Raw genomic sequence first — 144,179 nt, 5'->3', positions numbered from 1 at the left:
CAGCAGCTAGCAACTCAGACCGCCCTGCTCCACCACACCCTGCCGGCTCCCAGTGTCGCTCAGGGGAGGTGGCGGAAGCTGGAAAGAGGCAGGGTGGAGGCTTGGGGAAAGGAGTGGAGTGGTGGCGGGGCCTGGGCCAGAGCGGGGGTGAGGTTGTCCCGGGCCCCACAGCCCCCTAGGGATGGCCCTGGCCTCACCAGAGAGCAGATCTTTCAGTCCAGGGTCACTATGCACTTCAAATGAAAGAAAACAAATCTTCCTGCCCATAAGCCCAGGTACAGTACTATGTGATGGAAGTGCTCACCTCTCCAAATGAGGCATACCTGGAATTCCTGGCATTACATAAAACAAGCTCTGACCTTCCATATTCTAAATATAATGTAATGACACTTTGCACTTCTATAGCACCTTACACCCAACGATCTCAAACATTTTACAAATGTTAATGAATTAAACCTTACAACTACCTTCTGTGATAGGCAAATACTATCCTCATTTTGCAGATCAAGAAACTGAGGTCCAAAGACATTAATTGGTGAGACGAGGTCACAATGGATATCAACAACAAAGTTGGAAGTAGAACATGTTCCCTGATTCCCAGGCTTCTGCTTTAGCCATTCAATTATCCCAAAGGCTGGCTAATGCTCACACCAATGTGTGACTGAAATGATGGATCTCATTGCTATTTGATGACCAGAGCCTCACCCCACTGCATTGGAAGCTAAAGGTAAAACTGTTTTTGCCATTATCACCTCTTGACTGTGAAAGGAGAATTCTGAAAAGTATCTTTGACCCAACATGCTCTCTCAGGTGGTGACCATCACCTCAACAGTTTGTTCCTTTTCCCCAGACATGTGTGTAACATTCGCTTTAGGAAAAGAACAGTCAGTACTTCCCTAACAGAACAGTCAGAATCAATGATTCCTGTGCTCCGTGGGAGCAGTCACTTCAACCTGACCATTTGGATACAACAATTAAATGTACAGGCCTGTGAGTGACAAGTACAAAGTACAGCTAGTGCCATGGTCCAAGCAAGACAAATTCATAATTTGAAAATTAATTATACAAAAAGTGAAAGTCGTAAGTGTGATGTTGGCAGCGCAGGTGCCAGCTCATGCTAAGGCCCCCAGCCTCAGTGAACACTTATAAATGCATAGCTGGAAATCAGTCTTGGTTAACCTGTGTGTTAGCATTAACCAAAGAGTTAGTAGATGTTAAGTTGTTAAGAATCTGTTTAGTGTTTAGGCTTTATGAAATGCTTGTAGAGTGCAGCATGTATTGATCTCACTGGTAGCCTCTATAGCCCAGGTATAACGTTATACTGAGTGTTTCCATTGTAAACCTCTGTAATTGTGTAACTCACCAAACAGAAAAAGAAGCATTAATTAAGGTAAAGTGCTCCATCCTGCATACAAGATGGCCCATTGGTGGCAGATATTGTGTAGTATCAAAGGACAAAGGCCCTGTTGATTGCATTCCTAACTCCCTCTAGGAACGAGAGAGCTACACATGAACTCATCCCATCACTTTGGACTCTGGGATGGAAGGGATAAAAATCCCTGACAAGGAGGAACTGGATCTCTCTTTTTGGCTGTTTGGACTCTCACAGGGATGGAGCTATGAAACAAAAGCAGAGATCCCCAGGGTCAACCTGGTTAGCCCTAAAAGATGTTCAGTGCTGACACATTGCTACAATTCTGTCACCTTTTGGAACCATAGCCTGTAACTCACTTGTGTATATACATTTGCCTGCTTTAACCTGTAAATTACTGTAATTTTTTTCCTAGTTAATAAGTCCTTAGTTTACTCTAGGATTGGCAACAAGCATTGTCTTTGTTTGAGATCTGAGGTACAAATTAACCTGGCGTAAATGACTGGAAGCAACATGAATCTTTTGTGTATGGCACCCAACTATCACTACGTCCAGCTTGCCTGGATGACAAGTTAGTGTGGAGTGCCCAAGGAGACTGTCTGTGACTCCATCTGGGGACAATGTATACCTTCAAACCAGCGTCACTGCTATGGGTACCTGCATGGCCCCACAATATGCCAACATTTTTATGCCTGACTTAGAACAACGCTTCCTCAGCTCTCGTCCCCTAATGCCCCTACTCTACTTGCGCTACACTGATGACATCTTCATCATCTGGACCCAGGGAAAAGAAGCCCTTGATGAATTCCACCATGATTTCAATAATTTCCGTCCCACCATCAACCTCAGCCTGGACCAGTCCACACAAGAGATCCACTTCCTGGACACTACGGTGCTAATAAGCGATGGTCACATAAACACCACCCTATACCGGAAACCTACTGACCGCTATGCCTACCTACATGCCTCTGGCTTTCATCCAGACCACACCACATGATCCAGTGTCTACAGCCAAGCTCTACGATACAACTGCATTTGCTCCAACCCCTCAGACAAACACCTACAAGATCTCTATCAAGCGTTCTTACAACTACAATACCCACCTGCTGAAGTGAAGAAACAGATTGACAGAGCCAGAAAAGTACCCAGAAGTTACCTACTACAGGACAGGCCCAACAAAGAAAATAACAGAACGCCACTAGCCATCACCTTCAGCCTCCAACTAAAACCTCTCCAATGCATCATCAGGGATCTACAACCTATCCTGAAGGACGACCCATCACTCTCGCAGATCTTGGGAGACAGGCCAGTCCTTGCTTACAGACAGCCCCCCAACCTGAAGCAAATACTCACCAGCAACCACACACCACACAACAGAACCACTAACCCAGGAACCTATCCTTGCAACAAAGCCCGTTGCCAACTGTGTCCACATATCTATTCAGGGGACACCATCATAGGGCCTAATCACATCAGCCACACTATCAGAGGCTCGTTCACCTGCACATCTACCAATGTGATCTATGCCATCATGTGCCAGCAATGTCCCTCTGCCATGTACATTGGCCAAACTGGACAGTCTGTACGTAAAAGAATAAATGGACACAAATCAGATGTCAAGAATTATAACATTCAAAAACCAGTCGGAAAACACTTCAATCTCTTTGGTCACTCGATTACAGACCTAAAAGTGGCAATTCTTCAACAAAAAAAACTCCAAAAACAGACTCCAGCGAGAGACTGCTGAATTGGAATTAATTTGCAAACTGGATACAATTAACTTAGGCTTAAAGACTGGGAGTGGATGGGTCATTACACAAAGTAAAACTATTTCCCATGTTTATTCCCGCCCCTCCCCCCCGCTCTCCTGCTGGTAATAGCTCACCTTACCTGATCACTCTCGTTACAGTGTGTATGGTAACACCCATTGTTTCATGTTCTCTGTGTATATAAATCTCCCCACTGTATTTGCCACTGAATGCATCCGATGAAGTGAGCTGTAGCTCACGAAAGCTTATGCTCAAATAAATTTGCTAGTCTCTAAGATGCCACAAGTACTCCTTTTCTTTTTGCGAATACAGACTAACACGGCTGCTACTCTGAAACCATGGAGAGATTGTTATAGTGCTTCAGGAATTCACATTTGTTACTGGGTTGGTGAAATCGCATTATAGAACATACCATCAGTTTGGGATGTGTGCCCTGCCTTTTGACAATCTGTCCTGAAGTTGACAGTCACAGTTGTGAACCACTTCAGACAGCATGGCAATAAGTACAGATAACAGTATGTTCTTTGCAAGCATCAGGCCAAGGCTTCCCAATACAGGGTGTGACCCAATGCCTACTGATGTTAGTGAAAAGACTCCCCTAGACTTCAACAGGTATTGGATCAGGCCCACCGTGAGCTTCATTCAGAGGTATCAAAAATAAAGGCCAGTCCCTCTTTTGGGGCCAGCTGGTGTAAACTGGTGTAGCTCAGTTGACTTCAGTGGAGCTAGACTGATTTACACCTGCGAAGAATCTGAGGTAAAATCCTAGCCCCATGTAAGTTACTTGGAATTTTGCCATTGACTTCAGCGTGGCCAGGATTTCATACCTGGTCTTTTGTCTCTGCCCCAGTTCCCACCAGCGTATACATTTTGTCATATACCTCACATCCCTACACCCCACATATCAAATTGACCCCTTAATCAACCCACAAATGAACACTTCACTGGACAGCAGAATAACCCCAGCTCTCTGCCATAAGGCCCACAATGAATCCTCGTTGAGCTTCATAAAATGACTGATTTCTGCCTGATTCTTCTCCTGCTTGCCCAAGGGTGTGCTGGGGTATGACAGACAAAAATCTGTCTTCTTAAGCAAATTCCCCACTCTTAATTTGTAATATAATTTCCAAAATTTCATTGCTCCCCAGTGACTTTTTTTTCCCAGAAGCACATCTGGAGCAGGGAGACAGTGCTGTGCAGGAAGCAACTGTATGTGTTAAATGACGTCCTTCCATGCCTTTTTCTACCCTATGTAATCTGACCATTTCCACCGTAATGGCCAGCTAAATCTCATAACTTCTGGCCAGTACTTCTGGCCAGTATCACCACTTGCCTATTTGTCTAATCCTGTAGTCTGTCAGATGTAAGGATTTAGCTGAGATGACTGCAATAATCCTAAAGGAATACGTGCCATATTCTTCTAGGTCAAAAAATTCAAAACCCCAAATATGCGTATTAGAAACATCACTTCATTACCTGTACAATTTGGAATCCAGATAAAGGTGTTCCTCAGCCCCCAAACAAGTGTACTTGCAGATGTATTCTGAGAAAACTGGGTGCTTCCAACATGGAATAAAACAAGGTCCAACAGTTTATGAGAAAAGGAGGACTTGTGGTACCTTAGAGACTAACAAATTTATTTGAGCATAAGCTTTCGTGAGCTACAGCTAAAGCTCATGCTCAGATAAAGTTGTTAGTCTCTAAGGTGCCACAAGTATTCCTTTTCTTTTTGCAGACACAGACTAACACGGCTGCTACTCTGAAACCAGTTTATAAGACTGGCCCATACCTCTGACTGCTTGAAAGCGCTAGACCCATTTCCCTGAATGAAGAATAAAATAAAATAAAATGTGATTTAAATAATTTGGGCACCCTCTAAAGTGCATCCAGAAGCCACCAGCCTCTCTGTATTTCTCAGCAAAGATTTAAAAAGAGAGGTACGGAATAGTCGCCACACTAAAGCAGGTACTTAACTTTATAAACGTGCTTAAGTGCTTTGCTGAATTAGGGCCAGAGTGCTGCACTGAAGTTTCGTATTACCAAGACTTTGTTGATTTTATAATCTATACTATACTATACTATAACATGGAGATTTACAAAGTATTTTCATAAATTATTTAACTACACTTGCTAAATATGGACCCAATCTTGTACAGTAATGAGCAAATTGTAGAGGTGCTGAGTGCCCTCAGCTCCCACTGGGAGCTGCTTGGCAACTTGCAGACTCAGGATGCAAATGAATAAATTAATTTTGTCTTATAGGTTCCTTGGAGTGTTGTTTGTTTGTTTTTGTTTGAATATTGTGCTGTTTTCAGTATTGCCTGAACCACAAGTGTTCAAAAACCATGAATCAGGCCATAAAATAAAAAGGGATTAGCTTAATAATCATGATATCTTTAAAAAACAATACATTTGGGGTTCTTTTTAGTTGTCTTCTGGTTTTGAGTCTTTAGAGTTCACCTGGGTCATGTTTTTTCAAACTCACTCTCTGCAACCATGAGTGCTGGAAACCTAGGTTGTTTTTGTTTTTAATGGAAGCATAGATTCTCATGTAATCACATCTCCCAGAGTTGGGACTTTCAGAAAAAGCACCAACTATCATCAGATTAATAAAATCAGAAGAGTTGGCAACACTGTTTGCTAACTCACTAATTTGCAGACATAATAATTGATATTGGTGTTCCCAATCACTGGTGTTTAATTAGTAAGGTTCTATTGCATAAAAGAAAAGAACAGTTAATAACTTATGTTCCATTATGGGATTGAAACTGCACTAGAAAGCCTTCTGTACAAGTTATAGATAAAAATCTTTTGTCATCAGACTGTGAAACCTGTTACCATTGGCCTTAAGAAAAGTGAGGGTTTCCTTCACTTTGTGAAACAATACCTCAGGACTAGAAATTACTCTGTTTTGACAGATGAGAATGTTGTTCTTCCCACTCTGCTTCAGTTCTGTATGCCCCTGGGGCAGTTCCACAAACCCACTTTTTCTTCCAATTAAATATAAATATCTTGTTAAATTTGCTCTTCCACTTTCTGATGGATTGAAAATAATCAGGGCTGGGTTTTGAACCAAATTTAACATATGACTGTAGACCTGTGACTAAGCACTCTAATACCTGTGCACAGTGTTGGGAAGAGACAAGGGTCACACGGATATGAGAGAGGGAGTGGATTTGGGGGGGAGGGGGGAGGCGGAGGGGAATGAGAGACTGAGAAGATGGGGTGACTAGTGTCCAGGGAGGCCATTTCACTGAATATAAGCAGTGTTTTTCCAGGGGTGAATCCTTCTGAAGATGTAACAGTTTGGGTTGCCATATTTTTCCCTCTCATGTTTTCAAATGGCAGGATTCAGTTGATGCCTTAAGACACTAAAACACGCTCTAAAACTTCTGGACCAGGTTTGCACTCTGTGGAAAGAGTGAACAGTTAGAAAAATTTCTAAGTTGATTTAATGCAGTAGCTGACTGCTGGATGGTGTAGATTAACCTACAGTACCGCATTTTGTATGTCTGGATGTTCCACTGATTTCAATGAGACTTCAGTGGAAGGAAATAGCATAAAAGGAGAGATTTTGAAAGAGGTGAGAACCAGTGGGAGTGGGGGGCCCCCATTGTTCTTTGAAAATCTCCCCCAAAGTTGATAACCTCACTTAAAATATATTTAAAGTACACAGATAAAACAGCTTCCATTAAAATAGCCTCTTTTAACAATGTTAAACAAGTAAAAAATACCAGACATCTTCACATTTTAAATTATGAGGTAATTAAGCCCTTCTCATTTTATTACTTCATTCATCTGTAATTTGTCTTGGAATTTACACACTGCTCTGGCTTGACAGAAGAAATTTACCTTGTTCATAAAAGAATTTAGGACATATTTCTGCAGCTTTTACTATACAATACAGTTTGATGACAGACATTCCCGTATTGTCATATATCAGCATACAAGAATTTTGGACCTTGTTTCTGAGCATAAGTAATAGTATTAAGGCTTGTCAAACTGGTAGGAATCTATTCACCAGTTTTTCCATAATGTTCCAATGTCTGGTGTTTTTAAATAAGTCACTGTAAGTATCAGTGCTGAAAGCTTTAGTGTATATTTCATGCAGAAGTGTTTTACTTCAGAGTCAACTGACGAATGAATGATCTTGTATTTAGTTCATCTGATTCCCTCTGCTGGGCTCAGTGAATTTGCAACTTGCTGTTCCTTAGCAGGATCTGCCAAAGTCCATCACTCAATTTTCATGTAGATTTCAGTTGAGGTCCATGACCTTTTGTTATACATTTGATGCGATTTATAATTCCATATAATTCCAGAAGCTGGGAATGAATGACAGGGGATGGATCACTTGATGATTACCTGTTCTGTTCATTCCCCCCGGGGCACCTGGCACTGGCCACTGTCGGAAGACAGGATACTGGGCTGACCCAGTAGGGCCATTCTTATGTTCTTATGTTATGTAATTACCTCATTATTAGTAACTCCTTATAACTGCTGTATTATATTATTATGGTTCATGTTTCCTGTATGTTCTTTTACAGCTGAACTTCTACCCTTCATCATAAAGGAGGAAATTTTAAGAACATTTAGGGTATGTCCTCTTTATTAATTCTATTGGGAGTTACCAATGTAAATCCCCAAAATATCACCACCTTCTTGGTGTTATGTTTTTACAAATGCACAGTGCAAACACATACTATAATTCTAACTTTTATATTAGATTGAGAGAATGACAGCAGAAAAGACCAAAAGTGATGTTTTCATGAGAATATAGTGCCTAGTTCTCTTCTGTAACAACAGTCTGCACTGAAGTGAACACAAAATGTCTGCTAGTTTCTGTAGGAGACAAAAACAAAGTCATAACAGTTACATAGAATTTGGGCTTGTTTACAGTTACAGCACTGCACAGCTACCCCAGTACAGCTGCCCCACTGTAGTGTGCTTGTGAAGATGCTACCTATGCTGGTGGGAGAAGCTCTCCTGTTGGTGTAGGCACTCCACCTCCCCAAGAGACTGTAGCTATATTGACGCGAGGGCTTCTCCTGTCGACATAACGCTGTCTACACTGGGAGTTAGGCCGGTATAACTACATTGCTACATTGAATTTTCCACACTCCTGAGCAACGTATTTATACTGACATAAGTTGGTAGTCTAGACCAAACCTATATACTTCATTGTTGCTGTGTGAAGTCAGTGGAAGCTTTGAGTGAGCAAAGAATAAGGATCGGGCTTTTGATTTACAATGCAGTACTTTAATGGCATAGATATTTCCCATATACTAAAAAATCTACTCTTTCAGAAATGAAGAGCTGCATTTAATACAGGCGAGGCTGTTGGGTGTGTGGTGTTGCTGTTGTTGAGTTGTGGGTTTGTTTGTCGTTGTTCTCATAACATATGTCTGAGAGATTCTGGGCCTGAACGTGTAAGCCTTCTATGTGTAGCATTCCCATTGAGCTGTTGGCTGGAGTTCTGCCCAAGAAGGGTGTTCAGGGCTGAGCCCTTTAACTAAAAAAATACTTCAACTCTTTAAGAATATGCAACTCTCACTTTTAAAAAAAATGCAGCCTTGGTTGTTTGCACTGTAGTGTTAGGAGTGTTTGGAATACAGGAGAAGGCTGATGTCTTGATGTGTGAGTATCCGGCAGTAGTGCTTCAGGTAGAAGTTCAGAAAAATGCACAAGGAGAACACAAAGTGAAACTGCTTAATTTTTTTTAAACATCAGGGTCACAGTTTTTAAAAAGGGGACAGGAATGATATTAGAATTAAAATGACCAGAATATATGTACTGCAGCTGTATTTTAATTTGTACATTGTACACATGCACATCTAAATTTGTTTTTGTATTGCGACAGGCAGTTACACAATAACCCTTCTGTTATATTTTCAAACCAGTTAATTACAGTTATCCCACTTAAGATGTCAAAATGTGAGCGTTGTGTGGATTGCTCTTTGTTTCTTTTAAAAGTAATTATTATTATGATTTTTTTCCTCAATCACACAGGAAGTATAAGCATAGGAATGAAGGAACTGTCATTCTGGATCTGACCCTTTAGTCCAGTATCTTGCCTCTCACAGTGGCCAGTATCAGCTGAAGGTCTATGAATCAAACCTACTGATTTTTGTTTGTGAAATCTTCATGAACTGAAACTGGCAGATTTCACAGAGCCTTAGAGAAATGCTTATCCTCTTTTGCAGACTCAAGAGCGTGGGATGGTTTAGAGAAGTATCTCATTGTTTGGGTCCTTAGCCAAATGGACCCAAACCATTCATGATTTGCTTATGGATACTTCTCATTTTGTATGATTGTCCATGATATCTAGTTGGAAGAAAGAATAACTACTAAAGTCTGCCCACACACTAACTGCTAAGACTACTCGGACTGACTGCTAATGCTCATTACTCACTTACACAACAGCGCTGCCCTATGCATTGCAGTGAAAGAAAACCTTCCACATTATTTGTTTCTTGTTATGCAGGAACAAAAAATAAAATGACTGGGGGCCTGTAAATAAAATAATTATAAAAATTTAAATAATATTCCATGCTTTTTCTCTTCCTCCATAACCTCATACATTCCTTTCAAACATGAAATAACTTTTGAAAGAGGGATGGCTGTGGTGAAAATCAATACTTTTCCTCTAGCTGAGCCTACTTCAGAGAAAAGTCAGATCCTGCCCAGGCTCTGTGCTTGCATCTAAAAAGTCTAGGTTTCATTCCCTGTGGTAGCTATCATCACTATACAGCTACTTCATACCGTATATATTGACTTTGTAAACTGTGGTTGTTCTCTGGTGCATGGATCAGTATTCTGGACTGAGCATCCAAGTGTGGAAACAGGAAAAGTCTGACATGTTTTTAGATGCATCCTTACTCATGCTCTTTGTACAATTTCCTGCGTATCCCTGGATAGAAAATCAATGGTTACGTATGAAGTATCAGTAGTTACCTATTGGAAAATAGAGAGATGCTTCCCCCACTCTTGAAAGATGCTGGGATTTCTTATGTTCTTAGCAATGGTGGGGTGCAGACGATAAAAATGTAGTTGTAATATAGTAAGTCTTAGGGCTGCTATGCCAACCTGATAGTGGGAAGCACCAAGTTTGTAGTGAAGGGCTAAACACATTAAGAAAATCCTCTGCCATAACTCTAGCATACAATTTTGCCTTTGAGCAGAGCAGAACCTACTGGTATTACAGGGCAAGTCGTAAAAAGAATGAAGTGTTTCAACTGAAACATACAAACAGTTACCTATAAGAAACAAAATAGGAAAGAGGAAAGAATTAAGGACAGAAAAGGAGCTTTAATACCAAAGCCATTGATAAGTCTCTTGGACCCTACCCTATACCAAATGCTTGGGGCCACTCTAGACTAAGACCTTATAGTACATTTAATTGTTATTAATTATTGTGGTAGAAGCTTGACGTCCCGATCAGAATTAGAGTCCCATTGTGCCGGGCACTATCTAAACACAGAATAAAGACGTGGTTCCTGCTCCAAAGAGCTTGCACTCTAAATATCAGTCAGACAAAAAAAGCAGCTCGCAACCAATTATAGTTGGTTATTTTTCCTATAGTTCTTTAGAAACCAGTCTATATTCTTATCCTCTAGAGATTATCACATATCAGCAATGAGCTCATACGTTTTTAAAGGGGCTAGCAGTTGCCGCTCTGAAAAGAGCAAGAGCCACTCTTCACTGCTTTTCAAATGTGGAAAACAAAGCAGAATATACGCACACGTTGGCCTGCACTGTTTTTGGTTGAGGAACCATATCTTACTAAAAATGATAGGCCTGATTCTGCCCTGGGTTATGCCCCTGCGCCAACCCACTGATAACATTTAGATTGCAGATTAATATAAAGTGACACACAGATTAAGCATTTTCACAGCTCAGAGAGCGGCAGGCTCACCAAAGAACACCTAGATAGTCTAAGTTTAACTAGTAATATCTTGCAGCTGCTAAATGTGCTTACAACATAGAATATATATATTACCTATCATGCAGGTGGCAGTCATATCCTATCACTATTGTAAAACAGTTTATTAGGCATACACAGTGTGACAAGGAAATGGAAGACAGCCAGGAATCTGATCTTACCTGGTGCTTTGTGCTGCTGCTTCACGGTCTCTTAACATGCTCTGAAGTCCTTTGCTTTGTATTTGCTTCAGGCCTACAGCGTCAAAGTGTATCAGTTCTTCTACAAAGCCACACAGCATCAGTATGACATGTGAAACTAGCCAGTTCTACAGCACTTTACCCTTCAAATGCTTTCATGATATTGAGCCTTACAAGAAAAATATCAACCAGGCCTGATCCTTAAGCCTTTCACGACTGAACCAACCCATGTCTGTCCCAGATATGTAATAGCAAATGTAGGGTTGGGTGAACCAATTTGGAAAAATTCCTGACCCAGCATGTGTCCGTTCTAAAAACCTTCCAAACCTTTTTTAAAAGCTTCAGTTCAGGGAGGGCTTTTCATTTCCCTTTGTTGCCCCTTGGCTACTTCCTGGTTGTCATCCCACCTCCTGGTGGTGTAGTTAAACCACCATTCAAAATCCTAGCCAAGCCCATTAGTTTGGGCAGTCCCTATCATGCGGTCACTAACCCCTACTAGGGCTCTAATCCACTGAGGTATTTAAGTATATATCTTACATGAGGCATGTGAGTCATCCCACAAAAGTCAATGGGATAACTCATAGGCTTAAAGTTAGGCACATGCTTTAGTACCTTTCTGAACTTGGCCCAGGCTTCTATGCACTAGGAACCTGCATTACAGGGGATGGATTAAAACAAAAGGAGGCCAGAGCTGTTTGAAAGTGTAGCTCCCTCCTCAACGTATTTGCTTAGTTTTGCCATCTCACTTTCTGTTCTCTTCCTCTCTCTTCTTCTCCAGCAACATTCCATCACCTTACAACTCCATCTTGCCTTGTCCCCACTTTGGTTCTCCACCTCTTTACCTTCCCTTTCACTGAGTTTTTGCTCAGACTCCAGGCGGCATGAGGGATTTACTTGGTAGCTACAACTCTACTTAGTAGAGTATGTCGAGTAGGGTTTTTTTGTATAATGTAACATTCCAGCTAGTACATATGCATTCCACTGTCTGCCCAGAAGGAAACAGACTTGCCTTTTGTAACGGTCTTGTCCCCTGCGGCTGGTACAATATAAGACTTGCCACTATTAATTGCTGACACAAGTGCCTTTTTTGACTTAAGTGGTAGCAGCCTGTGTTTTGAAGATGTCAGTCATGAGTTACATCGTCTTTTCCAGGCAGTACACATATGTTTTAGCTCAGGACTGCGGTGTCTGTGTCTGAAGCCCTGGACCGTTACACCAAGAGAGAGACCACCGGCTTATTTGACATAGGCTACCAAACAGCCATTAACTGGTAATGGCTCTCAGTCACTACTGACCTGGGTCAAATTCGTACTGGTGACAGAAGTAAAGGGCTCCATATCTCAATACTAATACTCTGAGCCATCAAGTCCTACAGTTTTGTGCTCTCATAACGAAACAAATATTCATGTGGTTTAAATAAAATGTTGCAAGTCATTAGTAAATAATGGGGAACTAAACCTGTTGGCATTTTAGAAAAATATATGACTTAGCAATCTCATGTTGAAAGCTGGTTAGTGCATACACAATTTTTTCAATCAAAATTTCATAACGAGTTTTTAGCACATAGACTTTGTTCTCACACAGGGCAACTGAATAATCTATGGATATAAGTCTCTAAGTATTGGTATGCTAAAGAAGCAGTTACAGTCCGTTGCGTAAATAATAGGAATTTTAAGAAGTCCCTAAATACTTATTTATCTGATAGACCTTAACTTTTCTGGAGTCATTATGGTCTGTTGAATTCATACTAAGCCTCATAAAAGTCTCCGAAGTACATTTTAACACATGAATAGGCATTTGAAGGAGTTCCTAAATTCACATGCTATGAGCTGAAAAGCTTTCAAAAAATTAAATTACTTAAAATCCCAAATCATTAATAACATTTATTTGTAAACATAAAAATGGAAAATAATTATGTTTTAAAACCAAATAATTTCCTCCTTTCTGGTACCTGAGTCTTAACTGTGCCTTCCGTTCTGTGTCTGAAACATTGGGGTGCAAATAACTATTGCACACTTTAGGCCATTTAGACATGGAAGGCTCAATCCTGCAAGTGCTGAGCACTCTGGCCCCAATCCAGCAAAGCACTTAAGCACATGCTTGACTTCAGAGGGACTGCTCATTAAAGATAACCATGTGTTTAAGCTCTTCCATGGATCTGGGCCACAGCGTTCAGCATCTTGCAAGATGAAGGCCCCAAGAGTCTGATTTGTGGGTGCATTTAGGTCCTCTGAGGTCTAAATTTTTCCAGCAGATAACTGTGGGTGCAAAATAGACAATGCATTCACAATCATGTGTGCCCACCAACTGCAAGTGCAAAAAGGGAGGGCAAGTTTAGCAAATCTGTCTCTCATTGTTTTTCCTGGCACAACTGATGGCAACAAAGTCCTAAACCAGATCATTTTCCTGTATTCCTGTCACTGCTATATAGCACCATAATGCAGTCTTAATACAAACAAGAAACCCATCCAAGTCAGGGGAATTTATAATCCTGTAAATCGCTGTGTGTCCTCAACCACTGCTGAAACATGGAACCATAAACTCAGACCTAGGCAGGTAAGTGAAGGGGAAACTAATTTTCAGTATTTTGTTTTAGACTAGAAACATGTTTGTAATGTTGAGTTTGCAGATAACACATATTCTGTGACTGATTTGGGCCCTTATGGGTGTTTTTTTAATTTATAGGAACTTTTCAGTCTGCCTTTCACATGAAAACGTTCCCCTAAATACTGTGGCCTAGATTCATTGTACTGCCTGGGGCAAGTGGGGATGGCCTAATGGCACTAAGGGTCACTGCAATTAGATATCTGCAGCTGGCCTGTGCCAGCTGACCCAGGCTTGTGGACTCGGGCTAAGGAGCTGTTTAATTGCAGTGTAGACGTTCATGCTCATCTGCAGCCCAAGCTCTGCGACCCTCCTACCTCTCAGGGCCCTAGAGCAGGGGTGGGCAAACTTTTTGGCCCGAGGGTCACATCTGGGTGGAGAAATTGCATGCAGGGCCATGAATGTAGGGCTGAGGCAGGGGGTTGGGGTGCGGGAGGGAGTGCGGGGTGTGGGAGGGGGTGCAGTGTACAAGAAGGGGCTCACAGCAAGGGGTTGGGGGGCAGGTGGCGTGCAGGGGGCAGCAGGGGGCTCAGGGCAGGGAATTGGGGTGCAGGGTGCAGGAGCGGTTCGGGGTGTGGGCTCCGGCCTGGCGCTGCTTACCTTGAGCGGCTCCAGGGTGGCAGCAGCACGCAGCAGGGCTAAGGCAGGCTCCCTACCTGTCCTGGCCCCGCGCCACTCCCGGAAGCAGCCAGCATCACGTCCCTGCGGCCCCTGGGGGTGGGGGGAGAGGGAGCAGAGGGCTCTGTGGTGCAGCCCTCACCTGTAGGTACCTCCCCTGAAGCTCCCATTGGCTGCAGTTTCCCATTCCTGGCCAATGGGAGCTGCGGGGGGTGGTGCCTGCAGGCCAGGGCAGCGTGTGGAGTCCTCTGCATCTCCCCTCTCCCCCAGGGGCCGCAGGGACGTGGTGCTGGCCACTTCTGGGAGTGGTACAGGGCCAGGGTAGGCACAGAGCCTGCCTTAGCCCCGCTGCGCCACGGGGCTGGCAATCCTGCAGGCCAGATCCAAAGCCCTGATGGGCCAAATTCAGCCCACGGGCCATAGTTTGTCCACCCCGTCTTAGAGCCTGGGTGCCAGCCTGAGTCTGAAGGCCTACACCACAATTAAGCAACCTCTTAGCCGAGCTCTGTGAGCTCAAATCAGCTGGTACAAGCCAGCTGCAGGTTTTTAATTGCAGTGGAGATATACCCAGAGGTCGCGTTGCAGCTCCACCGTCCCAGCACAAGATAGCAGCACAGGCACCCCCAAGTGCTCAAAATACACGAGTCAGGCTCCCCAAAGTCCCAAGGTTGTTTTAAAAATCATGGATTTTTCTTTTAATTATAATTTTGGTTCTTTTTATTTGCCTTCTGGTTTCTGGGCCTTGATGGTACACTTGGGTCACATTTCCAAGTTTTTCTCTGCAATCATGAAGGTTAGAAACTTTTTATTTGGAAATGAAAGCTGAAATTCTCACCTACTCACAGGATTTCAGAAGCTGGGGCTTTGGAAAAACACCAAATATAATGAGACTTCCTGTGAAACCATGAGAGTTGGAAATAACATGATGGAGCAGCCTCAGGGCTGTTCAGTCTTGTACCACCGGACTATGGCCCCAAGGGGCCTTTCTTCCTGGCAGCTGGGAATCAGGTAGGCCACGGAGTTCCTTGGCCACACACTCTTTTGCCCAGCCACACCTCTTACACTGCAGCTAGAAGGTAGGGGATACAGAAGTCATTTCATCAGCCCTGCACCACTTGGAGATGCTCCTACATCCAATGAATCCCTAGGTAGCCCATTAAACTGGCTTTCAGTCTGCTCTTTGCTGTGGAAGCAGACTTAATGAGCTTTCAATACAGGACCAAATTCATCTCCACATTCTCAGTAGCAATAATGAGCAAAACTTCTTGAATCTTAAAAATAAAAGCACACGCTCCAAATGTCACTCAAAGCCCCACAGAAACTAATGTAAGTGCAGTGTCGCTCCCATTGCCCCTCAGCTCCGACAAAGCTTTTCTTTTCTAAGTCGTCAGCAGGACTGGCATGCCAGCTCTAAATGTCTCTTTCTGCAACATAGAACTCCAGATGCAGCACTTGTAGCACTGATCCCAGGATTTGGTTACTCTAAGGGTTTGAAGTGTAATACAGGTTATCCAAACAAACCCTGCAGTTGATACAGAAAGAGATTTCTAGGTTGGTGGCCTCCTATTTACGGTAAAGCAAACCAGATCCTGACACACACTGGTAACCATTCTGCATTTAAATCCAGCACATTATTCCTACCAAAGCGTGGGAGTTTTGGATCATCTTGAGAGTTTTGATTTGGTTTATTCAATAGAGAGGACCATGCTGTGAAGTCTGGATCTATATCTACCTTGTTAGAGAGTTCTTCGCAACTGTATAATCTAAGCAGAAGAAATGGATGCCCCTTGCTTGCCCCAGAGGCATTTTGCAATTCCAGTGTGTGCACCCTCATTTCTTCTATTTTCCTAGAGATTATCTCCAGTTTTTTCAATCAATGACTGATAGTCAAAGTATCCTAAGATAACATCAAGGCCTGAAATTCTTTTTCAGCAAGAGAAAAAAGCAGACACACTCATTGAACAATGAACTGCAAAAGGCTAAAGACCCACAGGCAAAGGAATGAATATGTGTACAGTCATTATACAAATTAAACAAACAAGCCAGTATGGACACCTAACTGGAATGTGGCTGATACTGTAATACAGATTACACTGATTTTTATAAATTTCAGTATGATAGCATGAGACTTTAATAACTCTGTTCATAACCAATCTAATTAATTACTAGTTTGAATCTTTTAAGCTAATAGCATTCTACCATTTCTGCTATACACTGAAGCTCTTTTCTGATACTATGACAGACACGGTACAACCATGCAACAGCCAAAAAATATCAAATATTATATATTAATGAATTTAAAAGACAAATGTAGCAATTTGGGATTTATTGATGAATTCTTCCCTTCACTCAGTTTTTTAGGTGATATGAATAGTCATTTCATTAATTTTACTATCTCTAGTAAATACTGAAACAAAATTTGACTAGAGAAAATCTGAGCTATATTCAAAATAGTCGTGCATCAAAGCCACTGGACTCTAAGTAAACAGGCTATCGTTATATATTCTGAGAGTGATTGTGTTGGAGGTGTCAAGCAAACAACTCTGATACCAGACAGATCCCGTGGACATGACCATAGAACCAGCCTGTTTGGAATAAAAACCCGATAAAGGAACTAGGATCAGGAAGAGAAATACCTCAGTATTGACCTCAGCCCCATTGAAGTAAATGAAGCTGCTTGCATTTTTAGCTGCTCATCAATGTAAGTGGTTCACAATCTAGACTTAAGTAATCTGCATCTTCTCAAGCTTTTTGGGATAAGGCTTTTCTTCAGTTATGGCTTTCTTTTGATCCAAGAGATATTTAAGTAATAAAGGTTTTTAAAAAAATTTTTAATTAAAGGCCGTAAAGAGCCATTAAGATTATAGGCACAGTAGAATTCTCACCAGAAATCAGGTAACTTTACAGTATGACTTCACAACAGCTAGTAAAAATGATGTACAATTAGCTCCAAACTGAATTTGTATTGAAGGAGATAAAAACATTGTTTACTTAGCCCTCTCGGTAGAAAAAATCCACAAGGGCATTGTAGTTCAGTGGGAAATGCTGTACTGTATATTGACTTTCAGACCCAAAAATAAACTAAAGTAATAAGGACAAAGTGATGTAACTCACATATTGACTGGTAACTCCTATATTGGTGAAATAGTGCATCAAATACGAGTTACATAAGGGAATTCACAGCTGGACTCTTTCTTTGAATTGATTTACATAGCTGAATTAATTCAAGCTTGGAATGTTACATTAGTGTATTGATACTGAAGAGAAGTTTAATGGGTACTTTCAAACTGTGGTTCAAAGAATGTATAGGATGCCAAAATAATGGCTGAAGATGAACCAAATTCATCCTTGGTTTAACTCCACTGATTGCGACAGATTTACAGCAGAGATTTATTTAACCCGTTTTGTCCACATAGATTTACTACTTTCCTGTTCACATAAGACTTCTGGATTTATAATAAATTGAGCTATTTGCTTTTTCTACTTGAAGGGTATACATCTATTAATTTGATCATAAACGGACAATGCTTCACACAACTGGTCCTGGTTCAACAATGAGTTAAGTGGAACAACTAACTCCAGTTATGGCAAGTTTGGAATAATTCTGCTTCATTTAGACACCAGGGGTGAAATCTTGGCCCTACTGAAGAAAATTCTCATATAAATCCAGGATTTCACCCCAGATGCCGACATCAGCCTAGAAAAACAAAGGGTGCATAATGCCAGTATTCTGCTTCTGCACCCAGAGTTTGTGCCATGATGCAAAACAGTGAAAGAGGTGTGGTGTGGGAGTGTGGTCATGAGTGGGTTTCCTTGTGCCCAATCCTGAGGCAGCATTATGTGCAGCATTTAGGAAACTATCCGATCCCTCAGAGTCTGTTTATTGGGTATCAGTGCACTATGAAAACATTGCTGCATTTTTCACTTGTTCACCTAGTCAAAGTGGAAATTTACATACTGACTTGGAGCCCTCAGGTTTGGACACAAAGAAGCTTTGCTAATAACATTAAAGTAAGCTTCTTGTGACCATTTCCATGATAAAATACAGTCTCCTGTTCTATTGTGTATGTTGGGAAGGGATGGTGAAGAGGAGACCATGTTGTGATTGTTGTGATGTCTCTGTTATTGTTTTGTTTTTTAAAAGAAGACAACCAGACCACAAAGTATACTCATCCTCTTTGATTTCTAGGGAAAGAAATGTATCCGTCTTTCAAAGTCAAGCTATACTGATTTACTAGTCAAGGATGGTGAGAGTGGAGATCGCTAAGAAGAGTTTCTTTACTGAAACCTGTTTACAGTATAATATAGAAAGACAATATGCTATGATGCCGGTTACCGTGACAAATTCTGTCTTAGCTGCACCCTTGTCCACCCCATTAAAAACAGGGTGGTTGCATGTATCCAAGGGCAGAATTTGGCCCCAAAGTGTTTTGCAACAGCAGTGGGAAACTTCCCACTAATCTTCACTGTCAGTGAATACCATGTACAGTGGTGATACAAGTTAACTGCTAAATTATATAGGTACCTGAGGTCACTGTTCATAACCTACCAGAGTAAGTTAATTGATTAACACTGGTGACACGGCATGATATTTTGTGATATCCTATAGAAACCATGCAAGTCAAGTCCTGTCTAGCAATGTGCAACATGAGTTATACAGCATTTAGTTTATTTTAATAAACAAAACTAACCAACCTGCAGTGGTCATGGTCATGCAGAGAGAATTCCATTTAATATCCTCAACTGTTACAATATTCTGTACTTGGCATGTTATGCTTTGCTTTGGCAACAGTGTGTATTCTCATCTTGACCTCAAGTGGCTCGTTTTCACAGCCTGCTGAACAATGCCGAAGAAAAATGTGCTACTTAAGATCACAAGTGTGAACGTACATTTTCCGTTCTCATCCTTTATTTCCATAATTATACAAAACTTTTATATCATATTTTCCCTTATGATAGGAAAAATGTAGAGTAGATTGTCTGATGTGCCCATTGCTCATTTGGGGCACACAGGGTGGGGCATGTTGGGAGCTACAAAGCAGCTGATACTGCTCTCACACAGGTTTTACTCTGGTGTAACTCCACTGACTTCGGCAGAGTTACTCCTGATTTACAGGGGGGTGGGTGAGATCAGAATTGAGCCCCATATCTTTCCAACACAGGCATGTGATGCAAAAGCCTTTCTTTGTGTTTATAGCAGTAAGAATAATCTAGGAAAGTAATCGACTTGAAAAATAGTTTTTGTAATGTATGCTTCACAATGTAGCAGACCGAACAGAACATTTGAGTAGACACCAGGGGCGCTTGTCTTATGAAACCTTTTTTAAAATGTTATTGTTGTGTTCTCTCTGAAGCCAGGGAAATTTGTGACCATACAAATAGTATAGTATGTGATAAGACAGAATACAAGCCTTGATCCTGATCCCGCAATCCTTATTCATGTGCATATTCTCATTGACCTCAGTGAGACTACTTACATGAGTAAGGAGTATTTGCATAAAGGTTACAGCATTGAGCCGTTAACCAGGAACAAGAGAAGAGCCTCAGTTCTCAGCTGTGCCCAGTAAGTGCTGGGGTCAGCTGAGTGGGGAACCGAACCTGAGGACTCCCACGGGCCATTTCATCCCTTGGCATAAATCAAAGCACCCTCAGGACTGCTCTAAATTATGTCTATCTGGCTATGGGCCCCAAGTTGCTGGTGCACCAGCTGGGGATCCCCAGAACACAGTGTGATCTATCCATACCCACTCATTGTACGGGCATACTCCTTTACTGGGGCAGAGAAAGGATTGTGTAGGAGGGTGCCATAGTTTTTATTCAAGAGGAATCCCCAGGTGGGAAGATCTGCCAGGTTTATGGCCTCTTTAAGCCACCAGAGTGGCACATGAGCCAGAGCAGGTCTCAGGATTGAGTCCAAGAACAATCTATCTACCCATGTACCTGTGTATTTATACTGTGCTCATCACCATGATATCTTGTTCTGATGTGTTTCATGCTTATTTATTTTATTATGACATCAGCATTTCTTGGGGAACTTTCAGTGAATTTACAATTAACCAGTGTGCATTAAAGCTTGAATTCACATATTGTAGGCATATGCCAGTAGTAATGAGGGGGTGCTCTTCAGTTCCTACTCATCAGTGTGAAACGAAGATCACTACCCCAGCTGGTATCTTGCTGTAGCCACCCATACAGCATATTCTGCTTCTTTTTCTTCCGCACTATATTAAATTATGTCTAGTGTATCTCCCTGGAACAGATCAAAACTGGTAAAAGAAATACCTTGTAACATTTTCTTTAATGAAAAACTGTGCTCTAAATAGTCTCTACGCAGAGACTTTGCCTCTGTATTGAATTCAAGAAAGAGGCATCACACCGAAGCTTAAACACTGGAACCTGTCACTTAGGAACGGATTCTGCAATGTGTAGAATGACTCCCACTAGGGTTGGAGGATGTGCTTAGCACATTGGCAGGATTGGCCCCTTCCTAACATATTGTTTACTTGGGGCAGAAGATACATTATGTAATGTTCAACTAAGGAACGGAAAAAAAAAGATTAAATCTACATGCCCTACATTACCCTGTTTGGCAGTGAATATGACATCATAATGAGGAGTGTAGTGGCATATTGTTTATTGTTTCGTTTTTTAAAAGAAGAGAACCAGACCACAAAGTATACTCATCCTCTTTGATTTCTAGGGAAAGAAATGTATCTGTCTTTCAAAGTCGAGCTATACTGATTTACTAGTCAAGGATGGTGAGGATGGAGATCGCTAAGAAGAGTTTCTTTGCTGCAGCCTGTTTACAGTATAATATAGAAAGACAATATGCTATGATGCCAGTTACTGTGACAAATTCTGTCTTAGCTGTACCCTTGTCCACCCCATTAAAAACTGGGTGGTTGCATGTATACAACCTTGGGTACTTCCTAACCCTGACCAGTCCTTATTTGTGTAATAAGGGACTGCTATGCTGGGGTTTATTGCTTAAATAAAGCCTACAACTATCTCGTATTTTGTACTTGTTTTCATAAAGAGTCTGTTAGAAACAACCATCCTTGGGTTGCTTCTTTTCCATATATGTAGATTAGCTTTACGAAAACTACAATAATTTTTGCAATAGCACGAAAATAGATGAAGTATGTCAATCTATACATTCCCAGCAGCAAGACACTTTGTCACAGAGCCATTAAAGCATTTGCATTCCCAGGGACAAATTCCTGTTCCCTAACAGATTTATCACTTGTTTAAGACTTCTGAAATCAGACAAAATTTATAAAATGGTTGTTAGGTCTTTCTCCAAATGACACTTAAAACCAATATGCAGCATTGCAAAAAGTCCCAGTTGGCTTTTAAAATCTGATCTAGGGTTAATCTCAAGATTTTACCAATTGTATGTCTTAAATCCACTCATTCCATCTGACCTGCAAGTACACATCTGCTGCATGTTAGCCTTAGCCTGCCATCTGACAGTGGCACTCATTTGAATCCTCATCATTTTGATTAAAGACTTGGTTTTGTTAGGATGTCATACACAGTATATCAAAGGAGATCAGTAACCAGTCTGAAAGTCAGATGACAAAGAAAACAATCAGCACATGCACAGTTAAGCATAGTTTCATGAAGAGAAGGCTTAATGTAATGAGTCATCATTTGGAAAAAGTGTCCGTAAGTGGTCTCAGCACTCCAACTGCACGGTGGGCAGTTTAGATTTTGGAAATGATTATAGCTTATAGAGATATAAGAGATGTGTTGTCTTAGGCTCTGCCCCAGTTTAAGTACAAATTGGTCATCTCAGATAATCAAATAGTATAAACATCCAGTCTGAATGCTCAGGACAGGCAGGACATAGTATATTTCAAAACATTTGGCAATAATTTATCTAAAAAGTATTGTGATTTGTCCAGCTGTTCATAGATCTAGATTAGGAAACTCGTTTTCCTTTAATCAATGGATAATGAGGAGCATTTGTTTCTGACTTGTAAGATTATCTGAAGTACTAACTCTCCCTTCCTTTAGTAAAAATATGCATCCCCACCCCTCAAACACATACATTGAAAAAAACAACAGCAAATTCCTTGTTGGCTTCTACTCTTCTGATTCATTTCTCTTTTCAGCATCTTAACCCATTAGGTTTTCTATTTTGTGTATATTAGTTCTAATTTGTGTGCATGTGTGTGTATGGAAGGAGCATTAATCACAGCAATGGCAGGAAAATGAAAGAGAACTTCTAAGCCTGTTGAAACAGCAATACCGTTCCAGTAAATTCAAGGTCTGCCAGGATTAACATTTGGCTGATCTGAGCCACCTGTTCCTCCAGTGAACACACAGAGATGGAGTACTATGCCTGAGGAAGAGAACATGGATTAGCCTGGGGAAAGGAGATAGCCAGAACTCTGTGTAGAAGTAAAAATGGTCTGGGTTATAGGTCTGCTGCAGATCACATCAAAATAAACTGCAGTGTCCATTTTTCACTGTTGCTATTCAGATGGTTACATCTCAACCTGTCTTTGTAGCATGATTATTTAGGAGGTAATAACCATTTGTATAGGATCTTCATGTATCTTCTGAGGAAACACTCTGGTTGATGTTTGAGATTTTCAGGGCTGATTAGGAAATTTAGCTACACATTTTTCGTTAATTTAAAAATTAGTGTGTGACTAAATTCCCTGCACCGCTTCTAAAATTGCAACCAGTGCTCAAATGGTCCCTTACTCCTTTGAACAGTACTGTTTTCAGGCTGATCCTGCAAACTCTTAGCTGTGTGAGTAATCCTTAGTCATCTAAGTAGTCCTGTTGCAGGATCCTATTCTTCCACGGTATATAAATGGCCACGTCTCTCTTAAAACTTAGGGAGATCTGTAAAGAGTTGCAGGGAAGCAAAAAACGGTGGACTACCTATGATCAAAAAACATGTTCATTACAGAACATCTCTGAAGAAAGAAAACAGTAGAACTGCAGGGTAAATTATGATTGCGCCAGGACAGTTACCTGCACCACTATGTTAAACTCATTTGGAAGGATAAAGAAAAGTTTCTTACATACTTACAAAGATATTACATTAGGATTGCTATTTAATGGGAAATTATAATCTTGTACATTTGGCTGATGTATTTCCCAGGTTTTCTTTTAAAATAATTTGTGTTGTTTTATTATAGTTTGAGGATATCCTGTGTTGTATCTTCGGCACTGGTATTTGCACAGAAATTTCCATGGTATTTTAGTATTTATGCATGATTTTCAGCAGAAAGGTATCGTCTGGCCCTGTAAGTCCAGTGCCAACTATTATGGAGCAAGGATAACAAGTGGTATTTTCAAAAGCACCTAAGTGACTTAGAAGCTCGAGTTTCATTGAAAGTCAATTAGGACTTGTGCGTCTAAGTCACTTAGGTGCTTTTGAAAATTTCACCTAGCAACTTTTAAACAAACTCAGGTTTTCTTCATCAAATCATCTTGATGATTTCACATATCACTCTGATTATGCTGTGAATTCAGCCAATTACCTCCTCATTAGTCATGGAACTAACGTAATCACTGTTGAAAATACCACTTGTTATCCTTGCTCTGTAATAGTTGGAAACATTTATCTTACACTATGGACTTTAAGAAACTGAATCACTACATGTATTCATTCTCTTTTTGGTTCTCTTTGTAGAGATGCTTTTCTCTTTCTAACTGTTAGATTCTAACTTGTTTAGCACATTTCAAAAGTCCTGCAAGGTGGGACAGTCCCATAGCCCAGGCTTCAGCCTGAGCCCAAACATTTACATCGTAATTAAAGAGCCCCACAGCCCGAGCCCCATGAACCCAAGTCAGCTAGCATGGCCCAGTTGCGGGTTTTTAACTGCAGTGTAGACATATCTTAAGAGGCTTTCTTCCTTCAAATTGAAATGCGCCTCCTGTTGGTTGGTTAGGAAATTAGCTCTTTCAGCGGCGCGCCCTTGCTAGTGGTGTCTCGTCCTCCATTACTTTCTTGGTCTCCACCGTCCTCACAGTCGGACCCACGTCACTCCCAGACTGCAGCGTCCCCTTCTGGACACAGCCCTCTGGCTGGGCCCACTCCGCTGGCTCTCCCCCGTTCCGAGGGACCAGCAGCTTCTGGTTCTATGACTCGCCTCAGTGGTTCACTGCAGTCCTCAGTCTAGCCCCCTCCTCCAAGGGCAAACTGCAGTCTGGCTTAGCCACTCTCATCCCTGGCTCCTCTCTGCCCTGCAGCTTTCTTATAGGGCCCAGCCTGGTCCTGATAGGCTGCTTTCAAGCCTCCACTTAATTGGCTCCCTCTTTTCCCCCCACTTGTCCATGGTGTAAGATAAATGTTTACAGGTTTATTAGTATCCTAGGTAGTGAAACTTATTTAACTATAATCAATGGGTAAAATGTGTAAATAAAAGCTGGTTTTCAGAAAGGGCGTGGATGCACAGACCAGGTCTTCACTCTATGAAGCATAATAGAACAGTGCTTAGAATGGCAACGGCAACTCTACATAAACTTCATAGACTTTGAGAAGGCTTTTGATAGCATTCACAGGACCAGCCTATGGCCATTCTGCAGGCATATGGAATTCCTTTCCATATAATCAATGTCATCAAAAGCTTCTATTTCAACTTTACGTGCAGTATTGATCACAGTGAGCTCAGTTTTGAAGTCAAAACAGGAGTACATCAGGGGTGTCATGTCTGCAATCCTCTTCAATGTTGCCATCGACTGAGTAATGTGGCGTACAACAAGACATGTCCAGAGGCATTAAATGGACACTCGTCTCATCCCTTAAAGACCTGGACTTTGCAGATGATCTCGCTCTCCTATCGCATCCCAACACCATATACAAGAAAAAAACAACTCGACTCAATGCATTCAACCAGCAAACTGGACTGAAAATCAACCGCAATAAGACAGATATCATGGCCTTTAATATTGCCTTACCATCACCAGTACAGACAGAGGATTATGTTCTCACCAATGTAGAAACATTCACATACTTGGGCAGCACCATCAGCCAGGAAGGTGGAACAAGCCAGGACATCCATAACAAAATCAATAAAGCCAGGAACACCTTCAGGCGCTTAAATACAGTCTGGAAATCATCAAAATACAACACCAGAACCAAACTCAAGATTTATCAGAGCTGCGTACTTTCAACATTACGTTATAGTGCAGAATGCTGGGGAATGAGAAAGTCTGACATGTCCAAACTGTCTTCATTCCATACAACCTGCCTCAGAAAAATCCTCCTATCTTTCAGCCCAGAAAAATCTCAAACCTAGGTCTATTGACACAGTGCAGCCAAGAGGATCTGAGCACCATCGTTGCCAGGAGGCATTGGAGATGGACTGGCCATGTGCTTCGGATATAAACTGATTCCATCCCCAGAGTAGCAATAAGATGGACACCTGAAGGTAAAGGAAAACAAGGCCACCCGAAAACAATATGGCGAAGAGCTGTGGAAGCTGAGCTGAAAAACCTGGGGTACAGCTGGAGAACCACTGAAAGACTTGCCAGAAACAGACAGGAGTGGAGGCACTTTGTCACTGCCCTAAACACCAGAAGCATAATAGGAACATGATGATGACGATGGTGAAAAGTGCAGTGAAACAAATTAAAAAATGCATATTACTATCACTCATTTACATCATTCAGAGCAACCTCTAAAGGGAACGCTCTGTAAAGACTTCCACCTATCTGCTTTTTCCTCTAAATATGAATTTATCAGCCACACTCACTAAACCAGCACATCTCTCAGAACTGTACTGCTACATGCTTAGCCAGGGGGATCTCTGCTGCAAATTGCATGCATGCAACTGACCTTGATGTCAACAATAATTATTTGTGTAGCACATGCCTTCCGGAAGGCTCCCAAAGCACTTGGTAAATTGGCCCTATCTTTCCTTCATTGGGCATCCTAAACAACCATTTAAGTCAAAAGATGAATACATGAAAATGTAGATGCTACGTGAATGAAATGCAGCTGCCTGCCCTGCAAGCTACACAACAATGGGAAGGAGGGATGGTGAAGATTTGGCCACAGACACTGAGACAAACCCCTACAGTTACAAAGAAGGCCACGTACCATTATCCTAGGGACACACTCAGAGTCTATGTACATTTGTTGTTTGGATATCTTTGCATGCACAGTTGCTGAGCTCATGGACGCATATAAGATATTTGTCTTACATATGCTTGTTCACAAAATTTGCAGGTGCAAATGGCCAGTTTGCATCCATAATTACATTGATTGCACATGCACAGATAGGTACACAATTCTATAATAGATGTAAAAATGCAAGTGAACCATATGTATCACTTAATGAAAACCAGCCCCTTCATGTCCACTTCCAGACTACTGTTGTACTGGTGACATCTGAAAAATCTAGCGTCACCCCCCGCCCCGAGCATTCAGAGGAGAGTTCAGTTTATTTCCTTGAAAGGATGATGGGGCAAGTCAACCCCATAACAATTTAAACCTCTGGTTTCTGGCTGTCTTTGGAGGTCTAGGCATGAAAGAAGGAAAGAATCTGCAATACAGAGTCTCAATGCAGGTAACAGATTTGACCTGAAAGTAAAACTTTGTCCTATGCATTTCCAATTTATTTTCCAGAGGTCATTGCCAGCTACATTTAGTCTGAATTTCTGATTTCTGTGTTTTCATTACTTGAAATTGTCTTTTCTCCTTGAGTAGAAATTTGTGGAATGTTTTGGGAAGATGGCATCCCACAAAAACCCATTTTATACTTATCACTAAAAAGGCACCTTCCTTCTGACAATCTCAAAGCTCTTTACAAACCCAAAATAACTAAGCTCCACAACTTTGTGAGATAGGTATATCTGTCCATAGGTTGCGGTCCCCTGTTTTCACTTGCCATATCTATTTTCTGTCTCACTCAGTGGGAAACCAAAACTCCTTAAGTAACAAGTTTAACAGAAACCTTGTTAAAACAGAGCCACTCAGAAGCATGTGCTAAGTCATTCCTGCTAGGTTAGCTATTAAACTTACATGAATGAAGTAGAAAAATACTATCATTAGCAAAAACACTTTTTAAAAGTGTGTGTGTATTGGAGTATGATCTGAGATGAGCTGCATGTGTTAGAATATGTAAGGGCTACTTTTATTCACTTGACTCATTCTCATCCATACAAACAGTCCATTTACTTCAATGTACTATTCGTCCAAATAAGGATTACTCATAAGAGTAAAGGTTTCATGATTGGGCACTAAGTACTAAACCAAATAATTCCAGTGTTTGGAAATGCCATGGAAATATTTTAGATTTCCATCAAGTTAAGTCTTGCATAGATAGTAATGCTCCGTTTTTCCTAATGTGACTATGGTCACTCCCTCTCTGACTGCTGTTTGGGTGTAATTATAAGGTGCCTGCAGAAATCCCATTAAATATCTTTAGTTTTTATTTGTAAATTATCTGTATTGTATGGGTTATATAGTGATTTATGTGTTCAGAAGTCACAGCAAAATTCCATATCAAGAACTATGTCATCTTAGAACATTTTAAAATGAATCACAATACTATAACTGCCATTTCAGTCTTTGAAATTGAACATTTAGGGTTTGTACTTTTTCCAGCTCAATAGAATCTGTCTTTCAAATATTACCAAGGACACATGAGCATTGCCTAAGAGGTGGCAGTTTGCCCGCAAAGCAGTCAGTGGGCAATTTATTTATTAAGGGTGCAAGAAATACACTGTGCAACTGCACATCTTGCCCAGACCTAAAACCAAGAATATAGCTAAGGCCCTGAAGTTCTCAATCTCACTCTGGCCCTCGTTCTGAGTTGTATTTGGTGTACTGCAACTTTGTGGCCAAAACTGATGCACAGAGAGACAGGAGAAGGAGCAAGACATTTTCCTAAAAAGAGTTCGAGTGTGCGAGGATCTGAATTGCTGAGGATGCTGCAGAGAACAAATGAAAGAGAACAACAAGAGAGGGACACGCTTTTCCTTATGAAAGAGGAGGTGAAAATGAAGTAGTGGGGTAAAAGTATGTGAAATTTCTTCACTTAGGTGGACTTGCTGAGGATTTATACTAATCGTCCTGCCTTAGCAATCTCTTCTGTTTCCTTATAACACTGTGAATGTATCTTATTTCTGCATATACCTTATGTTTGGAAGGGGAAGACGAGTACTGACTGCAAGGTAATATAGACCCCAAAACATTCAAACTGTGCCTCAGCCTGTGGCTGAGGTTCGGTTGATAGTTTGAATGCAGATTCAACTATAACCAAGATAGGGAATGGCATTAATCTTAATACAGTATACAGCATGCACTTTATACAGCATCTTGCTGTTCACAGCAGCGCAGAGTCTCCCTTTAGATCTTTTTCTACTATACTGCAGTAGTGCCAAGAGTCTCCAGTTGGGATGGGTGCCCTGCCGAGCGAGGTGCTGTACACATGAGAAGACATGGTGCCTTGCCCTGAGTTTTTTACAGTCTGAGCTCTTGTAAATCTTCTCTCTTTTCTTATTTCGATTTTAAACTCTTCCGGGAAGGGAACATATCTATATGTGAACATTTACTTCATATTATCAGAATCGGGCCCAGTGACTAACAAAACTTTTAATACTGTCAGCTGACTACGGCTCTTAAGCACCTGTGTAGTCAATGAGACTATTCCCATGCTTAAATGTATGCATGTGCTTAAGCGCTTTGCTGGATCAGGGCCTAAGATTTTAGAAATTCCCCTAAAAGCTTGAATTTACAGAGGTATTTGAACAAATCATCCATCACCTGCATAACAGAACACTGGATATAAACTATGGGTGACACATTATCGGTTCTATTTGTAACATGAAATAGAATTGGGAACAGGTGTGTTTTTGCACGGAATCCCTCTCTATTGCCTTTTCTTTGCAGTGATGATCAATGACACAGGATGTGATTAGAGGTGCCAGGAGTTCTTACATTCTGCACTTCTGGCAAGGTTTTAAACCTGGGCAGACTGAAAGCCACAGAATCCTCCACAAAAAGACCTTATAAGATTACTTTTGCCAATGACAGTGCTCTTGTTGCACACATTCCATTAGAACTCTAGTTATCATTGAAAAATCTGCTGAGGTAGCTAAAATCTATAGACTTTTACCATTAATCTGAAGACAACTGAGGCAGTGTAGCAACCCACCTCTTGGAAAATGCATCACACTGAGTATAGCAATCAGTTGTGATGAACTCTACGAGGCAACGAATTTCACCTACCTGGGAGGACTTTTGTCAAAAACTGACTTAACTGATTAAAAATTGTTACTTGAATTTTAAAAAGGCAGGGTTTGAGTATGGCACATTGGAATGCCGGGTCTACATCTCCTTTATACTAGTTTTAAACTAATGTAACTTCACTGACTTCTGTGGATTTATTCTTGATTAATATAGTTTTAACTGAGAAGGTCCACTGAGTCTGGAACCAGCATGGTATCACCCAAAGGACGAAAGACAAACTTTACCATGCTCCACTGATTTCCAATTTGCTCTACACCTGGAAAGAATGGAAATGGCAGCACTAGCACATCAAAGCACTGGAAAAAATTTAATCAACGGCACCTTTGAGCTATTATGCATATCAAGTGGCAAGATAAAATCATTAATAAAAAAGTTCTGGAAAGAGGTTGCACAAACAGCATTGAAGCAATCTTATAAAAGCACAACTTTACTGGACTGGACATGTCCTTTGCATAGATGACAAAAGGCTCCCAAAGAAAAATATTCTGGAAACTCGTAATGTGTAAAAGATCAAGGGACTGATAGAAGCAGGAATACAAAGATACCCTGGAAAAAAGAACCCCACCCACTATGACACAGATAGCAACATGTGTGAAGTTGCAGTGGCAAACAAATCATTTTGGTGAGCCAAAATAAAATCTGGTGTAGAACACTTGGAAGCAAGACAAGTCAACAAAAAACGAGGGTAAATGGCAAGCAGGGAGAGCGCACAGGAGTTGCAGATGCAAGCAACAAAAATGAACTCTTATTCCTGCCCTACTTGTGGAAACTGAGGAGTCTTTTAGCAATCTGCGATTCCAGAAATGCTTCTGCTTAATCTGTTGTCTTCAGCATGAAAGACAACTGCTGATGTTGACAATTCCACCTCTGAGACTAACTGCCAACACTTAGCATTAACCACTGTCTGCTAAAATTCTCTGAGCTGTGCAGATTCTTCCTGCTATCATCCGGTGCCTAAAATGAGATGTAAACTAAAAGAGCTATTAAAAAAATTAGTTAAAAGCATTTAAAAAATCCAAAGGGAAGCTCCTTTCAAATTTCTAAAATGGAATTAGCAATGGCAGATTGTTTTTACAAAAATAACTCTCTAAAACTTGTTAAGAACACCTCACGTTTCCGAATGATCAGTGTGGAAGTAAAAGAAATAGGAAGTAGAAAAGGAAGTAAAAGAAAGTGGCTGATTTTTACATTTTGTCCTTTTCCCCAGTAGACCCAGTTCCACTTGTACATGTTACTCCATATATGAGTCTTACTTGCATAGGAGACATGAAAAAAGGACATTAAGTTCACTTCCCTTCTGTGAACATGTTGCCATGTCAACAAGTAGTACTGTATGGCTTAATTATTGATTGACTCATGTTCCTTTAGGACATAGCACAAGCATTAACAGCACACTGAACAGCTTTGCTAGCTTAGATACTTATGCCCACGTAAAAGGTGTGGCACTCCTAACCTAAGGACAGCTGCACTCTATATTAAAGTCTTCCTAGAAGACCCTAACGCAATCAGCTTGCACAGAGAATAAGTTTCACTGTTTGGATTAAATCTCTGGGTCTGATTCTTCCCTCACTCCAGTGTAACTCCATTGATTTATTCCTGATTTACACAAATGTAAATGAATGATGAATCAGGCCCTCTCTGCTCTGGAGCACCAACTACAGTAATCCACTGTGTTTTCATCTGCTTTATAGTTGCCCCAATGTCAACTACAACAGTGCTTGTTTGGGTGCTTCATCTGATATGTAACAAATCCCCCGTTTGCAGAAAACAGACACAATAAATACACAAATCGTAGTCACACACATAACTGAGATTAGAACCTTTGTACTTCAGCTCCAAAACACTGGGCTCTACTACTTGAGTTAAAGAAAAACTCCTTTGGCCGCTGCTTGTATCAGCTCACTAGCCTTTCTGTGATGCAGCCCTAGAGAACACCATCACATACTCATTCACGTATTTCAGAGTAGCAGCCGTGTTAGTCTGTATCCGTAAAAAGAAAAGGAGGACTTGTGGCACCTTAGAGACGAACCAATTTATTAGAGCATAAGCTTTCATGAGCTACAGCTCACTTCATTCACATATGTGTGCACACGCAAAGCCAGTAATTTACAGATAGGCAAGTAGCAGAGCAGCAACTATCAATGATGTTGAATAAAGCAGTGTCAGATAGCTGGCATAGCTGTCAGTAATAGGGGGGAAGACAAGTGTAATAGCAGAGAGGGTGGCAACACTTCTGAACACAATAGACCTGAATCAGATCTAATAACATTGCAAATCAGGAATACCTCCACTGAAGTCACCTGAATGACATGAGTGTAAGAAGAGTCAGGTCCAACATCAGTAGTATAATCAGGCAGGGTTCATGGATTGGATACTTAAGGACAGGACAAGAGCAGGGTTAGATCAAAGGCATTGGCCTCAATTTTCAAAAGAAGTCACTTACACTGTCTCCAGTAAAAGACATTTAGGCATGCAAAATCTGAGCCTAAACCATCCATTTGTGCATACAAATGCATGATTTATACACTTTATTTAAGCAGCCACTTTGAAAACTGGATCCCCAGTTTAGATTGTAAGCATAGTATGCCAGGAATTAGGCACAAGTAGGGAGAACAAAATTCTTGGAATATGTGTGCTGTCATGTTCACATCTTGCATATTTTTATATTTCAGACCCAAGTTGTAAACATATCAGTTCCCACACTTGCTCACTTTGTCAGTGCTGTTCTATCATTTGCATATCATGGGACAAAATAAGTAATATGCACAGTTGGGTTCTTTTATTGTACAATGGTTACATAAACAGGCATGAAATTTAAGACAAGGCTTCAGGTTATAACTTAGTCATATATGATTCAAGCTAGATTTAATTAGGAATGTTGTATCATTTTTTGTAACATTGTTAACCCCACAGAGAGCTAACTACTGTACATATTTTAATGTGCTCTCACAGGTCACTCAATGTATTCAAAAGACTTCGCTGCAGCTGCATATTGGGGTGACGCTGCAAGATATCCTTTTACAATAAACCCCAGGTCTCTTTCCTGGTTAAAATGTTTCAAAATATCAGTGTGGAAATACATTTGACATCTGTTGAATTGGGGATATTTCCCTTTCAGTGCATGGCTCTGCCAGAGTGCTGGAACAATTTTTATTGGGGGGGTGCTGATGATGGAAACCATGCATTTGGTGTTTGTTATTACTATTTCAAGCCAGGGGGTTCAGCAGCACCTCCAACCCCTCTAGTTCCAGCACCACTGGGCTGCTTTGTTGTTCCTCAGAATTTTCTGTTGTTCCCTATGAAATGTCATCCGCAAACTCTAACATCTGTGATTCAGAGAAGGGATGGTTTTGTGACTAAGGCACTGGACTGAGACTCAGGAAAGCTGGTTCAATTTCTGGCTCTGACACTTTTTCTGTGCAACTTTGGACAAGACACTTACTCTCTGCGCCTCAGAAACTCCTTTGTAAATGAGAGAAATAATACTTCCTTTCGCCTACTCGTGGTCTGTATTGTCTATTTAGATGCTAATCTCTTTGGAGTGTGGACAGTCTCTTAGGGTATTCCTGCACTTGGAGCTGGGGGGTAACTCCGAGCTCACACGGACACGCTCGTACTCGCTCTCATCAAGCTAGAGCACTAAAACTAGTAGTGTAGCAAGGGTAGCATGGGCAGTGGAGAACGGTGGCATAAGCTAGCCGTGCTGATTACAAGCCCACCTAAACCCTATGGGTATGTAGCTGGCATGGTTAGCCCATGCTGCTGCTTGCCACGGCCTACTCCGGGTACACTACAATTTTTAGCATGCAAACTTGATAAGAGCTAGTGCAAGTATGTCTAGGCAAGCTGGTAATCACACCCCTAGTGAATACTGTAGATGTAGCCTAAGTATGTGAATGTACAATGCCTAGCACTCTGGGGCCACAATCTCATTTGGGGCTTCTAGGCACTACAAAGAAATAATCGTACCATTTCAGTTTCAATACTGTACCTCCATCCAGATCATTTAATTAAATAAGTTAACTCAGCATAGATATGTGTGGGGGCCTCACATATATATTTTTTCTAGCATATAAAAATTTTCATTTTCAGCTATTAATTGTTCTTGCCTTATAGCTACTTTTCAATTTAATGAGCCAAATGTTCTCCTGCTCCTTGACCCTCTTCTCCTTAAACATTAATCTCCTGTGTAAAACATTGTCAAATAGCTTCTGAAAATCTAACAATATAATGTCCACTATATACCCTCTCTTGGCAGTGTTATCTTCAAAGAATTCCAAAAGGGTAGTGAAGCGTGACTTTCTCCTCCTAAAGTATGTTGTCTATCCTTAATCAGGCTGAAGGATGCCTTTACTAGGTACTCCTCCTCTTAATCTGTTAAAGTACTTTCTAATATCTTCCCTACATCTGAAATTAAGCTAACTGGTCTGTAATTCCAGATGCTAAGCGCTTTATTAAACAAGGCTCACAGTGAAAGAAAATAATGACACAGAAGAACATATAATTTGTGAGGGTTTCACAGTTATGCTGCCATTGTGGCTGTAGCAGGGGCAGAAAAGTCCTGGTTTGCATAAGAAAAGATTAGATGAGTCAATATTTCACAGTGACTCAGACTTTCTTGTCTGTTTTTAAACATTAGAATTATATTGACCATTAGCCAATCTTCAGGAATCCCTGCCAAACTGAGGCCAGATTCTGCTGGGCCCTTATGTGGGTGGGCAGAGAGGTGACCTTAAGAAGTCTTACTACACCTTTTGCATAGCCTGCTGAAGGCACAATTCCAGATTTTTCTCTCCCTACTCCCACAGACACATAGATCTCCAGGGGGGAAGGGAGGGAGACATACAGATCCCCTCCACACCATCGAGGCCACCCATGTGTGGGGCAGCATGCTCTACTCCATAAATAGAAGAGTAGAGGGTGCACAGAATGCCTCCTGGTGCTCCCTCTGGGACAGTGCAGCTGGGCTCTGCCCACAACACAGGGCTATATCTACAAGACACAATCAAACCTTCAGTAAATTTTGGCTAAAAACAACAATAGTGTTTTCCCTGTTTTCTATCCCTTTGCTATATGATTTGACCTGACAACCTATCTATGTGAACACCCATAGCTACCTTACAAGCTTTTTGTAACAAACCAAGAGTTTGAACACATAGGACCTGATTCTGCCACCACCACTCACATTTCAGGTCTCTCAGAATGAAGAACCACTCAGCCTGAGTAAGGGTGGCAGAGTCAAGCCTTTAGCTAGACTGGCATGAGTAACCATAAATTGAGTTGAGGGTCATCACAACCTTGCAAGTTTAGACCCATAATAAAGGTACAAGAAGAAACAAGAATCAGAAGTGAAGCTGCACCATATCATTTTCAGAAGTATGATTAGACTGTTTGTCCTTCTGTGAATGGACATGTATCTTACTCATTTGCTGGCGGCAGGGTAAGCTAAAATACCAAAAGCAGAATACGTGGTCATGTGTGAGTTAAGTCATCATGGCACTGGATAAATTGCTTTTTATGCCCAAATGCCATTATCCTTTAAGCCATTTTTGATTCTAAGTAATTTACACACTGCTTTATGTTAAAACTTTACGAACAAATTCTTTTACTGAAGACTCATGCAGTGGACTCTTTTATGATGATAGCCGGGGCTCAATAATTATATTCATCTGGTATGATCATCTGATCATTTCACAGTGCTTAGATCAGAAGCGATCACTTTTGTTCCAAGCTGCTTTACTCCAAATAGTTTTGAATATAAGTGATTTAGTAAATTTGTTTAAGAAGTACTCCAGGTAATATTTATTATGAAGTATTATGTAGTATTATTACAGGACAAGGTTGGCTCTGGATTCCTTACACAGCTGCTACTGAATATGCAGTGTTTGTAATACTTTTATAGCAATGTGTTTTTCTAACAAAATAACATGGCATCCCAAACAAATTATGGGCCAGATGTTGCTACCCACTACAGACCCTGTGTGATGCTGTGGCCACCTATTATTCAGTGAAATTCTGCCTGCTTACAGCAAGTCTGAATTTAGCACAGTGAGATGGGGGAACCAGGAGGTATCCTTCAGAGATCCCAGAATGCCTCCCTGGGCTCTTGGGTTTGCATATTCCCTGGCGGGGGGGGGGGGGGAGAAATGGAGCTCAGTATTTCTCCAGGTGATTGGTTGGCTCTGTTGGCTAGTGCACTGGATGGGGAGGAACAGAACCCTGGCCGCCTTCTCTCTACCCGTTTTAGGGTGTCATGCTCTCTGGAGGAGTAGCAAGAGGCATCCTTCAAGCTTCCCTGAGCGCAGGGATTGCAATTGTGCCTAGCTCATACACAGGTTGCACAAGTGTGGGAAGGCTCAGCCCCTCCACTCACACATGCCTGCACAAAGCAGAATCCCAGCCTCCATTTGCAAATGGTGTTCAGGATGCACACATGCTCCCAAATCTTTCCACTTTGTTCCAGAACTCAGAAACCAGCACTCTAGGAAACCAATGGAAAGGGGGAAAGAATGATGGGCAAAATGAGCATATCAAACCATTTCATTTTGCTTTGGACTTCCCTTTTGTGGAAGATCTCACACAGCTGGTCATGGTCACGGTCACGAACTTAAACTCACTGCACTGAAAAGTGTTCAAGAGGCTGGCCTGGTAGACTGGGGTTAGTCCTGCAAGCTGCCAAGAAGGAGATCCTGATTCAGTTTCAAGTGCTTTGACCAAATTCAATGGGAACTGCACACTTCTATGAAGGAGCTGAATTCAACGGCTTCTCTCTAGTACTCATTGATCTACTAGTCTACCAGTGCTTTCAGCCCTTCACTTTCATAAGCATCAATTCACCTTACAAAAGAAAATAAAAGGGTTTTAAATTCCTGTTTACAAAATTGTAGCAATACTCAAATCCTTAAAACTGTCATTCATATATTTATCCAATTCAGAATCATTATTTGTCTGTGTATTTAGAGTTTTTCAAATCATTAGTGTTTAGTGACTTTTAAAAATACATAGGTACTACAAGAACTTTGTTCTTTTATACAGAATAAAATTAAACTGATTACAAATTTCCCACTACCCTTGTAAATCCTTAAATGCACTATATTTGTACAAGACTTAATTTTCTAGACTTTCAAAGCAAAAGAAATTTCATGGCTTCGCTCATCCCAGTGTCCTGCTGATACTATCACAAATGTCAATTAAAAATTTGTCCTATCAAATGTCTTTGTGGTGGTGTTTAATTTCAAAATTCTTATTAAAGAAAGATATAATTAGTAATAATTCAGATTACGGTACTAAATTGCGGTGATATTTTTTACCCAAAAAGTTGCACTTCTTGTTCAATCATTATTACAATATACTGTATTTTTTAAAACTTTGAGTATTAAGTATTCTTAACATATTCATTTTTTTTCTAAAATATATTCCTTGTAGTAGCTCTGGTAGAAATATACGGCAAATACAAAAGGCACAAACTGAAAAAGTCTAATAGCTAAAGAAACTGCAGTGATATTTTTAAAGCAACAGCCATATATTACTCTGAGATTACCTGCTTTTAGTTTATTGCTTAATTTTTAGTTAATTAATTAGCTGAATATTTGTTTGTGTGTGATTAATACTCTGATGTTGCAGATACTCCCTCATGTGATTAACTTTACATACTTGAATATTCCCATCAGAAAGTCAATGGGACTACAATATGAATAAAGTTATTCATGTGTAAACGTTTTCAGTTTTGGACCTAGCAAGAGTACTTAATCATATTTATCAGCTGCTGTGTAAAATATCATCTCTGTGATGTACAATATACCTGTTCCATATAAATTACAAAACATTTATGTTATAACTGTGTATTACTGAAATGGTAGTGCTGCACCTGTACAAGATTACCTCCCAAAATAGTACATTAGAATCTCTACACTCTCTTTACTAGTCATTACTTCCAGAAAGAGTTAATAGATTTTTTTCCATGTTCCCGCACACACAGTATGTAGGGTATCCTCAAAGAATATGTAATATCCATGCTGTATTTATATTAATTTTGTCATGGATGTTTGTAGAAAGTTCCACTCTTAGACTCCTGTATTTCCACATATGTATGTCTGTTTGGGAATACAAATATAAATCATTCAGCAGTTTACATTTCAATCTGTGAGCACACAGGACTAAATCCTGGGCCCCTTGCGTAAGTGTAGAAGACCCAAAGACGAAGGGAAAACTCTGTGGGCCAGATTCTCCTCTCACTTACACTAGTTTTATACTGGTGTAATTCCATTGATTTGAATGGAATTCCTCCTGATTTATATTGGTAAGATTCATAGACTTTAAGGCCTGAAGGGACCAGCATGATAATCTAATTTGACCTCTTGCACATTGTAGGCCACAGAACCTCACCCACCCATTACTGTAATAGACCCACAATCTCTTGCTGAGTTATTGAAGTTCTCAAAGCATAATATAGAGACTTCAAGTGCCAGAAAATCCACCATTTACTCTAGTTTAAATCAGCAAGTGACCCATGCTGCAGAGGAAGCAAAACCAAACCAAACCAAAAATAAAAAAAACAAAAAACCTGCATGACCTCTATCAATCTGACCTGGGTGAAAATTCCTTCCTGACCTCAAACATGGCAATCACTTAGACCCTGAGTGTGTCAGCAAGGCCCACCAGCCACACTCTTTGGAAAGAATTCACTGTAGTAAGTCAGAGTTCTCCCCATCTAGTGTCCCATCTCCAGCTGCTGGGGATATTTGCTACTAGCATTGACAGATGGCCCCCAGAACAGAATTAGGCTCTGTGCTTCAGCTGGAAACTTCTAACAAGATACAGAGGACACAGTAACTGCATAGGTGGATAGATGGGTCTCTAAACCGTATCTTATAAAATGGGCATTGGGGGTCTGATCCTGAGAGGTGCAGTCTCCATAACTGGGGATAAGGAGACTATGCCACGGTCTAAGAGCCCAGCAGATAGCCCAGCTCCTTAGCAGAGTTGAGGGCCATGCTGAAGAACTTTGTGGGCTGCCTGGAGATTAAATTGTAAAAATCCTTCCAGCCAGGAGCAACGCCCAACTTTCCAAATGTGGACACTACAGTTGGGTGCCCCAGCGGCCACTTGTCTTCGCCTTTTGGCTCACGTGGCACAGCACCAGCGGTCCTTGGCACTCCCTGTGTGAGGACAGCTGAGGATGAAGCTAGCAGTTGGGGCCAGAGCAGTTTAGTGCAGGGAGAGCCCCGGCCTGCTCCCTAAGAGAGCGGGGCTGCTAAACAGTCGTCGGTCTCCTGGAGCCCACCCAGCTAACCCTTCCTCCCCCAGCGGGAGGATGTCTCACACTCACCCCCAGTTCGGGACCCTCCCTGCTCCGGAGGGGCACTTGGCCAGGGTAGGGCTGAAGCCTGCGCTCCAACCGCGTGTGAGCCTGGCGCTTAGTTGCCCCCCCCCCCCGTCCGGGAAGGTTGGAGGCGGCAGCCCCCACGCAGCGCTCCCAGGTGTGGCTGGGCAGGTTCGCCCCCGCGCCGGGGGACATGCGGGGCAGGTGACAATCAGCATGTGTGTCCCCCACCCCCCTCCTTCCCGCTGAGCAGGGAGGGCCATTAAACGGCGGGGCCGCTCAGCCGCCCTCCCCTCCCGCAACGACGGGGGGTGGCTGCTGGACTCCGAGCCAGGGCGCTGGAGATGGAGGCGGTAAGTACTTTCCAGACCGGGTCAGGCAGGCGGCTCTCTCAGCCGCAGCCGCAGCGCTCCGGCTGCGGGACCAGCTGGGTGACTCCGCAGGTGGTGCAGAGATGTGTGCCGCGGAGCCGGGGAGGGCTGGGGTCGAGCCCAATTGCTTACAGAGCTAGGCAGGGGGAAGTGTAAAGCGCCTCCCTCCCCCTGGCCTGCAGCCCGAGGCAGGCTGAGGGCGGCCCCTGGCTGTGGGGCAGGGGGTAGGGTGACCAGACAGCACGTGTGAAAAACCAGGACAGGGAGTGGGGGGTAATAGGCACCTATATAAGACAAAGCCCCAAATATCAGGACAGTCCCTAAAAAATCGGGGCACCTGGTCACCCTAGCTGGGGGCGACGGGGGTGTCATGGGGACTGGAGGGGTTTGCCAGCCGCTTCTGCACCAGCGCCACCACTATCGAGCCCCCTTCAGCGCAGAGGCGCAGGGGGCTGCAGCGAGCCCGCGGAAGCGCCTCCCGGCCCCGCCCCAGCGGGTGTCTGATTGCAACGTGCTGGCGAGGCAGAGCCCGGTGGGGAGCCGAGCCCGCTGCGTGACCCGGTCCCAGCTGCCCCCTCGTGGGACATGCTGCCCCGCCGGGGAGTCCTGGGGAGAGGACTCCGGGGGGCCGCCCAGAGACACTGCAGTGTGGTCCGGCGAGGCTAGGACCCTGCCAGGAACTTTCTGCAGAGCCCCGCGGGGAAGCCTGGACGGGTGGGTGTCCCATGCTCAGCTGCTCTCCAGTGAGGGAGGCGGCAGAGTCCAATGAGGAAGTTTCAGGGAGCAGGAGGTGAACAGCACAGGGGGGGCAGTCACAGCGCTCAGCTGCTCCCCAGGGCGCAGGGGGCACAAGCAAAAACACAACAGTTGAGGCTGCAGTTAAAGCCTTTGGCTTCTGCTGTTGTTGCTGCGACCGGCCCCCGGAGGACTCGCTCTTGGCGACTCGGTGTTTTAAACTTTTGTCCGATAGGCAAGCGTTGTGCAGCAGATCGCTCTCTGAGGAAATGGCACTTCCATGATGCTTGAATAGCTTGCATTTATCGATGGTAGGAAAGAATGAAAACTAAGGGGAAAATATCTAAACAAGCTGCAAACGTACTGGGGGGATGCCGACTACAAAGGTCTCCTCTTGGAGCTTCTCCAAACCACTGTGTGTGGGGTGGGCTGTGTCCCCTCCCCCTCTGGTACAAACAAAGGGGATGGGGAGGAATCTGTCAGTGAGATCTCTGGTGTGCTGACCACCTCAGGGACCATGGGCCCATACTGCTCTGAGAGGCCACATTTGTGTTGTCTGGCAAAGGCAATATGCTTTATTGAGACTGTGGAACTGTGTTCTCTGTCCCAGAATCATCTCGCGCTAGGGTTGTGAGGAAGAGGGGCACATATGGATGTAGCTCCTTAAAGAATTCACAGGCAGACTGGGGGAATATTACCCTTGGACAATGCAAATATTAGAGGGGCAGATTCCAACCCCAGGGCCCTCACAGAGTAGTTTGTTGGAATCTTTTTGACCTCAGGATCATTGAATTTTCTACTCTTACCCTCTTTGGTTTTTATTGCAAGAGGGCATGATTTGGCCTCTGATGTTTAGACACACATGATGTGGTTAGATAATGGCTAATTGTTAACAGATGCAGAACACTCAGAAACAGACAAATGGAACTTTTCTAGTGCACAAATTGAGAAGAGTTTAAAAATCCTTACAATGCTTTAAAATTTCAACAGTAATTGCTATAGATTTGCCAAAAGTAATAATCCACAGTGATCCTCCACATCATTTTAGTGACTGGCTGCTAGTCCAGCTATATCCTCAGATTAGCCTGGGACACTCAAATTCTAAGAAGTCATTGTCACAGCAAAGGTCTGCGTGTTATGAGTTTAATTACTGTATTAAAACATTCCACCTCGCATTGCTGGGAGTGTCCCCTGCAATTACAGGGAGTCTGGCACCAAGATGAGCTCTCACTTGCTAACAGACTTTCTGATTATATTTATTACTCAGAGATGAATATGACCTTTTCATGTACAAAAGTCTACAAACCAAAAACATGAAAGGCCTCTCTAAAGCAAGTGGATGTAGACATGGAAATGTGCTTTTATCCTTTTTTGCTTTATATCCTAATGTATTTTCTCCTTGAAACCTTGCTGTAACTCTTCTTACAGCCAAATCAGCACGTGTTAGGCTTCAAAAAGACTGAGAAGCTTATCTGTGGAATGGGATGTCCTAATTTCAGAATTTCATTTGATATTGGCATCTGTTGATCACTTTTCCGATTGCTGTGTAACAGCTTTGAAGGGCAGTTTTGAATTATGCAAAGTTTTTTATTTCATTTATTTATTAACTTCCATCCTCTGGATCTTTTATTGTATTTTCAAGGTATTTTCATAACACTCTGGGTTTATATTTGTTATCACTATTTTTGTGTTTTTCCCTCTCTTTTTTAAAATTGCTGTCATAAAACCATTTTTTTTAATAACTCTAATTGGAGATGTCAAAACCAAAAAATCCACATGTGCTTGAGTTTTAGGAATGCTACTTTAGTTCTCCAATCAGATTGAGACAGGACCAAGGTGTAGTATAGGGTTGCAGGATTAGGGCCACATTCTGATCTGAATCATTGGGTCTAAATTCAGAGAAAATAATTTTAAATCAATGAAGTTAGTCTGGATTTAGGCCTGTGTAGCCAAGATCAGGATCTGGCTCTACAGAGCAAACATAGCAAACCACAGAAGGATGGCCACAAAACATCACTGTTCAGAGTCAAAACCCCAGAAGATTGCTTCTTTGGCGGTCTGCAGAGAATCACACTCTTAGACAAGTACCTGAAACTGGGGAAGAAGGCCAGGGTTTAACTATGTACAATGTAAGTCACTTGCAGTTTCCTGTGAAGGCCAAACATCCACGCTCTCGTCATGGCTGATAGGTGCTTGGAAATTTGCTACCATGTTTCTATAAAACATACAAAAAATCCTGTGTTAAAAGAACATTAAGACTATGAAGCTAAGCACTCAAAAGTTAGGAAATGCCAGAATGCCTGTGCTGCCTTCATCCAGCCCCATTGTGCATGTAGATTATGATACAGTCTTTAATTACCTAATCATATATTAGTTTTTTCCAGAGGGCCCAGCTTCATTCAGTGCACATAATGGATAGCGTTCACTGAATGGGGAAACCATTTAATATTTATTTTTATCCTCATTCAGTGTGTGGCCTCATGCCTTATTTACTGCACACTATTTAAACTCTCACTAAATACAGTATTATTCATTTTCTCATTGGCTTTTCTAAAACACTCATCGTAGTATCTGAATGCTTTGCAAACATGAATGAATTTAGCCTTGCAACTAGGGTTGCCAACTTTCTACTCTCACAAAACTGAACACCCTTGTCCCGCCCCTCGTCCGATGCCCAGCCCATGACCTGCTCCTTCACGCCATTTCCCACCCCCATCACTTGCTCTCCCAACCCTCACTCAACTTGCTCATTTTCACCTGGCTCTGGCTGTGGGCTCTGGGGTGGGGCCAGAAATGAGGAGTTCAGAGTGCGGGAGGGGGCTCCAGGCTGAGGCAGTGGGTTGGGATGCGAGAGGGGGTGAGGGGTTTGGGATACAGCAGGGGGGATCTGGGCTGTGGGGTGGAGCCAAGGGGTTTGGAGTATGGGAGGGGGCTACGGGCTGAGGCAGGGGGTTGGAGGAGGTACTGGTTCTGGGTTGGGGGTGCGGGTTCCAGGGTGGGGCCAGAAATGAGGGGTTCAGGGTGCAGGAGGGGGCTCTGGGCTAGGGCAGGGGTTGTGAGGGCTCTGGATGAGGGTGCAGACTCTGGGGTGAGGCTGGGGATGAGGGGTTCAGGATGTGGGAGGGGGCTTCAGGCTGGGGCAGGGGTTTGGGATGCAGGGTAGGGTGTGGGCTGCAGCTGGGGTACGAGCTCTGATGTGGGGATGAGGGATTTGGGGTGCAGGAGGGTGCTCCAGTCTGGGACCAAGGGGTTTGGAGTGTGGGAGGGGGCTCTGGGTTGGCGCAGGGGGTTGGGGTGCGAGGATGTGTGAGGGCTCTGGCTGGGGCTGCAGACTCTGGGGTGGGGCTGGGGGTGAGGGTTTTGGGATGCAGTTGGGTGAGCCAGCGCTTGTGGCTCCAGCCCTGTGGGGTGGGCATCAAGACTCAGGGCTTCTGCCCCCTGCAACAGGGTGAACCGGCACTTGTGACTCCTGCCCCACGGAGGGGAGAGGGCCCCGTGAGCCAAATGAAATGAACTACGGGGCCAGATCCGGTCCATGGGCTGTAGGTTCCCCACCCCTGCCCTAGGCATAGGAGCCGGAGGGGGGACAAATATGCCGGCTACTTCCTGGAAGCCGCACAGTGCGGAGGCTAGGAGGGAACCTGCCAGCCCCCCTGCGCTGCCAACCAGACAGTCAATGGCTCACCGGGATCCTTTTTCGACCGGATGTTCCAGTTGAAAACCAGACACCTGGTCACCCTACTTGCAACCCCCCTATGAGGTATAATGGTATTGTCTCTGTTTTACATCTAAGAGTCTGATAGGATTATGGCTGAAAAATTGAGATGGGCCTGACTTTTTCACAGTACTTAGCATATTTATGGCTTTTTGTACGTTCACACAGCTCTTACTGACCAGTTGACTGTGAGTGCTCAGCAGTTCTGCAAATCAGTTCCCAGGTGTCTCAAGTTAGGCACTGAGAAAACAAGGAAGCCACAGGGGCCACCTGTGAAAAGATTTATTTAGCGATTTACCCAGCATTACACAGACGCTTTTTGGGAGAGGCAAGGATAGAATCCAAATCTCCAGAGTGACATTGAGTTGCCTTAAGCACAAGGCCATCTTTTCTCTTCCCTTGCCTCATTCACTGTACATCTCCTAGTTTCTGCAACAAATGAGGCAAGGTCATACAGGCCATAACTTCACCCAGCACTGTCCATCCTGTGCACTGAATGAAGCAGGAGTCCTATGGAGAAAAAAAACAAAAAGTGTGACCATGTAATCAAAGACTATCATAATACAGGTATAAAAGGAGGTCTAATTAAGGTTGCACAGACAACCTTCATTCTGGCATTTCTTAACTTTGGAGTGCTCAGTGTTGCAACTTTAATTTTGTTTAACATAATTTTAATGTTCTTTCCTAAAGTGTTTTTTAACCAAAATGAAAAACCATCTTGACCACCCACAGCTGGGTCATCAGCGAGGTTGGAAACTCAGTTTAGAACCTTATACAGTACAGACCTGTAACTTGGGGTTAGTGGTGGCAGTAGCTGACTATAATTCTATGTATAGATCAGCTATTTGAGGGGGATTAGACATGCATTTTCCTATTCAGTTTCACAGCTATTTGGTAGCAGCAGAGAAGTGTTGGTAGTCAGGAAGACTGGGTTCTACCTATGGTTTTCTCTCCCCACCCCACTTCTATTTCCCCCACCTACATATACAGATATATATATATATATATATATACACACACACACACACACAGCCTATCCCTGTCCTCCTCTGCTCCTTTCTCCCTTGACCTGCACCCCCTTCAGTCTGCTGCTATCCTCACCTCTCTGCATTCAAGCAGGATGCTTCCTCATTTTCCTTCACACTGCTTGGATACCAACAGGGGGAGTATTGAGAGCATAGGAGAGAGAGTCTCCCTGCTCTCAGTTCAGTACATGGTGCTAAACTTTCACAGTTGCATGAAATTGGGAGGGGCAGGGAGTCAGACAATTATTTTACAACAGTAGACAGTGAGATTTGGAAAATTAAAGCTTTATAACCATTAAAACACAAATTGTCAACATCACACGTCAAAATATACAAAGCAAATATCCTTAAATCAACTAATCATATCGGTTTTTACTATTATTTGGTAGTCCATTTGTAACCAGCCAAATTCAAAGTCTAAATCACTGGATTTTGTCTCTAAATTCTCAGGCAGCATTTTTCTTACTTTGCTTATTTGTAAATTTCAGTTATTATGGGAGGAAATATTTTTGTCTCCAGTTTGTGTGTGTGGACAACGAAATCAACATTTACTGATTAACATTTAATCCTTCCAAGCCTACCTGTAATCCAGGGATTTTGCACATCTGTAGCACCTTCTGCCTAAGAGTGCTCTATAAACAGTGGTGAATTGACCTTTGCAACACCCCTATGATGTAGGGAAGTATTAGTTGTCTTATCCATAAAATAGGAGATAAGTCATACGAGGTTGAGGGTCTGATTTTCTTTTCTGTTACTAAGCACTGGCAACTCCAATGGGAGCTATAAGTGTTCTGTGCTTCTGAACACCATGCCCTTATGGGTGACTTGCGTAACACCACACACAGGCTGTGTTAGAGCCTGGAGCAGAACCTACAGCTCCTAAATGCAACTCCTGTGCCTTAGCCACATGATCTTCCCTGATAGCTAGTGTCTGGGATTTTTAAAATTACATCTGTTATCCTATTTTTCTCTCTCTGGGTCTCAAGTCCCAGGAACATATGTGACTGTCCTGCACAGGAGAAAACTCATGGAATTTCATACCTACCTAGCTGAATCTACCCTTTGTATTTTGAATAACTTTATAGGTGGATATTTACATCCTGGAGCATGTAGCTGCAAAAGAAAGTAATGCGATTACATAAATATCTATGAAGTGCATTAGCATAACTCATGTTTTCCTGTGTGCCTTGTCTTATGTAGAATTTAACCTTCAAATACTGTTATGTCAATATTCTTTTCAAAATACAAACTAATGAATACATACATTTATAAAAAAGTTTACACTTTAGGAACAGCTTGTTTAGCAGACACTAAAAGAGTTTAATTTTCTGGCACATTCCTTATTGCTTCACATCACCAAGGCCAGGTCTTATACCATGACTGGAACCAAATGTTACTTCCTAATGAAAAGTAATGCATGATGCATGAAGTGTCAGGCAATTCATCAGGAACAAGGAGGAGATGGCCCTAAGGCGCAAACAGTGTGCTCTTTAGAATATTATAGCTACTTAACCCTTTAGCATGAAATGGAAGGTGTGTAAAGAGACAACTTTTTAAAATACATTTGCCTCTCAGAATATCAACTTGATGCAGAACATGCAATGAAATACAGCTTCTGCAACTTAAAATGTACAATAGCCAGTCAGATGTTAAAAGTTAGTCCTGAATCCACCAGTGTTAGTGTGTGTTGGAGTGGTAGGGGTGGGGGTGATTTAAACATGGTAATGAATCTCAGCTGAAGTTTTCTTCTTTTTGTAGATGAAATTATATTGAGTGTTTTAGCACAGTCAACGGCATGTTACTGAGATTAAAAATAGTTACAGTAAATATTAAACTTAATTTTTGTGACCAACATTAATTTTTGAGTCCAACACTAATGATTGCCATGTTGCTGAAAGCAAAACTATTTACACTAAAAGTTTTGAAATAGTTCTCTCTCTCTCTCAGTATAACTTCAGTCACAAATGGCAGAAAATTGAAATGGGATAATCATTTAAAGGGATACTGTCAACTTGAAATCTAGTCAATCTAAGAAGTGAATTGGAAGCAGTTCCATGAAGTACGTTGCTCATGAGTTCCCTTTCCAATATTGCTTTTTGTACCACATTTTCCTTTGAATTATATTTTTCTCCCTATTGCTGTAAAAAAGAACCACACAAACTGGGGAGACTAACAAATGAAATGCAGGAGAGACAGTGAAATGAACTAGACAAAGTGCTGTCAAATGCACAAAGTAAACTAAATGAAACAGAGGGACCACTTTTTTCTCTGATACTTAAGTCATCGTAGGTGTTACCTGTATCTGTAGTCACATTTATCTACAATACTAAGTGAAGGAATTTCAGAGGACATTTGATTTTTTTTTTAAAGTTGACTCTGCCCTTTTAAGTCAAACAACACACATTAATGTTTATGGTTTCTTGGTTACTGTTTACCTCGTGAATAGCTCCTGTACAATTTAAGATGCAGTATTTATGTTTTGTTGGATATTTTGCATTAAGATGCTATTTCAGAAGGAAAATGCTTTTTTTAAAAAGCTCATTCTTTACACAACCTCCATTTCATTCCAGAGTTAAGTAGCAGTCCCAGGCCCTCATTCAACAAAGACCTTAAGCATGTGCATAACTTTAAGCCAATGGGGCTATTCACATGATTAAAGTTATGCATATGCTTAAGAACCTTGGGGCCTGATCCAAAGCCCAGAGAAGTCAATGTGAGTGCTTTCATTGTGTTCAAAGGGCACTGGATCAAAAACCTTACTGAAGTGGGGCTCTAAAGAGCTCACTGTTTGGCTTAAGGCCAATTAATGGAAGTTCTGTGTGCACAATGAATGCAGAATTGGATCCCAAATGTAATAATCCTAACGTATTACTCTGGTTTTTTTTATTGTCTTATAGTTGAGTAAACTACATAAACTATGTTTTGGTAATCAAGTCAGACCATGGAATGTAAAAGATGTAACAAACACGCAAGCCTTTGCATTTGTCTAAGGAAAACTTATTCAGGTATTTCATATATTTACATAAAGTTTAAATGACTTAGATTTAATTGTTCATTATCATTATTAGCCCATACCTATTCTTTCGGTTAGCTTAGTTGTGCTGAATTAACTTGTGTCAAAACAGTTATTCTTATTTTTTTTTTAAAACTACTCTGCTTAGTAAGAATTCAGCATAAGGACGCTACTTCTTCCTGAAGGGGTTAATACCATAAAACAAAGACATCTGGCAGAAGCTGTGGGTGTTGGCTGTGGCAGATCCAGGTCCGTACCAGTCTCTACAAGGGAGCTGTCATGCTTGTTGATTTATCCTTCCCTAATGTCACGGAGTATGGGATGTTGAAACTGTGGCTAGAATGTGAAATACTAAATCATAATCGTCATTTTTTGTGTGTGTCTGGGGAGGCTCATTTTTGGCCTCTGCTCACAACTTGTAAGAATTGGAGGCAATTCCACATATTTACAAAATCTGGTATATAGCACAAAAAGGCTACGGTATTTTGGCTTTCAAAACTGCATATATTAGTGCACAACAGAGAATGATGGCAACAATTTAAATCAAGGTGTACACTGATGAGATATTACAATAGACAATATGGAAATACATGGAAAGTACTTGTAAATGCCATATTAAATGAACTGTATTCTGTGGTGTTGCAGTGGAAACCACATATAACTCTCACAATTTCTACACAGTAAATTAATTTTCCTCCTTCAACACAGTTTGGCTAATTAATTAAGCTTAGCTATAAGCATATTATGTTTGTTGCTTAACATCTTCTTGAAAGCATAACAGGTTTGCATGTAAAATTTGTGTGAACCTAAGTTTCTGCATTGTAGATAGCAGAAAATATGCTATGCTAGCTTGCATTAAACTTTGCCTATAAGCCTTAATTTTTGCCCCATTTTCTGTCACTGTGAGGCATACCATAAATGGCTGGTTATGCTACTGAGCAGAAAATGAGTGTCATGATTTTTTATCAATAGATCCATATAATAAGAAACTATCCAGCAAGGTAAACTTAACAATTCATGTTCTTCTGACAGAGTAGATTAAATGACATTTTTTTCTTATATTCAATGAATTGTTTTATTTTTTGGTTTCCCAATATCTTTAGCTACTTCTCCGGACTAAAATAGTAAAGAAGGCATAGCCCTGGACTATCAAAAGTTTAATGCAAAAGATAATATTTATGTTCTATTCCTACCTAATACACAGTTGCAGCATAATTAGTTTCCTTCTGCTGCTTTCTTAAAGCATGATGGTGATTGTGCACTCACAGTGGTAGAATGAATGTACAGTGATAGAAACTTATAATGCTCACAGAGGTCAATATTATGTGTAACAGCTGCATCTTTCTTCTATGTCATCATACATAAGTTTTACACATTGGGCTGTGTTCTCTCCTGCATACATTACTTCCATAAGTCTTAATAGATGCCTTGCATGTTAACCAGATGAACATATGCACTTAACTGTAACATTTGGAATCCAATGTCTAAAACGTTGCTTGTTTTATGAATATTTTCCAAGTTAAGAAGTAAATAGTGTTTTTCACTTCTGCCAGAATAAATCCAAATTTACACCGGTATAACTGAGATCAGAGTCTGACCTGGAATGAGCAAGTTCCAAATAAGCAGTCTGCTTGAATGTATTCAAATATAAATTAAAGGTCAAACTCTACATCAGTACAAATCAAAGGTACTTGCATTTAAGTTAAGGGTTATTCTATGTTTGGACCAGTGTAACTGGAAGCAGAAATTGGACCTAAGCAACCAATCCTACTTCATTTAACTCTATAGTAAAACTGCTTTTGATGTCAACAAGAGCAACAACGGGCTCTAAATCCTTATTTAGGAAAATATGTAAAATGATTTTTCTAAATATGACTCTTTGAGGTTCCAAATGCTGTGTGTTCACTTATTCCCATATCGAATTTTCTCAGTTCACAAATAAAATTTGTATCCCCATACTTAGTAGACCCACAAACTCAACATGAGCTCTGACAGCCAAACTGGGTTCTTTCCATTTCATGCATCTGTATGAATCAAAGATTCTGCTGGCCAATTTATACCCTTAGCTACACCTGTGCAACCTGTTGTCCTTAGTGATAACCCTTTTCCACATTTAGAGTGAATGGGATTGCATAGCCGTTACTGAGAATATAATCTGAAGACAACAGAATTGCACAGGCATAGCTGTGGCTACATTTTAAGGTAGAACTGCCCTTTAAAACATGGCTGACTGTCTTGTTTCATGAGATACTGTGCATTTTTCTTTCATATGGCAACTTAAAAAGCAACACAAAAGGTTAATGTTCCAGTTAGCCATCCACTCTATGGCTTCCAGTGACATAGAATGAATCACTCACAGCTAACCCTCTGGAGAAGGATCTTAGAGGGCAGAGGTTTACTAGATATTCCATGGTTTGGCTATCTTCTTTACACTCACATATCTGGCTGTCCTTCATTTTCTATTTGTGTAATAGGTCATTGCAACACCCTTGTGAAGTTCTGTTGCAGTTTGCTGTGATCCAGATCTTAAGTGGCATGGTGAAGATGGGTGGTTGGTCTGTGGGATCTGTGATCTTGATCCCTCTGTTTTTCCATAGTCTCCACTTCTTATCTTTTGATTACTGTCTTAAAATTGTCAGAGCTTTGGCCACTAGCCAGATGGGTTTCCTGGACTTATGGCAGCATCTGGGGCGGACTAAGGGGTTGGAGATCTTCATAGACTGACAAGTCTGGGTTCATTATCATGCAGTCGTATTCACATATTATTGCTGCTTCTCTTTGGAGGGATGGTGTTAAGATATGTACAAGGATAGGGAGCCAGATTTTTGGTGTTGACCTCAGTACTCCTGAGACGGTTCTCATAGTAGTGTTTAACTGCCTGTTGACAAGTTGACATAGGTATGAGTTTGTTTCTCTTTTGATGTTTGCCCTCAAAAGGCTATTTTGCTTGAAATCCTTGCTTTTTAGACTGTGGAGCCATCTATCGGTATTCAGCCGCCACGTTGTGGCATCGGTCATGCCAAAGAATGTAACAGCTAGAACCATGTGGATATTGCCATCTTCCTCCCCTCTGAATTGAGGACCACATTTTAATTCTACTTTAGGCAAGGTCAAATAGTTAAGAATCAGCAACTTTCCTAATACTTTTTTTCTTGTGAACCCAATCTTTGTTACAAGTTTCATTCTGAAGATCAACAATGGAATGTTAAGTATGGAAACAAAGAATTTCTCACCCGGAGGTCCTGATTCTTCTCTGCCTTCCACCTTCAGTCATCACTTACGCTTACTCATGAGGAAGGAGAAAGTAAAATGCTACTGTTTGATTTGGAAGCATTTTACATCCGCTCTACGGATGTTGGTGACAACACAAGCTGCAAGACAGTGAAGAATCAGGCACCACATGTTTATTCAGTGTGTTGTCTTTCTGATGCTTACTGCTTTCAAGTCTGAATCACAACGTCCAGATTACCAGCTATTCATTTGAATCTGATTGTTATATTACCTGGGATCATAGTATCTACCCAATCTAATCTTTGTCTCTCCAGGTTCTTGTACTGTGCCCATTGTAGTGGTATCTGAGTAGATACAGTAAAATTGTTTCTAGCAACGATGTTTAGATCCCACAGAATGTCATTTAAGCAACACGCAAATAGTAAGAAGAGAATGTACAGTGTTGTGGACATTCTCTCTCAAAGCCATGTAAGCCAGGACAAGTCAGGACATTTGGAAGTAGCCTAAAGCCAAGGGATATGGCTTGGCTGTATGAGCCCAAAAGTGGAGCTACATAAATTTAGGAAGTTAATGAAGTGTAAAGTGTATAAGCTCTCACAGTGATGTGCCAATAGATAACGTCAGCATAGCCTCTCTGTCTTGGCATGGCTTATCTTTCATAAACACAAAGCCAAGCCAGACACACTAACTTCCCCACCTCTGTTATTCTGTTGCCTCCCCATGTACATACAGGAAAATGGGTTTGGAAGGCATGTACAAGCAGGGTTCTCTTTTGCTTATTCTGGTGCCTTCTCAGTTCTGTATGTGACTGGAAATGCCACACATTACTGTTCTTGTGTTGATCAGGCTATGTCCCTTTTTAATATCCAAAGAGTGTTTCCCCTGTAAGTATTGTATGGGCACCTAACAATCCGATTGTGTCCTTCTGCATCACACCTGCCTGCAAAAATGAGATCAGCTTCTCTTGCATTTAAAGAAGGTAGATGTTTTTATTTGGGAGATATGCTGAACCAAGCTCTAAAAGTTATCAAGCAGAAGGTTCATTCTCCTCTTTGCTCTAGAAAGCCTGGGGATGGAGGGATGGTCATGATTTTTAAGGCCAGATATCTATAGTAAGGGGTCTAGGCACTCATCTAGAATCAGAGGTGTTTGAGGTCGACATTTTACAAATCATTTCTTTCATCCCCCATTTGGTAGAGGTAGAACCACAGAAAGTGCCCCTACCTCAGATATCTTACTATGTGAGGGCATTAGTCTGCTCCATTGAAATTAATGAATGCAGGATCAAGTCATTACTTTAAGAGGAGACACAGCAGCTGAGTGAAACAAACAAAGGAAAGGAGCAAGGGTCAGGTAATAGTAATGCACACATTTGTGCAGACTGCTACTTGCCCTGCTTTCAGGGACAAAGTTTTAATTTGTTAATGGAGACAAATAAGTAGATCAGAAGCACTATTTTACTATCTGGGAATGGTAACGTTAGAATTATTCAGAGCTCAAGACTCTTGTTTGCTATTCTTAGTACAGGAGCATGAATGATTTCCTTCATAGTCAGTCTTCTATTTCCATTGAATCTGATTTTTCAGAGAGTTACAGCCTAGGTTGACTAAAGAAAAAAAGGGACAGATTCTGGGACATGAGGGATACAAGTGTAAACTGGATGCCATTAGATCTATTATGTATTTATATCATAAATAAGATCATCATCTGGCCCAAAGTGTAAAATTTCATAAACTCAATTATATCAGAATAAAATTTCATAAAAAGAAATGTATGTTCATGAATAGAAAATCAACTAGCAAAGAGATCTGTAAACTTATGGTTTCTGAGTTATATCTCCATTGAGATTCTTCATTAATTTCTAATAAACGTTGATATTTGTTTGTACATTCAGAAAATAGCTTTTTTGAATGTAAAATTTATTCAGCTTTTGAAGATGGTTTCAGTCCAAAGTTCTTTATATGTAGACTTCAAACCTGAATTTTAAAAATATTTGGAGGAAAGTGCACCACTTCAAGATTTCAGTGTAAATTGCATTTTTTCAGCACTAAAATAGTTTGTTAAAAAGTTATGTCAAAAAGAGTGATGTTTGGGAGCAAATTTTCCCACTGCCTTCACTGGATCTCACTTATTGTGGGTGCAAATAACCGTGGGTCAAATTTAATATATACAGTTATTTGTTCCCAGACTTTGGTTCACTTAGGCTACTAAATCTCTGTGCCTGGAAATGAGGGGCTTAAACATTTAAGAGGTCTAAATTGAAGGTTCAAATAATTACACTATTATTTGCACCAAGTAGAATGGAGGCCCCTGCAGAAAATCTATATCTTTTAAGGATCTAGGGCATGGTGATGGGGATGGAGAATGCACCTGGGGGTAAGAAGAGACGTGGTTTAAATGGCAAAAATTGCCCTTGTCCTAAATCTTGTCCACATGCAGTAATGCATATGGAGTATCTGGTTTATTTGTATATGAGAAAATGATCAAACCCTGGTAGAATATCTCTCTGGCTCTGATCCAAAACCCATTCCAGTCAATGGGATTCTTTCTGTGATTCTTGAAGTCTTTGGATCAAACCTTCTCATAAAAGTTTTCATCACAAATTAAGTCTGTTTAACTTTATTTGCTGTGTTGAGCCTTTAAAAACAGATGAACTGTCTGAGTCACATGATTAATTTTCAGCACCTGAAGTCTTTTCTTTTATAATAATGCTAAATACGAGTTGTTTTTGTTGTTGTTGTTGATTAGATTAAATCTGTGGGGAAAATACACAGGGAAATGTGATACATAGCCGACTTCAAGTCTTGACACAATTGTCAACCTCTGTACAATTAAAGGTAACACCACTGAGATTTAAATTTGACCTGTCAGTTGGTTGCCTCATTGTGCTAATTTTAAAAAAATCTCTGTCCCCTCCTCAGGCTAATTACTACTAATGCTCTGTAGTTTGATGTGAAATTAAGTTTGGGGTAAGATATAGAATTTGATACTTTAACTTAATTAGCTATACTTTTCTTAATAAGAGTGACACAGTTCCTGTTATAGTCCAACATACTTGGGTGAATTAGTACTTTTTAATCACAAAATACAGGCTTTGGGGAACCCCAGTGATCCAATACATTCTTGACTGTTGTGATAACGGCTAGATTGTGAACCCCTTACTCACATTGGTGAGCATTTACTCCCTGCAGTAGTCCCATTAAAGTTCAAGGGAACTATTTCTGTGAGTAATTGCTCAGCAGTCTGTCCCTAAAGAACCACTGCTACCTTTTGCAAGAGTAAGGGATATTGGCTTCAGTTCTCTGGCCAAATTCTGCTCAAGCAATTACATTCTGTCTACCTACATCTCGCTGTAGTTTAAGTTGATTATTACCTTCTTTGCTCTCTGCCCTCAGATGTTGTGTAGGGGTGCTGTCAGCTGTTAAATAGATATCACTCTCCATCCAAACTTCAGTTGCATTTCACTGAAGAGTGAAGTGATTTCTATAGATCTCTTTCCTCACTTACCTTGCAGGGGTGCTGCAGCTTAATTAATTGGCTGCAAAGGATTTCGGGTCAGAGGAGAGGTATTAGAGGTACAAAGAGTTATTTACTTATAAATGAATAGATGCTTAAATTATTCAGACAGTCTGGCTAATATACAGGGCTTGTATATTATCGTATAACAAATGCACTGTACAGATGAAATCACCTAGCCTTTCCCTCCATTTTCAATTTACAGCAATAATAATTCTCAGGAAAAGCCTTTGCGGAGTTTAAGAACCAGCTAGGGTAAACGGACCTCAAACTGTCCTCCTAACTAGTCATTTGTTTTCAGGGAAGGACTTGGGCTTTGATTGTTATTCCTAAAATGGCCAAGGGCAACCTGGTCTCAAATGCCAGTAAAAGCTGGACAATACACAACCACATTCTTTTCTTTTTGAACGGCACCATACACGGGACCCACTCTTTGTGTGTGTGTGGTTACAATGGGTCAGATTCTGCACTCCGATTTACACCAGTATAAATGAATGAAGATTCTGACCAAGTATCTTTGTATGTCTCAACTCATTATCTAGTTTGGGTGCATCTTAAAACGTGAAAAGGTGGATCAGGCATCTTTGCTTTAGAAAATCAGTAAGAAAAAATTTACTTATAGATGTGGGGGCTGCTTTAAATTATGCCATCTGCTGTGATCTCACAGAAACCACCGTGCCAACCAGATATCAGGCAAAATGCCAGGAACTCCACCCTGGAATGCTTTCTACACAGCTGGATGTGGAAAAGAGCAGGTAGCACAGAGCTGGCTATATGCCATCCCCACGTCCCTCTCTGATGCGGAAAGTTGCAGAGTAGGGCTGAAAATCTGTTTATCATCCCTATAAAAAGGGTTTTGGACTATTTTTGTCAATTTGTTTCATGATAATATTTATATTTAACAATTTATTGCATTTTTAAAATGTAAAGTAAGTCATTCCTAAGTGTAATAATTTATTTGATTGTATTGCCTTTGAAAACATGTTTACGAGTGCATATAGAATGTGTCAAAACACAGTACTAATCGCAGATACACATTAATACTCCTCAGGCTTGTAGCTTAACATTATCATCAATTCTGTATTCAAAATCAAATTTGGTACTTGATCTGCACTTCTAGGTGCACAACATACAGCAGTAATACGTGGCAAGAGGAGGAAATGACTGCTGTGTTCTCCTGCTTGCTGTCACCAGCAGCATTATCCCTAATTCTGTTAAGAGTGAGCACCATGGAGAGGGTGGGCGGGGGAGACAAAAATCCTGCAGATCCCTGAGGCTGCCTCATTATCAAACACACTGAACAAGGACTAAGGGGGTGGGTGTGAACCTTCTGGCCACCCCTGAAAGCACCAGAGGGAAGTTACCGATCAATCAGGCCTCGCTGTGAGAAAATAGGACGTAGTAGGAGCCAAAAACTGCTGTAGATAAGGGGCCATATGTAACATATTCCTATATAGTATGATGGGCACATATAAAGCCTCTCCTCTAGTACAGTCTTTTTACTGATGTCCGTATTCTGTTTTTACTTCCCAAGTGGTCTATGGCTGCAAATCTGATTTGTATCTGCAAATCAAGATGTAAGCTGTTAGTCTCTTATTTGCAATAACAAGGTTTTATACATGTCTGATTGGGGCATATTATGATTAACTTCAATGGGCAGGATTAGGCCCTACAGTTTAATTAAGGCTCATTACTATCAAGTTCCTGCATTGCCATATAAACAAATTGTTTACAAGATAATGCTGACTATAATTTTCTGAGTTTTCTACCAATCTTTGTTCCTTTTGTGTTGTGTGAAACTCATGACACTCAGAAACAGCTAGGCCCACAGCCAGGTAGATTTCTAACTAATTTAGCAAGTAAGGACAGGTTTTTTGACTTCCCCAACCCTATAGCAACCACAGTCCCAACTCTCCCATTTATTGGAGCACCTTTAGCGCAACATATTTCTAATTATCCTACAGTTTGGTTTCAGTCTCCTCTACCAGGAAAATTCTGCCTTTGGGTTTTGTCAGCAGTTTACACAATAAGATGTGCTGGATATGGAGTATCTTTTTGAAGTGTACTACCAGTACTGCCCTCAATAGATTTTTATTGTACTTATCTATCACCATTTGTCACTCATCATCCTGAGCTGAGATGCATGCTTCCCACTTCGAAACCTCACTTCCTCTGTATAGCTGGTACACTCAATAACCCAGTGCTTAACCATCTCTGCTGCCTTTGTTGGAATGTCAGCTGCTCAGTAAGTACATCAAGGTGTCCATTTGAAATTCATTCCAGAAGCAACATCTTTGAGGCATGAACAATCAGTATCCTCCCTCTTTACCTCACTCCATCGTTCCCAATCTTGCAGTTATATTCTTTTCATTTTAATTCGCATATCCTGCCTGGAAATCTGTTTGAGAATTTCTGCCTGCTTCCTGTACTACAGGAAAGTTGCCTATATATGTCTCAGAACCAGTGCCAGCATTTTCTTCGTGCTTCCTAGCAACTTCCAGAGTGGCATAAACATGTGTGCTGGAACGTGAACTTCAGTGTGTGCCAGTGCCACAGGAATGAGGAACTGCGTGTACTGCATTGATGGGTCCACTTCAGAGTGAACAGACATCCACATCACCAAAGCACAAGCATGCTTGGTAATTTCAGTAGAGATTTTCTCTGGGTAACTTGTGGATTTGGTTCTCCTATACTACCAATCTTGCCCTCCTAGACTGCCAGCCTTGCCTTTTATTGCTTTGGTGGGCTCTGTCCACCAATTCTAGTGATCAGACAGACTTGCACTTGTAAAAAGGAGTAAATTCAAAAGTTTTATGCTTTAACACAAAAAACAACCAACAAAAATCACACATTTTCTACAGCTGAATTTCTCCATAGTTTTGTGGCAAGAAATCAACAAGCAGCCTTCTCTGCACTGAAGATTTAAAACTATAAAACATTTTTAAATGTTTCATTTCTAGAAGCACAAAACTCAATCAGAGTCTAACATAAGAAATGGCCCATTCGTTTTCTTTTAAAATCTTGGGTATATGTTTGTTCCCTAGCTGAGAACTTCTATAAGACGTTTCAGCCTGCGGCAAGTTTTTTTTTATAAACACTGAACAATAGGACTTATGATTGAAGTGACAGCACACCTTTAATTGTAACACCACTGGCCCACCCCTGTAATCAAAAGCACGTTTGCTGCAGTTTTTAAGACTAAAAGGTTGATATCTAAAAATTGATATCTCCTGTGCTAAGCAGTGACTTTTATGCTTTCTGATGGTTTCTCAATTTAAAATGTTTTCCTATTCAAATGTGTAAAGAATAACCCTAGCCCTAAAAAATATTATTTGAGTAGGATGAGCTATCTTCTCAGCTGGAGTAGGTCACCATAATATGGACTTCAATGCAGCTATGTTGATTTGCATAAAGCATGATGACTTTAAGGAGCAGCTAGAGTTTGCAGTGCACAGGAAACTGGGGTTCTCCAAAAGATAAATTATGTTGATTTCTGTAACTTATTTGATTGAGTGCCACATAAGTGAACAATATTGAGTGTGGCTGAAATTCACAAATCCCACTTAATCCCTATTTTGAGTGCTTAGCTGGGCCTTTAAGAACTGCCTAGGCCTTGTACTGTCCCTCAGCATATGGGTGTGCAGAGGCCCAGTTCAGCTTACATGAACTATCCTAATGGGCAAAGCAAGACAGCTCCCATAACGACATTTGATTGTCAGGCAAAGGTCCATTCTCTCTAAGGTAAAGTATCTAGTCCTGGGAAACTGAAATTGGTGACTTGAGAATTTGAGACCCTGATCCTGCATTGGAATCCACTAAATATTGTACTCTATCTGTTTCATAATACTCTGTGTGAGAGCACCCAGTAGCATGGAAACTGCCAACAGCTGAGAGCAATTACTGCCATGCCTCTCTGAGACAGTTCTCAGGCCCGAATTTGGCTAGCTGGTCAGAATGTGGCTAGTTGAGGGACAGTAGTGCATTGTAGATTTACTCCCAAGCTTGCTGCACACTAACTTTGTGTCTAGGTAAGCCCTCTCAATGTGGGTTAAGATAATCTGGAATAAGGCATTCTTATTCGAAAATAAGAAGTCCACACAGGAAGTTATTCTGGAATAACTATTCCAGAATAACTCCCAATGTAGACAAGCCCTTAGCTACCTGAAATTTTCTCTCATGATGTAACGTCTTTCTGAGATTGACAACAGCCACATAACCTAACAAGCAAAACACAAAATACCTAGAATTGGCTCAGGTGCAACCTGGTGATCAAAGATTGTTACCATTGATGGCTGTTTGGTGAGCTATGTGAAATGGGCTGACTTTCTCACTACAGTTCTCTGAGGTCATGCTCGTGACACAGAACACAACATACTGTTGGCAGTCTGAGAAGAAAAACTAAGGATTGAACGGGCATGGAAACTGAACAATAGTGCTGCCCTCACAAAGGTTTCTTCTCATCAAGATCGAGATCCGCAAGTGTGGGGAGAAACTTGTATTGCATATACCATTGTCTGTGCTGTATCTGGTGTGTGGATTGATAGCTATCTTGCCTCTAAAGGGATGTCAATCTGGCACACTTCACAAGCATTAAATTCCCTTTAAAATGTAAATAGATGAGTCTGAAATAATAACATGCCTGGCACTAGAGTCACGCTTACATGTGTTTGGAGAACTTCTACTGGATAACTGTTAATTTATTATTATGCTGCTTAATGTTCCTTGGTAGCTATTGGTCTACTGTCAGTTCTGTCCCCCAGAATTAATAGTATCATACTGCCCATGTGGTCACTGTGCAAGCTGTTTAAAATCACTTGTTTTTGCAGAAGACTGTAATGTCTCATCTCCCTTTAAGAGTAGGTTTAAAAAAAAAAGTAAATATATCCATAAACATTTCAGTCTGCATCATTTCTAGGAGCAGTACTCAGTGGTGTTCTCTGATTCTTGGACTAACTTTTGGTAACCATGTAACATCATGAGTAATAATCTGTTGTTAACATACTGTCCATCAAAAATGTTTACTCTTAGAGTGACAGTTAACACATCTGGACTATGTACGGTGTTTGATCTGAAATACCAGATGCCGTCTACTAGTAACAATGACAAAAGCATGCTCTGCCTGAGAGCAGTTCAAAGCAAAAAAAAAAAAAAAAATCTAAGGACCATTCTGATACTCAGTTAGACTTTTTTTTTTTTTAAGTAAACTGCATTTGAAAGCAACAATAGTCTCTAGTGATGTACTTCCCTAGCAGTTATTTTAATGCCCAACTTTAAAGCAATACTGAGAATATTTCAAAGTTAAGCCAGGAGAATTATTCTTCTGAAGGATCTACATTGTATTTTTGTACTGGAGGTGGCATTATTTAGTGCATATAGTGTTTATCTTTACAGCGTAGAAAATTAAATATAGTATATGTTCAGTTAATATTGGCAGAGAGGTTGGGTAGAAGGATGGTCCATTTTTAATTCAGAGTAACTCTGGTGGCATCTGTGCAGTATATCGGTGTAAATCTAGTATAACCGATGGCCTGATCATATCTTTCTGATCCGAGCAAGGACCCTCTGTGAGTGGATCACATCCTCCCAATATGTAAAGGAGACTCTGCCTCCTCCATGGCAAATATCACCTCACTCACCTCCCATGGACCTCACAGAGGGTGTTCTGTGGGCCCACACAATAGGGAAAGGAACTAGACCTGTAAAAGACACCATTTCTCTTCCACACACACCTTGCCTTTGGAGATCAAGAAGGAAAGATAATTTAGCCCCCAACCTGTATTATCCAGTGGGCCCCTTCACAGTGGAGATCTTCCCTTTAAGTGCAATTCCTGGGGCAGCCACTAATGGTAGAGTCCCTGATAGCAAGGCTCCAATGGAGTTGCATTCCAGGTGGATGTAGGGATTACCAGATGCACAGAGCTCCGTGTGGATGACCATGATGTGCTGCTAATGCTTGTGGGTCTGCAGAGTTTGTGGGCCATCTCCTGTGAGCTATTCTGTGGTTGGGGCAAACATTTCCTCACCCCCACACTTGCTCCCAACCAAACAGGGTAAATCTGTGAGGAAAAAAACTATGGATTTCCTCCCCTTCATCCACTGCCGGTGACTTTTCTAGCAGGAGATGATGGTCAGGCCTAGAGCAGGAACAGGATTTAGGCCCCCATCCAGAGTACCCTGGTCCAATAGCTGGATGTTTACCCTTTTAACTTCAATTCAACAAAACACTAGGTTATAAAATGTGAAATCTTTAACAGCAAAATGTGATGTCCATAGAAACAATCTTGAAATTTCAGATTAACATGCCCAATAAATTGTTGCCCAGGGACTTTTTTTCCCCTCCCCACTCATTTAAAAAAAACCACAACTATAGACACTTCAAGCTGAGAGTTTATGTAACTAATCCCTTACAGAGCCTAATGGTTGTAACCATGGCTTTATGACTCATAGTTGCCATGGCTATTTCATTTTTCTATTAATGTTTCCATCTCTAGTTGACCTATTAATCTTTGGCTACAAAAGTGCCATAATTTCCACACACAATATATAGATTCTCCCTCTAAGGAAGATCCTACACTCCCAGTCTTTGAAGAGTGGTCGTATGAGTGAGAAAGATATAAGAAGGGGATAAGTTCAAAGATCACCTGAGTGAAGACATTTACCCAGTCTACGAGGTCAGCTTTAGCAAATCCACGTAATGAATTCTGTGTGCATTGGAATAGTGTCGATGATGCATACATTTCTTGTTTAAAGTGCTGAGCGTCTAGAATAGTGCTGGATGTTCATTGTGCCTGGTGCTAAAAGGCAAGAAAGAGTACCCTCACATGCCCGATTAAAAATGATCAAATGGATACTGCATGACTGAAAAATGTGTAAGAAGGTGTGTTGTAAGACAAGAAAAGAAATTACATGATGCTGTTTTGTTCTTGAGTCCACAATGAATGATCATCCAGGTTGGACAAACACCTGTCAGGGAGGTCTAGGTTTACTTGGTCCTGTCTCAGTGCAAGGGATTGGACTCAATGACCACTCGAGGGTCCCTTGCAGCCCTATGTTTCCATGATTCTCTCCTCTTCCCTAGAAGAACTCCACCTTTAGACAAAAATAATCATCCAAAAGATATTTAATTAATAGATTTGTATGTTTGTCCTTTCAAAGCATGAATCTTTGGGAGCCATAAAGTGGGTTGTTGTAATTATTTGGGGGGAGGGGGCATGTAAAGTTGCAGGGATTTTTTTTAATTGGATCTCTTATCTATTTTAGGTTTGTTGACAGCATAAGGTGGCTATATAAGGTAGAAAGAAAGACCCAAAGAGAAAAAAATACTAATCTTAAAAGCAATTCTGGCATGACTTTTTTTTGTTAAAAAAAAGCACCATTTCAGAATTAGTATTGAACTAAAACTGTGCAGTAATTAAAGACTGCAAACAGAAGTAATTTGCATAGGTTCTCCTGAAAACAGCTGGAGTAAGCCCCCGTGTTGTAAATAGAGGCCATTGCAAAACTGTGGGCCTAACTGAATTCCTCAGAGGTATAATTTGCTCGCTTTCCCTGAATACAGCTGTAGTCCTGGGACTGTTCTCTCAATCCTGGGATCACAACCAGGTGTCAGGGTTTATGGCAACCCTGCCCTTCCCTGATTGTTGTAAAAGATCTGAGACGCACTGCACCGGGACATAGTTTTGTGGTCTTATTGACCCACTAGAGGATTTGGGGTGGTACATACTGGAGGAAGCGTCGTTACGTTACATTACTGAGTGTAGCCATGGCCATTCCTGTATGCTCTCCTCCATGCATTCTGCCTACTCTTTGTTCTCTGGAGGCAGCACATCTCCAGGAATTACAGTGTCTCTTCATGCAATCGCTTACACAGTGTGACTTTAAAACTACAGTCTGGCCCTATATCTTCTTTCTAGTTTCAGAAAGCAGATATTTATGGGGAAGGAGAGAATATTGCAAATCTTATGAGCCTGAATCTCTACTGCCTGGCACCTTCTGTAGTCATTTACAGGACATGTGCAAACTGAGTAAGAAGCAATGCCATTCTGTTTTCATAAAGTCTTGTGCTCACTGTGCACAGGTAGTAATGATAGACCTACTGTAGAGCAATGGAGAAACAGGCCTATGATCTTGCTTCTTTTTCCTGCATAAAAAATAACTCCCTCCATTTTGTAAAAGGGAATGATTGGGTTCCGACCAGCTGAACTTCATACTAATTAATATAATATACCTGATAAATATAGCTGATGGTTAGAAATGGCATTGGGAGAGTTACTATTACAGTGTGTACCTGGACCCTGAGCTAACAAGAGTCACCTTTTTGGTGGCTTTATTTGATTTATATATAAAAATATAGTAACTTTTTATACTAAACTAGACTGTCACAGCTTGTTGTTTCACAGTCTTTGCAGTGGCTGGAACCTGCACATGGTCTGGCATCTGTCACCTATGCAATCTCATTTCAAACAAATGGAACATCAAGATATGCCAAGTGTGGCCAGCCACATTTGACACCAGCATTTGCTGACTGGATCTGATAGGTCATTCAGCAGTGTACCAGTGTTGTAAGAGGGTCTGCCACTTCTTGAGCATCCCCTTGTGGTCAGCTGTGCCCTTCTAGCAAAAGGCCTTCTTAAACACCACACAGCCTTTCCTTGTCTATTGGCCACCCCTTCTCAGGGGTCCAAGTTTATTCACATAAATAAAGCTCCAAAATAAAACTAAGTACCAAAACAGTCCATCAGTTTTACCCTCTTCTCAGGTCACTCCCTGCCTGTAGTCTCAGCAGGGAAACCTCTAATTCTAGGTCTTTCTGCTGGTCCCTGTGCACTCTCAGCAGTCTCCAGTTCAACCTACTCCAAGGTGTTCCTGCTTGGAGCCTTTCCTGCTTTGGCAGGATAATCCCACATGACCCTACCTGTCTGGACTCTGTGGTTTCCAGACCCCCTGGTAACAGGGTCTTCCTTCCAGCAGCCTTTCCTGCTTTCTGCTGTTTCCCTCTTCACTGTAACTACCTGTTGCCCTTTATAGGGAAATACCTGATCCAACCCAGATGTGCCGCTTGAGTAACCAGGCAAGGGCAAGCCATCCTGTTACAAGTGTTAACTATTGTGGCATCTTGGTAGTCATAATTAGGCTTCAGAGTTCACAGCTCATTAATGTAAATGGAAAACGTTTGTTGCTAGTATGGCAGTTTGTCTGGCTGCGCGATTGACATGACTGTGGGACATTAGATTGTGGGAATGGGATTGTGAAGATTATTTCCATCATCATAATGTCTAGAATGAAAAATCAGTCTCTTACAGGGAAAGCCCTGCTTCTTGAGAATACTACAAAATGCACAGAACATCACTGAAATATGGATTGGCCTGCCACTGAGTTCTGTATTGTCTTTGGTAATTGCACATTGCTAAATAATTGCCCTGTTCACAAGAGCTGAGCTGGAAAGCACTGTGGTGATTAGTTCCCAAACCTCAGGATCAGATTCTGCTTGGACTTTATACAGGTACAGTGTGTGCTGAGGGGGAGTTAGCAGCATAAAGACCAGGTGGAATTGCGCTGCATGCCAGAATGCTTTCCAGGCCTTCCCCGGGGTAGTGCACCACTGCATGCCCCTTCTCAGGTGCAGAGCTATACCTACAACACACAGTCACACCCGCATACACAGAATACTACATTTACTCACAATCACTAGTGCCTTGAAATGTCTCCATGTGAGTAAGGATCTAATGCCAAAAGCTTTGTATCTCATGAGTCATTACTCAGTCCTTGCACAGGCCAAACAATTGCTGTCTAAGAGTATTGCAGGATTGATTTGTAGTAAAAATTCATTTAGGGCCAGGTCTTGAAACCTTTACTTACATTAATTATTCTGAACTCTTTGAGAGCAGCCTCATTGAAATCAATAGGACAAGTCACAAAATAAGGTACTTATTACTCAGTGTATTTGGGGGTTGGGCAGAAGCAAGTGTTTGATGAAAAATCTTTAAAATAACAAAGTACATAAAAACATACAAATGCACATCTTTGCTTGAAAGGAGCAATTCAGTAATGCTTTATGGTCAAAGTATCAGTACCCCCTGATACTTGACACCATGCAAGGCACTAAATTTAGCTGTATGGAGTGGAAATCCATCAACCTCAACAAAAACTCACACAGATATCGACAGACATCATTTTCCTCTTCAAGTGCAAACAGATGGACATCATACCAAATGGACTGAAGGTAAAAAATCCATTGCAATTGACATACTACACTGACTATGGTGAGAGACTGTGCCACACACTCTCAAAGAAACTGAGGAACCACCTGATCAGCATCAGTACAGCAGACAGGAGAAGATCAAGAATGAGCTCTCAAAACTGGAAACTCTCATACAAAACCAACCTTCCACAAAAACTTCCATGTGGCTGGACTTTACAAAAATGAGACAAACCATTTACAACATACACTTCACTTCTCTACAGAGGAAAATGGACAGTAAACTATCTAAACTCCTATATGCCACAGGGGGCTACAACAGTGATACCCTCAACTCACCTAACAATATTGTTAAACTATCCAACCACACACTTAGCCCGGCGGAAGAGTCTGTCTGATCTCGGGGACTCACTTTCTGCCCCCCCTCCCCCCCCCAACGAACATGATACAGTTCTGCGGTGATCTGGAAGCCTACTTTCGTCATCTCCGACTCAAGGAATATTTTCAACACACCACTGAACAGTGCACTGACCCACAGGAGCCCTCCAACCAACACTACAAAAAGAAGAATTCTGCATGGACTCCTCCTGATGGTCGAAATGACAGACTGGACTTCTACATAGAGTACTTCCGCAGATGTGCACAAGCTGAAATTGTGAAGAAACAGCAGCTCTTGCCCCATAACCTCAGCTGTACAGAATGCAATGCCATCCACAGCCTCAGAAACAACTCTGATGTTGTAATTAAAGGGGCTGACAAAGGAGGTGCTGTAGTCATAATGAACAGGTTGGATTATGAACAGGAGGATGCCAGGCAACTCTCTAACACCACATTCTAGAGGCTACTATTCTTTGATCCCACTGAGGAGTACCAAAAGAAACTACACCATCTGCTCAAGAAACTCCCTGCTATAGCACGGGAACAAATCTACACGGACACACCCCTGGAGCCCCGACCAGGGATATTCTGTCTGCTACCCAAGATTCATAAACCTGGACGCCCCATCATCTCAGGCATTGGCTCTCCTACAGCAGGTTTATCTGGCTATTTGGACTCTCTCCTCAGACCCTACGCTACCAGCACTCCTAGCTATCTTCGAGACACCACCGACTTCCTGAGGAAACAACAGTGCATTGGTGATCTTCCTGAAAACACCATCCTGGCCACCATGGATGTAGAAGCTCTTTACACCAATATTCCACACGAGGATGGACTACAAGCTGTCAGGAACAGTATCCCTGATGAGGCCACGGCATACCTGGTGGCTGAGCTTTGTGACTTTGTCCTTACCCACAACCATTTCAGATTTGGGGACGACTTATACCCTCAAGTCAGTGGCACTGGTATGGGTACCCGCATGGCCCCACATTATGCTAACATTTTTATGGCTGCCTTAGAACAACGCTTCCTCAGCTCTCGTCCCCTAGCGCCCCTCCTCTACTTGTGCTACATTGATGACATCTTCATCATATGGACCCACAGAAAGGAAGCCCTTTAAGAATTCCACCTGGATTTCAACAATTTCCACCCCACCATCAACCTCAGCCTGGACCAGTCCACACAAGAGATCCACTTCCTGGACACTACAGTGCAAATAAGTGATGGTCACATAAACACCACCCTATACCAGAAACCTACTGACTGCTATACTTACCTACATGCCTCCAGCTTCCATCCAGGACACATCACACAATCCATTTTCTACAGCCAAGCCCTAAGATACAACCGAATTTGCTCCAATCCCTCAGACAGAGACAAACACCTACAGGATCTTTATTAAGCATTCTTACAACTACAGTACCCACCTGGGGAAGTGAGGAAACAGATTGACAGAGCGAGACAGGTACTCAGAAATCACCTACTACAGGACAGCACCAACAAGGAAAATAACAGAACGCCACTGGCCATCACGTACAGCCCCCAGCTAAAACCTCTCCAGCACATTATCAACGATCTACAACCTATCCTGGAAAATGACCCCTCACTCTCCCAGACCTTGGGAGGCAGGCCAGTCCTTGCTTACAGACAGCCCCACAACCTGAAGCAAATACTCACCAGCAACTATACACCACACCACAGAAACACTAACCCAGGAACCAATCCCTGTAGCAAACCTTGTTGCCTATTCTGTCCCTATATCTACTCTAGCAACACCATCAGAGGACCCAACCACATCAGCCACAGCATCAGCGGCTCGTTCACCTGCACATCCACCAATGTGATATGTGCCAGCAATGCCCCTCTGCCATGTACATTGGCCAAACCGGACAGTCCCTAAGTAAAACAATAAGTGGACACAAATTGGACATCAGGAATGGTAACATACAAAAGCCAGTAGGAGAACACTTCTACCTTCCTGGACATTCTATAACAGATGTAAAAGTAGCTATACGTGAACAAAAAAACTTCAGAAACAGACTTCAAAGAAAAACAGCGGAACTAAAATTCATTTTCAAATTTAACACCATTAATTTGGGCTTAAATAGGGACTGGGAGTGGCTGACTCATTACAAAAGCAGCTTTGCCTCTCCTGGAATCAACACCTCCTCATCTATTATTGGTAGTGGACTACATCCACCCTGATCGAATTGGCCCTGTCAACACTGGTTCTCCACTTGTGAGGTAACTCCCTTCCCTTCATGTGTCATTATATAATGCCTGCATCTGTAATTTTCACTCCATGCATCTGAAGAAGTGGGGTTTTACCCACGGAAGCTTATGCCCAAATAAATCTGTTAGTCTTTCAGGGGCCACCAGACTCCTTGTTTTTACGGTCAAAGATTGTATTTAATTATTTTTATTTATTTAGCTTTAAAATAATTAAAGGACTCCTATCTAAGGCTCTGGGAACTGTTGCATCAGTAATAATACAATATTTTAATGCTCCTATGAATTTAAAGATAAAATCCCAGCAGTATGAAAGATAATACAGTAATATACACAACTTGCCATATATGTCCTTGCGTTCGCCATTAGAATTCCAACTTGCTGGAATGACAGTATCCCACAACCAATACTAGACAAGAAGTTGTATACATGCCAACTCATAGAATTGCATATTTTGGGTGGGTGTCGGACCTTTTTTTTTTTTTTTTTTTTTTTTTAATTCTCTAAACATGAAAATAAGACATTTGGGTTAGTGGAACTAATAAAGATTTTGCGGGAGGTGGTTCTCCAAGGTACAAAGTTGAGCAAGAGTGTGTTTCTGAACGTATGAGGCCATTCTGTACTAAGGAGCAGAAAAAGAGCATCTATGACTAATTATTTTTGAATATGCATAGGTGTAAACTCCAGCTATGAATCATATGATCAGTTCCTCTGTGGGCAAAAGGGACATTTTGTCCTGTTTGTTTAGATGTGATTTCTGCATGCAGCCATGTATTTTCATAAGTTCAAATGAACGTACTTTTCTAAGGAGAGGTCTTTAATTTTCCATCTGGGTTTGAGCAATTTGCACTCAAAAGATCTATAGCAACAAAAAAAAAATAAGTTGGTATTTTTATTAAGAAGGTTTACAGAGACCTGCATCTACACACTTCATTTCAGAAGATCAACATCGCCCTTCAGATCTGTTGTAGATAACAATTATGGAAAGCAGTTCGCCCACACATATACAGTAGCTTAACTCTTTCAGTACAGCTTGTTTGAATAAAAACAAATGTTTCCCAATTGCTTAAATACATTACATATTTAATTAAATTAACAATATATTGTTGTCCTCACAAAATTTCTGTGTTTCCTTAAAATCACTGGGAGTGTGCTGATGCCATTGTATCCTGATAGCACCAACAACATGCTAAGTACTGTCCAAACATGCAGCAAGACACATCTCTTCCCCTGAATTTCTTCACAATTTCTTCACTTTATAGAGTAAAGGAATATATTTTGGTTTCAGTGGGGTGTGTAATTCAACAGGAAGCTGGTTGTGATCTTCTAAGCGAGGAATAATTGGAATGTATGCTGCCTTTTAAAAACAGATGAACACGTACATAAAACTGTAAACCTCAATGTTACAGTGTCCGGTTACTATGACATCTAGACAGTATGATGCTTGATGCCACATTAGAACCTAAACTAGAACAGAAAATCATTTAATTTTCTCCTCCTTTTTGACTGTGGTTGTTTCACTGTTATTTTGTCCCCACCTCTGTCTGCAATGTTGGCAACTCTCTCGTGAATTTATTGCTATTTTGACCTCTGCTGGGGCCAGTCTTGCCATGATGCAAGAAGCTCCAGCCTAGGAGCAAAATTGGAATGCCCTCTCAATTGGCTGCCTTCCCTACTCCCCACCTCCTGGGGAAGAACAGCCAATTACAGCTGTTGCAGGTGGTAGACAGCATGCTCCTCTCCCTACTTTCAGAAGTAGAGACAAGGTTTAGGGTGGAGTCTTAGGAAGCAGCCAACACTATTCTCAAAATAGTGGCAGAGAGATCTCAGGGTGACTCTGCACACTCCTTTTCCAGTCCCCTCCTGTGAAAAATGGGTCAGTCTGTTCCCTGCTACTCCCGCCCCCCCACCCAGTCCCTGTGCTGCAAAACCAGGTCTGGGAAGGGGGGAGGAGCTCCCTTCAGCCTGGGAGAGGTGAAACAACTCTGCTGCTGCAGGAGAAACAGAGGTTTGCTTGGGCAAGAGGCAAATGTGAGGTTGGGCAGTTTATGGGAGTGCAGAATGGTTGTGTGGCTGAGGATGCAGAGTAGATGTGGGGCTAGTGATAGAAAGAATATATATTTGTCCAGTGAGTTTCCTATGTAAACCAACAGATCTTTATTTTCTTAAATCTGATATTGTTTTATCTGCTCAGGAGTTAACTTTTAAATATCCAGGTATTCCTTCCAAAGAACCTATTGCAAGACTGATGCTTCCCAAGGCAGAAAAGTCCTGTTTATTATTTTGAGTTTAAACACTGATTGAGGTAAATCTGCCTTTTGTGGTCTTTTGGGCATAAATGGAACAGGCGTGTGACTGCCACAGACACAGGGGAGCCATGTCAAAGAACAATGATTTCATTGTGAAACATCAGTGTTCTTCCAAAGGTCTGGGTATTTACAGATAGAAACATTTTAAGAAAGCTTTTTCTGGACTGGACTCCAGGTGATCCATAGAGAAGACTCTCTTTTAAAAAAAGGCTTTCCATCAGCCTAATTGTGTTTGCCCAGTGAGAGCTACATCTTATCACTTATGTCTGGACAACCTGTTTGAAATGACTGCTGCTGACTGCTGAAGTGGTGCTCTGCACTCTGTTATGTTGGTCCTTGGATGCTATGAAGGTTTGATTTCTTTAAACCAGTCCCTCTGTGTGGACAAGGCAGATAGTTCAGTGCTAAATTGTTGTGCGTGTGCCAGGAAACACAGTACCCCACTAAAAGATTATTAAATGGAAAAGAGGGAGGAGCTCCCAGGCAGCACAGAGCCAGCTGCTGCTGCTGGACTCCTTGCTGACACTAACAGTACTCGCTGGGAGTGAAAGAATAGCTTGTATAATTCACTGGTTCTACCAAGTACATGGTGGTACACTGCAAATGAACTTTCTGTTCAGGTATTTTTGGAGTTCTGCCTCAAACCAAGTGGATAAGGAGCATTTATAGCTCTAGCAATAAAATTCTGCAGATGTTCATTTTGTGTGTGCCATGCTTAAAAGGAAAGCCAGGTTATGCCTTGATCAGATTGACTCTGAATACATACAAGTGTAACTCTGGGTTGGGGTTTGTACTTTCAAAGCTATGTATGTTGGTTTTTTTTAAGCACAAATACTGAAAACCTTGAAGTCCCCACATTAAGCCTTCCAAGTGACAACAAGATGGTTTTCTTTGTAGGATTTTAATATCTGGATTAGGTCACTTAGCTCTTGTATAGCTGTAACCAGCCTCAGCTTGTACTGTGGTGACACACATCTGCTGACTCGATGGATCAGCGCATTAAGCTTCAGGCTGACTGGTGGGCCATGCTTGAAAGACTTTTGGCATGTGCTGGTGCCTGTATTTTCCACCCTTGACTGAAAGCATATGCTTCATACAATTGAGACTGTGTTAGCATGTGGGTCTCAGGCAGCTTCCTACACATCTGGCAGAGCCTGGCCCTCCTTCCAGGTGAATCATCTCTCCTGGGAGGGTGGCTTGCAGCATTGTGGCATCTGCAGAGTGGCAGGAAGTATCTGAATTCATCTGAGAGTGATTTTTATCTCCACATGCTTTTCCAATTTCATCAGACCCCTCATGCTACATTCCAAGTGACATGATTAAACCTGCCAAAGACAAAAAGAGGCTGATTGATAAAAATTATCTTTGACCCTTCACAATCTGTCATGGTTTAAGACAGCACTTGTAATAACTGTCTGAAATAAGTGTTATGTAAAGAGAACCTGTGAATTCCTTGAATAATATTCTCTACCGCTGTTTGTGTTTAACCTCTTTGAATCAAGATTATTCCCTTGCTTTTTGTTTCCATTTTATCACCCACATTAACTTGTCATCAGAGAAACAGAAGAATGCATTGCACTTGATGTATAAACTTTACACTGAAGTTTAAAGTGGCACTTTAGATACTGATTTCCATCACCTTGGTTTATTATTTTTAATATGCAAGCTTAAGGTACAGTAAATCCACAGACCAACAGCTAAGGATCAGTGTTCACAAAGAAGTTTAGGTATTTTACAGGGTAGTTGCATTTTAACAAGGAGCATGTGGATCTATTTCTCAGTCTGAAATGAAAATCCTTAAAAGAAGGCTCTAAACATGCCAGGTATTGCACAGTGAACAGGACATTTTATAAGCATAGTGCATAAAAATATTTTCATTATTCAATATGCTGTACTAGTCCAGGTGCTTGGGTTACATTTCCTCCCAACCAAACATCTGGTCTGGTATAGAAAACTACAAGAAAGGAAATTAACTCCTTCATATCTTCAGATGTACAATGGGTTGCAGCTTGCCTTTGGGGAGGGGGGCTGGGCTAACAGCAGCAATGCCAGTGATAGAAATGAAAGTTTTGATGAAAATATATTTGAAATATCTCCCTTTCTTTTGCATCTTCCACAGTTTTCATCCAGCTCAGAACAGAGACATTCTTTTCTCAAAGGAAAAAAAAATAGACAATGAAACATTTGGAAGACTAAAAAAGTACAAGTGCCACATCTGTAGGGGTAACAGGCTATAGTGGAAAAACGAGTGGACTAAATTCTGTTCTTGGTTACACCAGTGTAAATCTAGAGTAACTCTATTGACTTCCTTGGAATTACTCTGTACTAACAGTACTGGAGCGAGGGCAGAATCTGACTCACTACATTTTAAAGTGCACTTGGGATCCTTCTGCTGTCAGTAACTGCTAAGCTCTTTTGAGATCCTTGGTTGAAATGATGTACATATTCTTCTGATGCACAAGATTATTAAAAAGATCAAGATGACCAAGCCTGAGCCATTCACATAGCTCCAGACTGGTCCAGACAGCTGCAGTTTGCCTGTTGGGTGTACTTGGGGATGGACTCTCTGTGAACTTTCCCTCAAAGGCTAGCTGTGCGTGGGAGCATTCTGTATCCTGACCGGTGCCAAATCTCACCCTGATGGCTGGACGTGTGACAGGCAGAGATTACAAGTTATAGCTTTTTTTTTTTAAACAAAGTGGTAGATTCCCTTCTACCTAGGAGGAAATCCACACTGGGAGACACTTGCATTGCTGTTCCAGGAGAGTCAAGGCAACAAATAAATATTTGCTTGGCATATTGTTCCTAAAGGCTTGGTGGTTAGTATTCTCTAGAGCACTGTTGGCATCTCAAATATACTTGACCAAGTTCAACAGTTCTACAGTTTGTTCATTTTGTGTATTATGTGTTTGTAATTTAAAATGTTTATAAGAAATACACCTACCTACTCTACTTGTATGTGCATTCAAAAACAACAACAAAAACCTTTATGCTAATTGTTCATTGTGTTATGTGTCATTCCAAAGAAAGTTCAGTTGGGCCCAATGTGGCCCACAGTATTAGAACACGTTACATGAAAGTTGAATTCAAGTTTTACTTTGCTTTTAAGATTTAAAATTGCATGGAGTGTTCTAACAAATTACAAATTTGGGGTCTGCTCTTAGTTGAATGTTGTTTACAAGTATCCATTTTTCCACAGACCTTGAGGGAGGAGGGGTGTAACGTATATTGGTGCCATTTGACCTTCTTGGTAACCCTCTTTCATTAGGGAGTTGCTGATAGGAACTGTCATTCAACAGCTATAAAGCCCACAGCTCATAGATAGGCCATCTGGAAAGACTACACCCTAAGCTAAATCTGAGGTCCACTGAGTTGTGGAGGGAAGGCAGGTGTGGGGAAGGAAAAAACTGTAGACGCAGCTCTGAGGAGTATTTTGTCAAGGCTTTACAGTGCAGTAAGCAAATTAATAATACATTAGGATGAGCTGGTAGAAAATGTCCAATCCACGCCCCGATCGATACAACTGTTCCTGATCTTTAGAAATGTTACAGTAACTAACATATATTGGAACTCATGCATAAGGTGATTAACATCTAATTTTTTAATAGTGCCTGTTGGTAACAGAGGTTTCTATGTACTGACAATACTTCTTGTCATTCAGTGTGTATCATAGTATTTCTTATATATACACAATATTTCCTATATATGAAGGAATCCTCTAAGTAGTCAAGGACATAAACAGAGGATATACTTACCAGAATTTTCACCTAAAAGCAATGAAGCAAGTGTAGCTACAAGAATCTGTCTTCTTCATTTTTTCCATTAAATAGTCTTCTGCTAACACAGCTATAGCTAAGGTTATGTCAGCATTTCCACTTTCAGTATTTCTAACCCAGCCATAAAAGTTCACTCTGGGCTGAAACTTGGCTTACATATTAGTTCGGCAGTGTTCAATAGGTGGGGGAAGGAACGAAAGATGAGAAACCCTATACAAATGCAACCTTAAGATTGCACAGTTAAAAGTATTAAGGTCAAGAAATGCTAAGGTTTAAGTCTGTACATCACTATCATCCCACACATGCTGCACATATGTAGTAGTTCCTAGCTAAATTCATAGGTTGACAGGTTACTGATTTTGAAGTAAAAATGAATATCATAAAAAATACAAGCTGTGCAATCAGGGCAAGTTAATGCTGCTGTAGGAAAGTTAAATTTTGCATTTCCTGAGAAGTAATTTTAACTAACTGTAAGCCTACATAATGTAGGGGGGGAGTTGTACTTAATTTCTTGGATTTTTTTTTTTTTAAGGAAGAAGTGAAAAATATTGCTTCTGCAAAGTAATGTCAGCATTGAAACAGTCAGCAGGAAGTTTTGTAGTACACATTTAATTTATGAGATGTGTGAGGGTGTAGTGGGGTCTTCTGCAGCCTGTGTGCTCACTCAAGGCCAGGGGTACCTCTGTACTGCCCTGATAATAATTGCTCCTTCTTCGAGTAATTGCTCATGTGTATTCCACAGTAGGTGTGCGTGCTTACCCTGTGCACCGGTGCCGGAAGTTTTTCCCCTAGTAGCACCCATAGGAGGAGCACCGCTGCACCCCCTGGAGTGGCACCTCCATGGCACGGTATAAGGGGAGCTGCGCGCTCCCCCACACCCTCCATTCCTTCTTGCCACCAGTGAAGGTGCGTTGGAACTACTCTGCTCCAGCTTAGCTGTAGCTTGTCCCCAGAACTTTTCCGTTCGCTTAGTGCTAGTACCTGTTGTTAGTCAGTTCTTTCAGTCGGTTCAGTTAGCTAGAATACCCGGGCCAGGGCATGCCCCTGGCTTCAAGGCGTGCGACACTGGCAGGCGTTCTATGCCAAGAAGTGACCCGCAAGCGGATTGCCTATGCTGTTTGGGTGAGATTCACATCAGCGACCGCTGTAAGATTTGTAGATCTTTTAAACCCTGAACAAAAAGGGAAAGAGACATTAGACTCCCGGCCATTCTCATGGAGTCAGTGCTGACCCCAGCTCCGGCACGCTGCGCCAATTCGGCTCCGGTCACCGCAACTTCGGTGCGTGGCAACACTTCGGTGCCTTCCACTAGCCGGCACCGCTCCCCATCTACGGGACACAAGAAGCTGAGGAAAGGCCCATCTTCACAGCGGCATTGAGAGAAAGTAGGGGCAGAGGCTAGACCTATGTCGGGAAGCCCTCATTCCCGTCTGGCCGCTAGACCTCCGACTCACGTTGAGCAGAGTAGCTCAGCTGCGTCAGGTCAGGCCTCTCCGGATGTCCGGATGCCTTCGACGCCGGAGGCCTTGCAAGCGGCTCGAGACGTCATGACCATGCCGGTAATGGGGGCGCCGCCGGTGTCAGGCCCCCGCTCTAGCAGCAAACCATCACTGGGCTCCCCACAATCGCCCCCAGCTCAGCGCAGGTCTTGGTCAGGAGACTGCTCCCGACCCTGCTCGCCACCCAGCAATCGTTCGGGACGCAGTCCTCGTGCATCACCGTCAACGCCCGCTAGACTGTCTGGTTGGGTGCTGTCCGAACGGGGCTCCCGGCACCACTCCACACAGCGGAGTGATTTACCAACGTGACCAAGAAAGACGTCGCAGACAGTCACCGAGTTGTTGGGGCTACCACAGTCGGTCACGGCATGGGCACCATTGCCGCTCCCAGTCGGACTCCTGCTCTCGCTCCCTGCCGAGACACCGCCCCCGCAGTTCAAGGCATAGATCGCCGGCACCGCGCCATCGAAGGTCTGCGTGTCAGAGTAGATCACGGAGCAGAAGCTAGGAGTGGTACCACTCCTCTCCGTCAGGGTCACGGTTCCGTGGACGCCATCGCTCCCGGCACCGCTGTTCCTCCCACGATAGCGCAAGCTCACTTGTCAGCCCGACCTCCACTCGCAGCCGCCCCTCCTTGGGTCAACCTAGTCAAGCCAACCAGCTGGTGCCGCAGCAAAGGAAATGGCACGGGGCCCCATGGCAAGGGCAGTGGTACCAGTGGGCACTGTGGCCTCCGACGTAGCCCCAGGTAGGGGCTCACTTGGTAACCGGAGCTTCAGAGGCGCTGTCAGCCTTGCTTTCTAGGCCCCCAGGAGCTAAATCGGTGGGACATACGTCCTCAGCGCCACACCCGGAGTCCAACAAAGGGCTGGACCCTCCGGTGCCGGCAGACACTCAGAGCTCCGTGCCGGCCTTCTGCCCCGCTCCGGATGACACAGTTGAGACCCCTCCGCCTAGCAGGAGGACTTCAGAGCACACCAGGAGCTCCTCAAAAGGGTAGCATCAAGCCTTAACCTCCAAGCAGAGGAGATGGAGGGGCTCTCAGACTCCCTTTTTAATATCCTGTCCTCCCCGGTGCTGGGCAGGGTGGCTTTGCCCCTCCACAAGGGGGTGGCAAATATTTTGAATGCCTTGTGGCAAACGCTGGCTTCTCTGGCCCCCATTTCAAAGAAGGCAGAGCGCAAATATTTTGTACGTGCCAAAGGGCATGATTACCTTTATACCCACCTGGAGCCCAACTCCCTGGTGGCCAAATCTGTCAATCACAGAGAGAGGCAGGGCCAACCAGCTCCCACGCCCAAAAAATAAAGATTTAAGGAGACTGGACTCTTCTGGTAGGAAGCTGTATTCATCTTCAAGCTTCTAGCTGCGGGTGGCAAACCACCAAGCTCTCCTGAACAGATACGAATTTAACTTGTGGTGCATACTGCCAAAATTCGAGGTTTCCCTCCCAGAGCGAGACAAGAAAGAGTTCAAGGCGCTGCTGGAGGAGGGTGCGACTGCCGCCAAAGCTGCCCTACAGGCGGCATCGGATGCAGCGAACATGGCTGCTCGATCCATGGCCTCAGCAGTATCCATGCGGAGGGCATCATGGCTCCTGCTGTCCGGGCTATCCACAAAGTCCCAGTCAATTATACAGGATCTTCCGTTTGATTGTAAGGCCCTGTTCACAGAACAAATGGACGCCAGGCTGCATGGCATGAAGGATTCCTGCATGACCTTGCAGACCCTGGGCCTTTACATACTGCCGGCCAAAGCCAACTTCAAGCCGCAGCAGGCCCCTGTCCAGGCTTCTCAGCCTAGATATGAGCCCGCCTATAACAGGTCTAAGGACTGGAAGGGGCACTCTCAACGGTGGTCACGTCCTGCCCTGCAACCTGGGCCCTCTAAGGGCAAGCAGGCGGGAAAAAGGCGCTTTTGATGGGGCGCCAGGGGGTACCCAGGCAACTCCCAAGGGGATTCCCCCTTCAATAAAGCTTCCCTTCCGCAGTTGCTTGTGTGCTTTCCTCTCGGAATGGTTGTGAGTAACCTCAGACCAATGGGTCCTCAACACTTCTCTCGGGGCTACACACTGCAGTTTGTCTCGCCCCTGCCCAACCACCCCCCATCCCTCGCTCTTCTGGGGGACCCATCACATGTGGACCTGTTAGAGCAGGAGGTGTCCTGTCTCTTCAGTCTGAGAGCTGTGGAAATGGTGCCCGGGAAGTTCAAGGGCAGGGGGTTTTACTGCTGTTATTTCCTTATCCCCAAGGTGAAAGGGGGTCTAAGGCCTATCCTGGATCTGCAGGACCTGAACCAGTTCATGGTCAAGCTCAAGTTCCGCATGGTCTCCTTGGCCTTTATCATACCCTCCCTGGACCCCAGGGATTGGTACGTGGCTCTGGACCTGCAGGACGCGTATTTCCATGCTCATATATTCGAGGGGCACAGGCGTTTCCTCCAGTTCGTAGTGGAGCAGAACCACTATCAGTTCACGGTCCTCTCTTTTGGCCTATCCACTGCCCCCAGGGTGTTCACTAATTGTATGTTGGTGGTGGTGGCCTACCTCAGGCGCCGGGGGGGTCCAGATCTTCCCCTACCTGGATGACTGGCTGGTCAAGGGCAGCTCCTGGTCGCATGTGCTGGACCATGTGGTGCTGGATGCCTTGATGGCCATGGCCTCCCTCCCACTGGGCAGGTTCGAGACCCTGAAAAGGCCAGTCGTGTGCTTATCCTGGATTTCCTCCTCCTCCTTAGGACCCAGGTCCTGGACCCCACCTCGGTCAGGGTGCACCTGGCGGCCATATCTGCCTTCTATCCACCGGTGCAGGGTCTACGGTGTCCTCCCATACTTTGACCGGATGGTTCCTCAAGGGATTGAACTGTCTTTTCCCATATGCTAGGCCCCCTGTCCCACAGTGGGATCTGATCTCGGTGGTGTCCCATCTCACGGGACCCCCTTTGAACCTTTGGCCACGTGCTCCTGGTCTCATCTTTCATGGAAGGTGGCCTTCCTGGTTGCCATCACGTCGGCCAGGAAGGTATTGGAGCTCAGGGCTCTGACCTCTGGACCCCCGTACATGGTTTTTCACAAGGATAAGGTCCAGCTGCACCCACACCCCGTGTTCCTCCCTAAAGTGGTCTCCGCCTTTCACATGGGCCAGGACATCTTCCTGCCTGTCCTCTGCCCCAAGCCTCACGCACCCAGTGAGGAACGCCTCCTCCACACGTTCGATGTGCGAAGGGCGCTGGCTTTCTACCTGGAACTGGACTAAGCCGTTCAGGCAGTCTTCGCAACTGTTTATTGCTTCGGCCGAGCGCATAAAGGGGCGGTCGATTTCCACCCAGCACCTCTCTTGCTGGATCACCTTGTGCATCTGCACCTGTTACGATCTGGCAGGAGTTCCCCCGTCACCGATCATGAAGGCACACTTGACATGGGCACAGGCCTCGTCAGCTGCCTTCATGGCCCACGTCCCAGTTCAGGACATCTGTAGGGCTGCTGCCTTGTCCTCTGTTCACACGTTCACCTTGCACTATGTGATTGTCTCCCAAACCAGGGACAACGCCGGGTTCGGTAGGGCTGTACTCCATCCCGGGAATCTGTGAACTCCTACCCACCTCCAACAGATATAGCTTGGAATCACCTACTGTGGAATACACATGAGCAATCACTCGAAGAAGAAAAGACAGTTACATTTTTCCATAACTGGTGTTCTTCGAGATGTGTTGCTCATGTCTATTCCACATCCCGCCCTCCTTCCCCTCTGTCGGAGTTGTCCGGCAAGAAGGAACTGAGGGTGGGGGGAGCGTGCAGCTCCCCTTATACTGCGCCATGGGGGTGCTACTCCAGTGGGTGCAGCGGTGCTCTCCCTACAGGTTCTCCTAGGAGAAAAACTTTTGGCACCGGTGCATGTGGTGAGCACACACACCTACTGTGGAATACACATGAGCAACACATCTCGAAGAACGCCATTTACGGAAAAAGGTAACTGTCTTTTCAAAGGACTTCTTAAATGCCACAGAGGCTTTTCTTGTCCGTTTGCCCCGTTTTTTCAGGGGTCTGAGCTTATTCACCTAAATAAAGCTCCAAAATGAAACTCAAGGTCCAAAAACACAGTCCATCAGTTTTACCCTCTTGTCAGGTCACTCCCACTCCCTGTAGTCTCACTGCACATGTTCCACGTCTTTTTGCTGAAGCCTGCTCATTCCAAGCAGTCTCCAATTCACTCTACTCCCCGGCCTTCCTGCTTTGGCAGGCCACTCCCAGCCCCTGGCTGGAGCGTTCACTTTCTGGCTTTTGCCTCCAAACCCCCTGCTGTCAGGGTCTTCCCTACAGAAACCTTTCTTGCTTCCCCCTTCACTGCAGCCCTCTGCTGCCCTTTATGGGGAATTATCCTGCTCTTGGCCTGATGTGGCTCATTCTATAATCTCGGTTGGCTAGCTCCAGGGCCGGCTCCAAGCACCAGCTTTCCAAGCAAGTGCTTGGGGTGGCAATGAGAATGGGGCGGCAGTCCGTGTCCCGCGGCGGTAATTCGGTGGCAGCTCCACTGCTCTTCCCGCCGTGGCAGCTTTTGTGCGGCAGCTCCGCTGCTCGTTTGTTGCAGCTGCGGCAATTCGGCGGCTACTGTTTGGGGCGGCAAAATTGGTAGAGCCGCCCCTGGCTAGCCCCAGCCTTAATGGGTGAGCCACTTGATTATAGAGGGGATAGCGGCAATTCACACCTCATGGGGTTGGGGTTGACTAGTGTGGATCAGGGGTAAATTACAGCCTTTGCTACAAGTTCAGTTTTTTCTGGAATTTTTTTCTACAAGATTCTCTACCTCTTCAAATTGCCCTACCTCTTCAAATTGAGTGTAGTCCTTCTGCCATTGAAGTCAATGTCAAAAATCCCATTGATGTCAATGAGGGCAGGACTGAGCCCACTGTTTTGGCTGTATCTGAGCATTAAAAAGGTGTGTGCTTTTTAAATACTAGAGAGCCTGGAATTAATGGGATTTTGCAGAATAAAACAAATATTGTAGAGATACCCTAACCTTCTTGATCTGTCATTTTTTTTTCTTGTCCTCGATGTTAAGGCAGTGGTTTTATGGAGAACTTTGCTGACACACAGTATCTTGCAAAATATCACTTCAGTAGCCTGGCATCAGCAGTCAGTTTTAATACCTGCCTGAACCCCCTGGGAGGGCCAGGAATGGAGAATGCATAGTGTGATCTTACACACTGGGCAGGGCTTTGTTAGATTAATTAAAAACTCCTACCCGAGCATACCAAGGGGTGTTTTTTCAGTCACTTTGATAACTTTAACCATCACACTAATTTTTATAACCAATTCCCAGATGTACCTCCTCCTCTTTGACAACTATTCTACATGCCACATCCCAAAGTTCCACTATTTTTTGAGTAAGTTCAGACTTTTTTAAAAGGTGAATTTTTTCACCGTTGCAGAACAAATCCTCCAACTTTTTAAAAACAACATTACTCACCTTTGGACGCTGATCAGGCATGAAAAATTTCAATACAAAAGGTTAGTTTTTTTGGCCAGGGTGAAAACAGATGGTTTTAACTGAAACTGTTATGCAACCTCAACTGCAGCGGTCACTACCAGATTATGTTCTCTCTCTCTCTCTCTCTCAATATTTTGAACAAATCAAAGCCAAAAAAATTACTTGGCAAAATATGTAAAATGACAGTATGAGCTGTTATTAAAAAGAGTGAGGATATTTGTGCATTGAAATACACTTAGTAATAAGTATTTTATTGTGGTCGGGCTCAAAGCCCCAATCTTTTACATTACCTATATCCTGATTAAACTCTCACAGCTACACACTTTAAATTATTTTTATTTCTGTTACAGCTGCACTATTGAGTCCCTAATAACATCAAACACCTGTTCACAATTCACAATGTTTTGCCAACTTCTTTCCCTTCCCTCAACTATTCTCCCTCCCACAACCACCCCTACACACACTCTGCAGGGTGTGAGACCAGTTTGCTTCAGGGTGAGGAGGCCTGGGAGATAGATAAGATTGTGTGTGCATGAGGCGGTGGGGGCTTGGCTCTATGGTGACCAGATTAAACGGAGAAAATATCGGGACACCTGGGGGAAGCGCAAAAAAAAAAAAAAAAAAAAGGCGGCCGGAGTTGCCAAAGCAAAAAATAACCAAAAGAGCGCCGGAGCGGCCAATATCAGGACAAATGGCGATGCCTGGTCGGGACACGGGACAAAGACCTAAAAATCGGGATGTCTGGTCACCCTACTTGGCTCCCTTTTGGAGCCATTAGAACTTGATCCTTCATTTCCCATTGGCTTAACTAGGAGCACCTTGCAGAAGGCATGTGGTCCCTCACAGGATCAGACCATCATATGGTAAAGGAAAGGGTGCAGAATCACATGACCTTAAGCACTAACTACGTACATCTTTATTTCCATCTGTTGAGCATGTTACTCCCACAGAATTCCTGGCACTTACTGCCTAGTGTAACGCGTTGGGGGAGTTGTGTATATGTACCACCTGTTCAGGTGTTTCAGCTTGTTAACAACCTTAGCCTGTAGACTGTGGTGAGATGTGAGAGTCTCCATCAGCTCAAGCATCCGAGTTCACGTGACTCTGTTACACACAACCACACAATAGCATTTATGTGGCTACGGATAGTTAAAGTGAAACTGGGAATTGTGTCTAGTCCTTTCGCTCTTGATAAAAACAGGTTTACTAATGTTAAAATTGTGGTACAACCTAAATGAATTTCCCTCTCCCCCATTTTCTATTCTTAACTCTTCTTGTGTGCCAGTGGGCTCTCAGATCAGCACGTGAAATTTATATTTAATTTTAGGAAATTTATAACCATCACAAATTTGAGTCAAATACACAAAAGCACAGGGCAGACATTAGGCAGAATGAACATCCCAAAAATATTTCTATTTAATTTTTCACTTCTTGAGCACAATTATCTTGCTGATATGGAATGATGTAAGGAATATACATATCTGGCTAATGCCAGTTGTAACTTTGAAATTCTTTGCTTTAAAGCGTTTCTCAAAACCTATTTTTTTAAAAAGCTTGAGCATGAATTTGAAGTTCATGCAAGTAAGAGTATAATAACAGTAGCCTCACTTGATCCCTGTCCAAACTTTCCCTACAGAGCTTGGGAAGAACTCCTCTGGACTGGATTTGTGTTTCATCAGGTACTGCTTTAATTGAGACAAGGGACACAGTTTCAGAGTAAACCAACAGAAGGTATTAACAGAGCCTTTTGGGTAACATGAAAGAGTGCCTCAGTCCTTCTGTCTCTTGAGAGTCTAAACACCAACTGAATTGTCTCACTTCGTTTTCCCTTGCGGAAATGCTTAGCCTTACCAAACACTGCTTAGTCTTACAGGTATATTCCCACCAATTAAAGAGGAGAGGTTCCTCACAAGTTCTGCCAATGCACCCAGCTAGCTTCAACAGAGGTTGCCAAACGTAATAAACAGTGTCAAAGTGTGTGGTGGTTTTGGGATCTGTTCCAATGGGGACCAAGGTGAGATGATCACACCCATACTCACAATCTTAACTATCCATAAAACTAGATCCTTGTGTATTCCTACAGAATAAACTTGGGGCCATATTCATCAAATTAGTGGAGTTGCACCAGGGATGCTTTTGGCTTGATGTTTTATTGACTACTTTTCCCACTGGCACAGTACTACCTACAGAGTGACCTACAAGGCAACGTTGAGATCTGAATTAGGTTTAGTTTAGGTCTTGGGCCTGAGGTATGAAGCCAAATCAGATTTTGGGTTCAGATTTGACATCACTAAAACTTCACAAAGTCTTCTTGTTATATTTGAGCTGCAAATGGCAGAAATTTTATAAGGTTCCAAGATGTCCCTGCATCTGAAGCAAAAAATAGGTGCCTTCGAATCTTGGATCCAGTCAAGTACTGAAGCCAGAGGTTTGGATTTGGAGGAAGAATTGAATCCAAAATTCCCTTAAATTTGAAGGGAGTTAGCCCAAAATCAGAATTCTGAATCTATCTTTAGTAGTAATCTACAACTGTGCTAAGAGCACATTAAAGCCTAATTACTATTAGCATATTTACTAAGCTCCTTTTCATATCTTGCCAAATGGGAGCTTCTGCACAGCGATAATACATTTGGCATAGTGGATATGCATTGCTGTTTTTGTCGCTCTTTGACCACTGAGAAATGAGGAACGCTAGTTGTAAAACACTGCTCTACTCCACCTCCAAAGCATTTGAGTGATTCAGCTGTTTTCTATTCGAAAAACAGGTACCCTGCTTAATCTGGTCATACATTAAGCACTACAATAGAACAAAAGACAAAACCACAGATAATGCCATGAACGGGAAAGACAACATCTAGGATGGATTCCATCCATTTAGCTGGAGTCATCGCTACTCCTGCAAAAGACCTGTCCATGCTTGAACAAAGCCCCTTGCATTGCTGGGGGGGATCTGCCATCATTCTCCCCTGTGGAAGATTCTGCCATGGACAGCTTTAAAATCTAGAACAACCCTGTCAGTAGAGGCTGCAGAAAGCGATGCATTGATCAGGGCATCTTGGGCTGCCATGGGAATGAACCTTCTCTGGCCAAGTGCTATATTAGTCTTATTTTGGCACAAAGGGAAGGCACTGGGTCCTTTCTACTGGTGTGACCTCTTCTCTCCCTGGCAGAAGTCCTGTGCCTTGGTTGGATTGACAGAAGCCAACATAGTAGCTCCAGGGTGAATTTAGCCCATTGGCTCTCTGTGGGGAGCTGACTCCGAGTTGCATGAAAACTACAAGCTGGTTCTCCGATTACTTTAAACTCTCCCAAATGTTTAAAATTTCAAATTTTATTTTTCTGTGAAACAATGTTCAAGGTGAGTACTGAGTCCCCTAGCATGGGCTAGAGCTTTAATTCAAGAGGAATAATAATAATTTACACTGTCAGCACCGTTCACCTGAGGATCTCAAGATAATTTAGAAAAAATAGGGTCTTACAACAGCCCTATGAGATGGATAAGATTGTTGTATTCATCTCGCCTGTGGGGACACTAAAGCACAGAAAGGCTTAGGTGACTTGCCCAAGGTCACATGGTGACTCCAGGTTTTGTCATGGACTTTAGTTTCCTACTGTGACAATGAGAGAATACTGTTGGCAAAAGAGCCCACCCTGCCACTGTGTCCCAAAATTATTGTTTTTCAGCCACTGGACAACATTGGGGCTGTCCGGATTGGATTAAGGCATAGACCCAATGGGCATAGACCCAATGCTTAAGGCCCAGCTCCTGGAATCATGCAATTACCTCAGAATGGCAGCCCTTTCTCCCTCTTATTCTTTAAGAAAATTTTTAACTTTGGTGGTTATGAAGAAAAGCTTGAAAACATGACTGGAGTGAAACTGATGCAGGTATATCTGCCTGAGACTCAGGGCACGTCTACACTACAGGGCTAAGTCAACCTACATTACGCAACTCCAGCTATGTGAATAACATAGCTGGAGTCGATGTACCTTAGGTCAACTTATTGTGGTGTCCACGCTGGGTCGACGGGAGACACTCTCCCATTAAATTACCTTATGCTTCTCATTCTGGTGGAATACCAGAATTGACGGGAGAGCAATCGGCAGTCGATTTAGCAGGTCTAGATCTGCTAAATCGACCCCTGGTGGATTGATTGCTGTGCATCAATCCCCCAGTAAGTGAAGACAAGCCCTGAGACAATAGTTCTGAGAGGAGTGATAATACCCGTGCAACTCAATGGGGTGTTAACTCCAAGACTCATTGCTCTGTGGGGCCCTGTCAGTCCCAGCAGAGGACTGTGCGTGTCACAGGAGTAGAACTGTGTAACAGGCTTAGCCAACCCACCTAAGCAGATGCATCTGGGCTACTGGGGCATGTACTGGGAGCTACTGCTGCTGTCCCTGCCTCTCAGCAGAGAAAGGGACCACTGCTGCCACTCTGGGAGAAGACGGGAAGCGCTATACCACTACCCTGCCTCTCTGGGAGGGGCAGAGGGATCCTCTATCACTGCCACTCAAAGTAGGAGGCAAGGCCGCATGTCCTGGGATCCTTAATCTGGCCCTGGGGGTGGTAAGGATGCATGTTGCCACCTGGAATCACCTGCACACCTGGCTGTGATGGAGTCCAGCCCCTCCACAGGGGTACAAGAAGGGGAAGGCTCCCATCCACTTGCCCGTCTGCAGTAGGCTGTGTGCTCTCTGGCCTTGTGTATCCACCAGTGTTTGGAAGTTAGAAATAGGGACATCTGAGTAGAAAAATAGAGACACACCTTTTCTCACCATTGAAATGCATTGGCTTAGCAGAGAGCTTTTGAGAAGGACAGAGAGGAAACAAGGTAAATATTTTGCTTTTAAAAAACAATTGCACTCTCTTTCTTAAAAAGGGCTGGCTGGCTCACGCTCACTTACTGCATCCTTGCTAACTGCCTGGGAAACCGCTTCCTGCAACTCTGTGCCTGACATAATTTATGTCAGAAGCACAATTGGTTGGGGCAAGTTTGTGATTGTAGCTGGCATTTCTGCCATGCCTCATGCTGACTGCAGTCTCTCCCTGCATCCCTGGTGTCTGAACACATTATATACTTTGCATGAGGAGAGCCTCAGAAGTCAGTCCTAGGGAGGAGAGCCACAGGGCAGACAACTACACAAGCTGAATGAAAACTGAGTTATAATCCGTTCTAGGCTTATTAGAAAAGAGGGGGGGATAGACTTGCTACATCATGTAGAAACTGCAATGTAAATGCTGCCTAGCAGAGAAACCGTTTGATCAGAGGGAACATTAGCAAAATATAACCGCTGATGGATGATTCCTGCAGAACTAGAATACAGATCATTATACTGATGGTGCTATTAACACACATTTTGTTATAATAGGCTAACCTATTTAAAGGACTATAGGGAAATGAAATGGCTGTTGCAATTTGCAGTGGGATTATATTAATTCCATTAATAATATTTGGCTGAAGTGCTATCCAGCTACTGTATGTTGTCATTTTTTTTATTTAACCATCTCATGACTGGCCTTTCAGAATTCTTCTCCCTGCCCCCTCCCTGCCATGCAGGCACAGTGGAACTGTCCTTTATTATTACAGACAACATGAAAGTGAATGAGGCAGCCTCTACTCAAGTTAGGAGGGAGTTACACCAGTAAAGATTTCATGGGCCTAATCCTCCTCCTGTTTGAAGTCAATGGGAGTTTGGTATTGACTTCATTGGCAGCAGGTTGAGGTCCACTATTGGGCCTCTTCTCAGTGGATACACAACAAATTCAGATATAGAGCAGAGTGGAACTGGAATGTCTGTTCTGTGGGAAATTCCAGAACTTCAGAACTTGTTCTGAATGGGAATGAAAAAAGCAAAATTTTGAAACTTCCTGCAAAAGAAAATAATGGTCATTCAGGACCATCAAATCATTTTGTTTTGATAGTGTTGAATTGTTTCAATAATGTCAATATGTTTCATTTTGACTTCTATATTACAATATAAAATTTAATTTAAGATTTTATATATATTTCGTTTTGACTTCATTATTTCATATAGTTTTAGACTTATTTTAAACTAAATTTTAATGTTAATATTATATATAATTCGACCTTATCAAAATGAAACATTTTGACATTATTGAAATGATTCATTTAGATAATGCAATTCTAGGATGTATCAGGCAAGGTATTTCTGGTAGAGAGGGAGAAGTATTAATGACATTGTATAAACCACTGATAAGACCTCATTTGGAATACTGTGTACAATTCTGGCAGCCCGTGTTCAAGAAGGATGAACTGTGTTTGGAACAGGTGCAGAGAAGAGCTGTTAGGATGATCGGAGTATGGTGATCCTGTCTTATGAGAGGAAACTGGAAGAGCGGGTCTTTTTTTTTGTCTAGCAAAAAGAAGGCTGAGAGGAGATATGCTTGCTCTCTATAAATATATTGGGGGTTTAATACCAGAGAAAGCTAAGAGCTGTTTAAACTAAAGGACCACCCTGGCACAAGAACAAATGGGTATAAACTGGCAGAGAACAAATTCAGGCAGGAAATTAGAAGAAGGTTCCTAACCATCAGAGGGGTGAGATCTGGAACAGCCGTCCACAGGAGTTGTGGGAACAAACAACTTAATTAGTTTCAAGAGAGAGGTGGATAAATTATTAATGTGATTGTAGGATGGAGTTGCTTGTAATTGTAGGGGGCAGGGCTCAACAGCCCTAGGGCTCACCTTTGGTTTGTGTCTGAGTTTGTTCCTAAAAGCTCATCCTTTAAGGTTTCAGCCAGACATCTGCAGGAGTCATGAAAGGATTTTTTCCCTCCCAATCTATTCTGGGATTTTTTAAAAAATATTCCTTCCTTTGAAGCATTAAGAATGGCCACAGCTGGAGATGGGGCATAGGATGGGATGGGCTATGGCTCTGAGGTGCTACTGAGTATTCTCTCTCGGGTGCTTGGCTGACTGGTTCTTCCTCACATGCTCAAGGTCTTACTGATCGTCATATGTGGGGTCAGGAAGCAATTTTGCCCCAGGTCAGATTGGCAGTGAGGTTGGGGGAGTTTTGCCTTCCTCTGCAGCTTGTGGGTACAGGTCACCTTGCCACGAAAATCTGGATATATCTCACTTAATCCTTTCCTTCCCATTGTGGGGACCTCAGGCATGGGTGTACCTTACTCCCTCCTATTCTCTGCCTATGGCACATAACAGTCTAGTGTTCTGTGCGCTTTAATACTTATGTCTAATTTTGGTTGTTGGGTTCAGTGTGGGGGAGCTGGGTGATGCTGATGGCCTGTGATATACAGGAAATCAGACTAGAAGACGTAGTGGTCCATTCTGGCCTTAAACGCTGTGCCTGTCTGACTCTTTCACGCTGAAATAGACATGTTCCTGCAAAATGATTTGATTTCTGACTAAATTGCATTTTTTGAAGGAAAACTATTCTGTAGAAAATTGATTTTGGCCAACTCTAGCCAGATACTTTAAAATACATAAATGCTTTGACTGAATTTTATTGCTCATGAAAATGAGAAGAAATGATAGTAGTTAGGTTCAAGTAAAACGCTGCCAGACTGTGCAAAAATTTCCACACAGTTCTGTTAAGTCTTCATCCAGAGACCATTCAGTTCAGTAGAAAGACTCTCATGACTGAAGTGGGCTTTGGCTCAGGCTCTCAATGTCTCAGTCTAGCCTGGCAGCAGTCGTGCTGTCCTGTGACTGGGCTTATTTAAACAAGACTGCTCAGTTTGAAATTGCCTCAGACACTGGTGATTTTGTGATGTAGACAAATGCCCACTAGGAACTAAAGGGAGTTAATCAAACTCACTTCACATTTGACCCAAGATTTCAAAGAGGGAAAGGCTGGTGTATTAATCCATTAGGCCACCAGCCCCTCACTACAAGCATATGTATGCTACTGTATTAAATATCTACAATATGATGTTGCTGTGCGGTATTTTTGTAGAACTAGTACAAAGTCGCATAGTGAATTCACATGAAAATTAGAGGGGAGTTAGATGGTCAAACAATTACACAATTGAGAATTGGAGCCCTGGTCTGAATTTAAAGCCAGGTCCTGTCTTTTTAATTGACTGACCCAAAACTCGAGATCTGACTCGCTCAGGACTTTGGGAATAGGAAGGAAAGTGGTGGAACGTGGCTCTGAATTTTGCACTCTAGTCCCTTCTCTGCTTTAGACTATAAAGTTATATTTCTTTGTCAGAAACCAAAGTCCTTTTGAGAAATCCAGTTTGTAAACATGCATGTAGCTTCTTGAAGTGGGTTGTTAACAAGGAAACTTTAAAATTCTATCAAGGGTTTTGGACTGTGATGATATTACTCTGTGTGTGTGTGTGTGTGTGTGTGTATAGATTGTTTATGGTTTGTGGTTTTTTATTTTTGGTTTTCTGGATATACTTTGAAGTATATGGGAATGGGGAGCTCAATAGGAAAATCTAGTGACTGGCATAATTCTAAATCTAAACTGAAAAGCAGAATTCAACTATAGGCAGATGTTTTTTATACTGCAGGATTTTTGCTGCGTTTATGCTAAATGAGACTTCCTGAGATAAGACAACAGAGGTTACATTCTGACATTAGTAACCTCATTGAAAGGAGATTGGGTGGAGGGGGAAACTTTAGGGAGCTCTCAAGTATAACTTGCAACTTCAGGCACTTCTCTGTTCCTTTTATCTTGGAGAACTGAAGAGCACAAACGGCAACAAAAAATGGCACGTCTTACAGCTATGAGGGCAGGAACTACGAAGGGAGCTTTAAAAAATCATTGGTTTAACATGTTACTTCATATAAACATTTATATTTTAAATTTTGTTTGGCATCCCAAAACTTTGCATTTTGATAAGGAGAAGAAGCAGATTTGGGTGTTAGATGAGTGAATCAGGTCATTGGGCCACAGAATTCCTGTAATTTCATCCTCTGAAAATAAATTAATATTTTAGAGGGCATTAGGAGAGAGAGGTTTTTTAAAGTGAGTAAATCTGACTTCTGTAACAAGACTTTTATTTCACGTCACCTGTCTGTTTTTATTATATCTTTCACTTTGCAAGAAGCATAAGAAAAATCTGAAGAGGACCCTTGCCTGTAGCAGGAAGCATAATCTCTGTCTCATTATTATATGCTGGTATCAGCACACTGACATTGCTAATTGCCTCCACATTATACTGGCTGAATTCCAACCATAGTGGCATAAAAATTAATGAACAACACACAGCTCACACATAAGGAACATATGGTGCAATACTGGTCAATTACATTTTAGTTTAAAATAATGTCTTGAGGGAGTCCTGATCAAAGCATTTTCACAAAATGACAAAGGGCCCAGTTCAGCTTGCCTTACTTATACAAGCATTCCCATTGTCCTGACTGAGACTGCTCATGTGAGCAAGGCTGGTACAATATTGCCCAAAATTGTAAACAGAGTGCCAAAAAAGTTGTTTCAGTGTAGCAGCCGTGTTAGTCAGTATTTGCAAAAAGAACAGGAGGACTTGTGGCACCTTAGAGACTAACAAATTTATTTGACCATAAGCTTTCGTGAGCTACAGCTCACTTCATCGGATGCATTCAGTTGTTGGGTTTTTTAAAATATCCTTTTGTGCCACTTTATTGAAATGTTTTGTTTTAATTTACTTCAGTGAAGCATGTTACAGGAAATAATTGTTGACTTCTTTGAAATATGTAGTGAATTCTTTAAAGATTTTATCGTTTTCTACAGTAGACTGCATAACTTGCTCTGTGAATGCATTGTTGCAGAAAGATAACACACAATTATTTCCCATCATCAGAAAATGCATAACCCAAAGTTTAACTGCATTGTTTTTATCTATGTAGATGCTGCATACAAAATCCAGATTTAGAATTAAGATTTTAATACAAGGCTCTTTTAAAGTTTCCTTCAAATTGAAAAGCTTACTCAAGATTAATCGTAGACTTTGGGTTCTGCTTTCTTACTAAAGCACATGCTGGGGTAACCCCTTGTTAATGTTATTAGGAGTTAAATATTTGTAGTGAGCGAATTGTGACAGGGTTTTAAAATACAGCAATTACACAAATGTATACTGTAAGAACACTGCTCACTTAATACTCTCTGCTGCCCTAATCTGAAGTAAATAGATCCCATAATACTGCGAGGACCGCCTATTCAATAAAAATTGTTGACTTTGTCATGCTGGCGATTTCCTATTGTTATAAATACAAAACCTGTTCTTGACCTAACAGGCACTGAGCATCAAAAATTCCCATTAACTAATACAGGACCTATCCCATACGACTGAAATCAGCAGCCCAAATTAATTCCTGGGCAAGAGCTGAGCTCTATGCAGGGCTCCAGGGCAGATGAAGCTGACTTTCAGTAACCTTTGTGCTTCTTGTGTCGTGGGCCAGACAGGTGCCAGCTTGGTCCCTGCTGCAGGTTAGAATAGCCTGAGGGTTTCCCAAACCAAAGTTTGGCTTCTGATGGCCCCTTTGGGCCATTACAGTAGCTGGAAAGAGCAAGGTATAAAAATGCTCAAGCTGTACCCCCAAAATGTTGCCGTCTCTGGGAATTCTCTGGGGACAGTATCAAGCTGCTTTATAGTCCTTTCTATGCTGGCTCTGACAGCGTAAAGAATCCATGAGACAAACATGAATTGGGACCAACGGGAATTTAGTGTGGCAACTCTTCACCTATTTTGCTGCATATTTTACTATTTTTAACCTACTATAGAGGAATAAATCTTTCTTCTTGAAAAGACCCTTAAAATACCCTTTCTGAAATATTTTATAATCTGGATTTTCTCTTCAGTATATGCTGACATAAAGCACTTCAAGTATGCATTTGTTTACTTGTTCTGGAACTGTAGGAAATAATTGTATAAGGTGCTATTTTTCAATTTTTAAAAGCAAGTTAAGATTTTTTTCCTTTTTTTAGAAAAAGATAAACACTAATGTTTTAAGAGGAAAAAGTAAAGCAGTAAATAGTTGAGAACACAGTACAGGGAATGCAGTATAATGGCACTGATACGATGCTTTTTGTTTGGAATGCAATTAGACATGTTATTCTATTGCAGTCAACAGACCAAATGCCACTGTAAGTATTGCACTTGTATAAATCTCAAATAACTCTATTAGCTTCAACTGAGTTTCAGTATTTGTTTTTTACCACTGCTGTAACTATGAGTAAAAGGAATCATAGAATATCAGGGTTGGAAGGGACCTCAGGAGGTCATCTAGTCCAACCCCCTGCTCAAAGTAGGACCAATCCCCAACTAAATCATCCCAGCCAGGGCTTTGTCAAGCCTGACCTTAAAAAGCTCTAAGGAAGGAGATTCCACCACCTCCCCAGGTACCGCATTCCAGTGCTTCACCACCCTCCTAGTGAAAAAGTTTTTTCTAATATCCAACCTAAACCTCCCCCACTGCAACTTGAGACCATTACTCCTTGTTCTGTCATCTGCCACCACTGAGAACAGTCTAGATCCATCCTCTTTGGAACCCCCTTTCAGGTAGTTGAAAGCAGCTATCAAATCCCTCCTCATTCTTCTCTTCTGCAGACTGAATAATCCCAGTTCCCTCAGCCTGTCCTCATAAGTCATGTGTTCCAGTCCCCTAATCATTTTTGTTGCCCTCCGCTGGACTCTTTCCAATTTTTCCACATCCTTCTTGTAGTGTGGGGCCCAAAACTGGACACACTACTCCAGATGAGGCCTCACCAATGTCAAATAGAGAGGAATGATCACGTCCCTCGATCTGCTGGCAATGCCCCTACATATACATCCCAAAATGCCATTGGCCTTCTTGGCAACAACAGCACACTGTTGACTCATATCCAGCTTCTCGTCCACTGTAACCCCTAGGTCCTTTTCTGCAGAACTGCTGCCTAGCCACTCGGTCCCTAGTCTGTAGCGGTGCATGGGATTCTTCCGTCCTAAGTGCAGGACTCTGCACTTGTCCTTGTTGAACCTCATCAGATTTCTTTTGGCCCAATCCTCCAATTTGTCTAGGTCCCTCTGTATCCTATCCCTACCCTCCAGCGTATCTACCTCTCCTCCCAGTTTAGTGTCATCTGCAAACTTGCTGAGGGTGCAATCCACACCATCCTCCAGATCATTTATGAAGATATTGAACAAAACCGGCCCGAGGACCGACCCTCGGGGCACTCCACTTGATACCAGCTGCCAACTAGACATGGAGTCATTGATCACTACCCGTTGAGCCCAACAATCTAGCCAACTTTCTATCCACCTTATAGTCCATTCATCCAGCCCATACTTCTTTAACTTGCTGGCAAGAATACTGTGGGAGACCGTGTCAAAAGCTTTGCTAAAGTCAAGGAACAACAAGTCCACTGCTTTCCCCTCATCCACAGAGCCAGTTATCTCGTCATAGAAGGCACTTAGATTAGTCAGGCATGACTTGCCCTGGGCGAATCCATGCTGACTGTTCCTGATCATTTTCCTCCCCTATAAGTGCTTCAGAATTGAGGACCTGCTCCATGATTTTTCCAGGGACTGAGGTGAGGCTGCCTGGCCTGTAGTTCCCAGGATCCTCCTTCTTCCCTTTTTTAAAGATGGGCACTACATTAGCCTTTTTCCAGTCGTCCAGGACTTCCCCAGATCGCCATGAGTTTTCAAAGATAATGGCCAATGGCTCTGCAATCACATCCGCCAACTCCTTTAGCACTCTCGGGTATAGCGCATCTGGCCCCATGGACTTGTGCTGATCCAGCTTTTCTAAATAGTACCGAACCACTTCTTTCTCCACAGAGGGCTGGTCACCTCCTCCCCATGCTGTGCTGCCTAGTGCTGTAGTCTGGGAGCTGACCTTGTTCATGAAGACAGAGGCAACAAAAGCATTGAGTACATTAGCTTTTTCCACATCCTCTGTCACTAGGTTGCCTCCCTCATTCAGTAAGGGCCCCACACTTTCCTTGTCTTTCTTCTTGTTGCTAACATACCTGAAGAAACCCTTCTTACCATCTCTTGCTAGCTGCAATTCCAGGTGTGATTTGGCCTTCCTGATTTCACTCCTGCATGCCCGAGCAATATTCTAGCCCCCGCAGGACTGTCCCTCGCTAGCTAGCAGCCTTTGTTTCATATTGGCCCCGTTCCTCCAACCCCACTCACAATTCCAGCTTTACGCACCCATCTGTCAGGGTCTTAGACAAACATCTTCCAGGCCACCCTCTGCTGGGACCGAGCATTCCAGTCCCTCCTGAAAATTCCTTTGTGTCAAGGCACTTCTTAACTGACCAGGTTACCCCTGGGTACCATGTACCTATCGCACATATTGGGGGGGGGGGGCGCGGCGCAGAGCCCTTTACAGTGAAGACACTAAGATCATGCGGTATAAAAATTCTTAGTTTGTTTTTTCCCCAGGAGCTCTAGTATCTCCACAGTTTGCAGCAGGACTCTGAACTCTCGCTGCAAGACAGCCCTGAGATCAGGGAAGTACCTTTTGCAAGCCTGCTAAAAAGGTATGCAGGTTTGACAGAGCTATTGCAACTTACCATTTCCTGCCCGTGGGTCACATCATGCCATGGCTGTTGGCAACACACTAACCATTCCATAGCACTGCATACACAAGGAGCCCACAATTTCAGGGTGTTCTGCACCCTCTTTGGAATTACTCTGAGTTTACACCATTGCTACTGACAGCAGTATTTGGCCCATTGTGTTTAGATCTAAATATGTAGAAGCAGTCTTTCAGCAGTAAGAAGGCCAGGGGACCAGCTGGCATCTGGTAGTTTTCCTTCTAGCATAGAATTTATTTCCAAGATGTAGAATTGTGAGGATTCCTTAAGTCATCCCCCTAGAGTCACAAGTTTGGTATCTTGCCAATGGCATGTAATACACTTCCTGGCACACAGTAAGAGAAGTAAAATTAGTTCAGAACTTTAGAATTGAGTTTTGTTTACTATATTCTTTGAACAGGCCTGGTAAAGGACCAGTAGTTAGGTTTTCATTAACCATTTTACGTCTGAGTTAGTTACACCCGAACACCATGGTTGCAGGTTTGGACAATTCCAAAAATATATAAACAATTGAATCTTTAGCTTTTTGACACCATCAGCAAATATCATCCACCATTTAGCCAGTTTCCTGGTACATAGCAAAGCATGTGAGTAAAGGGGGGAAATGGGAGATGTGGTATTTTGGAAAAACCTAGATTACTATTCTTACAGAAAATATTGCTGTTTGAATGTTTTCAGGAATTGCAGTTTCCAGCTGAACGTTTATAGATGTTTTTGCAGATGTGGGGAAAGAAAGATAGGTAAATCCGAGTGATTGATTACTCTAGGCTATTTCTTTTAAGTAAAAATTTTATTGGTTTAAAGATATGGGAAGAAAATCCTTTCTAAAAGTTGTTGAAGCCCAGAGATTAATTTGTAAAATAGCTATTTCTTTGTTTTACAGATTTCAGTGAAACTTTAACAACTGGTTGAAAGTCAGGAGATAGTTTCTCTCAATGGGATCATGAAATAACTTCACTACATTTAGCCATTGGATGTAGAAGTACTTGCCATGAAGGCATTGTGCTTGAATATTTCCCTACAACAGGGATACTTGAGAGTGATGACCAATACCCAGTGCTGTTTTAATTTCTCTGCAGATTTAAATGAAGAGTTTAATTACAATGTCAGGTGCTTTTCTGCCTGTTGAATCTGCTGGGAACCTGAAGAGTAGGTGTTTTTTTAAGTTTAAATTGTTTGTTTTTAAATTGTATTTGCCTCTATGAAAATGTTGGCTTATTTCTTTTAGAGAGATAATTCTGAGTCATTTTGCATGCAGCTGAGTCCCCCTCCCGTTTTTTATTTGGTGCTGTGGAGATGAAGTACTTCCTGTATTGGTTTTCTATTTTCCCCTTGTAAATCATCTCAAAGTGCAAGGATTCAGGCTCATCACTCTTCACACATGTAGATGTGTTAGCTCAGTGCATATTTATGCATCTTTAAATAAGTTTGTTTCTGTATATTTAGACTTGCTCTAATCCACATTTCTTCAATGTCTGTAATTGTTTTGAACTCCAAAACCAAATGACAGCTAGAGGAAAATGAACTTTCAGCTCTGTCCTTCTGTGACAGATTCCAGAACATCTCTACCTTGAGGCAAGTTTGGTCACCATTTTGCCTGTGTGACCCTTCCTAACCTGTACCAGTCAGCAGGCTAGCACTAATGTCAGTACTGTTTACTTGGACAAGACTGATAGCATCCAGGTGGGGTTTCCAGTCCTTTTTTTTTTTTTTTTAAATAAAGCCATGGAATTCAAATGCTAACCTAAAAGTTAAGCAGCAAACTTCTTAGCAGATCAGCCAGGTCTTTACTTTCCAAGCTAACGCTCTGTGATGACTGTCCTTCACAAAAGCATAGTGCCAAGTCCTCCGTTGGTGTAAATTGGCATAGTTCCATGGACGTCAGTGGAGCTACACCATTTTCCACCCACTGAGGAGCTGGCTCACAATTTCTGAATTTTCCGCTTATTTTACCTTTTTCTAGTATGGGTTTTTTTTGCAATTTGCAATGTGTTTACAATGCTTCAGTAAGCAGCTGGAGCCAATGACACTGCCACAGGTCTTTACGGTATTATGCAACCTTAGAGTTGATTCCATCATCTGTATGCTGATTTAATGATAAAGGATTGCTCATATGTCTTTTCTCTGTTTTTTTTCTTTCATTTTTCACAACTTTTTCTCCTTGGTGAACAGAGCTGTGCAAATTAGCATAAATCCGTCCACTTATGACTTCTGACTTTTATGATCTAGCTACTGAGCTACAGCCCTTGATAACTGAGGATTGTGCAGTTTTACTCCCTTCTAAATTTTAGAATGTAATTCCTATCAATTAATAATAGATCATTAGAGTCACTCTGAAAATACCATGGCTTTGAATTGTGGAAACACGTTGCCAGAGAAGGGACATTGGCTGCAGTGGGTATATACCCACCACTGCTAGATTAACTCCCCTGGCCATCATGAAAGGGGAGAGGAACCAGCACTCAGTCATGTTTTTGAGAACCACTCCTGCAAAGAGTTGGGTGATAATTACAGCATGGTAAACTGTGCTTAGCACATGGCAGGATTAGACCCAGGAACCCCACTGTTCAGTGTATGCTACACATCCCCCTTTCTGTGCTTGATCCATAGAGGCTATAAGTCTGTTATAGCTGCCAAGCAAGGGATTTAGACTTCCAGTTCAAGTTGTGGAGGCTCACGTCCTTAGCTATGGAGAATGTATTCATTTCCTGGTGACAGTTATGCAAACACTGGGTTGAGGCTGGTCCCTACTCAGACTCCTTTGCCCTCACCTGCATGACCTGACAGAACTAGCCCATGTGGCCTTATACCATTAGGGGTACTTAACTGAATGGACCATCTGATCTTTCAAACAAAATGGCCATTGTCAACAAGTGAGAATCCCTAGTGTGTTTTGTTACATATGACACTGAAACTGTCTTCTCTTCCTGTTTTATGGGTGGCAGGAATTCCTCCTGCTTCCTTCTGGTCAGTGCTAGGGCACCTTTCTTAACCTGGCATTAAAGATTCCTGCATGGTGAGCTGAGGTTAGGATGAAAAAATAAACCCTGCAAGTGTCGGCATGTCTGCAGTTCAGAAATAAGCCACAGAACAGCCAGTACTGTACTAGAACAGCAACTATTATAAATGCTAGTGCCTTTCATTTTGGACAGAATGAGAAGGAGGTGCTCTTTTGATACTTTGGAAGCTGAGGATAGGAGGGTCTGTGACTGCATAATCTGTACTTTAGGTGATCCCTGACTACTTCTTCCCGGTGACTGTGACATTTAAGAGTTAACTCTTATGTAACGTGACCTGAAGAAGAGCTCTATGTAGCTCACAAACTTCTCCCTTTCACCCACAGAAGTTGATCCAATAAAAGATATGACCTCACCCACCTTGTCTCTCTCATATTCTGGGAGCAGCATGGCCACAACAACATTGCAAACCTGTTTATTGTCGCTCCTGTTTTCCTATGCCTAAGTGAGGCACATTTGGTTTCATTGTGTTCAAGTCCCATCTCTCATGACAGTTGCAGATCCAGCTGTAGTCATGTTTCAGAGGAGCAGCCGTTAGTCTGTATTCGCAAAAAGAAAGGAGTACTAGTGGCACCTTAGAGACTAAGTCTTTTATAGATGTTCACAGAATAATTATCTGATATGGCTCTATCTTCACTTGAAAAGTTTTCAGGAAGAAAGAGTGAGTTTGTTGTAAAGTGCCAGTTCCTAGAAATGGACAATTTTTTTAAAATATCTCTTCATCTGGACCTGAAATTGAAGTACAATATAATGGCAAATGAATTCATCCTTGTTTACATTTTTGCCTTGTGGCAAACGTGGTGTGTTTTTGTGCAGCAGCATTAAGTTGCTTTATTTGTAATTGTTTCTCTCACAGATAACTTACTGGGGCCTGGTTTTAATTATATTTGGGAGAAAATTTAAATTGATAATCAGACTGAAGAAAACACTGCCAACTCAATACTTGTCAGGGTATTGCGAAAGAATTATAGAATACATGGAAATTCACTGAACTATCAAGACAAGAAGTTAGGAAACAGCTTAGAAGCCTTTTAAACTCATCTGCTATTTCATTTAAAGAATCATTTACTGGTTAACATGAAAATTAAGTAGGAGAAGAAAAAGAATACCTAGCTCTGATATAGTGCGTCTTCATCAGTAGATCCCAAAGTGCTTTACATAAAAGGTTGGTATCGTTATCCACATTTTACAGATGAAGAAACTGAGGCACAGGGAAGTGATTTTGCCCAAGGTCACCCACCAGGCCAATGGCAGAGCTGGAATGGCTTTCAGCTCTCCCAACTCCCAGTCTAGTGCTCTATCCATTAGGCCACACTGCTTGGAAAACTATGATCAAGAAGATACAGCCGTGCAAACCAAAAGTATTTGGGCCAAACTGGTGTCCTCGGGGTTGCTATACCTTGTATAAAGAATTGTTCAGAAAAGTTAGCTTATTGTTGGACAATATGGTGTGTATTTGATATCTAGTATTTGGCGGAGAAATTATTTCCTTAACAGGTAGATGCTTATTTACAACATTAAAGTTGCTACATTTTGAAAGCTGTGAAACACCCATCACCGACACCACCAGAAAAGACAATCAAGCAGAAACAAAACCAAATAAATAAGTTGTGCACCATGCACTCAGGTCACTAGACTCGTGCTCTGGCAAACTGCCAAGGGGAGCAAATTCCAAAGGCTGGGGCCATCAGTTGAGAGAATCTTACTGCCAGCCCCAAGGGATTTTACCTTAAAACCTGACAGCGAGAGCTTCCTAGTTGATCTTAATTGTTGTGACTGAGGGTTTATGGTCAGAGGCTGTCTCTGATCATTTGGTCCAGGGCCATTCAAGGCTTGAAAGAATTTTACAGCCCCTTGGATGGCTCCAGGAAGTAAACAGAAAGCCAGTAATAGACCTGAGCCGTTGTGTTATATGCTCACAGAGGCTACAAGCTACAAACAGAGCCCTTTGGAGGCCAATGTTGACCCTAATCTGATATTCACCCTTGCAGTGGTAACGTGTGATACAATGATTAAGGTGGTTTGATGCCTATGGTTTCCCTTGCAGATGGTGATGTAAGGTACTGTAAACATCTGATGTACTGTTATATGCCAAATCCTGTCCTATACTCATGCAAATCCCTTCTCATGCTTTCCCAGCCTACCTGTAATGGTACAGACCTAGCATGCATTTGGACATGAAAGGGACATAGTTATCGAACTATGGCCATGTTTGATAAAAGTGTATGTAGACAAACCACTCCCAGAGCTGTATCTGCATGCTAAGAAACACAAGACAGTGAAATTAGAAATCTGTATGTGTGTTGCTGTAGATGATGAGATATAATGCATCTTTCACAAACACGAACCACCACAGAGAGAGAATATGGCCATTAGTGCTTAACCACCTGTGGCTCATTATTATTCTACATGAGATCCTTACATGACAAAATTAAATTTCACTAGTCTTAATACATTTAATTTGAATACAGTGTGTTTTCTTTCTTTCTCTCTCTTTCTTTCTCTTCATAATATTCTCCTAAATCCAGTCCACATCACTGGTGACAGGAAATTGTTCTGATGTACAGAAGTGATAATGGTGGGGTCTCAGGCTAATTCCCTCCAGACAGGAGTTCACATCACGGAAATCACCACCACAATTTTTAATAAAGACACCATGTTTGGCAGTCTCAGGAAAAGCCCGTATTTGGATGAATCATGGAGCGGGAACTACCCTTTCATGTGTTCCATGAATTGTCCCTCCAGATCTGGATTTAAGTGCATAAGTAAGGCAACATGGGAAAGTGTAGACTGTCACTGCTCACGCTGTACATGTTCTGTGATAAACCGGGGACCTCAGTTTCCAGGGCTGTCCATTTGGTGCATTTCACATACACTAAATTCAGAGTAAAATAAAATCTTAAAGAAATACTTCTTTACTCTTTCTGCAGTCAGCCTGTGGATGTCACTGCTGTAGGAGCTCAGAGAATCCAATTTTTTAAAAGAACTGGATAATTTTTTGAAACATTTGAAAATTAAGTTATTTTTAAAAAATGCACTGATATAAATTTTTTAAAAGGGTAACAAATTCTTATATTTCATGGCATAAATGGATCAGTGCAAGAGTCACTCTCACATGCATGCATACACCATGTGGCATTGCACAACTGGCTATCTACATTATGGGTGGGAGTAGGGTTTATCTTCTTCCGCATCAGAGGCAGGTTAACGACTCAGTATTCCTGTTGTCCGAGATCCCTTTTAGTCATTCTCAAAGTCCTTAGTAAAGAAACCTTGTGATTTTAGCATGTGAGTAATTTTTTTTAATATGCATGTGTGTCTTTTCCCAAGATGACTGTTATTTTATCAGATTGTTTATTTTTTTTCAACCACATTTCAAAGTTAGCTGAGCATTCAGAGCTTGTAATAGATGGTATAAGGCCAATTGATAATTTAAAACCCTGTATACAATTATCAATCACTTAGGGGATTACAACACAGAATTCACACTGTGCTTATTTACTAGGGATGTAATCAGGCAGGCTTCTGATATACACTCTTGCTCACAACTGCTCGCTGTGGCAGTTTTTCCAATTGTGACTGGCTAGTCATGGTGTAACATTTTAATTGGTAAGTAAAACTAGCAGCATGTTCGACTGCTGCTAGCTAGCCCTCTGCAGAGCAGCTTCTAATTAGACTAAAGTAGTGCCAAATATTGGCATTTTCACAGTCTGGCTTTGCAACAGCTTATTTACATCACAAAAATTCTATATAAAAACATTTTGCATCCCTCCTCCCTTGCAAACATCCCTTAAGCACTTGGTGGTGATGATGCTCCCAAGTGAATGGTGCCCAAATAAGGTAGTTTGGAATACAGAGGAAACACTTTGATAACTTCAGTTCTCTCCTTAGAAAATTGTATATACTGGGTTTTTTAGAGCTTTTTCTAAAGAATTTTTTAAAAAGATAGGTGAATACATTTCAAAGGAAATAGTATTTCTGTTTGCTGGTTAATATAATAGGGTGGTTCTGCAGAAAGGTGATTTTTATGTTTAAAGAACATACTATTGTAAGTCTGCACAGAGAAAGAGTCTATATGAGCAAAGATTGTATTCCAACTCTACTATTTACAGAAATAATGACAAATCAGTGCGAAAGTGCTACACTTAGCAAGGTGGCTGGAGTACAATATTGATAGATTGACTGTTTGGGTTCTATTCTTAGCTCTGTCACTGACCTGCCGTGTAAATCACCAGACTTCTCTGGGACTCCATTTATCAATCTGTAAAATGGAGATATCGTGATTTACACCAGCTGAGGATCTGGCCCCCTGTATTTTCTAAAAGGCACTTTTTTCTCTAGTTATAACTTTTTAACTATCGAAAAAAGTAAAATCTAGCCTAAATATTAGTTTAATACCTATTTTTAAAACCCTCAAATGCACTTAACTAAAGATGGTTCTGACTAAATCTGAAGTTGCTTAACTTCATTATGGATATTCAAAAAGGAAGAAAGCACAAAATAATGATTATGTACAGTATAATGTTTTAACCCTATTCAGATTTTTGTGATCTGTTGGGTAAATGAGGATAGAAGCATATCCTGGTGTGTAGTTAATGTAGGAAAATTTATGACCAGTCAAGGGCTTTGGAATAAGACATAGAGTCAGGCGAATAAAAATGTCTCATGGTTATGCTCTAGGGTTTGATCCTACTCTTCTTAAAGTCAATGGCAAAATTCCCATTGGCCTATATGGAAGCAGGACTGGTTCTTTAGTTTGTGGAGACTCTTTGCTACAGGGGGGCTTTGTCTGAGTCAATGAAGAAGGCACTATAAAAGTAGTCTTGAGTTCCCATTAATCTCTTTGGAGCTGCCGTGTCTGTCAAGTTATATTCTTGTTTGTATTCCATGGTGTGGCGATTATTGGTTATGAAGAGGAGAAGCAGATGGTAAGAACCTAGAATAAGTTAGAATGTCAATGAAGTATTAAGTAATCATGGAGAACGATATTGCCGATTTGTGCCCGGTGAAGTAGCAGCACATGGGTCATGAGAGGAAAGCAGGAATGGATAGGTGAGGGGAAAGATGAAGAGAGGTTGCTGAGAGACAAGATTAAGATGCCATTTTATGATGGATCAAAAAAGAGACAAAAGGAGAAGGCTCAGAAAAGGGATGGGGGAGATAGGCCAGCAACAGCAACCAACAAAAAACAGAAAAGTGAAACAAAGTATCATGGGCCATAGGGTTGCATGTGTCTATAAAAGACTATGTAACCCTTCTGGGGGCACAAACTTCTCTGCACACATACCCGAAGGTGCCTAACATACTTATGGACTTTATGTAAATCATAATATGCTGCACAATTCCATAATGAGAAGAAGCCGACAGTGGCAGAGGAACAAATTTTGCCCTGTGTTACATAAGTGAAACCTAATTCAACCCAATAACCAGGGCTGCATACAGGTAACTTGGGGGCAGGGGGGGAGATTTGGCCCAGGCTGTGAAGAAGAGGGCCAGAGCTACAGACAACACACAATATTTTTATTGTCTCCGAATAGGTAAGACTGGAGAAGGGAAGATGGAAACTGAGGTAGTGGTTGTAAGCAAAGAATTGTAACTGTGTTAATAGATTGGCAACATGAGTTGAAATCTGAGAACGTGAACTGGAAATATTTATGTTTTCCAGCAAGCGCTGGAAGAGTACAACAGAAAGATCACCCTTGAAAGTAGATTAAAGCAGTACAATCAGCATGTCTTTTTAATCACTTTCTGCATACTACTTGTAGAGGATGTACTTCGCTCATTTACAGACCCACATAAAAAACATAGTTAAACTATGACATGGTTACAAAGCTAACTGCACCTCTGTCCCTTTTGTCTCTGAGTAGACCTCCTCAAGTGTCATGACCTCATGCCTTTACCTGTCCTGGGTGGTATTCCACGATTAACCCACTCTTAGACTGTGTCCTGGGCTACAGAACCCTCTGTATCATCCATGCTTCCCCACCAAGTCTGACTGAGTTCAGATCCCAGTTGTTGTTCTCTTTGGGAGTCTGTGATCAATGGCATTCAGCCACAAAACAGCTGTCTTAAACACCTACCTATTGTTTATTTTAAGGGTAAGAACAAGCATAAGAGGAAAAATGGACTGTAAAACAGATGGTCTACATGCATGTCTATCTTACCTAAACGTTTACCATTCCTGATGGTTACCTAAGCAGACTTAACTTCTTCAGATATCCCAGTGAGTGCCTGTCTCTCAGTCTAGTTGCCCAATTCCCCCGATCCACTGCCTCTTGAGAGAGTCAACAGCCACATTTCTGTTGATCTTTTAGTTCCCAGGCCTTTTCCAGATCTGGCATTATCTCTTAACAGTTTGCAAGTGTTTGAGAAGTGACTTCTCTTTGGGCCATTCTTTCCTTTCTTGCTTGCTTTTCATTACAGACACCCATTAAGTTAAACCAATATATGCATACAGTGAGCATCCCAATGGCTAGGTCAACATACAGTATTAATCAGTTTTTATAGTGCAGCTTCACTTCCATCACAAACTCCAGTTAAGTTTGCTCAAGTAGATTTTTTTGATCAACACAGTCACTAAAAATCAAGGGACGCAATAGTTAAGGCAACATTACAGTTCACCTCTTCATTGTATATGTGTTACCACCCACACAGCACGATTTCCAAACCCTCTCACTGGGTCCTTTGCTCCAGAACAAACTAACTGTCAATTCCAACATTCAATGAGCCATTATGCATAAAATCCAGTTCCTCAAAATCATACTCAAATACATGAGTTTAATGCCAGCCTCAGCAAGTTTAAGATATCTAACCAATAGACGTGCAGTATAAAAATCTAGAATGTGTGACCAGAGAGGTTGAAGTGTTCTCCTACTGGTTTTTGAACGTTACGATTCCTGACGTCAGATTTGTATCCATTTATTCTTTTGCGTAGAAACTGTCCGGTTTGGCCAATGTACATGGCAGAGGGGCATTGCTGGCACATGATGGCATATATCACATTGGTAGATGTGCAGGTGAATGAGCCCCTGATGGTGTGGCTAATGTGATTATGTCCTATGATGGTGTCACTTGAATAAATATGTGGACAGAGTTGGCAGCGGGCTTTGTTGCAAGGATGGGCCATCTTGATTATCAGTACAAAAGTTTTTTTCTCCTGTTGATAATAGCTCATCTTCACTAATTAGCCTCTCACAGTTTGTATGGCAACTTCCACCTTCTTTGTATGTATATATATATCTTCTTCCTATATGTTCCATTCTATGTATCCGATGAAGTGGGCTGTAGCTCATGAAAGCTTATGCTCTAAAAAATTTGTTAGTCTCTAAGGTGCCACAAGTACTCCTGTTCTTTTTGTGGATACAGACTAACATGGCTGCTACTCTGAAACCTATGAGGAGCAGAGAGAGTTTAGGAGGCAAGATCTGGAATTCAGTTTTGACCACGTGGAGTCTGTGATGACTATCACCATTTTTGGTCAGTGCATTGTTCATAACTTGCTGCTGGGATTCCAAATTTGTACAACATGGTAATAAAATAAACTCAGTTATGTGCACTAGAATTTTTGAAAAACATTCTGAATTTTGACATATAAAGTGAGTGGGTGGGCTTAAGTCATTTTGACTGGGATTCGCCAGGATTCCAGCCCAATACAGCATGCTAACACTACTTGCATTGTCTAGGTATGTTTAGGGATGTCACCAGTTTACCATACAACTTTTATCACTGCAAATTTTCTCATATAGTATCTTTCTGTGCTCTTCTCTCCATTGCCAAAAGCTCCTAGCTTGGAACAAAGTGCAATCAAATCTCAAACATAATGAAAAAGGGGAAATCACAAAAGGTGGAGTTATGGCTGTACCTGCAGCTGTGGATCCTATTGCCACAGGCTCTGGACAATCTAGAAAATTAATCAAAGTTCAGTCAAGGATGTATGATATTGCAGCTATTGCAGCAATGTCAAGTGGCACCTGGGAACTGTCCATTTTTTAAAAAAAAAAAAACAGCTCCCTGAAAAGAATCGTAATACTGACATTTGACTCCCAGTTGAAGGGCAAAGTATGATGGTATACCAAGAGAGCACGGTGCCTTCTTCCTTCACCACTGAATAAACTTAAAAGATCCACGTGTATTTTAGAGGTAAACAGAAATGGACAACTAGCAGGAGGTGTTTAATGTGGAATTAGTGACTTGGGGGTTTTCAAAGGAGTCTGTTCAGCGGGAGTCAGGCACCTAACTCCCTTACACTCCTTTGAAAATCAGTCCGAATGTCATTGTGCTATGGGTACGTGTAAAACTCCATCAAAAACATCTGCTGCCCAACCAGGGAGAAGGGTTATGAAACTGGATAGAGACTTGCTCTGGAGAGGGAAAGCAAGACCTGTAGCCCTGGCGCAAGCACAAAGCCTGATCTGAAAGCAGATTGGTGTTCATTGTGTGTGGGAGTTGGTAATGCCCATCCATAATAAATGTTGATTTAAAAAAATTTAAATGGCTGATAGGCTTGTCCAGTCAGGAAATCAGAACTATGTGATCACTGCAACCAACTCAGATTAAAATGCGAAAAGGCTTGCAAAAATCTGCTGCAATTGTTGTTGGTTCTTCTCATATTAACACTTTTCCACCAAAATTTTTCATTTTAAAAAGGAATGTTTAACGGTTTGCTTCCTTTTTGCTACCTACATAACAAACGCTTAACCTGTCGCTAAAATAAAACCTACGTGACTTTATGACTAAATTTTGGCAACGCTTTAGGCAGGCAAAATACTTGTCTCATTCATTTTATCAGTCTGCCACTGAGACACTTCGTAGTCATCTGTGTAATATTCTAACACTCCCATGAAACAAAGCAAAATTGCCACCATTGGCATTGCTGGCATGTTACTCACTGGCTATTATACTCCATGCTTTAAACACGTAATAAAACCACTAACTGGTACTAAACAGAGTGAAAATCCCAGTGAAACACTGGAAGCTGTGAAAATGAATGAGGCTTGTTTCTGTAGGCAAGGTGTCTGCCGTTATGAGATATATTGATTTGGGCTTGCATCACCTTTACTGGTGCAATATCAGTGTTAAGGTTTCAGGGTACCATACTACCCACCCTTCTTTTTTTAATTATCTGTACCTTGATTGTTCCCAGTTTTGTGACAAATCTTCTGCCCAGACTTTGGCACACCCATTAGCCCAGTGTCACACCTTTTAGCCCAGAGATAAAAACAGGGTTGGTGACTCTTCCTTTTATGACAATGCAGTGTCTCTGGCATTCTGTCTAGGATGCTTTTAATTAGATACTGGAAAAAGAATCACCAAGCTAGTGTCTGTTCCAATTGTATGCCTGGTTTAGTGTAACTTAACTTACTGGTATTTTTGATAGGCCATTAGAGTTAAGAGGTTTTTTGTTAATTACTAAACTCTTACTGACAGACAAATCCTGCCTGTTAAAACTTGTGTTGTAATTTGAGGATTAAATGCCGCACCTCTGGGAAATGTCAGTATCAAAACTGATTTGTTGTAGGAGACATATGTTGTTGGAAGCTGCAACTCAACAAAGTAGATTCTTCTGTAATGCTGTTAGCAATTAAATTTTGTAAATTGTTAAGTTACAAGATTTGTGAGAAGGCAGTTCTTAAAAGTGCACATTAAAGGGAAATGCATAAAGATAAGTTTAGTTTACTCTTCCTATCCTCCCCAAAAATGCCATTATGTAACTTCTGCTCTCCTGCCTTTTTTGAAAGTACTTTTAATTGTTGAGGTGCTAGTGGAGAAGAATGGAAAATGATGTGTTTCAATTGACAGTGGAGCCGAGTAGATTTTTCAGACGAATAGTTGACTTGCTGAAAAATGCAGTTTGGTTGACCTGAAACGAGTCACAGATTTGACACAAATTGGTTAAACGGTTTTTGCCAAAAACATTTTTGGGGAGTTAGGCGCCATCACAAACCAGCTGGAGGAGTAGGTGGTATATTTCTTATATCCTTTAGTACATTGGTCATGGCATTCACCTGGGATGTGGGAAACCTGTGTTCAATTCCCTACTCTGCCGGATGTGGAGCAGGGATTTGAACTTAGGCCTCCTGCACTGCAGGAGAGTACCCTATCCATTGAGCTATCCTGTGGCAAGGCTCTCCTGATGAAATTGTTCCACTTTGTATAAAGTACTTGACTAGTCACTGAGCCAGAGAGCGTGAGAATCACACGCTAGCCTGCTTTTTTTTTCTTCCAAAACTACCAGTGAACTGAAAAATCACTTACTACCCAGCTCTAATTGATAGGACTTTTTCATATTAGCCAAAAGACTGTGGGTTCAAATCCTATACTAGCCCTTCATTGGGCACCAGATCTGAATCTTCTTTAAATACCATAACGGCTAACTCACACTTTATTACTTTAAATACAAATTAGCAGTGAAGATAACTAATGTACCAAACACTTGCCTGAAAATCATAGCCTTGGAGGGGGTGCCAGAGTAACTAAATGTTAAACAAGCTCCCTGCCTTATCATGTTCTTGAGCCCCATGTACACACGGCTTTAAAGCAAGATAGGGATCAGTTTATATGTGGTTCAAGCTACAACAGCTGTGAACTCAGTTTGACTGGTCGCTGTGAATATGGAGCCAAACAACATTAGAGGCAAAATTTTCAAACACATGTAAAATGACTTAGGAAACCAAGTCCCATTGTCAAAAGTGATGTTGGGACTTAGGAGCCTGTATCTCATTGAAAGTCTTCTAAGTGCCTAAGACACTTTTTAGAATAGGATTTGGGCTCCTAAATCAATTTGGTGCTTTAGAAAATTGTAACCTAAAACTGGAGATGGAGCTGTGGAGGAGAACCCTCCTCACTTTTGAGAAAGTTAGGAGCTATCTGCATACGTTGTGACACAAATGAGCCCATCTCTAGTTAAAACAGTGGTTTTAAAAGTGTGTTCTCTGAGGCTAGCATGTTAGTCCTTGTCCCAGTGCATGCAGACTAGTCTGATTGCTAGAAACCATTGTGTTTGGAACCCTATTTAAACTTGGGTCCCTAACTGGGTTTAAAATCAAGCTGTTTGAATAAATGACTTTTTCATTTGCTAGCAGTTCACACCAAAAAAGAAATCCTTATGGGTAGAACAAAATATTTTGTTTGACCTGAAACTAAACATTTCATTTCAGTTTTGAGTATTTTTTAACTTAAACCAAAAAAAAAAAGTTGAAGGAAATTTTGAAACAAAAAATTTCTTCAAATCAAAAAATTGAAACATTTTGACATTTTTGGAATTTTTTGTTTTGTTTTTGTGTGCCGCCTACCCACCCACCCCCAAAATCAAACAGTTCATTGGAAACAAGATGAATTAATGAACTATTTCAGAGTCAACAAATCTGCAGAAAAAAAATTTTACCAAAAAAACGTTTTAGCCAAAAATTTTACCCAACTCTTGTTTAAAGCCAAGGGCCTAAATTCTCATCAGTGCAGAAAAAAAGAGTTCTTTCATTATTGGGCCTTCACTCACCTTTCACTCTCTCTTCTTCAGTATTCCAGTACGGTGAATGTGTTTTCTTTGTTTCAAGGTTCAAAGCCCCCTCACGCCTTCTCTCCTATTCTGTCTCTTGCACATTACTTCACTGACTTCCCCCTACCTGAAAAACAAACCCATCCCAGCCTCATTCAGACTGACCCCAGGGCACAGAGTTCACAGTTTGAGTAATACTATGCAAAAGGGCTGAGACACTTTACATAAAATGTAGCTTGAAAATTGTCGCCATTTTGTTTTGGGTGAGGTTTGTACCCCTGACATTTCACCTGTCTGCCACATTTCAGAGAAGCAGTTCAGTTTTGCTCTTTGCTAAAATCTGTGTGTGCGCGTGTGTGCATGCACATGAATGAGAGGGAAATAATTTTCACTAGAAATTTCACAAAATCTCAAGCAAAAGTGATACAACGGCCATCTGTGAAATGTTCCTTTTGTGTACTGTTGGTGAGGAGGGAGGGTTAGAGAGGCAGACAAATTTATTATGCAGCAGATTGTTGCTACTGATCCCTGTCACAGAAGAAACTCTCCGCTGTCTTTGCTCCTGTATCCTTCACTGCACAATACTATAACTCCTGTTCACCAACTTCTTGTGTTCCCTCAGTATTGAACCACACTGTAGTGTGACAACTCTCTTATCCCTGTCATACTTCCCTCACCTAAAAGTGACCCATTGCTCTGCAGACTGACCACTCTCTTCTCATGGCTGATGTGAGGTGAAATGTCTAACCCACACAACTCCCCAAGGCAACGAGTCAGCAGACGATAAGATAAGTGCCAGGATCTTTGCCAGCATTGAGTTAAATAAGAGGGACACCGGGCATGTGATGGAATTTAGGTCAAGCAGGCATGATGCAAAGGTCAACATCACTGCAGCAAACTCCAGCAGTAGGAATGAGAGACAGGCAGTGCTCTGATGAGAAAATAGGTGCTCACTGGAATACAAAAAGCAGCTGCAGCAGTTAGACCAGTTCTGTCCCCTCAGCGTAATCAAAGCATTAGTGGTGGGGGGGGGGGGTTTCTATCAATAAGATGAAGCCACAAACTTCAGATCTGGATCTCAAACACCTACAAGTTCCACGGTGTTGGGGTCTGGGGTTCGGTGCTGGGTCTGTCTTTGTGTTGCACCTACACAGTCCCAAAAGCAATGATGATGTCCTTAAAAAAACAACCAAACTAGAGCAAAAGCAACAGCCTTCCAGCCAGCTCCCCAATAGGAGCTCTTCTCTTTGCTATAAATAAGTAATTCAAGCACTTCACCTTGTGACCTACATACTCATAAACACTCCTGTGCTGCACTGAATGTACAGGCTGAGCCATGGGATGGGGAAGAGGGTAGGGTAAAGGGGGAAATAGGCTGGGGCAGAGACTCAAAGAGACTAGGCTGGAAAGAAAGGAGCTCCCCTTGAACCTCCATTATGCCTTGATTCCACATACCTATTATCACTGTTGGTATTATGTTAGCACCTAAAGACCTCAACCCACTGGACTGAGCTTTGTGCATACAAATAAACAGCCCCTGCCTCAAAGAGCTCACAGTTGAAATAGACAAGTCAAAATGGGAGAAGGGGAAAGAGGTGAAATAACTTCCCCAAGGCTAAACAGCGGGTCAGTAGCAGAGCCAAGATTAGAATGAAGGCCTCCTGACTCTGAGTCCCGTAGTCTACCCACTAGACCACACTTCCTTATACCCCCACTTTTTCCCTTCACAGCTGTATCCCCTTTAATCTCTGTTCTTCAGCGGAGCTTTGCAAGACTTTCCCCAGTTTCCATTTGTCTTAGTTTTTACATAGCTGGATAATCGCTGCACAAAAACAAGCTTGTCCATCTCACTGAAACATATGAGGAAAAACTATTATAAATGTGTTATGTGTAACATAAATATGTTAATATTCTATCATTTCAATAGACGTTGATATCAAGATGGATATTGTCACTAGCACATGTGAAGGTGCAGCCAGAGCTCATTTGCTTAGACTGCAATGGGACCAGACAGTAACAAGTTGGAGAACCACTGACCTAGTCATAGTGGATAGTTTGCAAAAAACAGGGCCAGAATATGTTCACACAAAGTGTTCATTGAACAATTCTGAATAATGAAAAAAATGTGTAAAAAATCAAAATCTGATTGTGGATAATACATGAACAGAGAAAGCTAAATTAGTCAAAGAAATGGTTCACTATAGCTAGTTTGCCAATTCTGTAATGAGAATTAAATCTCTACCAGGTGAGTGGCAAATAGTTAAGAAAGAGTTTCTTCCTCTGAGCTGACTAGAGGGGAGAACAGCTTGCCACAGATCTAAATTTTAATCACTTATCATTTTGAAATAAATTCAGGCCACCTGGCAGTTTATATAATCTTAAACCACTCTTCTTGCTTTTGTTGAAGAATTGTCAATGAGGTAGACACATCCCTGGTATGACATCCTGCATTGCTGCTTATTAAATTAGGAATGAAATATGGTCTTACTAATAAGGAAGGCCATTGGCTTTACAAAGACTCACACAATAGTGAACATGTGGTTAGACACTGTCGTCATAACAGAATTGTATCATGTTAGAAGACAGCTGTTGAAGAGTCAGGTTAGCTAACAGTATGCTGATCACAACTTTGTGGTTGCTGTTTTGTGTTGGTTAAGAAACTATTTTTCCACACAGCTTACAAGCTGAAAGACATTGACAGTAACTATCAGAGGGCATTCTCTGAGGGGCTGACGTTCCAGTGGAATCTCTATGTAGACCCATGGCAATTCAAGACTAATTATTATTATTTATTGTTTGTATAACCATAGTACCTAGGAGCCCTCAGACAGATGGGGGAGTACAAAATAACAATGGGCATGTCTACACTGCAGTTAAACACCCATGGCTGGCCTGCATCAGCTGACTCGAGCTCATGGGGCTCAGGCTGCCAGGCTATAAAACTGCAACATAGACAGCTGGGCTTGGGCTGCGGAGCCTGGTCTCTGTGATGGCCCCCCACTGTAGGGTCAGATGTTTACACTGTAGTTTTATAGCCTTGTAGCCCAAATCAACTTACATAGACCAGCTGCGGGTATTTCATTGCAGTGTAGACATAGCCAATGAAACAACACTGGTCAGCTTGACAGGCAATGGTATCAGCATTGGTAATAGAAGCCTAACTATTGTCAAGTTTTTTATAGGCATCAAGGTAAAGGAGAGCTTTGAGGAGGGTTGTGAAGGAAGATAATGTGTATGTTTTGCAGATGTTTATGAGGAGCTTCTCCTGAGGGTGAGGGGCAGCTTGGGAGAAAACATGAAGGTTCTTGTTTGAAAATATAACAAGTGGGTGATGGAGAATGGCATCATGGGACAAGCAGAGGCAGAAGTCTAAATCTCACTGGTGAATGAGAGAAAATAGGTAGAGGGGGATAGATCGTTAAGTGCCCTGAAATTGAAGACAAGCAGCCTCATGTACCTATGTAGCCCTAAGCAGTTGACTGTTCAGACACAGATACTCTTTGTCAAAAATGACCAGCAGGCAGTGGTTGAAGCTAAATCTCCCTCACTGTTTTCTGTTCTTGTTAAAGTTCAGTGTGAGAAACATCATGGGGTGTTGGAAAGCAGAGACTTAGAGGAACATGTGCACCTCACTCTGAGATCTTGGGGCTGATTCTGATCTCACACTGCTTTTATGCTGGTATACTCCATGGACTCCAATGGGGTTATGCTGCGTTTGTACCAGTAGTAAGTGAGATCCAAATCAGGTTCTGTCTGTAAAACATCATACACACCTATAGCAAATAACAAATACAATTAAAGGAAGAAAATCCTATCAGTAATTGTTACCTTAGCTGACTTCTCTCCCCAACCATCCTACTTCCTGCTGTCTCTAGTATGGGGGTACAAATCTCCTCCTTGGCAAATATTATCCTCAGATGCTCATAAAAAATTCCCCTTGAGTTCAATGTGAGTTGTCCATGTATATCACAATTTGTCTCTATACGAAATACTAACTAATATAAAGGAGCCAGAACAGGCACTCAGAGAATGGGATTGACAATGTATTTATTTTATTTAATTTTCATTTATTTTTGCTTCCTGTTTCTTGGCAGTTGGAATCCTAACAGCTCAAGGAATAAAATTTATCAGATGAGGGATGACTAGGAGACCAAAATTCTGTTCTATGTCACCTGCGTACAACCCCACATGTGGGTAACTGGGAACAGATTTTGGCCCAATTATGGTAATTAATTCTCTGCTCCTCTTTATTGCTCATATTTTTACCCACCGGAAGTCTCCAATTGGTATATTTTTATCAAAGTCTTTCAAACCTTTATGTTGTGTTCATAAAAAGAAATAAAACTCAATTAATCTTCCTGAAAAGTAAGCTGATGGAGAAATTTTAATCAATATAGCTTTTTTTAAAAGAAAACAGATTCCAGTTAAAATGAATTAACATTTAAGACCTGCAAATGCTAAATAAATAAATAAATAATCCACACTTCCAAGTCTGGGGGAAAAAACCCTACTATGTAATGTCAGTGCTAAAAATAAGTAATTTAAAGAATAAATACCTCACAGCTTATTTGCAGATAGTTGTACATTTTTAGAGGAAAATGGTAATAGGCCTTAGGTCAGCTGCATTGATTTAATGCATTTACTTAGGCTGCCAGAGCAGAGTAGAATCTCCTCACACTGCATTAGGAGTGCCTCAAGCCTCTGTGACTCCTTTTGATCAAATCTCTGTGAAAGATGAGTGTCATGGCCTCTTCAAGGCAGCTGTGAGGGGGCTGCCCTGTGACTGGAGGGACATGCTGGAACACACCACTCTGGGGCATTGAGGTGAGAGCTCACTGCAGAGGTGAGATGCAGACACAACTTAGTACTGTAGGTCTGGAGAACACCAAGAGGGAGGATCTTATTTCACTCCCCTGTGCACAGTCTGAGCATACATCAGACCTGGAGGTGCTCAGATTCAGACAAGAGTAAAGAGGCGTGTGATGATTCTGCCTTAGTACTTGTACAGACAGGAGTGTTTCCAGCACTTCTTTGTACAAGTCGCTGAGGGAATGGGAACCTGTTTTTTATAGCTCTGGAAACATATGCACAGTAAGAATGTCTGAGGTAAGGAAAGTTCTTTGCAGTTGTATATGAATGTATATTTTCACTGTACAACTTCTACTTGTGGCTATGTACTGTGGAAACATGAAAATCTAAGGTGGTGTTGATTTGGATAATACCTTTAGTGATTCTTGAACCACAGCTCTCCATTTCTGCCTTCATTACTAAAAGAAACTGTGGAAGCGTTAGGCTAGTTTATTTACAAAAGCCTGTTATTCTACCTGAAATACATAGTGAACAGCTCTATGGCTCTATGAAAATAAATAATGCAAAATATTAAGAAGGCTGTAATAAAACAACCGTTGCTTGGATCCGTGACATCCGTAAATCATAAATACTTAAGAATGTTTAATTGTACAAGTCCTGAATATACATTAATAGCAATAAAATCTGTGATTTGCGACTTAAATGTATTCTGAGCCAAGTGCTTTAAGCAAATACATTATCATTATTGTGATGTATATATGCACTGGAGACCAGACAACAATATCATTTCACTATGAAGTTCTAGTGGAATTAGCACAAATTGGAGCCTAATGTATGCCCTTTATATACAATTCACTGCTCACTATTCAGCATCCAGAAAAATAAGGCAGTAGTCTTTTTCTTAGAGATCCAGTCTGCATGTCTGTATTTCAGTTTTTACTTTGAAGTAATTAGGAGGCTTAAGTAGTGAATCAGAATTTAAGACATTCATTTTATTTCTTACGATTTTTTGCCACGAAGAAAAATAAATATGGCATTAACTGTCAACTTAACCCAGTGCTATTTTGGTAGATGTGTTTAAAGAAAAAGCATTTTACTTTCTGCTCTATTAATTGGTCAAGTACCCTAGCCTCCAGTTTAAGAAATGCTTGTTTTAAAAATGAAGAGTCGGCGTATTGCAAACCCATGGAGAGGGTTTCTGATATATACATGCTATGGTTAATCGTGTTTTAAAATGCTATGGGTAATAAATGACAGCTGCTTTAAAAAATGTTTCTTTTAGATTGGATAATTTAGGAACTCATGGGTGACTGTGATTTTGCAGTTTGAAAGGCAGAGGGAAAGGGAAAATAAAAGTAACTGTTTTTCATTGTTTTAATTTAAAACTCATCGTTATTTGAAAGGCAACTAGCACTTAAATTGCACAGCTGATCTGGAGTGGTAGACTGTGCTGTGTTCATTTGGTTGAGTTTGCTATGCAAGTGTTTTATAAATCCCTTTTAAAAAAATCATGTAACTACTTGGCTTCTTGAACCTCAGGAGCTGATTGTTTGTCTTATCTTTTGGTGAGCTAGCTCTGTGTTATGTTGCAAAACCTTCAGGCATGTTGTGTTTCTTCGTGTTCCTGCAGTCTGCAAGTGAAGTCAGCTTCATTAGTTTCATGATGGCACATCAGTGCATGGCTGGTGTTGCCGCTTCCTTCAAGCTAGTCCTTGAGCATGATCTGGGTTGCCTTGGTTTGGATAAGCTTGTAAGGATTTGTCAGCCAGATGTGACAAGATTGTCAAGAGGCAAGTAAAGAAGGAGATCTGATATTAATCAGTGCATAGCTTGGAGCCAAACTTTCTCAAATGCAGTGTAGTAACATGTTCTTCTCATTTACTGCTTCTCTTTGTGGCTATGGAACTGCCACTGTCTGAATTTGACGGTTAAAGGGGATGCCAGCTAATAGCCTTTAATTGTAAGGATAAAATTCTAGGTGGAAAAAAGATCATACATTTCTATTTTTAACGTCTTTTCAAAAATATAGTTCAGCATACTGAAAAATACATAGGCACTTGATTCAGGTAAGAGTCTCAATATTTCTATAGTCAGATTTTTAAAATACTGAAACTGGGGTTCAGTTCCAAACATTCAGGGAACATGACTTGGAACATGACTCGGGGAGCCCCAGTGTTCTTTCTGGTTCCAGGCTGATGAAGGATGCCAGGGATATTTTCAATTGCTGAGAATAATGTGGGTTGTTTTTCTTTATTTTGGTGATGGTGACAGAAAGAGACCATTATATGCTGAAGAATGCTCCCCCTCCCCCTGTTTTTTTTTTCAGCTGAAAAGGATCATTAGTATATTTAATTGACTTTCAAAGAGCATACCCCCATATTATTACGTTGTCTGTATACCACTAGGTTTATCATGCCACTAAGTTTTCCCTAACTGTGCATTTTGGTGAGAATTAATCTTTGGTATTAGTGAACAGACACAGTATTTCATAAACAGAGTTATATTTTAGCAATAGGTGAACAAATGTGAAAGACATTTCTAACCCTATACATGAGGGAATTTATTTTTTCCTCTGAAGACCCCAAATAAAACTCCTAGAAAGACTAACTGTAACAAGAATGTTTAATTGTTTTCCATATTCTTTAATCTTTCGCACCTTTCCTTCTTGCACTTTTCCTTCATATCTTAACAAGAATGATAAACGCAAACACATACATACCCACCGGAAATGTGCATCTTTAAAATAACAGAAAAGTTTTCTCCAAGTTTTCTGCACTCACTGAAAATTGAGGTGAAATCTTACTGACTGCAGCAAGAACAGGTTTGGGCCTTTTGGTACCAAATGTCCTGAATAAAGCAGACTTGTACCCTCAGTAACATTGAACAATATTATAAAAAATCTGTTCATACGGGTGTATAATTTCATTTCCAATCAGATAATCCACAAATTAAGGTGATATTTTCAGCAATAAAGTAGCAATAGTTCATCTAAATAATATTAAGAGTGCATCATATGCAAGCAGATCTCAGTTCTTTTTATTTTAAAACATGGTTTCTGCAGCATGCTTTATTTTTTTAAAAGCAGTTTTTATATATTCTGGTATATGGTAAATGTTACCATGCAGTTAAGCTGAAATTCAGGACTGAATCTTGAAGTCCTTACTCAGGCAAAACACCCAGTGAGTAAGGACTGCAGTTTGGTCCTTTGGGCCTTATCCTGTTGTAATTGGCTTCTTGGTGCAGATTCAGGCCCTCTATTTTTGTTATGTTTTCTCTCTGCAGTCACCATTTTTGTCTTAGCAAGTGCTAGAGGTAAGATGGTAAAACAACTTTCATTGCAGCCCCCTTTTTAATTGCCCATAACTGCCTCCAAAAAATTTTCTCGTGGGACTAAAACTTTCCATGCTCAGGCTCTGCCCATAGATGAATAATTTTTTTGGGGGGGTGGGGGGGAATCTCCATAGACATTTTAGAGTTATGAACAGTGAATATCCATTTCATGCCTTAAAATCACTTTAAGATTTTTTTTAACAAACACATAGATAATGAAAAAATGCTCACACTTTAACGCTTCAAATTTCACATGTGGCTAGCCCACAATGAGAAATAGTCACTGTGTGTATTTGAAAATAGGTATTAAATTACAGTGTTAGAAGTCATTTTAAAATTGGTCTCATTCATGCTGAGGGGAAAAATTACTTATTTTTAAATTGCGTGTCTGCCTGCAGTGCTGTGGATTTGCACAAAATATTATGTAAATTTGTAACATCACAGACAGTATCGTGTGTGTGTGTACACACTGTGATTGAGTTTACAATTTATGGAATTGTGTAAAGCAAAATTGTGTAAAGCAAAAAAAAGTCTATTGCATGGTTAGTGTTTGTTCCTTTTTAAAAATATAAATATTTAAAAGTATGAGAGAAAAATTAAATGCAAAAAATTAAGTCCATACAAAATTATGGCTGCAGACTTAACCAGCGAAGTGAAGAAAGGAAAAAGTTAAGATTATCTTTGCAACATTAACTCGCCCACAGTGCTCATCTATAGAACTTTTTAATACTAGTAAGACTGTTACTGTACGTTTTCAAGTGTGCATTTATGTGCAATGTGGGTAACTTAATATTTATATTTTTTTCATTTCCTAACTATTGTGTGTAAATCTGACACATTAAATTTGTGTTAACCTAGGATTTTGGGGGTTTTAATTAAACTTTAGTGGTTCTCTAGCTTCAATGTGTAACATGGTGTTGAATATGTAGGTATGCAGGGTACACATAAATATGTGCAAACTGTATGTATGCAACATCCTATGTATAACATTAAATGAGAAGCAATCAGGTTTATTTTAATAACTTTCACATTGTTCAAATTCAATGACCTGTCCCTACCTCAGAATCCTTAACTAAAAACTTTACTGTTAAACAGCTGTGGTTTGTCAAATGAGTATGCAGTGATTCATTGTTGAATATATAGTGGGAAATTTTCCTGTGCTACCAGAAATAGGTTGCCTTATAAATTTACTTTAAAAGAAACTTCTCTGCTTCATGTAAGGGGTATTACATAATCCCTTAAATTTTGCAGGGTATTACAGTCTATACATTCCAGTATTGTGGGCAGTTATATAATGTGCATTATAACATTGTTACTGATTCAGTATGTATGAAAATAATTTCAGTTTGGTTGTAGGGTCAAGCTTAAATAATACCCATGAGATAATGACACTGAGACATTTTCTAGCCCTAATTCCCACTTCTCTTTGTTCTGTGCTAATTGGATAATAAAAAAGTATATGAATCTTTTTCATGGTTTGAGAAAACAATCGTTCAGTGCACACCTGTTATTTATAAATATGTAAGATTAATTGCAAAGATCATGTACCTATAAAGGTCTAACAGCAAATTTGGGCTTTACTGTCCAATGTGCTTTGCTTAAAAAGTACCAGTTGTGTGTATGTCCACGTGCATGTGTGTGTGCGCTTTCTTTTGTCTTAGTAATTATTTTGACAGTGGCCATTAACAGAGGTTGCCTTGAGGGGCCCTGGAGGGTAAATGGCTTGCATGAGGAGTGTTTTTCATCCCACAAGTTATGTTATCATTAAGGTCTGGCCTTCTGGTATGTTACCTTTTTGAGAAACTCCTCCATTCACTTTCTCTCCCAGTTGCACTATCTGAGGCTCTCAGTCCTAGACACCTAGCCGTCAGCTACTAACGTTGCTGTTAAGCAAGACTGAATGCTTGCATTAAATTTTGAAAAAGTCTTTACTTTGTATAATCCTCTATTGCAGACATTTGCTTTCAATGCAATATTTTATCAGGAGAAGTTTTTAACAAAGTGACTGTGTATGTGTATGCATTTATAGGCCCATAAGTCTGAGGTCCATTCCAGCCCTTGAAGTTCGTGCATATGGGTGGTTTGACTGAGTAGAGTCATCAATATTGGGCTCATATATAGAAAACATACGTAGACAGTACTAATTCCATCTTGCACCAGACTTCCTTTGCATCCTCAATTTTATGGGCACAAAATATTGCAGAGACAATTTAAGCATTTCAGTATCTGAGCATCAATTTTTACCCACAAGTGAGATACTTGGGGTTAAATTCAGCACTGACGTATATCTTGTTCAAGTCAACAAAAGGCAATGGGATAGCATCAGATGTAAATCAGAACTTAGTTTGTAGACATTCAAATTATATAAATTGTACCTCCATATACTTGTATGCTCAAATTGTGGGTGTATAAAGGGAAGTCAGGTTTGATTATCTGATTCAAAATACAAAATATTGTCCATAGTTGAATGCATACGCTCGGGATCCAGATAATTAACTGTGTTTTCTGCAGTCTTCTTTTATAAAATATACTCAGAACTAGTAAACATTGTGAATGAAAGGTGTATGCCTACGGGGTGTAATCTCCCAAAAATGCACATTTATGCCGAGTTTAGCGGTGTCACAAGACTGGCCAAAATTTTCAAACTTGAATGCCTTAAATTAGATTCCCAAATCCATAGTTAGCTTCCTACGTGAAAGCTTTTTTGCTCAGATTTTCAAAGGTGCTGAGCACCTGCCACTCCTTTTGACTTTAGTGGGAGCTTGGCTGCTCAGCACTTCTGAAATCGCGGTCATTTATTTAGGAGCCTAATCATGGATTTAGGACCCCACCTGTCAGCACCCCGGTATGACAATATTTGTGTGTAGGTGGGATTTTTAAAGGCACTCTGCTGTCGTTGAAGTCAGGGGTTGAAGTTGCAGGTGCCTCATGGCCTGCCTCCAGTTTGGGGAAGAGGAGTCTATCCCATCCCTGTCCTACATGCTGGTCTCTTGCATAAAGCCCTTTGTGCAGGGGACCAGAATTTCACTGAACCCTTTTGCTACTGAAGAAATAGGTTGCCTTATAAATTTACTCTAAAAGAAACTTCTCTGCTTCATGTAAGGGGTATTACGTAATCGCTTAAATTTTGCAGGGTATTACAGTCTGTACATTTCAGTATTGTGGGCAGTTATGTAATGTGCATTGTAACATTGTTACTGATTTGCTACTGAAGAATGTGCAGAAATTATCTGCGTCAGCTGGAACTGATATTCATAGAAGTTCAATATGGAATAAAGCTCTTGGGTCATGCAGTCCATCCTACTGTCCTTGTAAAAACATTTTCCTATCATAAAGAGTGTTACTCAAAAGTTGTATATGTTCAAAATATCCATGTGTATATTCTCAGGTCAAAACACTATAAAACTTGTTCACTGGATATTCATGAGAGAATTTATATTACGCTGTCTTCTTTTCATTAAAAGAAAAGTACTCATTTTGCATTGATGATACATTTTTTGTGGGCTCTTAAAGGATCCATGCTTGAGATGTACTCTCAGTTTATCATAATATCTTCCCAAGAGAGAGATTTTGTTTATAAAACAAAAAGATAATGTGTCAAATCCTGCAGGGCTTTAGAACCTCAGCATTTGGACCAATATAAATAGAAATCTTAAGGATTATTTCCCCCCCAGTGAAAATAGCTTCATTTATTTTAGTCTAAATATTCTTCAGCATAGTGGTGAACCTAAATACAACAACATGATACCAGTGCATGAATGTTAGAATCTGAAATGGACAAGTATACTTGTGTTGGATATAAACACACCATGAACTGAAGACTGATTTAAGTGCAGAGATTTTCAGAGCAGTTTAGAAGATTATCATTAAGGGAAGATATGGGGAAGGGATAGCTCAGTGGTTTGAGCATTGGCTTGCTAAACCCACGGTTGTGAGTTCAATCCTTGAGGGGGCCATTTAGGGATCTGGGGCAAAAATTGAGGATTGGTCCCCCTTTGAGTAGGGGGTGGGACTAGATGTCCTCTTGAGGTCCCTTCCAACCCTGATATTCTGTGTGGCTAAATTTGAGGCATTGTTCTGAACAATCTCAACCAAGAACCCCAAAAAAGAAGTATAATAAACACTGAGTGTCCAGAGGAGGACCATAGAGCAATATATGAAGTCTGGTCTTAATTAATAGACCAGATCCTCAGCTAATGTAAATCAGCATAACACCATGGACTTTCTGGAGATATGCTAGTTTACATCAGCTGAGGATCTGGCCCATTCCTTTAATTCCTGCAGCCACCTCAAAATCCTTTAATGATCTAGAAGAGGGATTCAAAATCTTTTTGATTCTTTCCCCTGTATAGAAAGGTTTCAGCCATCCAGTCTGGGAGAAACAAGAATGCCATGTCACTTAGGTGACCAGTCACACACTATAAATAGTAAATGGTCAATGACATATATTGAGCAAATATTTCACAAACAACCCCTGGGCTGCAGTACAAGGTAAAATTCACCACTGTGGAGAGGACCAGCACAAGACCTATATACCACTACAGTGTACCCGAGAACAGTACATGGTCCTCATTTTGGCCTTCTTCACAGAGGTCAGTCTCACACAAAGTGTTGAGTGAATAATATGCAATAAGTTGAATTACTAAAGTCTGTTCTTAGATGGTTAACAAATAGAAAATGGGTGAATTTTATCTATTCACATTACTCCCTACAAATAGTTTGTCCAATTCTAGGCATAAGTTTACAATGTGATATGGCAGCCAAAAATGACAGTGCAGTTGTGGGCTCTGTAGAAAAATCATCATATAAGAAAGCAGGGAAATCCTAGTCCTGGCTTTTCTGTGACAACATCTGGACTATTGTGGTTATGATAAAATGTAGGAAGCTTAGCAGAGCAACAAAAATTAAGTGCTGGAGGAAAGATTGCAAAAGTTGAATATATACAGCTTGAATAAGAGCAGATAAGATAGAACTCTACAAATATGAGGATATTAATTATCGGGGAGGAAGCAATATTATTAGGTAAGACAAGGAAAATGGAGGCTGAGTATTTGTAAAGCTTTCTGACAGTGAGACCTATCAATCTGTGAAATAATTACCCAGGGGAAGTGGTGGAAGCCTCATTGCTTGGCAAAATTAAAATGTGCTGTAGGGCACTGTCCTGCACTGACAAGAAGATGGTCTAAATAACTTAATAGGGCTGTGCTTGCCTCTAATTTCAATGATTGTCCAAAGTGAGTGAAATGTAAAAGTAAACGGCCATAAACGGGAAGAAAATCAGATTTTTAAATTTTTCAGTGGTAATAACCTGAGTTATTAGCAATACAGGACAAGAAAATTAGATAGGAGGCCCAATTTTGGCCTCAGATCCCCATGTGTAGCTCTCATTTAAATCCATGAGAGAGAGACATCAGATCTGAATCAACCTTTGATTTTGCATTTTACAGTGTTACTTTAAAAGCACACTAGGATGTGTACATCCTTTAATGTTGTAAATTGTTTAACAGGTATAAGCAGGAAAATATTTCCTGGTAACCAGGCACACATCCTACTTTTTGTGTTATTTTTACCAACCAAAAAAGGGAACCGAATCTCCATGGATCCTTATTATCCAGTTTCTAATATGAGGGTATAAAATCCTTCACATTTTAGCCGGGGGAGAACAAAAAGATGATAATTTACCAAATGATCAACCCCTGTCTTTGTTGTAAATACCAACCCCTCCTCCACAGGTGCAGAGGTCTCTCTTACACAGGAACTGGTGAGATTCTATTGCACAGAAGTTGGGCAAGTTTCAGTTCGCTCCCACATATGATGCGCATCTCCTGTACTCTGTGGAGCCCAGCTCCACAGGGGGGCTACGTGGATCCAGTGGGATTTTTTCTCGGGGTTTGTGTCCAATGGCTGGAAGACCCTCCATAGGGTGCACAGAGGGCTGGATCTGAAATTCACATTTCACATGCAGTATTGAAAGTTTCTTTCAGATTAGGTGTAGTTCATACAGAAACCACAAGGACACCTCCCTTTAGACCAAGGAGGGAAGCTACTAATCTATGGCAGCAAGAGACACTGACGGCATGCAAGCTTTGGCACTTCATCTGCAACACCATTTTGTTAGTGATCTGGGTGACAAAATAGTGATGAGACAGAGCCAAAGTCTAGAGCACCCCAAGCATTGGCAAAAAGCCCCAAAGTAGCTTTGCAAGGTGAAGCTTTATACCATAGAGAAGATCTCTTTGATGGATGTCTACAGCTTCCCTAAGAGGGGAGTAAACCAGCGTGTTGTCCTGTGCATCACAGAGATGAACTAGGCTAAACTGCATGGGAGAATGAGAGACCTCATTCTGCTATTTCTCCCTATGCCTGCACTAGCAACTATGACCCAGCGCAGATATCCTGGCTGGTTGAGCTGGGAATCTGTCCCTCAACCATTAGAGTTTTTGCACATATTAAATTCCTTTTACTCCAAATCTGAACCTCATTGAATTAGATTCCTTTTAGATTTTAATTCTGAATGTGCAATCAGACTTGAGACAGATGAAAAGTCTCCTCTTAGCTACATGCACATACACACTGGTATGTTTTGTATTCCTATTATTTTTGTGCCATTCTCATTTTAAAGTCGCCACTGTTGCAAGGTGAACTCATAGCCCACAAACACCTAGTATTAACTTCAGGAAACAAATGTTAGATGTATGCCAAGTATCAGGATGAACTTGTTATTTTGTGCCTCACTTTAGCTACAGAGGCTGAAGACTGAGATATGAAAAGGGATCTTCAGTGTAACCTCACAAAGCATAAGCCATGTCAATATCGCAAGAGAGAAAAGTCAGAGGTCATTACATTTAGGTAACATGTTTTGGCAATGATCTCTGCCTTTCCAATGATTAGTTGTTAGCTTTTGAGTATTCATTTTGATAATAAACGTATACCTCTTGTGACAATGGCTAAGATGCATTCTTACTAAAAAGTTGTGGGCCAGATTCTTGTCTCAGTTGTGCTGATGTAACCAAGATACAAATTTGGCCCCAAATCTTCAGTACTAGTTTTAAAAGTATCTGTATGGGTGGTGATAGTTCTGGAAAGGACACGTTTAGGAAAGAGGGAGTAACTGGAAAGCAATGATAATATCCTTGATAAGACCAGAAGACTTTAAACATCTGCTGTATGTTTCTAGAAAATGAAACAAAGTATTAAAGATCCGAGTGAAAGGATTACACTTAAATTTTTTTTTCATTTTAATTTCCATCTGTACTTCCAATCCTTTAATTAGGCTTCTGAATTTTTACATGTATTAAATGTGGAAAATTATTCTTTTCTTCTACAGAAAGAAATTCTGTGTACATTCTAGTTGGTGGGATAACAAAGCACATCAAGCAATTATATATCAAAAATATTCTAAAGCCCAGTAATTATGTGTTTCTTTATAAAAGAATAGCATATTATTCTAGATGCTTGATAAGTTTTTCGGTCATTAAACCTTGTTAACATTAGTTAATTTCGAACTAATCTAAACACAGCTTCCACAAATTTCTTTACTAGATTGAATAATGAATGAAAACTTTTGAGATCTTGAATCTCAGTTGAATCATGTTAAAATCTAGCTGACCACATTACATTTTGCTCTTCTCTGTACAACTTGAAAAATCACCTCTCTCTGAAAATGCTGTACCTAGTGTATTTACAAATAATCCAAAGATGACTATAACTGAAAAAAAGTATGTGGTATTTTTCTCTTTTTCATGGGGGTTGTTTGTATGTAGTTTTTTTTAACATTGATGCATTTCCCAGCACGCTGAGCATTTATGCACATGGAAGATTGGGGCCTGTCACTGTTCCTTCTCATGGACGTAGGCCTCCTGGTATCAGGGCATGACACTGCATTGATCTGCACCTCTAGTATCCCCTTTGGCCACTTACTCTCCCCTACACCGGCTTGCCTTTTATCTTTGTGTCCTTTAGCCTAGCCTGCTCACTTCTCCAAAGACCAGTGTAATAAGTTCCAATCAACCATAAAAAGAAAGGTCCTTCTGGCCCTCCCCAGGTACAAGATTGCCAGCTTCCCTCTCAGTCCTCCCATCTGGACTTCCCTCACAAGAGCCCTTCTTGTCCCTCATGATTCTCTCCTTGCAGGAGAGTGCTGCCTTTTCTGCAGTTCCTCCCCTTACTGAGGTCCTTCAGTCTACTTATAATGTCCAGATGTCCAGTGAATCCTCATCTAGCTGTGCCCTCTCTGGCCAGAAGGCAATCAGCCAAAGCACCCCACAGATGTTGAACATGCATTCTAATTGGCAGTTTTCTCCCTTCTCTAGCCGGTGATGGGAGAACCCCATCACAAGGCCATAATCAGATTCCTTGCTGAAAAGCCCATTGTAAACTTCAGCTAGAATGGATAAAAGACCTTTATAAACATGTTTAAAGAAATGTTTTAAAACAAATTTCAGGCCTTGCTATTCAGTGAGTGCACTGTCAGTACCTGGAATGTTAAAAATTTAGTCAGTTTAGAAAAAATTGATTTAAGAGTTGTTGTTTGATGAGAGACCAATTCATGAGCTAGCCACATCTAAGCATGCTTCCAATAAGCATCAATATCTGGATTTTTTTTTTAAATACAGTTTTTATTTTGAGGGGGGACTTATATTTGCCCTTCTAATAGCTACTTACATGCATGTAAAAGTCCCTCTTTCTTTTTCCAGTTTTTTTTTAATTGAAGAAATTTTACATATCATATATACACAATAAAGATAAGAGGTCAAGCGAAACAGATACATGCATAATACAGGAAAGGTGTATACAAACCTCTGAAGTGCAAAATTAAATGCACTTTAACTATCTAGTTAACTACATACAAAAAGAATTAAAAACAGGTTTAGAGGTCAGTCGCATACAGAATGCAACGGAGGAAAAAAGAATGTGAAAGCTTGTGAAATAACCTCAATTAACTTACTATAATGACAGCAATTTTTATTGTACATCTTTCTATTATTCCTCACAGCGAAAGAAAGTTCCTCTTTTTAACATTGCTTGGAGGGGCTGTTAAAGAGACATTTGTGAAATTCTGATCTAGTTTATGGGACTAACAGAATAGCCTTATGGAAGAAGGTGCAATCTATGCAAGTTATAGTATATTATGGCACAGGGAGGTAGAAGAATTGAACTACGCTTTATAGTTTGACATCTTGTGATGTAACTGAATCATCTGCCTAGCACAAAATGCTTTTTTTAGCCTTATAAAAGAAATTTATGGCTTTTTACTGTTCTATTAAAAGATTTCAGCATCCAAGCTACAATATATCCTGCACTAAAGTGAAGCAATTCACGGTGCCTCATGTGTATTTTATGACTTTATAGGGCTCTCAAAACTTTTCTCAAGAATTTAGCATTTTGCGATGGCTTTTTTAAGGGATTAAGCAAAAAATGGTTCTGTTGGCTGAATGGCCATGTTGCCACTTGTTCCTTCAAATGAGAATGAATCTCAGCTTGTAGTCTCTAGAACCTAGTCATTTGTGTGCACACTAATATTCATCATATTTCAGGATAAATACTGTAGATACTCAAGCAGCTGAGATTTAAAATTCTAAATCTAGCGACAAAAGACACTGTATGCTGGAGTGCCATGGACGTGAACTTCTAAGGTAGGGTTCTCCCCTGCCCTCAGTGAGGCTCAATGGCTGAAGAAATGCTCATGGCAAAGAGCCCCGTCTCATGTGTGACATATTGAGGTATTTGGTCTCTCCATCTTCTCAGTCTGATGGCCATTTATGACCATTTATTAATAAATACAGCAAATTCCAACTTTGCCTAAAGTTTGAAGAAACTGGAACAGTCCCTGAGACCTGTTGAATGGCAGATAATAGCAAAGCTGGTTGGGAGTAGCTCCTGGCTGTTGAAACCATGCAGGTTGGGAGAGTGGCCCCGAATAGCTCCTCCGTGATGAGGTACATCCAAGGCCCCAGTCCTGCAAAGAGTTTTGTACATGAGTAGCTTTACTTACATGTCTTTACAGGATTGGGGCTTGAGGTGGAGATGGTGTGTGAAACAGAAGGCCCCATGAAAGTGGTCGCTTTTCAGTTTGTATATTTTCTTAGGTGTGGGTCTCCTGAAGAGCGGAAGAGGAAAGGAGAAATGTTTAGAAAGTTCAGCTACTGCATGCCAAACTTATTTGAAGTTCAGTATGTTGAAGGAAAACTGCTTTGAATTTTTACCACTGCTTTAGAGGGGTACAGAAAAATCCATTCGAAAAGAAGCATTTTCAACTATGAAACTCTGAAAATGTTTCAAAATCTCTATTAATATGAATTGGACAGCTGTAGAATCCCTGGGGATGCCTTTTATGAGAACTGCAACAGGAAATGCAGCCTGATAGCATTACATACATACAGGAGGGCTAGAATTGGAGTGAGAGACAGGGAACAAGAGATTTCCATAACTCTTTGTAAGTAAGATCTCCATTTTTCTGGTTTGGAGGGAAAAGGCTGTTTTTTTTATGATTTGGTGTTAAAGAAGCCACCACCCCCCCCCCCCCGCAAAATCAGAACATACTTTAAAAGAGCTGCAGAAATTTCTTAAATCTCGTCCTGTTTCCTGTGTCTCTTGCTGCAGCTCTTAATGTCCTGTTTTGGTGCACATCATTGGGATGACTGTTTTCCTTCTTCATTATTTCATATTAACATTTTTTGTTTTAATATGTATACCCTGTATTTACTGTACAAGGTGCTTTAAAAATAGAGTAATCCAGACATGTTTTAGATTAGATCCAGTCACTATGAAGTGTGTTATATTCCAATGCGCTTTCTAATGCATGAATTCCTTCACATTAACTCCTCCTTAATAAATATTTCATTTATGTAAAAGGTATATTCAGGACACTAAGTGCTGTACTGAGAATAACAAAGATAAGAAATACTTGATTGTACAAATGCTGTACTCTGTAGCAATCCCTGTGGAGATTTAACCAGGACCTCAAAGTTGTCTGTCCACTTCCTGCACAAGATGGGTCTGTAAGGAGGGAAGTATGTATTCCAGGAAACACAGCTACATTGGCCTGTTGCATATGAGCATCTGAATACTAATTTGGATTTGTATTATAGATGACCCCAGTGAAAGCAAAGTGGTACACCCATTAAACCATGCAACAGGTTGCTAATCTATCTGTACTTTGTGTTTCATCTATAACCCCTCAAGAATTTCTCTTATATTACCTAATATTAAACATGCCTACCCGATGTATTGAATACATGGAATAAACAAAATGCAGCCATTCCATTAATGAGGATTTGTAGTACTTATTCTGAACTACAGTGTTGCTACTGAGAATGGGGCGATGGACTTCTTTTGCCGCTGGGAGAGTACATCCACCATGTGGACACTGCTAAATAATCCCTGCCAGGGATAACTTTTAGCCCTGGATCTTAACGATGCTCTGTTGAGCAAATATGTTGTTTATACGATGCACTAGATTGCACTAAATTACCTCTCACCTAGAACTGGGTGAAAAGTTTTAGCTGAAACTTTTTTTTTTCAAAAGATGCAATTACCGTGACACTGAAACTGTTCTTGAATTCACTTTAGTTTCACTGAATTGTTGTGGTTAAAATAAAAAAAAAATCCAAAAAACCCCAATGTTTTGTTTTGACATTTTAAAAATAAAATATTTCAATTTGGTTTGAAATAAATTTTCATTTTAAAATTTCCTTTAATTATATAAAACAATCAAAAATATTTTAAATGGTCTAAACTAAATGTTTCATTTGCCCTAAATGATCAGGGAATGGAACTTTTATCTCTCTGTGCTCATTTCTCTTTTTAAACTCTGCTGGAAAATGGATTTAAAGCTGCATGTAAGCATAGCATAATTTTCTAACGGATAACAGCAATTTATTTTAATGGTTATTTAAGTTATTTATTTGACACATATCTAGGGACAGCACTAGCAGTTCTACTGCTGCTCACCAACCAGCCCCAAACCACCCACAAAAGTGTTGCTGAATATTTTGCTGCCCATAATATTCTGCTGCTCTAGAGGGTGACTTGTAATGGCAGTTCATAGCAGCAGCCCTGTTGACTTTCACAGCTCAGGTGGTAACTGGGCTGTCCACCTGGCTAAATCTATATGTGTATTCATATGTGATCTATATGCGTTATCCATATGTATTTTTATACTTCATTAAAAAGTATGTATGAATATATAAATTTAGTGTGCATGCTCCAGATGTTGCTTGTTACCAATAAACCTGTTTTGTTAATTTCCAGGCTATCCGATGCACTCTGGTGAACTGTAGTTGTCTGTGTTTCAAACCTGGAAAAATAAACCAGCGACAATGTGACCAGTGCCGACATGGATGGGTAGTGCATGGTAATATTGCTTTTGTAAATCTATCTATCTAGGTTCTTGTATGGCCCTCCTCAACACAGTATCTCAGCTCTTGGATTTTTTAATATACATCACACTCAGTTGTGTATAACTCTTGCCATTCATGTTTTTTCTACTTTGTTTTAATTTTATTTTCAGCCCTAAGCAAATTAAGGATCCCCAACCTGTATCCAACAAGCCAGGTAGAGATAGTACAATCCAATGTGGTCTTCGATATCAGTAGCCTCATGCTGTATGGAACCCAAGCCATTCCTGTCCGCCTTAAAATCCTGCTAGATCGTCTCTTCAGTGTCCTGAAGCAAGAAGAGGTGATACAGATTCTCCATGCACTGGACTGGACACTGCAGGATTATATACGTGGATATGTGCTACAGGTATTGTAGTGAAAGCCTAGTCAATACCGAAAAAATAGTTGACCAAAGTAATAATTTAAAATGTCTTTCAGTTGAATCTTGGTATCCATGGATCACATTGAGCCATCTATTTTTAATTGAATTCAGTGAAGAATTCTGCTTAAAAAGTTGATCGCATGAGATGACTTAAAGTCAGCTATACACTTGTACAAATTATGTGGGCCTGACTCAGTTTTTATTTAGTTTTTACTCAGATAAATATCTACTGACATTGACCAGCCTAAGGGGAAAGAAGTCAATAGCAGTCTGTCTAAGTAAAGGCCTCAGGAATTGACCCAAAGTCTTGTTTAACAATTTTATTGTATTTTTGTATGGTGGGATAATACATTTACAAGTTAACCTGTCAACATTTAAACATCATGGCCTATATTCATCTCCAGTGTAACTCCACTGACTTCAGTGGAGCTACACTAAAGATGAATCTGGCCATCTGTGCTTACACAGATGCTACTAGCTGGAAATTACCTTTTATGTAAAGTAGCATTATGATCTTATATTATGACACAAATCAATATTTAATGGTCTTGATAATCTTTCTTTTTAGTGTTAGGATTAAAAATATGGAATCAATTACCTTGAACCTCTATCAGATAAAAAATTTATGATGTTACGTTCATCATCTTAGAAACTCTTACATGCACTGTGAAAAATCTCAGTAGGCCATCAAATACATGTTCTGTGATAAAATATTTATTGTAGTTATTGGGAAAAGTTAGGCATAGCTAGAGTTTGAAAGAACTCCAACACTCTAGTGTAATTACAGCTATGCTCTGTGAACACAGGCGATAGATCAATACAGGTTCATTTGTTCTCTGATCTTAGTTACTTGGAAGATTATTAAACTTGCAGTGAAAGAATACTTGACTTAAATGTGGAGCTAAATATTGGTCTGATTGCTCCATCTCTGCTCTTTGTACTTACATGTTGCTAACTGTTCAGATTATACGTGTCTTAATTTTTGTGAAAAAAATTTACAAAATAGCTTGTTAGACAGTATTACTATTAGTTCAGAAAGAAATAAGATCACCACCGTGTTGAAACTCAAAAGACAATATCACAAAATTGCCATCAAACTGTCTGTAAGTAGAGTAATTTTACAGACTTGCTGGAGAAGGATTTCTGAGAAAGGGGATTCTGAAATATGTTTAAATGAACGTATCACTCTTTTAAATATGTTCTGTTTTAGGATGCTTCAGGAAAGGTGCTGGATCACTGGAGCATAATGACTAATGAAGAAGAACTGGCTACTTTGCAGCAGTTTCTTCGCTTTGGAGAGACTAAATCTATTGTAGAGCTAATGGCAATTCAAGAGAAAGAAGGTCAGTCAATTATAATACCTACAACAACGACTAATTTGGATATTAGGGCATTTATAGAAAGTTGCAATCAGAGAAGTTCTAGTCTTTCTTCTTCCATGGACAAAATGAGCCCTGCCAACATTCATCACTTTGAGAACATTGTAAATAATATGGCTTTCATGCTGCCTTTTCAGTTTTTCAGTCCAGTGCCTCCACCTTTGATAGGTTCACCACCAGAAAGACATTTGCTTGAGCAAGGTCAAGACCACAGCAATGAAACTAAACAAGATGTTCCGATACCATTTTCTGAAAGCAGCTTCTTGACTTCCAGTTCTACTTCATTTCAAGTTGAAAATGAGAGGAGCATAAACAGCCCAGATGTCACTACTAAAACAGAGGACGATGCCCCTTTAAGTGATTCTAGCTCACATCATACAGTAACAAAGCTTGAAAGGACACAGTTATCTCCAGAAAATAAAATGAAATCTGTTGAAAAAAATGGCATTGGGCCAAGAAAAGGGCGCGTTTTCTGCACAGCCTGTGAAAAGACATTTTATGACAAAGGAACTCTGAAGATCCACTATAATGCTGTTCATCTGAAGATCAAACACAAATGCACAATTGAAGGCTGCAATATGGTGTTTAGTTCTTTGCGAAGTCGAAATCGTCATAGCGCAAACCCCAACCCAAGACTCCATATGCCAATGAACAGAAACAACAGAGATAAAGACCTGAGGAACAGTCTGACTATCTCTGGACCTGAAGAAACTAAAAGGACGGACTTTACCATTTTAACCCCAGATAGTAGACCTATTACCAACTATGTCAGCTCTTGCACAGATTCAAAGGTGCAATCCAGTTTTCCCAGTATTGGACAGAACGGTGTTCTCTTTCCAAACTTAAAGACTGTTCAGCCAGTTCTTCCTTTTTATCGCAGTCCAGTCACGCCAGCTGAGCTTGCTAATACCCCAGGCATACTCCCTTCTCTACCTCTCATTTCTTCATCAATACCTGAGCAGCTGGTTGCTAACGGATTGCAATTTGATGCACTACCCAAGAAAAAATCTCGTAAATCGAGCATGCCAATCAAAATAGAGAAAGAAGCTGTTGAGACAGCTAATGAAAACAGCAACCTTGCCAGCTCGGAAGATGATACACCTCTGCAGGTGGTAAGCGATGGAGAGCTGGAGACCTGTGAGCATAGGATTGAAAAGCAGATGAGCGACAGGGTGGAAAAGCACCCCATTTCAGGTAATTCATGGAAATCTCTCTCTGGGGTAGAGGGTCCAAAATATTTTGATTCTGTCATTGAGCCAAATAACACATACATCAAGGAAACATCTGAGAATGAATTAGATTACTCTAAGAGAGAGGTTATGCCAGAAGACAACCAAGCATTAAAAATAGCTTCTCGTGAAATCATGTATGAAGATCCAGAACAACACCACAGTGATGTTATAAAACCAGTGACTACATCCTCTCTTTATATTAAAGAGCAGTCAAAGCACCGGATTCCTAATAATGATTGCACTGAATTGCACCACCACTTGCTAACTGGGGGCCTTTTCAGTGCTTTGTCAAACAGGGGTGCTGCCATTCCTTGTTTAGAAGACTCTAAAGATATGGATCATATCAGTCAACATGCACTAGGGATTCAGAAGGCAGAAAGCCGCTTTCATTGTGACATCTGTAAGAAGACCTTTAAAAACCCTTACAGTGTAAAAATGCATTATAAAAATGTACATCTGAAAGAAATGCATATTTGCACAGTTGAGGGCTGTAATGCTGCTTTCCCTTCTCGTAGAAGTCGAGACAGGTAAGAAAATTACAAACAAAATTATATTTATTTTACATTCACAATGGGGGCCTAATTTGAAATGTAAATAAGTGTTTGAGGAATATGGAGCTGCAAAGATTTTCTGTGTATCCACCTAAAACAGGTATGATAACTTATCAGAATGTTCATAAAATGAAAATCCATTGAAAGAAACATTTTCTTTCCATTAGACTACAAGGTTTTAAATAAAGCCTTGAAAATTTCATAACTGATAAAGATTGCAATAGTTGAAAGAATACTTTAGAATATCAATGAAAAGGCATAAGGTGTGACTTCAACACTTTTCCAGCATATGCACATGTGGGTTCGTGAGTTTAAGATGTACTTGTGTGTATCTTAATGTTTTTTTTAAAATGCAAAAACTATGGGGCAAGCTCATAATAGCTTCACTCCGTTTTCATTCTTTCCTTGCTTTATGCAAGTAAAGTCCCACTGAAGGATTTTAAACCAAGTGGAGAGGAAAAATAGATAAGGACAAGAGGATTTTTCCCTTGAGTTACTGCAAAGTTAATATTGCACAGTACAAGATCAGCATATGCAAACATTAAAGGTGAACATGCAGCATTAACTACCCCTTGTGTGTGTATGTGTCATGATACTGTCTTTTAATAACAAGATCATACAATACTTCATAGATAATGAAATACCATGGGCCCAAGTTACTGCTGGTACTTCTGTTTTATGCCACTGTAAATCCATTGATTTCACTGATTTCAGGTCTGATATGCGTAAGTTAATAGAGAAACAAGAATTGAAAATGCTCCATATGTGCAACTTTATGTTGAAACCCTCAATTTTGTATATTTTATTGGGAAATGGTGGTAACATTGTTAAAGATTATGAACTTGACTCATTGCATTGATTCCACTGTGTAACACCACTGTAACTCAGACTGCAGGCCCTGGTTGTAGAAAGTCTGCCTGGATGGAGCTCATAGTGACACAAGGTACCAGGACTACATATTCTGCTGGGAGACCTGAAGCCAGTCGATGCAGTACAGGAAGTGGGCAGAGACAGTCAGGGAGAGGTGTGGCCATTATAGCCAGGAGATGCACTGAATTAATCTGCTGCTGGCAGGGCTTCTGTGATGTCCTGATTAGAAATGAAATCTACTCCCCAGTGGCAGAGTCCCAAGGGAGGGCAGTGACAGGGCTGCTTCTTCTCTTTTCCCTGCAGTGAATTCCCTTCCAGTGTAGCTGTGACAACAGATGGGTGAATGAAGCCCCATGCTGCAGTTCGTACACCTGTACTGCAAATGCCTTTCCACACCACTGTGTTGTTTTAACTTTAATTCTGCTACCCTCAAGCACCTAGTTTAAAAAGAGAAACAAAATGATCCCACAAGAAAGTTCCTGAACTCTACATAGGACAAGAATTAACTGCAATGCTGTTCTAGCCTAGACCAGGAATGGTATAGTTACAGGGCAGAAAGTTTTCAGCAATAACCCCCTGTTTTCATGTGCTGATAATGTTCTGAATAATCCATCCTTTTGGATGAAACTGTCTGTTGAAAGAAATTTTTTTTCTTGTTAAAGTCTGGATGACACCCTTGCAGCCATTTTTGGAGTTAGATAAGGGTAGAAGTAAAAAAAAAAACAAAAAAAAAGCCCTCTTCTTTATATATCAAAAATGGCTGAGGTCTGGAAGTTAGCTATCAGAGATGAGCAACAACTGCCCATGTGTGAAGAAAATTGGTTTAGCTTGAGCAAAGTGATTCCTGTTTGAAAATTGCATTGTGGATAGAGCAAAACGTTCTGTTGAGAGCAGAAGTGAGCTCTTCAGGGAGACACACCGGACAGATGGGTGCAGCTGCAGCAGGACACGTGTTTCATGGTATCTGGCAGCAGTCTTCAGTGACTTGAGCCCTCTATTTTCTGGCTATGGAGCAGGTCCAGGGGCCAGTCTCTTTCACTTCTTTGTCCTGGGGGGAGATAGGTTCAAAGTCCACTGTCTGGCTCATCTAACCTCACCCAATCCACTCCTTGATATCTGAGTCCTGCTAGAAGAGGTTATCTAGTCTAACCAATTTATTTGAGCATAAGCTTTCGTGAGCTACAGCTCACTTCATCAGTTGCATACTGTGATGAATACATCCGATGAAGTGAGCTGTAGCTCACGAAAGCTTATGCTCAAATAAATTGGTTAGTCTCTAAGGTGCCACAAGTACTCCTTTTCTTTTTGCGAATACAGACTAACACGGCTGTTACTCTGAAATCTGTTATCTAGTCTGTTCACTAACCCCTCTTGGCCAGCAGTAGGTCTAGTATGTGGGTGAAGCATGAAGTAGCCACACCACAGGAGAGTATCACCACAGGCTGATGACTTCCATGGAGTTATTCTTGATTCACACAGGTACAAGTGAGATCCGAGGCAAGCCAAATACCTGTACAGATGTTTGAATTTTCTCCTTTAATCTTATAGTGGCACTTGATTAAACATACACAGTTCACGCAGACTACCAAATATTGGTTACTATTTCTTTATTAATAGTTTTCAAACAACTGACGTTAGGTATTGATGAAAAAATCATTTTTGCTAAGCTTCTCTTTGTTCTTCTAGACATAGTTCAAATTTAAATCTTCATCATAAGCTTCTGACCAAAGATACACTGGAATTCAAGGACAACTATTTCAATGCAACATACCTCTTGAAAGACATGGCTAAGGAGGTTTGTCAAGATGTGTCTTTAAAACAACATGTTGGACAGACTTCTGTAATCTTCAAAGGAATGAACAGAACAGGCAGCTTGGTTTTTCCACTGAGCAAAATCAGAGAACCCTGTTCTGGGAATTTTGGATATGATCCAGTGAATGATGGTGCTGTTCTGGATTTAAGCACTACTTCCAGCATTAAGTCTGAGAGCAGTGCACGTTCCTCTTGGGATTCTGATGGAGGAAGCGAAGAATGCATCATGCCTTTGGATGACAGTGATGAAAGCTGTGAAGGACCAAGCCTAATACCCAATGAAGAGCTCTACCCGGACTGTACTGTAATTGAGAAGGCTAATCAAAGCTTTACAAATTTACCTTCCAGTTTGCCAATAACTTGTCATATATGCCAAAAAAATTACAGTAATAAAGGAACCTTCAGGGCCCATTACAAAACTGTGCATCTCCGCCAGCTCCACAAATGTAAAGTCCCAGGTTGCAACACAATGTTTTCATCTGTTCGCAGTCGAAACAGGCATAGTCAGAATCCCAACCTGCACAGAAGTCTGACCAGATCACCAAATAGCCTCCAGTAACAACATACTAATCCCAATTGACTTTTTGCTAAGCGTAAATCATTTCAGATAAGAAAGAGTTAGAATGATTTTTAAACAAAACAAAAAAACCAACCTCATTTGATGCTGGGCCCATTTAACATACGGGGTCAAATTCTGCTCTCACTTATATGGATGCTCTTTTGCAGCTTCACTGAGCAAAATGTGGTGCCATCATTTTTAAACCATTATTTTGTTTCACGTTAAATAATAGAAACTTCTTTAAGGAAAAGAAAGCAGTACTGGCATTGGGATGAATGTGGCACCATTAACTGAAGTTTTTTTGACAGTTTGCAAAGTATTATTCACTTATAGTACGAAGTTCAAAGGAGAAACCTCCATCCCATTGGATCCTGTTATGTTTACATGTTAAATGGGAGTAGTATTCTAGGGTGTCAATAAAGATGGGGGGGTACTTTGGTTGGGTTGGGGCTTTGGGGACTGTCATTTTATTCCTGAGGCCTTTGTCAGAGGCTCACTTGCAGTATTAAATATATTATGGTGTTTTCAGTTTAGTTTTCACTGCATTTCAAAAGCCAAAATACAAATTTAGGAGAATGTAGGATGAGATGCAAATTCTCTACAATTTCTGCAGTGCTTACTCCTTGATTTCAATGGGAATTTTACTTGGATAAAGATTGCAGGATTCTGGCCTTTGAGAATAGACCAGAACTAGATTTAAAACAGGAAATATTTCTTTCCATGCAAGAGGGTCTCTTCGTTAAATCTGAGAGATCATGACATGTATCAGCAGAAGAAAGCTAAGCATGTTGGTTCCAGAACCACAGCAAACATCCTGGAAGTAGAGAAAAGTAAATCCTATATTTTTATTGCATTTTTTTAACCTCTACTTTCACGAAAAGTGGAATATTGGGGGGGAAATCCCCCAAATTATTCATAATTTTAAAGGTATAGTTTCAAACCTGTGGGAGCTATGGAAAAAGAAACAGTTTAAAAAAATCTGCAGTAGGTGTCCTTCATGATTTGTTGATTTTCCTCATCCATGGGAAGAACACACTGATCTGTGTAACAATAAGAAAAAGAGTGCATTTATTCTGATTTACACACTTTTCTTGATATTAGAACCTTGCTTGAGATCTGTTAAAATGTTTAATATCCCTGTACTTGTCACTGTAATTAACAGTATTCTGCATTATGTTCTATGCACTTAAAAAAGACTGGTTTGCATTGTATTTAAAAAAAACCACTTCGATAATATTTAATTTGTAGTTATGTCATACCAATGCTGTGTGTGTATATGTGGTGCAACAGTGTGCTTGACTGAAGCATTTTTCAATAGCAGAAAGAAATGCTAAAAAGCAGGCTTTATAAAACCACTTTTTTAAAAAGTTTAGTAAACTTTTACATTTTGAATCAAGTGTTCATGAGTTGTAGTGGGCAAGCATGATAATGACAGCACAATTTGTACATATTATACCAAAGTGCTTAGAGTATTTGTGGTTCCTAGGACTAGTCTGGGTTTCCAGTGTAACTGGATCTTCATCTTTATGCATCTTTGTGACTGAACAAGATTAGACTAAATTTCTGATTTAGGTTTTAGGAAGACTAGTACAAAGCTATTGCCATATGTCTTGATGTTTAACTTATTCTAAAATATACTACAGTATTGTAACCATTTTATATTGTATAAAGGAAGCTAAAGTGGACTAAATATTTCATTAATTCTTTTGAAAATCTGGGTGTGTGTGTGTGCACAAGAAAAAACTATGACATTTGCAGTGTTGTAAATTTTTGTGCTTACTAGAAATGGGTTTCATATGTTGTGTACAGTAATTTTATTTTATTTCTACAGTAGGTCTCTGTGGTATTGAAACACTCACTAAAACAATTTGGGCTTGAAGCGGTTAAAAATATTGTTAGGCTAGGACCAGATTGTGTCCTCACTTTTTAAGCAGGAATTAATATCAATGGGGATTTTAGCTTAAAAACCAATGGTATAATCTTGGATGCTACAAGGTCTTCTGGTGGCACAAACAAATGACTTGTTACCAACAATTTGGTGTGCTTTTTACATATATATGTGCTGGCTTAATCATTAAGGGTCTGTTTGAAACCAAGTGTGATGTAAACAAATACTGTAATGCCCAGTTATTTCGTTTTTCACTGTTTCCAAAAAGGTAACACAATTTGTATACCCTACAAATTTTGTATGTGTTAATAAAAACATATGATGATGTCTTTGATTCAAAGCAAAGAGGTTTCTATAACTGGAAAATTATCATTCTGCCATTTTATTTTTAAATAATCCTTTAAGCACATTCTCTCTACTAAAAGAACCTTGGTTTGACAGTTGTAGTAACTGCTGCCACAAAAAGGAAGCATAATTACTTTAACGAGCTATTATAAATAAGGAGGTAATTGTTACCAGATCATGTATTGATTCTTCACCCTGTAATGTGCAGTTCATTTAAATATTGTTGCACACAGTACACAGAGGTAAATCACTCAGCATTGAATATTGATTGAGTTAAATATTTTGGCCTTACCTTAAATATTTATACTTGGGAAAGTTTTATCTTTCTTGAGACTTTGTTGTTTACTCTCACAGTTTTGACAAGATGCAAGATCCCCTAAGATTCTTAAACTCACTTAGTCTCCACACTGCTAGCCTTGGGGGCATGGATCAGCGTTCATGTTGCACTCCCTGTCAGTACCCAGTGGGGGAAGCTAATGATCCAACCCGTAGACCAACTTCAGTGATGAATCCTGGTCACGTGCCACCTGCGGCACATTGGACCTGTGCTGAGAAGACTGCCTTCCTTTAGTTTTGGAAATATATGGTGCTTAGAACTGCCTGCATCCCCTATCCAGCATGGAAGTCAGGGAAATAACATCATGGCAGAGCGATAGCCCTGGTACTTTTGGGGTATGTTACACAGATGCATAAAAGTTATATATTGATATTGCTCTTTTGGGGTCTGACCCAAGAGTAACCCTGCAGTCAATGAAAATCCTTCCATTGAACTAGGGCTCAATCAATCTTGCAAATATTTACAAACATGCTTAAATGTATGCACAAGTAGTCCCCTTGATTTTAATGAGACTGCTCATGGGAAAAGATAAGCGTGTTGTAAACATTTGCAGGATCAAGGCCTTACATGGGAGTTGAAATGGGCCTGTACATGCTAGCCCTAATAAAACAAATATTGCTTCCTCTGTATCTGTTTCCACTGTGCGCTGCCTTTAATTTTTTTTATTTAAACTGGATCCTGTCACTACTTTGGGATTCCCAAGGAGATAGCATTCAGGAAAACTGCAGTATAGCCAAGCTTTAAGTTTGAACAGCTTATCTGCTCAGAGGACAGGGTTGTTGGTTGTTGTGGTTTTTTTTTTTGCGGGGGGGGGGGGGGGGGGAGGGGGGAAGGAATAGTGTCTGATGGCTAGTAGGTGTAGTTGTGACAAAGTGTGCACTCTAATATACACAGGAGTATACTGCAAAAGGCCTTTCTGGAGTAACTGGGCCTGATCCCCTGCTGGTGTAGACTGGTGTAGTTCAGCTGAAGTTACCCCAAGGATTCAGCCCAGCCATATTACTTTATGTACTATGACAAGAACTGCCGCAAACCTCAGGCCACTATGGTGGATTTATCTTTCCTGAGTCTTCAATGCAGTTACAGTGATGTAAAACTGGTTGCGTGGTGTGGAGTGGAGAAGCAGGCCCTGAAGCAGGGGCATACCGAGAACTTTCCTAAGGAGGAGGCCCAGATTCAGGGGTGCTGGAACAATGTGTATGGGGGAAACTGTAAGCCCTATATATGATGGAAACCACTTCAAGACAGGGGATTTGGCATCACTCCCAGCACCCCCAGTTCCAGCACCTATGCCCAGATTACCCGCCAAATAGCAGAGGTATATGGGGAGATTAGTCCCAGCTGAAGTGGTGACCTGGGGGTAGTAGGGGAGCTGGAAGGAAAATAAGTGCAGTGGAGGAGCTAGGTTCTCTGCCTCCCCCCATCAGGCCCCTGCCTATTAGCCTCCTTGCACTGATGTAAGAGCCTAAAAAAACAGTTAAAATTGCATCAGCAGGGCCATGTAAATGTACTAAGAGACCTTCAAAATCTGGGTTGGTTCACAGTTAACTCCTGTCCCACCAGTAGGAATGGCCTGAACTGCAAAATTAGTTTCAACGCAGCCTACCCCCATTTGAGGTGTACACATTCAGGGTTGTAATTTGATCTACTAAACAGGGAAGCACTGTTTGCAACAATCAAATGTGGGTTTGGTCTGAAAATCAGAGAGAAGCCAACAGTTTGAGAGCGGAAGGGAGGCTGGATCAAGGAGTCTGTGGAGAAAAGCAAGACAAAGGTTATGTTTGGAGGCGTACTAGGGGAAGAGTCCGTTTGGGAGGGAGAGTTCGCAGGTATGATTATGGAGGTTGGGGGATGGGGCAGTGATGTAAAGTGTGGTGACTTTCAGTTCCGTTAGTCCCAGCTTTAGTCTTTGAAGATACTGTAAACTCTTTCAAATGGTCCATTGTTGCACTCAGGTTTCTCTAACCTAATGGCAGTCCAATGGCAGACTTTGGCTTTTAATTCTTCTTTTGCCATTTCCTTTTCCTTAGACTAGTAGATTTGCTAACTTGCAGAAGTGCCTTTAAAAACCCATCTTTGTTGAGCTCTAAGCATGTCAGCCCAGTAAAGTCCTTACAAGTTTCATGTTTGTTCTTTAAAGCCGATGGCTTGTTTAAAACAATTTGTATTCCTGGCGGGCAATGCTGATTCAGTAAGGATCTTAGCTAACTAATTCTGCATCAATTTACAGCCCTGGAGTTGCACACAGACTGGTGAGAATTGGTTACAGTGTGCCTCAGTAGACAAATAGACTGTGGTCTGAATGATACCGCTTTCTGAAGAAGCATGTATGCTCTTCAGCTGCTGCAGGCAGCTACATAGGTGCGTATCACTTGCATAGTATTTGATCCTGTCCCCAGGGCTGGCCCTAAGTGTTTTATTGCAAAGGGCACAGGGGGAAGGGGGAACAATATAGCTCCTCCCAAGATGTTGATGTGGCACCAATGGCTGCTACCCAGATCGCTGGCCCTGCCTGCCACCCACTGATACGTTAATAACAAAATTCTCTTACTGATTTCAGTGGGAGCAGGTTGGTCCATACTATGCCATTAATATCCTTCCGCAATTCTTATTTAGCTCCTCATTTGTAATAAATTAAGTCCCCATCCTGCTTCCACTCACATCATGTCAAATGGGAGCAAGGTCCTTAGATGAGAACTCTTAAATGTTAAGTCAGTTATCTCCTCATTTTATGGCTTCTACTTTTGTCTCCTGTGTAGTTTCTGTTACTATTGCTCCCAGCCCTCATTATCATCCTTTATTTTTAACTTCACAAACGTAGGTACATTTTTGAAATGTCCAATTGAGCAACATAGAACAACAGTCCAATGGCCGTACAAAGGGTCCGGGCGGAGTTACAGCATTGAGTCACAACTCTGAGTAAGTAATTGCATGTTAGTACATTGCCTGAGCAGGAAACCCAGGAGGCATTGTGCTTTAGAGAGAACTCCTCAGGGGAGTGGGGGGAGGGAGTAAATTACTTCAGGCCGAATCCAAAGTACATTTAAGTCAATGGGAGTCTTTGACTTTAGTGAGCTATGGAGGCCTTACATCCTTTTTGGGGTGGACCATGCTTCCTCCCCTTACCTCAACATCTAGTCAGCCATATCCCTTCCAAATCACTTCCGGGCCTTTGCTCTCCCTCCTGTGCTCAGAGTCGCAATCCAGGTAACAGTAATGCTACCGTGTTGGGGGGTGGGAGACTTAGCCCCCTTCCCCCACTTCTCTATGCAGCCACTTTGGATCAGGGTACAAGCTAGTCCAAACTAATTAATTAACCCACAAAATTGCTGGGCAGTAGGTATTAGCCTAACTTTCCATACGAGACAGAGGTTCATAAGCTGTACCTGGAGTACAGTATGGCTAGTGACTACCAAACAGCCCACATTGTACACCTTCACTTCCTGTGGGTTAGTAAAACTCTGCTTAGCGTTCTGGCTGTGACTTGTCATCTATATCTCAAAATGATGATGATGATTTTTAAATGATAGCTATTCAAACAAAACAATTAAAGCTTTATAATTTTTTTTCCTTTTTTCTGCTCCTTTGGGACCAAAGTTATTTTGTTAGGGTTTTAACTGAAATTGTCAGCTTTTAAAAATGATAGCATTGTTCCACACTAGAAATTAGTTTCATGTTTATGCCCAGTATCTGTATATGTGCATATATTACACAAATATTCACAAGGATTTTTAGCACATAGATTTACTACAGATATGAATGGCTGGTTACACACATTGAGCTCCATTCTGCTCTCTGTTACACTGGTGTAAATTAAGAGTAACTATTCTGAAGTCAGTAGAGTCATACTTGTGTTTTTGTTTGTTTTTGTTTTTTAAACAAAGGGCAAATGTGATCAGAAGCAGGCCTCTGGGGATTGTTTAGTTTCTCACCCTAAATAGAAGAATGTTCGTACTGGCCCAAAACACTAGCCCAGTCAAGCAGGTGACAAATAACATTTTGAAAGTGCAATTAAGTTCTACCATGATATCTTTTTTTCCCACATATAAAAGCTGGTTTAGGGCTAGATCTTCCCATGGCCCATGCACCAAAATGCCTAGCAACTGCCACTACTACAAGAAATGGCTTGAGATCCTGAACAAAAGCCAAAACCACCCTTCTGACAGGATGTCATGGGGTAGATTAGGTGTTAGTGGGCATAGCGGCTGTGAATTCAACAAAGCTGTGCCAGTTTACACCAGCTAGGAATCTGGCTCCATTTTTCTTATATTAAAATGGTCTCCAGCCAAAGATCTTCAAAACAATCCTCACAGAGTACAAGCCTGAGAGTGTAGGGCCTGTGGAAATATAGGAGAATTGGCAGCTGCCAAAATGACTTTAGAGGAGACTGTAGGAAAACAACATAACTTACTAGAGAAGAGACAAGTTATTGCTGCTCTGGGAAGCAGACATCTGCATCTTGGCAAGGGATGATCTAAACCTTACCATGGATTCCTGAGCATAGAGGGGCCATCTGCAAACAATGGGTGTGTATAGACCTGTCATACAGCAAGCAGCTTGGATGAGCCCTCTCCAGTGTTACAGGTATCCTTGCCCCTACATAGCCTAGCGCAGGTCTCCATAACTGCGTCCGCAAACTTTCTTCTTTCTCCTCAGTGGATGCTTAAACCAGGCTGACAACTCTAGGGGGTTTCCTATATTGTGGTTTTCACACCCTACTACAGGTCTGAGGGAAGAACCTGTGGAAATCACCCTCCAGTTCACTCCCTTCCCCACTCCCCAGCCTCCTGGCAAGGGGCAGCCAGTTAGAGCTGCTCCATATGCTGAAGGAATTTCTTCCTCTTTCAGCATACGAAGCAGGCCGAGCTGCTTCTCCTAAAGGCTACTAGAGCTACAGGAGTAGTTCAGCCCTGTTCCTCAGTTGGCTCTGCAGCTCCTCCTCTCCTGCAGCTCCCAGCACTGGGCCTCCTGACTCCTCCCAGGAGCATGTATTTGAAGAGACTCCAGACTGGCCCCACTTCTCCTCAGCCTGGTCCAGTACCAGCAGGGGAGTGAGGAAGAGGAGCCGCAGCTGGAGATGAAGTTGAGGCCCAGCATTCTGGGGAACAGCAGCAGTTGAAGGCTTGTGTGGGGCACACAGGTATTAATAGGGGAGTGGGATCTGTGTGGGAATCTGTGTGAGAGTGGCACCAGCAAAACTGGGTGGGGGGGATTTGTGTGTGCAGGGATAGTATTAATTGGTCAGTCATAGCATATCAGGGTTGGAAGGGACCTCAAGAGGTCATCTAGTCCAACCCCCTGCTCAAAGCAGGACTAATCCCCAATTTTTGCCCCAGATCCCTAAATGTGGTGCTTTCAGGGGAAATTACTCTACTGGGAAAACTAAAAGCAAGAGTGAATGTTTGATCTTAGCTTCCCACCCCATCCCATTACACCATAGAGTGATTGGGGGGCAAGGCAATCATTGTTAAACTTACATTTAAATAGTTTTGTCATGTCACATTTTTACTAGCCAGGAATTGGTACAGTCTGTTAATCTTTCTTCTGTGTCTACAATAGTGTAATGATCTGGGCACGTATGTGTTTGTGCGCGTGCTGCCCTCTATTGGGTAGTATCAGAGCTGGCCACATCAGGCCGTACATTGCTTAACAACTAATAGAGATTCTCTTTTCCATGACTGTGTTCTTGGAGAAGAAAGATCTAAATTCTATTACCATGTTGAGGTGAAGTTCATATGAAAGACCCCTGTATAGTGCCTACACGGCTATGGATTTGTTACAATA

General features: G+C 41.3%; 1 protein-coding gene across 1 annotated transcript; it reads left to right on the top strand.

Annotated features, from left to right (window-relative positions):
- Nucleotides 1-39,352: 39,352 nt before the first annotated feature.
- Nucleotides 39,353-135,825, top strand: BNC1 (basonuclin zinc finger protein 1). Its single transcript, XM_074964792.1, has 5 exons — nt 39,353-39,379; nt 128,913-129,015; nt 129,172-129,407; nt 130,633-132,560; nt 135,141-135,825. Exons 1-5 carry the CDS (start codon nt 39,371-39,373, stop codon nt 135,823-135,825), a joined length of 2,961 nt encoding a protein of 986 aa, XP_074820893.1. The 5' UTR covers nt 39,353-39,370.
- The last annotated feature ends 8,354 nt before the right edge of the window (nt 135,826-144,179 follow it).

The sequence above is a fragment of the Natator depressus genome, chromosome 10 (genome assembly GCF_965152275.1).
Source record: "Natator depressus isolate rNatDep1 chromosome 10, rNatDep2.hap1, whole genome shotgun sequence".
Taxonomy (NCBI): Eukaryota; Metazoa; Chordata; order Testudines; family Cheloniidae; genus Natator; species Natator depressus.
Note: the sequence above shows the minus strand (reverse complement) of the source record. Positions and strands in the feature narration are given on the sequence as shown.

Excerpts from the sequence above, each read along its gene's own strand:
- BNC1 (XM_074964792.1), top strand. Across the intron at positions 129,016-129,171 it reads ACATGGATGGGTAGTGCATG|CCCTAAGCAAATTAAGGATC; the intron begins GTAATATTGCTT and ends TTTTATTTTCAG. Across the intron at positions 132,561-135,140 it reads TCTCGTAGAAGTCGAGACAG|ACATAGTTCAAATTTAAATC; the intron begins GTAAGAAAATTA and ends TTGTTCTTCTAG.